Below are 144,179 nucleotides of genomic sequence, written 5' to 3' on the forward strand. Positions count from 1 at the left end.
GATTGTTTCATTAAGTTTTTCAAATTCATGTTGAAATGTTGAGTTATAAATTTAATTTGTTTTATGGTAACAATTTCCCAGTAAATTTTCATCTTCTGTAAGAAAATTGTTTTACTCTGTTTCACAGTTTCTTACTGTATTTTTGAGTAGCTATTGTGCATATGATTTTCATAATCCTCATATGTGGATGAGTTGAATTTTCCTAGACTATTATCAGGAGGTGGAAAGAAGGGCCAGGATAGCTTTACAGAACTAATCTCTCGTGGGCTCTCTCCTCCATTGCTATAGCAAAAGAGTTACTTCCTTAAAATATGGCAACTCTGTGAAATCACATTTCCTCTGCCTCTCAGTACCTAACCTGGCTCTGAAAAGCTTCTGCACACAGTTCTCAATTTCCTGATTCATTCACAGGCTGCAGGGACCAAGTCTTTGCCTTCCAAAATAATATCACTTTTATAAAGTTGTTTTACTGGTGCTTTCTAAGATCTGCTATCTCTGATTAGGCACTTTCTATCCTTCTCTCTCTCTCCCTCTTGGGTATTTGGACCCTATTCAATCTCATATCTTTCCCAAAATGTTTTCTTGAATTCCTACGTACACTTGCTGCACTGTGCTTCTGGTCTCAGTTGCCTACTACAGTGTTCACATGTAATTTTGGAGCCTTGGGGTTTTGCTAGTCAGCTGTTTGCTGAAAATTCAGTTTCCATGAACTTATTTTCATTCTCCTTGTTGCTGTGGATAGATTTCAAGAAAAGGAATAAGAAGAACTAAGCAGATCCCATGTTCTTATAGAATGATGATATAATTAATTTTTCTCCCATGTTCTCAAAAGAAATGAAGAAATTCTCTGAAAGTACTATGATTGTTGGCTTTAGATAATGAACAAGAATGTTCTGGTTATCACCAGCCTAATCAGAGCCAATTATATAGATGTTCACACCTACTCTGACATTAAGGCTATGTCTAGAAGATAATGTGACAAAGTAGTTTAATGGAAAATCATATAAGGCCTACAGTGTAGATTAAAAAATTTTAATTCAAGAGGCTCAGAGAGAAGCAGCATTTTATTCTGACATGCTAAAAAGAAAACAGTTAGTAAAATGTTTCTCCTGAACCCAGGAAACTAGAGCATTGTACGGGAATGTTTAAGAAGGTCTTATTGGATCTTATCATAATCCAGTTGGATTATGGATGAGATGTCCCAAAAATTCTTGTTTTGATCCTGGGGATATAAAGCTATGTTCAACCTATTTTTGAAGATTAATACCATTCCAAATTGGTAGTCAGCCACAGATAGTTTTGTATTTGTAGAGCAAGCTCCAGCATTACCTGGGAACTACCTCTGCATTTTGTATGCCTCACATTCTGGTGAGAAGAAAATCATGGTGGAAGCAGCAGAGATGGGCTGACCAAGATGTTAGACTCCAAACACTATTAGGTTGCAGATGTTGTTTTAACATAAACAGTACTAGTCATAGTCATAAACAAGCAACTTAAGAAAGGTGAGACAAAAGCTGAGCATTTGGCAGTCACTTGGATCTAGGCATGAGTCCAATACACATTAAGGAGGGTAACCGTAGTGAAACATCCCCCACTCTGTGACAGGACCCCCAAGAAGCATAGGCCAAAAGTGGGGATATGGACTATAATCATTTGTTTGACTCAGAAATCCTCAAGCATGGGTTCAGGACTATTGGAACCCTTAACGACCTGAAAGAAGGCAATGAAACTCCTCTTTGGAAGAAGAGAACATGATCCAATGCCTCAAATTATTTCCATAATTAAGTTTTCAAATAAAATGAATAGCAAACAATCAAAGATAATGGGATGAAAGAAGAGTCAAGAATTAGCCAGCACCAACAGAAACAACAGACAAAAAGACTTGATAACAAACATAGTCTTTATACCACTATGCTTGTTATGTTCATGGAAATAAGTCAAGCTTATAAATTTTGTCAATGAACTGGAAACCATAAAAAATGACATTTAAGATTTGGAAAATAACCAAATGGGAATTATAAAACTAGAAAATAGAATAGTTAAAGGTATAAAAACTATGGGTAAATTTTAGAGCAGATTAGGCTCACCTAAAGAGAGAATGACTGACTGCAAGATAGGTTAAAAGAAACATCCCAAATGAGGGAAGGAGAGACAAAATTAAAAATAAAAAATATTGAAGATAGAGCAAGAGACATGGAGGATACACTGGGATGGCCTAATATATATATCAAACTGAAGTTCCAGAAATGAATGAGAGAATAAGGACCTAGACAATATGTGAAGAGATAATGCCTGAAAATTTCTGAGAATTGATTAAAGATGTTAATCTATAAGAAGCCCAATGAAGTACAAGCAGGATTTTAAAAAATAAAAGGCATTTTACTTTATGTGAAACCATAGAAAATCAAAGACAGAAAAAAAATTTTAAAAGAAGCCAGAAAAAAAATAGGTGATTCTCAAAGGAACTTTGCATTTTCTAGAAAGAGGGCAAAGTAAAGATTAATACTGGGCTAAAAAAAGTACAGAAAACATATTATAAGTTTTAGGGTCAAAAGAATAGAAAAAGTGTATAATTTCCAAACTAATTGGGGGGAAGTGGGATTATAAAAAAAAATCCAAAAGAAAACAAAAAAAGGAGAATAAAAATGTAGAGTAGGCACAACAAATATAAAGCACAAAAAGTGAAGGATTAATATGTTTGGGTTTAAATATATTGAAATATATTAGTAATTACATAACTATAAATAGAGTAAATGCCCTAGTTAAAACACAAAGATTATCAGGTCAGATTTAAAAAGAAAACATGCAAAACCACATGTTTTAGAAACATATCTAAGACATCAGGATACAGAAAGGCTGAAAGTAAAAAGATGGAAAAATATATCATGCAAACACTAAGTAAAAGACAGGTGTTGTAACTATATTGATAGCAACCAGACAGAATAGAATTTAAGGCTAAAATCATTACAGAGATTATGAAGGTCACTACAGAATGTTAAAATGTTCAGTTCTGGGTTTACATAACAGTTTTTAATTTGTATAAATAATATGGTCTTAACATATGCAGAGGAAAAATTGACAGAACTAAGAAGAGAAATAAATCTACAAGCTAAGTGGGATATTTTAATTTAGTAATTAGTTGGAACAAGGAGACAAAAAGTCTGTAAGGATACATAAGACTGATTAGTCCATTTAATAATACCTGATGGACATAAATAGAACACTGACCTAAGCACAATATAAATTGTTTTCAAGTAGATACAGAATATTTTAAAAAATCAACCATATTCTTGGTTAAAAAGCAAACCTCATTAAATTTTAGTGGACTTAGAGATACGAGACCATCTGTATATGTTTGGAAATTAAGACATCTCCATCCAAATAATTTAGGCATCAAAAATAATCATGAAGGAATTTAGATAATATTATGATGTGTGGGATGCAGACAAAATAGTATTCATAGGGAAATGTATAGCTTCTAATGAACATATTTGTAAAGAAATTAGTAAAAGAATAGCAAAATAAACAAAGTAGAAGGAAATAATAAAAGAGAAGAACTGAAATAGAAAAAAAATACCATAGAAACCATGAACAAAACTAAAATCAGTCCTTTGAAAGGTCTAATAAAACTGATAAAAACACTCTGGTGAGAAGGTAATATAGAAAAGTATCTTCATGACTTTGAAGGTACTAAGATACTAAGGAACTATTAAGTCACAAAAATGACCAGTCATAAAAGAAAAGATTGATATATTTTTTTCCACAGTAAAAGACTTTAGGGACTTCCCTGGTGGTGCAGTGGTTAGGACTCCACACTCCTGATGCAGCGGGCCAGGGTTCGATCCCTGGTCAGGGAACTAGATCCCACATGCATGCTGCAACTAAGAGTTTGCATGCCACAACTAAGGAGCCCAAGTGCCGCAACTAAGACTTGGTGCAACCAACTTAAATAAATATTAAAAAAAAAATTAAAAGACTTTAACCAAAAGTCACCACCACAGCCAAAAGGCAAGTGATAGAGTAGGAAAGATATTTGGAATACATAACTTCGAGAAATGGCTCTTATTCAGAATATATAAAGAACTACAAATCAATAGAAAAAGTCACAAACCCAGCAGAAGAACAGCTGAAGTCCGAAATAGAAGCTTCCAAAGAGGAAAGCCCAAAGACCAATTAACATATAACCTCATTAGTAATCAGGAATACTCAGTGTAAAATCACAATGAGATACCAGACAAATCCACTGGATCGTTTAAAAAAAAAAAAAAAGTCTTGTGGAAGTGTCAAAGTTTGGAAGTACCCAGTAAAGTTGCAGCTATGCATACTCTATGACTCAGCAATTCTGTTCCTAAATACCTGTCCTATTAAACTGTAAGCACAGAGGTATCAGGGCACATGTACAAGAATGATCATGGCAAGGTTGCTTTTAATATCCCTAAACTGGAAACAACCCCTATGTCCATCAACAATAAAATGGTTAAATAAAGTGTATTTTATTCATTCACAATGAAAAGAGCTAGTTAAGCGAGGTACAAGCATATCTTCAAGACAGGGAAGAAGCCAGAGAAAACAATAACAAAGTACACGATTCCACTTAAATAAAGTTCAAAAACACACAAAAAACTAAAAAGTCTTTTTAGAGTTCATAATTGTGCGGTAAAATTATAAAGAAAAGGCAGGTAGTGAATACCAGAAATCAGGATAGCTGCTGCTGGCCGGGAGAGGGGTTAGATGGAGGAGGAGCACATGCGGTCACTCAGGGCTGTCAATCAAGGCCAGCAGCACAACTGGTGGGACCCAATGCAAAAATCTTTTTTCTTTCTTCCGTCTTGTCTCTCTCGACCTGTCATGGTGTTTTCTAATTTGCTATTTAACGTCGCTCTCCCTTGGGTATAGCGATTCCTATTGGTCAAAGGCAGACCCTCACAGGCGCCCGCCGCCTGACCCGCAGCTCAGCGTGGGGCGGAGAGAGGGAGGGACTGCGCACCACAGCGGTCACTCCCTGCGTCAGCGCGGAGTGCTCAGGTCAGTGCAGAGATGGGCAAGGAGAGATCCGCCAGAACCCAGAAATTCAAAGATGAAAGGTTAAGAATTTCATGATGATGATGATCACTGAACCACAAGCAGAGTGGAGAGTAAGGGGTCGGAAGGGGTGGGCTTCTGAGCCTCTGCCCTGTGCCTCTGCGCTGTTTGCATGCCCAGAAAGCTGGCCCTGTTGACAATGTTCTATTTCTTGACCTGGGTAGTAGTTATATAGATGCTTGTTTTACCAAAACTGCTTAAATTGGACATTTATGTTTTGTGCACTTTTTTGGTGTGCTTGCTGTATTTTAAACTAGGTAAAAGAAAGCATGGTATAAAACAGCATGATCCTTAGCTGCAATAAAATAGAATTATTCATGTATAGACATGTATATACTGGTATATGCATATAATTGTTTTTCTAGAAGGAAACAGAACTTGTTAACATTGGTTGCTTTTAGGGACACGGATTTGGGGAGATGAAATAGGCTTTTATTTTTCATATTGAAACTTTTTGTATTATTTGAATTTACCATCATGTTCATGTGAAGATTATGTACTAATTTGCATATTTTGAAATTAATTTCTTTAATTGCTTATTTTGCAATAAAACCAGAAAAGTTCAATCATATTAAAAGCCTTAGAGGGAAGAAAGGCAGGGGAAAATGCTTTTTAAAGAATATTTTGAACACTTTCAGAAAGCAAAGAATATTTTGATGATGTCAAAAACACTCTTATAATTTAGGTTTCATAAATCATTTTCCATATTGTCTATTGTGAGGTAAATTTACCATGAAGCTAATGGATGTAAGGTTCAGAGTCCCTTAAAAGGCTTGTATCTAATTTTACATTCATAATTCTGTATATTTTTCTTAAAGACCCCTCAGATTATATAAACTTGAAGCTCCCCAAAACCTGATTCCAACCTTGACTGTGAATTATACTTAGAGCAAGAAATTATTACTGGCCCTGAATATGAGGAGTTTTAGACATAAACAATGATCCATGGTTGTTAAGAAAATTTCTTTGTAGGGAGGACAGATTCACTGAAGAGATACTTTAAATCTCAAATTTACATGTCACCTACTCCAGGAATGTTTTCTACTTGTCAGAGGTGAATCATTTCCTTCTGTGTGCTAAGTCTGTACTTTTCCTCTAATTTTATTGAGGTATATGTCTTTGTCTAGGCTACTATAAGAAATAAATACCATAGAGTAGGTGGCTTATAAACAAAAGAAATTTATTTCTTACAGTTCTGGAGGGTGGGAAGTTCAAGATCAAGGTGATGATAGGTTCATGGCTGGTGAGTGTCCACTTTCTGGTTGATAGATGGGCATCTTCTCCCATGGATGGCAGGAGGAGTGAGGTTGCTCTCTAGAGCCTCTTTTCTGAGGGCACTAATCCCATTCCTGAGGGCTCCACCCTCATGGCCTAATCACCTCCCAAAGACCCTACCTTCAAATATTATCACACGAGGATTAGGTTTCAACATATGAATTTTGTGGGGACACAAACATTCAGTCTATAGCATGTATCATGTGCTTGTTAAGCTACCTGTCTCCCCTATTAGACTGTGAGCTCCAAAATGGCTAGGACCCTCTCCCAATTATTTTTGTATCGCCAGAGCCTAGAAAAGATCCTAGCATGCAATAAATGAGTGACTGAAACTTCTGAAAACACTGTATTGTCTGTAAAGGAAGCATAGCCACAATTCATCACTTTAGTAAAATTCATATGAAATTGATATATAATTATACCGTACATGAACTGATTTGATCACATTTGCAGAATGTAGACTATAAACTTTTTTTTTTTTAGACTATAAACTTTTAAGGGCAAGAACCAAACAATTTTAAATTATATAAAATTACAAAAAAATATGAAAATCCAATATCCCAATGTTTGCCTTATACTGTTTTTAACAAACTAAAACTTACAAATGGAAACCACCTTTTAGCCATTCCCAGATACCATCCATTGGCCTCTCTAAGAGATGACCACCACCTTGAAGCTGGTGTGTGTCCATTCTATCCATATAGTCTCATTTTTACTATTTAAGAAAATATATCTATAAACAATAGGTAGTATTATTCTGCGTTTTAATACTTTAAGCCAACAATATCTAAATACACATGTGATGTGAGCCACATGTGTAGTTTTAAATGTTATAGTAGGCACATTTTGAAAAATGGAAACAGGTAAATTTTAATGTTTTATTTAACCCAGTATAGCCAAAATATAATCATTTGAACATGTAATCAATATAAAAATTGTTACTAAGCTAATCAATATTCTTTTAAAAACGTCTGGTACTAAGTCTTTGAAATCCTGCTGGTAGTTTATACATACCGGCACATCACAGTTCAGATGCTAAATTTAGATTTCATAAAATTTAAGTTGAAAAAATAGATTCCCATCCAAGTTGTTCCAAACATATTTAAAAGTTTTCCAATAACTGAAATCAGTTTTAAAAATTTAAATGAATTAAAATTAACAATTCAGTTTTTCAGTCACAATAACCACATTTCGAGTGCTCAATATCCACATAAGGCTAGCAGACACACTGTTGGAAAGTGCAGCTTGAAAAGATAACACAAATACTCACCATTCAGCATCTTTCTTTTGCCCACTACATTTTTGTTTCTTTCTTTGCTAGATCCTAAAACATAAGTGCACAGATGGACTGAATGGCTTTGAATTTCAGGGCAGATGACAGTTTATATTTTTAAAAAATCATCTATCAATAAGTTTACTCAGTAAATATAAAAGAACTTTCAAAAAACCCTACTGCTTTCTGTCTTTGTTTAAACAATGGGATTGTTAAACAGGATATACGTACTGATAAATAATGACGCGCTGCAATTAGCAAAGGCGCAGCCTTCGTACCAGCCTCTCCCAACCTTCCACCCCGCCCTCCACACGCACGCACCCACACGTACACATGCACACGCGCGCGCACAGACACGTACACAGACACGAGCGCGCGCGCGCCCCGACGACCCCGGAGCTGCGCTTTCCCTGCGCTCTCGGCCGGGCGCGCGCCTTCGGGCTCCGGGAGCCCCAGGCTGACCGAGACTCGGAGGGGCTACACGTCCCTTTTAAATGCTATTAGACCGCCTCCCAGTTCCCTCGAGGAGAAAGCGGAGAGGCAGGGGGTGGAAGCGAAAAGCAGCCCCGTTAAGTCCACTTGTCAGCAGCTCCACCTCAAGAAGCGGCAGTGTGCGCCCCGCAAGCCAGCGCGTTCCTCGCAGGGACAATGCGAGGATCTGGAGGCGGCCTCCAGTCCGACATCGGCCCCATCCTGGCGCGGAGGTCGGCACGCGCGTTTCCCCCTGGCAGGCGCCCTCACAGACAGTCTGGGGCGTCAGTCGGCGCAACTGCTATCAGATCCCGTGGTGTTAGCTGCGGGACCTCCGGGACCCGAAGAACGCCAGGGCGCCCGTTCTCCTCGGTCTGGGTTTCCCACAAAAACATAGTCACATCAAAAACTTTTTCCACAGATACGAAAACAGCCCGAAACTTTTTTCCCACAAGCTCCCTCCACTTCCCTCTTACTCCCGCCCCCCGCGTTTTGTGCTTCGCCTCAGGAATTGAGTGACCTCTTCGTGCAGAATGCCAGCTCTGCAAAATTCAGGACCTAAACACAGCCCAACTTCCCGGGAGAGACCAGAAACAAGAAAACCTCGCAACCCCAACCACACGCCCCTTCTTTTCCCTGTGTTTCACCAAAAAAAAAAAAAAAAAAAAAGGCCCGACCCGCCTCCGCGCCATGAATGCTGGGATAAGTAGTTCCCCTAAACCGCGAAGCGCTGGGTCAGATTGGAGCTGAGGTTGGCTCCCCGGAAGAAAACTACGATTCCCATGGTGCCATGCGACAGAGTGGAAGGGGCGGGACGGGCAAGGGCGCAACGCGCTTGCGCAGGTCGAGGGCCGGAGGGAGGCGGAGGCGCTGTGGTCCAACTGCTGAGGAGTCTCCATGTGACAGTGAGCGGCGTCCCGGCTCCAGGCGACGCCAGACTCTGGTTCCCGACCCCAAGCTCCGTCCACTGTCCCGGCGCCAGCAGACACCGGCAGGCCGGGGGCCCGCGGTGTTGTCCGGAGGCCGCCGGCGCAGAGTGAGTAGCCGCCGCCGGGCAGGTGCCTGAGGGACCGCCTAGACCCCGACGTCTCCCGAGAGGCGAGCGGCGCGGCGAGCGGGGCTTCTGTCAGCGCGGCGCCGCGAGCGTGGGGACATGAATGGCTTCACGCCCGAGGACATGAGCCGCGGCGGGGACGCGGCCGCCGCCGTGGCCGCCGTGGTCGCCGCTGCCGCCGCCGCCGCCGCCGCCTCGGCCGGGAACGGGGCCGGAGCGGGCGCCGGGGCCGAGGTGCCGGGCGCCGGGGGGGTCTCGGCGGCGGGGCCCCCGGGAGCGGCCGGGCCGGGCCCGGGGCAGCTGTGCTGTCTGCGCGAGGACGGCGAGCGGTGCGGCCGGGCGGCGGGCAACGCCAGCTTCAGCAAGAGGATCCAGAAGAGCATCTCCCAGAAGAAGGTGAAGATCGAGCTGGATAAGAGCGTAAGTGACGGCGGGACGGGCCTGCCCTGCGCGCCCCACGGGCGCTCGGGGAGCGGAGCAGACGCGACGTCGGTGGGGTGCGGGGCCCCCAGACCTGGGCGCAGCGCGAGCCCGTTCTGGCGTCTCTAGTAGGAAGCAAACAACAAAGTGCTGCAACTCGGCCCTCCGCCCGCAGCCGACAGGCTCGCGCGCCGCGGACCCGCGCCCTGCCTCCCCCTCCTCCTCCGCGGGGGCCGGGACGCGAAACAAAGGGGGCGGCCGAGCAGCGGGCCCGGAGTAGCTGTTCTGCAGCCCGGCGGCTCCTTGTGGAACGGAGGCGCCTTCTTTGTTTTGCTGCCCGAGCCGGCGCTCGGCCCCGGGGAGTAGCTCCCCCGGTCTGGGGACAGTGGAGTCCTGGTAGGGCCTGACGCCGCGGGCGACGAGGATCCCGTTCCCCGTCCCGCGGGCGCGGGTGCAGGGGACGCCTGGCTGCGAGCCGAGCGGCCGTGTCAGCATCCCGGGCAGCCGCTGCCAACGTGGGGAGCGCGCAGCCTCTGCGGTTTTGCCCTCGGGTTGGCAGCCATCAGGGTTTCTTTCTTCGTCCTTTCGCACGTCTGTTCTTTTGACCGTCGCTGAGGTTTTTAGAAACGGCCATTTGAACTTTTCGGAGCTCTGGGCGGCGGTAATAAATAACAAAATGTCAGAACCGGCACACATCGTGCATCTTTTTAGCTTGCACTTAGCTTAGAGGTTAATGTAAAAGCCTATTAGCTCAGTCCTCAATTGTTTGTTTTTTTTAAGGAGTAACTGCTAATGTACGAAACCTGGTATTTCAGATGTTACCGTACAGCTCTCAGAACTATGTAATTAAAGTTTTTGAAAAGTTTATTTGGGATATTTTCTGCCTATTCAGTTAGTTCCTCCGTCGTGTTCATGAGAAACTTTTCAGGTGTACTTGAATAATTTCACATTGCTTTTGTTGGAAAAACGTATTACTGATAAATGCATTTAATACGCAGAGGAGTTCATAATTCAAATTTAAATTTAGGATGTGAAATCAGCAACTTATTTGTAAAAATGGGTAGTTTTGTGCTCGATTATAATTTGAGTATTAAGTTAGCAAGGTTAGGAAGCATACATTACGGTATTTTAAAATGCTCTTTAAGTAGAGAAAATGCTATCAAATAGCAAAATTGTGAACAGCATCATTTTTCCCTTGTTAACAAAAACAGCATGACTGAACTAATCTAGTTCACCATCGCTGCAATTTGAATCCAGACGGTAGGAATTTCTCGTTCTTTGCGTCTCGCTTCCCTTACTGGCACCTCTCCCCGCCCCACCCCCAATCCTCTTAACAATATTGCCAGACATGGTAGGTTTTAACTGGGTTCAGGACTGAAGTAGAAAGAAACGTGCGTTGTCTTAACAATGGCCTGTTTGGACTGTTGTTTTTATTTTTAATAATTCACTGTGAAATGTATTTTTAATACATAGACACATTTTACGGCAATCATAAGTAGTCTGTGAAACTCTTCTGTTTCAGGCAAGGCATCTTTACATTTGTGATTATCATAAAAACTTAATTCAGAGCGTTCGAAACAGAAGAAAGAGAAAAGGGAGTGATGATGATGGAGGAGATTCACCTGTTCAAGATATTGATACTCCAGAGGTAGGTGAAAGTTTCGTATGTTAAATGTAAATCTTAAGTGCTCCATTCTGAAAGTTTTATTTAAAAAATATGAACAAATTTTAAAAATACTTAAAGCATTTGAGAAATCTGAAAATGAAAGCAAAATTAAATATGGCCAGTTAACATGCAGTTACACAATTGGACTTGTTACAGTTTCAATTGACAACTCTTAGAGCTCTGTTGTCTTATAAGTTCTTTTTTTTGGTCCCTGGTCTTTAATAATTATGCTCAAAAGATTGAAGTGTTTAATACATTTGTAGTTTTGGTTATATAAAAGGCATTTTTAATAATGGAGTTAAGTTTTCATTGTGTTGAAATTGCATTGTTGTTATATATAACAAAGCTAAGTCTTTTAACAAATGATATGTTAATTTTTTCCAGGTTGATTTATACCAATTACAGGTGAATACACTTAGGAGATACAAAAGACACTTCAAACTCCCAACCAGACCAGGACTTAATAAAGCCCAGCTTGTGGAGGTATATATGAGTTTTAAGCTATTTAACCTTTAAATGAGCCTGTTCATACAAAAAAGGGTCATTAAATGCTAATGACATTATTAATGTAGCATATATAACAATACCTTTTATCAGTAGTTAGAAAAATCAAAGTTAGTAAAAAATCTATTGTGGAAGAATCTAGTTGCCTAGAAATGTTTGTCTACCACTTAGGAAATTCCTTTGTGTAATGACTACTCAGTGGATTCTGTGCAGTTTTCTAAGAATCTTCCAATAATGACTTTCAGAAATAGTGAGTGAAAGTTTCTTTAATTCTCATTCTAGAAACCTGTTTATTTTAAAATTCTATTTGTTAAGTAAACATTTATTGAACACCTAATTGAGGCATAATAAAATAAATTAATAAGCTTTGATGTCTTCATTAGAATTTATTTTTTGAAGTTTTTGATGGAGTAGGTTTTACAGATAAGCCCCTAAACAGTATTCCCATACCTGGCTGATTTAACTATTTCAGAACTTGTCCTGGTTGCTGTTAGTTTTATTTGAAACACCCATGTTTTTACATCTAGAAGATGCAAAGACTTGTATCCAAGCTTTTACTTATAGTTTCTTGATATAGGACTTGTAGTCCTTCAGTGAATTTTGAAAAATTGAGTGTGTTTGTGTTCTCAGGAAATAATAGAGCCAAGAAATCTGTACATCATATTAAGATATTTATAGATTTATATGTTTGTACTTCTGTCATATTTAAAATAAAAATGCTTAACCTATTCGACAGGATATAAATAAATATATAAATCAGTTTTCTCATATTCTTCAGCTTGAATTTAGTAATCCAACATTTTCTAAAATGTGCATATTGAATAAGATAGAAGATGAGTAGAATGCTTTTAACATTAAGATCCAGTATATTAACACTTTAGCCAGAGCTGCTGCTTTCCTTCTTGCCTAGGCAACAAAAATCTAATTTTTCTTTAAATTTGATTTAAAAGATCACATCCTTTTTGGATTGTATAGTACATTAATATAACATAAATATAGATATTGCCTGCCATGATGAAACTATATTGATACATATACAGTTACTAATCAAGTGAAGGTACCTTTGTTTTGGGACAAATGAGAACCGAAGAAATGATTATTTTAAATGTTACATTTAAATGTATATATTTTTTAAATGCAGAAATCAAACGAAGTTTTTGATAATCTGATCTTCTTTTTAAAAAGTTAAATTATTTCTAGAGCTATTTTCTTTTTTAGAAATGAGAAATCCAAATAGTCACGAGTGTTATAACTTACTCAGAAATGCAGATATTTACAAATGATTCCAAAGTTGAGTGACTGTCCTCCTTAAGTCTCTTAATTATCTTTCTCTTTAAGAAGTTTTATCTTCTAGAATCTAAATATGCATATCAGCGCCCCAGTTTAGTCTGTTATACTTCTATTGGTAGTTGCAGTGCACAGAATGAAAAGGCAAGAAAGCAGGTAAACATTCTTCAGTGGACATCCGTTTTTCCCTTCTCATTTTCCATCAGTTTTTATTCAGAATAATTCTCAGGGAACCTTAACAAAAAATATTGCCAATGAATGAATGAATGAATGTAAGTTGTAGCAGACATATTTGTAAGATAATTCATGATTTGTTTCTATAGTACCAAAACTTTTTCAACTTAATGTTTATCCTTTTTCCATAAGTAGAGACTAAACCATTATATGATGCATGTGGACTCCTACATTCTGTTCTATTTCATTGATATTTGAAGTTTAAAAGTAAAACTGCTTAATTCCTAATCTAGATCTCAGTTATAAAATTCAAAATAAGTAAAAGGAAATACATATTGTAATTAATATATAGTTAATTGAGTGGGCCAAGGGATCCTTTGAAATCACGCTATCCCTTGTTCATAATATCTTACTCTTATATGCTTTTCATCCTGTTGGTTCTTTGTTAAATTTATTTTTAAAAGGAAATAGCTCTTATCACACTTTTTCTTTTGATGACAGTATTTTTTACCTAGTTTATAAAATCTGTTAATATCTATAATTTAATTTCCTCAATTTTTTTTTTCTTTATAGATAGTTGGTTGCCACTTTAGGTCAATTCCCGTGAATGAAAAAGACACCTTAACATATTTCATCTACTCAGTGAAGAATGACAAGAACAAGTCAGATCTCAAGGTTGACAGTGGTGTTCACTAGGAGAGGTGGGGTTGAGAGTAAGACTTGGATGTTCATGTTAAGACTGCTTACTGCTTTTTCACGTGTAGAAATGTTCCTTGTGTATTTTTTCTACAGAAGATTTTCTCTGGTTTTATTTTCTTTGTTTCTGACTCTAATAATTAGTTGGAAACTCATGTAAAATGAGCTTTCCTAGATTAAAAAATATTTTAAATAAAGGTTATTACTATTATAGTTGCTTCAGTGTATTTATTTTGTGAAACTTGATTTTTATTTTAAACTGACTTTTAGGGACCAGTATTAATTGAGATTTTAATGTGAAGATCATTTTGTTACCTTTTTTCTTTTTTCTTTTTTTTTAATTCTGAGGAACTAACAGAAGTAACAGATGTAGCACATTTGCTTTCTCTGGGACAGTCTGATTTGGAATTAAGGATATCCTAAATAGTATTATTTTTTAAAGTGCTTTTTAGTACTAACAGGTTTGAAATATCAGGAAGAACAAATAGTTTAATGCCTGCCTCCTTCCAAAGAAGACGTAATGTGTCAGCAAAGGTAAACACAGTGCTGAAAATTGAAATCTGAACATAGAATTAAATAGTTTGTTGTTTCTTTAAATTTTGTTTTAGTGAAAAGGTATTTATATGGCACAAATATAGAAAGAACCTCTGCACTGCCCCTTAATTTTCAGTCATGTTCTGTACTGCTTACACTGCAAATTAAAGCTAATAAATTGGAGAGATCTAGAAATCTAACAAGATCTTAAAATTTGGGTCATACATAGCTCTGACTTGAGTTCTATTTTATTTCCTTTTTATATTTCATTCTCTATCAGTTTTCTCTTAAATATTTTTAACCTCTGCTTTTCCTGAGATTGTATTATTTAACCAGGGTCTTAGAGTTACAAATCAAATTTATAGCTTGTGACATCAGAACAGAACAACAGTTTCAGTGAAGTGTTCTGAGATTGTGGTACAAATTTCAGGATGGAAATGGCCGAGACCATTAATGTAGCTCAGGATATCTCAAGGCTGACATTTGGGCCTGATAATTCTCTATTGTGGGAGGCTGTCCTGTGTGTTGTAGGTTTGGCGGCCTCACCGGAGTCCACACACTAGAGCCAGCAGAGCTCCAAAAGTGATAACCAAAAATATATCTAGACATTGTCAAATGTCCCTGGTGGGGACAGAATCACCCCTGATTGGGAACTGCTATGTAGCCAAATTTAAAGAACATACTGGTTCAATAGAAGGTGAGTCTGTGTATTTTTAAGTGTTCTGAGTGTATTGACAGCTAGAAAATAATGGTGAGCTCTAAGGCTACTGGTCTTTGTTCTTGCTGTGACCATTTAAAGATTTACTTGCTACTTTATTGATGAGCCAGAGCTTGTAATAATTGGTATTACAGAAACCTCTGGTTTCCAGTACTCCAGAAATCTCCATGAGAAGTTTTTTTCTTAGCTGTATGAAGATGAACCACATAGCTACAAGATGTGGTGGTTTATTTGAAGAAAGTATTACCTCTATATTTTATATTTTTACCTAAATCTATAAAGACTTAGTTTTTCAATAGAAACTTGTCTGTAGGCTTATTTTTTCCTATAAAACCACACTCCATTTTTATGAAAAAAGCTTGAAATTATTTGCTGACATTAAAATGTATGTTTATGAATACAATGAATCAATGTTAGTTTCATACAATTATGTGCATAAAATGCAGTTGTATAAAAAAGTGAAAGAATAAGAGTTGAGTGTTGATTATCCAGTGAAATTAAATCCTCGTTAGAGCAATTTAAAACATGAAAAGTTGAGAACTTAAGAGCCTCCCCAAAGATGAGAGACTCAGGAAGCTGCAGTGTAAAAGTTTTACATAAAAATTTTAATTCTTTGCTGTTGGGTTTTAAAAATTACGAGTTTAGTGGAAATCTTTTTACTTACCTATATCTGAACAAGAAAAAGTAAATCTCTGTAAGTATATGGTTTACTTTTAATATTAGAGCACCAGGAAAAGAATCCAAATTTGACTACCATTGGGGTAGAATGTGTAGCAGCAGCTCAAGAAATAAGTTATTTGGTAACTACCTTCTACTGAATAATCTAGCAAAAGGCTAAAAATTAATGTCTGAAATTTCTTAAGAAAGTAAGCTCTATTATTTCTACATAAAGCTTTTTTTTAAATTGAAGTTAGCCACTTTAAAGTGTACAGTTTGGTAGTATTTAGTGTATTCACAATGTTGTGCAACCACCAGCTCTATTTTAAAAACTTTTCCTTACCCCATAGAAACACTGATAAGTAACTACTCCCAATTCCACCTCTTCCCATCCCCTGTTAACCTCTAATCTTTCTGTCGCTATGGACTTGCCTATTATGGATATATCATGTAAAGGGAATCATGCAATACATGTCCTTTTGTTTCTGGATTTTTTTTGCTTTAATATTTTCAAGGTTTATCTAAATTGCAGCATATATTAGTAGTTTTTGCTTTTTATGGCTGAATAACATTCCATTGTGTGAATTTGTTTTTCCAATCATCCATTGATTGGAAAATTTGTTTTTCACAATTTGTTTTTCCAATTTGTTTTTCCAATCACAATTGGAAAATCACAATTTGTTTTTCCAGTCATCCATTGATGGACATTTAGACATTTGGATTTCCACCTTTGGCTATTATGAATAATGCTGCTATAAACATTTGTGTACAAGTTTCTGTGTGGACATGTCTTCATTTTTCTTGGATATATATCTAGGAGTGGAGTTGCTGAGTCACATGGTAATTCTATAACGTTTTGAGGAACCTCCAAACTTTTCCATAGTGGCTGTATCATTGTACATTCCTAACAGCTATTTCTCCAAATTGCTAATACTTGTATTTCCTTTTTTTTTTTTTTTTTTTTTATTAAAGCCATCCTACTAGGTGCGAAGTGGTATCTCACTGCGGTTTTGATTTACATTTCTTTTCAGTTCCTTTGTTCATTTTTAAATTGGGTTGTTTTTGTTGTTGCTGAGTTGTAGGAGTTCTTTATTCTAGGTATTGACTCTACATCCAATATATGATTTACAAATATTTTCTCCCATTCTGTAGATTGCCTTTTCACATTCTTGTTAATGTTCTTTGATGCATAAAAGTTTAAAATTTTTATTTAGTACAATTAATTTTTTTCTTTTGTTGCTTATACTTTTGGTGTCAAGCCTAAGAATCCATTGCCAAATCCAAGGTTATAAAGATTAGCCCGTATGTTTTTTCTAGGAATTTTATAGTTTTAGCTCTTATATTTAGGGCATTGACCCATTTTGAGTCAATTTTTGTATATGGAGTGAGGTAGAGTTCCAGCTTCATTCTTTTGAATGAGGTTATCCAGTTGTTCCAGCAGTATTTGTTGAAGAGACTGTTCTTTCCCCACTGAATGGTCTTGGCACCTTTGTCAAAAATCAATTTGCCATAGGTGTTTTGGTTTATTTCTATATTCTCAATTCTGTTCCTTTGGCCTATATTTCTATTAAGCCAGTACCATACATATTTGACTACTGTAGCCTTGTAGTATAGTAGGTTTTAAAATCAGAAGGTGTGAGTCCTCCCACTTTGTTTTTCTTTTTCAGTATTGTTTAGGATATTTGGGGCCCCTTGCAGTTCCATATGAATTTGAGGATTGGCTTTTCTATTTCTGCAAAAAAAAAAAAAAAAAAAAAGACCATTAGAATTTTGATGATTGTACTGAATCTGTAGATCGCTTGACAGTTGCCGTCTTAAAAACGTTAAGTATTTCAATCCGTGAACATGGATTATCTTTCCATTACTTTTAGGTCTTCTTTAATTTCTTTCTATAATGTTTTGTAGTTTCCAGTGTACAGGTCTTTCACCTCCTTGGTTAAATTTATTCATGATACTTTATCCTTTTTGATGTTATTATAAATGGAATTGTTTTGTTAATATCTTTTTTTGGATTGTTCCTTACTGGTGTATAAAACACTGATTAGTATGTGTTGACCCTGCACCTGTGGTGAATTCATTTATTAGCTCTAGTAGTATTTTTGTGGATTTTATGATATTTTCTATATATGGAATCATGTTATCTTTAAATAGAGTTAATTTTACTTCTTCCTTTTTAATTTGGATGCTTTTTATTTATTTTTCTTGCCGAATTGCTCTGACTAGGACTTATAGTACAATGTTGAGTAGTAAGGATGAAAACAGGCATCCTTGTCTTGTTCTTTATCTTATGAAGACAGCTTTCAATCTTTCACCATTGAGTATAATGTTAATTGTGGATATATCGTAAATGCTCTTTATTTTATTAAGGAAGTTTTCTTCTATTCTTAGTTTGCTGAGTTTCTTAATCATGAAAGGGTGTTGAATTTCGTCAAATACTTTTTCTATAACTGTTGAAGTAATCATGTTTTCCCCCTTTTTGTTCTGTTAATTTAGTATATTACATTGAATTGTTTTCTTTGGTTGAACCACCCTTGCATTCCTGGGATAAATATCACTTGGTCATGGTGTATAATCCTTTTAGTGTGCTGTTGGGTTTGGTTTGTTAGTATTTTGTTGAAGATTTTTACATCTATATTCATAAGGGATATTGTTCTATAGTTTCTTCTGCTGTCTTTATCTGACTTTGCTATCAGGATAATGCTGGCCTCATTGAATGTGTTAGAAAGTGTTCTCTCCTTTTCTATTTTTTGGAAAAATTTGAATAGGAGGGACGTTAATTTATTTTTTAAAAGTTTGATTGAATTCACTAGCGAAACCATCTGGTCTGGGACATTTCTTTGATGGAAAATTTTTGATTATTGATTCAACCTCTTTACTTATTATAGGACAGTTGAGGTTTTCTATTTATTCTTGAGTCAACTTTGGTAATTTTGTGTTTCTAAGAATTTGTCCATTTCATCTAGTTCATTCAATTTGTTGTCATACAATTGTTCATAGCGTTCTCTTATAATACTTTTAATTTCTGTAAGGTTGGTTGTAATGTCCCTGCTTTTATTTGTAATTTTAGTTATATGTGCTTTCTCTCTCTTTTTTTTTTTTAGTAGTCGAGCTGAGGGTTTGTCAATTTTGTTGATATTTTATTTGGTTTCATTGATTATTATTTTTCTATTCTCCATTTCATTTATTTCTGCTCTAATCTTTATTATTTTCTTTCTTCCACTGGCTTTGGATTAAGTTTGCTCTTCTTTTTCTAGTTTCTTAAGATGCAAAGTTCAGTTGATTTGAGATCTTTCTTCTTTATTAATGTATATGTTTGCAGCTATAAATTTCTCTCTGAGTACTTCTTTTGCTGCATCCCGTAAGTTTGGTATGTTTTATTTTTGTTTTCATTCATCTCAAAGTATTTTCTGACTTTCCTAGTTCTTTCTTCTTTGACTCATTGGTTGTTAAGGATGCATTGTTTAATTTCCACATATTTGTGGATTTTCCTGTTTTTCTTCTGTTATTGATTTCTAGCTTCATTCCATTATGGTTAGAGAAGATAGTTTGTATGATTTCAGTTTTTTTAATTTATGGAAAATTGTTTTATGGGCTAACAGACTATCCTGAAGAATGTTCCATGTGCACTTGAGAAGAATGTGTATTCTGCTATCGTTGGGTGAAGTGTTCTGTATATGTCTCTTAGGTCTAGATGGTTTAGAGTATTGTTCAAGTCCTCTGTTTCCTTTTTAATCTTCTGTCTAGATGTTTATCCATTATTTAAAGTAAAGTATTGAGACCTCCAACTATTATTGTAGAACTATTTCTCCTTTCAGTTCTGTCAGTGTTTCCTTCATATATTTTCTGGCTCTGTTGTTTGATGCATATATATCTATAATTTTTATATCTTGTTGTGGATTGACCCTTTTAACTATAAAATGTCTTTCCTTGTCTCTTGTACAATTTTTTTAATTTAAAATCTATATTGTCTGATATTTATATAGCCATGCCAGCCAGCTCTCTTTTATCTGCTATTTGTATGGATTTACATAGTTTTGATAGCAAAATTCAGATTATGATCTAGGCAAGTGATGGTGGTTCAGAAATAAATTTTTGTCGTGTTATTGCTTATTTATTTAACTGGAGTTAGTTTAAAAGTGTCAAGAAATGTCTTATGTATGATATATATTTTTTTAAGTGTGTGTACTGTTTACTATAGAATTTATTCTTTGGGGATTAGGAAATTTCTTGTATTTCTTTGTAGCTAAAAGCTGATACTATAAACTTCAGTTTACTCTATGTGTCATGTCCCAGTTGCATTTATAGTCTACATAGTCAACTATAGTTCTCAAATAATAACCATATTAATTGCTACTAGATTATCATATATGTGTTTGTGTGTGTGTGTGTATTGTATGTGTGTGTATTCCCTTTAATGTATATTTAAAGTAGACATCAAGTCAGTTTTATACCCATAATACCCAACAGACTTACGTTTTGACTTCTAAAACTCTGGAAATGGAGATCACATATACTTCTTTCGTTGAAAATTTACTATAGGTTTTTATTTGTAAAATTCTGAGAGTATATTGGCTACATGTATGCCATGCATTTCTCTCCAGGTATACCACTATACAAAGCTGAGCACATTTTGGTGATACCATTCTATAGAAGTAAATTGAGGAAGCTAATTCAATGTAATTTACTATACTTTTCTAATATCAGTTTCTCTTTAATTCTTTGACAGAAAAGTTTAGGTTTAGGTGGTTAATGCAGTATGATTTAGAAATATATGAATTTGATAATTTTTTCCTTTTGGGAAAATTATTTTAAAGCCCATAGTATTTTACTGGTAAGATTATTTACATTTTAAAAGTACCTGTCATAATACTTTGCTAAGACACTTTATTATTGAAAGAATTCATGTGTATCTCTGGGCAATTATAAGGAAGTTAAGGTTGCAGAATGAGCTGTGAATGTTCTTACCTGTCGTCTCCCTCTAAGAGTTGTTGCTCATTGTTTTGTTTCTCCATGTTGCTTCCAATTCTCTAATAATCCTTTAGGATTAGTACCTAATCCCAGCAAACAAAAATTTTCAAGGAGTCCCTATGGATTATGATGAGGAAAAGAAAAATTTTATCAAGAAGAGATGAGCTATTAGTAAGTATTACTGTCAACTTTGTGCTCAGCACCATGGAATTCATAGTAAGAACAAGAATATAGAAAGTCAAAGATAAAAATACAGATTGTTATTCATTTAAGCATTTAACATATATGAGCTATCTGAAATGTACTTGTCGCATACAAGTAAAAGTTTGCTTTCCTAAAAAGGAAATAGATTATCTGATACTATTAAATAAAGTAGTGGTTAAGACTCTAGATGCTAGAGGAAAACTGGTCAAATTCAAAACCTGGCTTTACTGCTCTGATAATATAACTTAATATGAGCTACTTAATCTCTAAGCCTTGGCATTTTTGTCCATAGAGCAGGGATTGTGATAGTACCTATCTAATTCAGTTGAAAGACAGTGTTTACCACAATAGTACATTTTTAATAAAAGCTTAGTTGTCTTCTGTTGTAGCTAAAAGCTATTGAAAAAATAAAGGATCTATTCATTGAATGACTGAATGAAATGTTTGCTTTTAAAAACGTATTGACCAAGTCAGAAAAGGTTGCATAGGTAAGTTGTGTGAACATTCATGTTTTTACATTTATTTGGTAAAACATATTGACCAAGTCAGAAAAAGTTGTATAAGGTACGTTGTGTGAACATTCACGTTTTACATCTATTTGGTAATTTACATAAAAAAGAGTGTGTGCTTCTATAATGCATTCATTTCTAAAAGAATGTATTGCAATTTGATATTATAGGTTATTTCCAGAAAGGAGAGAATATGAAGAATAGTCATAATAATCTATAAAATTCCATTTATTAAATATTTAGCTTTTTTCCAAATATTATTTTTCTCATCAGGTTTTGAGTGCAGTAATAAGGGAATATTTAGTAAAAAGCCATTGTTGAATTGCCTTGTTTTTTTCCTCCCTCAAAGAGAGTCTATACCAAGTAGAAAATGTACTGATGATTTTCTTTATTTACCTATTCTATGCACTGTTCCAGAAAGGATATAAGACTTCTGTTATTGTGTTAGTTTAACTTTAATACCTGTCAATTCAGTGAAGGAAAAAAAAGCTCAATCAAATCATATACTGTGCTGATGAAACAATATATTTTGAGTTTTTTTAAAACAATTCCACTTCTTCATGCATTTTTGTAGAAGTCATACTATTTGAAAACATGTTCTGCCTTATGTTTTTGCAGCTTTTAAGAGGAACTGAATTCTGATTACCTCAAAATTGTTTTGTTCAGCCCAGTAACACCTATTGAACACTGAAACTGTTCTGCGTGTGGTCTTGAGAAACAGATCAGGGACCTCCAAGGATGTATTTCAGTGAAACAATGTCACTTTAACTCAAAATTGTTATCTCCTAGATTTACTACACGTGTGGTGCTTCTCAAACGTTTCCCCACAGCAGTACTTTGTATAGCACCCTACACTTCTCCTTTGTAGCAGCAGGCTTCACATTTATAAATGTTTGTAATGATTACAGTTTTGTTAGAATACAAGTTCCAAGAGGAGAAGTCCATCTTATTCATTACTACATCCCCAGATCTTAATAACAGCTGGCCCTTAGTGAGTATCTAATAAATTTTTATAGCATGAAGGACTTTCTGAAATTAATTCTGCTGGCTACTCGTCAGCGCACACCTCCAAAGGTGTGGAGCATAGTCCAAAACTGCCTCTAACACCCAGAAAATATCTTTGAAGGCATCCGTTTTATTTACCTTTAAAATTCATGTGACTTTAAATTCTCATCCATTACATGTTTCTTTTAATGTGTTTTGTTAGTCCCAAGAAAAATGGACACGTCAGGGGTATGTAGCATAGTTTTAAGGATACAACTATGTGAGTGTTTTGGAACTGGAACTCTCTTCAAAGTCTGTCTTGATTTTTAGCAAATACCTTAAACTTGAGTTAGCATCTGAAAAGTGGGTTTAAGAATACTTATCTTGATGGTTTTGTGGTTTATTAAGAGAGCAAAATGCAAATGTGCTTAAAGTACTTGGCATACATAATATATATTCAAATATTGGCTCCCTTTCCCCCTCTTACTAGAAAACTTCTGGTTTCCCTTCCAAGAACCTCAATTTATCTCTGGTTCTTTTCATTAAGTATACATGATCTGTCAAGAACAGAACTGTCAAGAACTGAAAATATTCTCCATCTTTGAGCCAGGGTTATGGCTCTTCCTCTGAGGGACAGAATTCTTTTACTGAGCACAGTGAACACCTTGTAGATGAAAATTTTCTAGTCAAAAATTTTAAACAGTTTCCACAGAGAAAAATTAAATGGAATTTTTATTACTGCTAATTTAACACAAGTTTACTTAGGCAAGTAAGAATTTATAGAATCTGTGCTTTATTGCACTGCATAGAAACCAGAAATACAGCTACACTGTTGTAGTGTGGTTTGTGGGGAATTAAGAATGGTGTTGTCTGGAATACAGGATGATTCTCAGTGATTGTTGCAAGGAATCACGAAAGAGATCTTTGGTCCAAAGAAGACATCTCTGAAAGAGAGCAGAACATGAATGAATTAAATCCAGCTGAAAGTTAAGATATATGTTAGACTTTTCTGAGCAAGAAATGGACGGTGATTTCCAGGATTTCAGATATGACTATTCTTTTTAGGTGAATAAAGTACAAAGAGAGTGAGTGGGAGGACTTTTGCCACAAGAGCAGCAAAGACCAAGAAGGTAATCAATTCTTCTGCTTTCCCCCATCTGCCATGGACATTATACTGTCGTTTGTCTATAAAGAAAAGGAAAGATTGGGTGATTTCAAAACCTTACAAGCATACCAGAATATTCATTTCTCTGATATGGGTGAGGATAGGCCATGAAGTTTAAATCTACAGCTAAGAAACAGAAGATTAAAAATTTGTTGGGAAGTCAATAAGTAAATTTCTAGGTTTTATAGGGAAAGGTGAAATTTTGAGCTACCCAACTCTATCCACTCTTGTTGGAAAGATCACATAAGGTGATGTATAATAAAAATGCACAGTATAATATAAAATTGTGTATATGTGCAAGGTAGTATTATGATTATGGCTCATTAGAAATATACTTAGCATGCAATGTACAACATGATGACTGTAGCTAACACTGTTGTATGGTATATTTGAAAGTTGCTAAGAATAGATTACAGGATATCACAAGGGAAAAAAAATGTGTAGCTATATGAGGTGATTCGTGTTAACTTATTATGGTAATCATTTCACAATACAGTTGACCCTTGAACAATGTAGCAGTAAGGGGTGCTGAGCCTCTGTACAGTGGAAAAACCGTGCATAACTTTACAGTCAGTCCTCCATATCTGTGGTTCAACATCCGAGGATTCAACCAACCATAGATGGGATAGTACTGTGGTATGTATTATGTTTAGTGAAAGAAATTTGCGGATAAGTGGACCCATGCAATTCAAACGTGTGTTGTTCAAGGGTCAGCTGTATATGTATGTCAACTCATTGTGCTGTACACCTTAAACTTATACAGCGCTGTATTTAATTATATTCAGTGCAACTGATAAAATAGAATGGCAAAATAAAATTTGTGTTTATAGGCAAAAAAAAAAAAAAAAGAAATATACTTAGATATTTGTTGCTACTGGGAAAACTGTAACCCAAAATCAGGCAGAAATTATTTTCATATATCCATACTTCTAGCTCATCCATTAACAGTGGATAATCACAAAATTATATCATAAAGTAAGTACATTTCAATAAATTAGTTTCAAGTCTTACAAAAAAGTAAACATGATATTTTAATATTAGATGGCGTTTCATTTATGTAGGAAAAGTTAAATCATTTTATGGAATCAGTTAACTTGAGTTCTTGATATCATTGTTTAATCAAGTGATTCTCAAATTTTATTATGCATCAGAATCGCTTGGAGGGTTTAAGCCATAATTGCTGTGCTTTCTCTCCATTGTTTCTGATCCAGTTGGTTTGGTCTGGGGCCCAGGGATGAACTCTGTTTTTAACAAGAACTCAGGTAATGTTGAAGCTGCTGTTCTGGGAACCATACTTAAGAACCAACTGGCTTGGTAGAAAAAATACCCAGGCCAAATCAGAAGACCTGTGTTCTAGTCTCAGTGCTGATATTAGCTAGTTATGTGGGATGGTGGTCATTTTACCTCTCTACACCTTTCTTTGATAAGATGGTTATATCTGCCCTTTCTAGCTCACAGATTTCTTAGAAATATGATGATATGTTGAAAGTAATTTGAAAAAGCTGATTTCAATATGAAGTAACCAAGATCATAGTATTTGAGGTTCCTCAATAACCAGGAGAAGATTATTTTAAAATCAAGAGCTATAAATATTTATTTATATATCTACCTTTGTATTATACTTAAAATACATCTACTTTCCAAGTCAGTGGATAATCTCTATTCAGTTAATTTCTGGTTAACTCATACATAGAGCTAGAAAGTTTTTCTTTCACCATTACCGAACTTTTCCATCCAGTTACTTGATCTGTTCACTGGGATCTTTTTTTTGATGGTTATTACTATTATTACATATTATTTCTATGTTTTTTATTATTTTCCTAGAATTTGATATTTTAAAAAGCAAATAGGCGGAGAACAGAAAAAGGTAATTCACAAATTAAGAAATACAATTAGTAAACAAATTTCAAAAGATATACAACCTAGCGGGCAATCAAATACATGGAAATTAAACCAAAGTGCCATTTTTGTTTTGTGTCTACTAAATTGGAAAGAATATTTTAAGCTTGTAATATCAAGTGATGATGACAGGTTCTCTCTAACTTGCATATATTGGTAAGCCATCATTATTTCTTTTGGAAAACTCACTGGGATCTTTTATCTAAAGCCTTTTATTAGTTTTCAAATTAGTTTAAGATGTCAGCCTTGAAGGTGACTTCAACTACCAGAAGATGTTTTTTTTGTGTGGTTAAAAATCAGATAGGAAATTTAGAATTTAATAGATTGGAGTGTTATTAATTTCCTGTATCTCATTTAGTTTTACTAAGATCTGTCAAACTCTGTCTCTTAAATGAAAACACTCATTTCGGTACATAATGGTGATGATCCTAAAAAATAGCTGAGATTTGAACAGGGTTTTACTGAAAAGGGTGATTAATTTTAGCACACTCATTATGAAGGTGTCTTAAGAAAGAGTTGTTGTACATACACTTCACAGCAATATGTTTTGTGATTGCATTTCCTTACTTTGGGCAGCAGAGCAATTCACTGAAGTTGCAGTAACAGATCATCTCACATCCCTTCCCATCCCAGAAGTGATCCTGGACGTTTACATCAATCTTTGTCAGGTCAGCTACTCCTTCTGGAAGATTGTGACAGTCGCGATCTTTCAGTATCTTTCTGTAGCAAGAGAGGCGATTTGCAGGCATGGCTTGGACTCCTAGCAGCAAAGTTAGTCCAACGGTGACAGCAAGTACTATAAATTTCATTTTGGCTTTTGGCCCTGAGATAGAAGAAAAACCAAAATGTGTCAGTGTTTGTATGTCTGTTTGTTTGGTTTAAAGATGGAATTCATCTGAACATAAAGTTCTGCAGCATTCTCATAAACTCTTGAATAGAAAGAGTGGGCATTGATTTTTTCTATTCTCTTTGAATGTCTCTCAAAGTTTAGTTTTATGACCACCTACAATAAAAATCACTTAGAATATTTGTTAAAAATGACATGCCTGAGCTCCACAAAGAAATATTGAATGAGAGTTATGTGAGGGAGGTGGAAGGGAGATAGCGGGAAGAGCCAGAATCTGTGTTTTTAAGGACCCAAAGTCATTTTTTTCAGTATTTTCAGTAGAGAAAAACTGCTTTTTAAGGTGATAAAACTCAAGTAAATTTCGGAACAAATAGCATCATTGTGTACTGTGATTCTTGACCTTGCATATCCTAACAACATTGTCCAAGAATCTGGGTCCAACCCTGACAGAAACATGCCCAGTTATCCTGACACTGACAGATTATATTCTATAGATATATTTATAGTTAAGTTTTTAAAACTTCCAGAATTATTTTGGGGACCCATTTTTGTTGCATATCTTTAGTAATTGTGAACTCTTCTCCCACATGGGTTACATCTTAGCCTCAGTTGAAAACAGAGGCTTGAATTCGCCATAAGAGGCATTTACCCTGTTCTTGAACACCTACCATGATGGGGAACTCATTGTTGACTAAATCCATATATTCCACTGATACAGTTCTAACGTTTCCCTTACTGGAAAATATTTTTTTGTGGCTTCCACCCACCAGTTCTAGTTTGAACTCTTGGGGTCATACTGCAAGTCTAATTCCTCTTTCAGGAGATAACACTTTAAGTATCGTATCTGCGTACAACTATGGAATATGCATTATCTATTGAATCAGGTTTTTCTGGCTTCCATATTAAACATGAAGAAAATGGAGGCTCTTGTAGTAAAGGAAGACTAGCAAAATAGTTGGAGGGACCAGAATCAGACTCCACAGCCATTCAGATTTCATCTTGTTGGCAGGTGCTGAAGTGTCTTTCCTACCTCTGGAGTATTAAAAAGGGAGGAAGACAGATATGTATATTGTACGATGAAAGAAAACAATATTGTTGAAAGGAAATTTTACTATGAAGTTTTCTGTGATTAGATGCACCTCAAAGGTCAGTTATTTTAGGTAAGATAATGGGTTTAAAAAAAAAAAAACTTAGTTATTTTAGAGCAGTTTGGCTTACAATAAAATGGAAAGGAAGCTGCAGATTCCCGTGTACCCCCTGCCCCACACATGCACAGTCTCCCATGTTATCAACATCCGTCACCACATGGTACATTTTACCAAGGATGACCCTACATTGACACATCCGAATCACCCTAAGTCCATAGTTGGCCTTCGGTTTCATGCCTTGTGTTGTACATTCTATTGGTTGGACAAATGTGTAATGGCTTATACCCATCATTTAAATATCACACATGGTATTTTCACTGCCCTAAAAATCCTCTGCGCTCTGCCTATTCATCTCTCCCCACCAACCCCCAGCCCCACAGCAACCACTGGTCCTTCTTATTGTCTTCATAGTTTCACCTTTTCCATAATGTCCTATAGATGGAATCACACAGTATGTCAGCTTTTCATATTGGCTTCTTTCATTTAGTAATATGCTTTTAAAGTTCCTCCATGTCTTTTCATGGCTTGACAGAGCTATCTTTCTTTTTTAGCACTGGATAATATTCCATTGTCTGGATGTACCACAGTTTATTTATCCATTCACCTACTGAAGGACATCTTGGTGGCTTCCAAGTTTTGGCAATTATGAATAAAGCTGCTATAAACGTCCTTGTGCAGGTTTTTATGCAGACATGTTTTTAACCTCTGTGGATAAATACAAAGGAGCATGATTGCTGGATTATATGCTAAGATTATGTTCAGTTTTGTAAGAAACCGTCAAACTGTCTTCCAAAGTGGCTGGATTATTTTGCATTCCCAACAGCAATGAATGAGAGTTCCTGTTACGCCATATTCTCACCAGCTTTTGGTGTTGTCAGTGTTGTGGATTTTGGCCATTCTACTAGGTGTGTAGTGGTCTCTCATTGTTTTAATTTGCATTTTCTGATGACATATGATGTGGAGCATCTTTTCATATGCTTATTTGCCATCTGTATATCTTCTTTGGTGAAGTGTCTGTTAAAGTCTTTGGCCCATTTTTAAAGTCAGGTTTGTTTTCTTATTGTTGAATTTTAAGAGTTCTTTGTACAGTTTGGATTAACAGTCATTCAGCAGATGTGCCTTTTGCACATATTTTCTCCAAGTCTGTGGCTTATCTTCTAATTCTCTTAATATTTTCTTTCAAAGAGCAGGTGTTTTTAATTTTAATGAAGTCCAGCTTATTAATTATTTTTTCATCTATCATGTCTTTGGTATTGTGCCTGAAAAGGCATCACCAAACCCAAGGTCATCTAGATTTTATCGTATGTTATCTTCTAGAAGTTTTAGAGTTTTGTACTTTACTTTTAGGTCTATGATCCATTTTCAGTTAATTTCTTGTGAACTGGGGCATGTGGATGTCTGGTTGTTCCAGCACCATTTGTTGAAGAGACTGTCTTTCACATTGTATTGGTTTTGCTCTTTTGTTAAAGATCAGTTAACTGTATTTGTAGAATTCTATTTCTGAGCTCTCTATTCTGTTCCATTGACCTATTTGTCTATTCTTTCACCAATACCACACTGTGTTGATTACTGTAGCTTTATTGTTAGTCTTAAAGTCAGGTAGTGTCAGTCCTCCAGCTTTGTTCTTTTCTTTCAATATTGTGTCGGCTATTCTGGGTCTTTTGCCTCTCCATATAAACTTTAGAATCAGTTTATCAGTGTCCACAAGATAACTTTCTGGGATTTTTATTGGGATTGTATTGAATCTGTATACCAAGTTGAGAAGAACTGACATCTTGACAATATTGAGTCTTCTTATCTCCATGAACATGTAATATGGAATATCTTTCCACTTATTTAGTTCTTTGGTTATGTTCAACAGTTTTGTAGTTTTTCCTCATATAGATCTTGTTGTATATATTTTGTTAGATTTATACCTAAGTATTTCATTTTGGGAGGGTGCTAATGTAAATGATATTGTGTTTTTAATTTCAAACTCCACTTACTCATTTTTAGTAGATAGGAAAGCAGTTGACTTTTATATATTAACCTTCTACCCTACAACTTTGCTATGATTTAGTTCCAGTAGTTTTTTGTTGATTCTTATGTATTTTCTACATAAACAGCCTGTCATCTGCAAACAAAGACAGTATTATGTCTTCCTTCCCACTCTGTATACTTTTTATTTCCTTTTCTTCCCGTATTGCATTAGCAAGGACTTCCAGTATGATGTTGAAAAGGAGTTGTGAGAGTCAACATCCTTACCTTGTACCTGATGTTAGTGGGAAAGCTTCAGGTTTCTCACCATTAAGTATAATGTTACCTGAAGGTTTCTTTAGACAGTCTTTATCAAGTTGAGAACATTCCCCTCGATTTTTAGTTTACTGAGAGTTTTTATCATGCTTGAGTTTAAATTTTATCAGATGCTTCTCCTGCATCTTTTGATATGATCATGTGATTTTTCTTTTTTAGTCTGTCAATGTGATGGATTACATTAATTGACTTTCAAATGTTGAACCAGCCTTGCATACCTGGGATAAATCCCACTTGATTTTGGTGTATCATTCTTTTTATACCTGTTTGGATTCAATTTGCTAATAATTTGTTGAGGATTTTTGCATCTATGTTCATGAGAGATATTGGTCTGTAGTTTTCTTTTCTTGTGATGTCTTTGGCTGGTTTGGGTATTAGGGTAATGCTGGCCTCATAGAATGAGTTAGGAAGTATTCCCTATGCTTCTGTCCTTTGAAAGAGATTGTAGAGATTTGATATACTTTGTTCCCTAAATGTTTGATAGAATTCACCAGGGAACCCATCTGGGCCTGGTGATTTCTGTTTTGGGAGGTTATTAATTACTGATTCAATTTCTTTAGTAGATACAGATCTACTCACATCATCTATTTCTTCTTCTGTGAATTTTGGTAGATTGTGTCTTTCAAGGAATTGGTTCATTTCATCTAGGTTATCAAATTTGTGGGCTTTTCCTTTATTATCCTTTAACTTTCCATGTGATCTGTAGTGATGTCCCCTCTTTCATTTCAGATGTTAGTAATTTTGTGTCCTCTCCTTTTTTTTTCTTAGTTAGCCTGGCTAGAGGTTTATTAGTTTTATAGATCTTTTCAAAGAACCATCTTATGCTTTCATTGATTTTCGGTGTTGATTTCCTGTTTTCAATTTTATTGATTTCTGCTCTAATTCTTACTATTTCTTTTCTTCTGCTTACTTTGGAGCAAACTTAATTTGCTCTTTTTCTAGTTTCCTAAGGTAGAAACTTAGATGATTGATTTTAGATCTCTCTTCTTTTCTAATATATGCATTCCTTGCCTTCATAACTTTCCCTCTATGCACTGCTTTTGCTTCATCCTGCAAATTTGGTAAGTTGTGTTTTCATTTTCATTAAATTCAAAATATTTTAAAATTTCTCAAGATTTCTTCTTTGACCCATGTGTTATTTAGAAATGTGTTTAATCTCCACATGTTTTTGTATTTTCCAGTTATCTTTCTGTTATTGATTTCTAGTTTAATTCCACTGTGGTCTGAGAGCAGACCTTGTGTGACTTCTTTTAAATTAGGTAAGATGTGTTTTATGGCCCAGAATGTTGTCTATCTAGGTGAATGTTGCATGTGAGCTTGAGAAAGACGTGTATTCTACTGTTGTTGGGTGAAGTGATCTACAGATATCTATTATATCAAGTTGATTGGTGGTGTTGTTGAGTTCAACTATGTCCTTTCTGATTTTCTGCCTGCTGGATCTCTCCATTTCTGAGGGAAGGGTGTTGAAACCTCCAACTATGATAGTGGATTCATCTACTTTTCTTTGCAGTTGTATTGGTTTTTAGCTCATGTAACCTGATACACTGTTGTTAGGCAAGTATCCGTTAAGAATTGTTATGTATTCTTGGAGAATTGACCCCTTTATCATTATGTAATACCCTTCTTTATCCCTGATAACTTTTCTTACTTTGATGTTTGTGCTGTCTGAAATTAATATAGCTATTCCTGCTTTCTTTCGGTTATTGTTAGCATGATGTATTTTTCTCCGTCCATTTACATTTGATCTATATGTGTATTTATATTTAAAGTGAGACAACATATAGTTGGGTCATGCTTTTTGATCCATTCTGACAATCTCTGTCTTGTAATTGGTGCATTTAGATCATTGACATTCAACATTGACATTGATACAGTTAGATTAGGATCTACTATGCTTATTATTGTTTTCTGTTTATTGCTATTGTTCCTATTTTTCTCTTCCACTCTTTCTCTGCCTCCTTTTCTGGTTTCAATTGAGCATTTCCTATGGTTCCATTTTCTCCCCTTTCTTAACATATTAGTTATACTTTTTCTTTTTTACTTTTTCAGTGGTTGCCATAGTGTTTGCAGTATTCATTTATAACTAACCCAACTCTGCTTTCAAATAATATTATAACACTTCACAGTACAGTAATGTGAGTACCTTATAATAAAATAATTCTAATTCCTTCCTCTCATTCCTTGTATCATTGCTGCCATTAATAAGCATATATATCTATACATATATGTATCTTTATATACATACATAACATAGATAGTTGAATACATTGTTGCTATTATTTTGAACAAACCACTACCTCTTAGATCAATTAAGAATAAGAAGAATAAAAGTTTTTATTTTACCTTGTCTTATTCTAATTCAGTGCTTTTACTTTATGTAGATCCAAGTTCCTAACCTATATTATTTTTCTTCTCTTGAAAGAACTTCTAGCATTTTTCACAAGCTGGTTTACTGGCTATGAATTCTCTTAATTTTTGTTTGTCTGAGAAAGTCTTTATTTCTCCTTTACTTTTGAAGGATAATTTTGCAGAGTACAGAATTCTAGGTTGGTAATTTTTTTTTTCAACACTTTATTGCACTCCACTCTCTTCTTGTTTGCACGGTTTCTGAGAAGTTGGATGTAATTCTTTTCTTTGTTCCTCTGTAGGTAAGGTGATTTTTCCCCCTCTGGCATCTTCTAAGGACCTTTTCTTTATCTTTGTTTTTCTGTAGTTTGAAAATTATCTGCCCATGTGTAGATTTTTGACATACGGTCTACTTGATGTTCTCTGAATTTCCTGTGTCTGTAGTTTGGTTTCTGACATTAATTTAAGTAAATTATCAGTCATTATTGTTTCAAGTATTTTTTCTGTTCCTTCCTCTCTTTCTTCTCCTTCTGGTGTTCTTGTTATGCGTGTGTTACACCTCTGTAGTTGTCCCACAGCCCTTGGAGGTTCTGTTCCTGTTTTTTTTTCAATGTTTGTTCTCTTAGACTTTCAGTTTTCAAGAATTCTATTGACCAATCCTCAAGCTCAGAGATTCTTTCCTCAGCTGTGTCCAGTCTACTAATAAGCCCACCAAAGGCATTCTTCATTTCTGTTACAGTGTTCTTTTTTTTTTATTTTTACCCTAGGGGTTGAGCTATTCTTTTTTATTTTATTTGATTGATTGATTGATTGATTGATTGATTGATTGATTGGCTGCGTTGGGTCTTCCGTTGCTGCGCGCAGGCTTTCTCTAGTTGCAGTGAGCGGGGGCTATTCTTCGTTGCGGTGCGAGAGCTTCTCATTGCGGTGGCTTCTCTTGTTGCGGAGCACAGGCTCTAGGCATGCAGGCTTCAGTAGTTGTGGCACATGGGCTTCAGTAGTTGTGGCTCATGGGCTCAAGAGCGCAGGCTCAGTAGTTGTGGCACGCGGGCTTAGTTGCTCTGTGGCATGTGGGATCTTCCCGGACCAGGGCTCGAACCGATGTCCCCTGCATTGGCAGGTGGATTCTTAACCACTGCACCACCAGGAAAGCCCAACAGTGTTCTTTTTATCTCTACTATTTATTTTTGGTTCTTTCTTAGGATTTCCATTTCTCTGCTGGCATTGCGCATCTGTTCTTTCATGCTGTCCAGTTTATCCATTAGACCCCTTAACATATTAATCACAGGGTTTTTTTTTACGCATTTTAAAATTTTACTGTAATAGGTATAGTATCATTAATTTACATTTTAATATTTTGCATGCTACATACATTTAAATAGGATATCCCTTTCTAATCCCCATCTAGTATCAGGAAAATGCTTGTAAGTTTGTTCTACCTTGTTGGTAATGGTATGCATTTTAAGTGGCACTGGGCATCCCCCCGACTCCAATCCATCATCTTTAATCACAGTTGTTTTAAGTTCCTGGTCTCATAATTCCAACATCACTTCCATGTCTGGTTCTCATGCTTGCTTTATCTATTTGTCTTTGGTATGACTTGTAAATTTTTCCTGATAGCCAGATACTATGTACCAGGTAAAAGGAACTGCTGTAACTAGGCCTTTGGTAATGTGGTGGTGAGATACGAAGGGAGAGGAAGCATTCCATGGTCCTATAATTAGGGCTTGGTCTTTTAGTGAGACTGTGCTTCCGGGCTGCGAACTTCACAAATGTGTCTCAGTTCTTTCCTCTTCCCTTAGGTGGGACAGGATGGCTAGGTGGGCTGGAATTGGGTATTTCCCTTCCCCCAGATTGGTCGGGCTCTGGTAATACTCCAGCTGATTAGGCTCTGGTTCACTGGTTTCTGCCAAGGGCAGGCCTTGTTAAGAAGAACAGAATGCTCTGATATATTTCAGGAGGGTTCCTTTCCCATCACCTGCCAGAACCTTGTGGAGATTTTTCTCAGTATTCACGTAGGAGTAGAATAGCTGGTAGGTGTATGTTTTACATTTTAAGGAATTGCTAAATTGTTTTTCCAAAGTGGTTGTACTATTTAAAATTTCCACCAGCAGTCCAGTTTGTCCACGTCCTCTCCAACACTTGGTATGGTCAGTCTTTTTTATTTTTTGCCATTCTAATAGCTGTCTCATGGTCGTTTTATGTTGCATTTCCTTAATGATTAATGGTATTGAGCCTCTTTCATATGCTTATGTTCATCTGTGTATCTTCTTTGGTGAACTGTCTGTTCAAATCATTTCCCATTTTAAAAAATTGGGCTTGTGTTCTTGAGTTGTGAGGGTTCTTTATATATTCTGGACACAAGTTATAATAATATCTAATAGAGATATTATTTATTAGGGCTTGGTCTTCTAGTGAGACGAAGCCCTAATAAATAGGTTTTGCAAACATTTACTCTTCATGCATGGCTTTCCTTTTCACTTTCTTAACAGTGATTTTAAAAGAAGCATAAGTTCTTAAAATTAACGAAGTCTAACTTCTCAATTTTTTTAATGGAATGTGCTTTTGGTGTCATAGCTAAGAAATTATTGCCTTACCCAAGGTCACAAAGTGTTTCTTCTATGTTTTCTTCTAAAGTTTTTTAGTTTTATGTTTCAAATTTAGTTTCGTGGTCCATATTAGTTTTTTTTGTTTTTTGTATATAGTGCATATGGATTGAAATTCTTTTTTAGGTTGTTTTTTCAACTCTAGTTGTCCAATAGTTTTAGCACTATAAGTTGAGAAGACTGTTGTTTCTCCACTGAATTGCCTTTGCATCTTTGTCAAATATCACTTTTTAATATAGGTGTGGGCCTGTTTCTGGACTCTGTTCTTTTCCATTGTTCTATTTGTTTATTTTTATGCCAGTACTACAGTTTTGATTACTGATGCTTTATAGTAATTCTTGGAATTGGGTAGAATTATCCTCAAACCTTTGTTCTTCTTTTACAAAGTTGTTTTGGCAATTCTAGGTTTTTTGCAGTCTATTATGAATTTTGTTATCAGCTTGTCAGTTTCTACAGAAAAAGCCTGCTGGAACTTTGGTTGAGATTGCATTAAATCTATAGATAAATTTGGAGAGTATTAGCATCGTAATAATATTGGATCTTCTGACCTCTGAACATATTTTTCCATGCTTTTATTTTTACTTTTTGTGGCTTTATATTTCAAATGTGTTTCTTATAGACAGGCAGTCTATAGGTTGGTCTTGCTTTTTTATCTAAACTGACTACCTCTGCCTTTTAAGGGGAGTGTTTAGATCATTCACATTTAAAGTGATTATTGACATGGTTAGATTTAAATCTGTCATAATTTGTTCTCTATTTGGTCCATCTGTTCTTTGTTTCTTTTTCCCTCTTTTTATGTGCTCTTTTGGATTAACTGAAATTTTTTTATAATTTCACTTTACTTCTTCTGTTGGCTGATAAGCTGTAATTCTTCATTGTGCTATTTTGGTGATTGATTTAGGGTTTATGTTACCTATTTTTACTTATCATTGTCTTTCTTCAAACGATATTATGATGCTTTACATTAGTATAAGAACTTTACAATAATATATTAACATTTCTCTCCTCCCATCCTTTATGCTATTATTGTTATACATTTTTTTTATGTATATGCTATAAACCCCAAGTATATTATTTTGTTTAAACAGTCAGTTAAACTTTAGGGATTTAAATAACAAGAAAAAATATTACACGTTTATCGATGCAGTTTCTATTTCCAGTGCTTTTTGTTCCTTTGTGTAAATCCATATTTCCATTTGATATCATTTTCCCTATACCTGAAGGATATCCTTTAATATTCTTATCATGTAGGTTGGCTGGTGATGAATTCTTTCAGCTTTTGTATGTCTGAAAATGTCTTTATTTCACCTTTGTTTTTGAACAAAGGTTATAGTATAACAGGTTATAGTATGATAGGTTGGCAGTTTTTTTCTTTCAGCACCTTAAGGATATATCTGTTTTAATGTTACTTTTAAATTCTAGCATGTATCAGTTCTGGGTTGGTCTCGATTGATTTATTATTCTAATTATGAGTTATGTTTTCCTGCTTCTTTGTATGCCTGGTAATCTTTGACTGGATGTCAGAAATTTATAATTTTGCCTTATTGGATGCTGAGTATTTTTATAGTCTTATAAGTATTCTTGTGCTTTGTTTTGGGATGCAACTAAGTTAGTCGGAAGCAGTTTGATCCTTGCAAGTCTTGCTTTTATGATTTGTTAGGTGGTTCCAGATCTGTTCTCAGTCTAGGGCTAATTATTCCTCACTACTGAGGCCATTCCTTCTCTGTGAGTATTCCTGGCCTTTTGAGTACCAGGCACTCTGTTCTCTAATCCTTTCAGATATTCCTCCTCCCCTCCCCCCTTCCATAGTTCCCTCATTTGCGTACACTAATCAATTTTCTGCCAAATACTTGAGTGGGGCCCTCTGCAGACTCCAGGGTTCTGTCTCTGTGTATCTCTCTTCTCTCAGGCACTCTGTTCTGTGGTCTCCAGCTGCCTTGGTCTCCCTGACTCCCAGCCCCATTTCTACAACTCGGGGAGTTGGCTGGACTCTATCTGGGTTCCTTCAAGGCAGTAGACTGGGGGAAATTGTAGGGCTCACCTCACTTGCTTCCCATCTCCCAAGAATCAGTGTTCTTCCTTGCTTGAAATCCAGTGTTTTGACAAAGATTGTTTCATATATTTTGGCTGTTTTTTGTTGTTGTTTCAAGGGAGTGGGCAGATCTGGTTCTTGTTACTGCATCTTGGGCAGAAGTAAAGCTTTCTATATCACTCTCACTATTTGTAGCTATTTGGGGAGGAATATGAAGGACAGATACCCAAATCTTACAGATTCTGAAAATGAGCTGTGTGATACTCTGTTGATTTTAACACAAGCCGAATTCTCAGAATTATGTTTCTCCCTTCTTCTACTTTCCCTTCCCCAAATTGAAATATGGTTCCTCTGATGTGCATCTCTTAGGGTAAGTAGCTATTTGTCCCAGAATTCAACAAATAAGACCCAGTATGGTTGCACAGGAGCCATTCATTTAGGCTGCCCTTCCTACTTCCACAATGGTGCTTGTAAACTTTGTCCTCGAAGAAATAGGCTGCTGAAATGTAGCCCGGAGTCGCTCTCTAATCTTCAGGCCCAGATCTTCTTGTATTTCCTCTGCACAGACCAGCATCAACCCAGCAAGGATTTTCAGGAGAAGAGCAGCCATTGCTGGGAAGGTGGGGAAGTGAGAGAATAGTGCTAATGTGCAGGTCACTGATGAGCTATTCAGCAATCACATGAGAGAGAGGAGAACAGGAGCAAGCTGCTTTTACTTAGTTTCACTTAACAAATGTTTCTTAGTGTTTCATTTATGCCAGGCACTGTCCAGAGTGCCAGGAATACCAAAGGAATTAAGGAAAATATCAACAACTAAACCCATCCTCTTCCGACAACTCCACTTTCTTTGAGTCAAAGCTAAAGTCATTGCAGTGACCTCCATATGCAATCTGGCTCCCCATCACCTCTCTGAAATCATCTATTCTTCCCCTTGTTTTTTCTGTTCCAGCTGTTCCTCAAAAATGCCAGATGCATTCTTGCCTCAGGGCCTTTGCACTGGTTATTTCCTCTGCTTGGAAAGCTCTTCCTCCAAATATCTGCATATCTAACTACCTCACCTTCTTCAAGCCTTTGCTCCTCAATAACACCTACCCCACTGTGCTACTTAAAATTCTGTCTCCCCTTACCTGCACCCCTATGTTCACTGCAGCACTGTTCACAACAGCCAAGACATGGGAGCAACCTAAGTGTCCATCGACAGAGGAATGGATAAAGAAGGTGTGGCACAGATATACAATGGAATATTACTCAGCCATAAAAAAGAATGAAATAAAGACGTTTGCAGCAACATGGATAGACCTAGGGATTATCATACTAAGTGAGGTAAGTCAGACAGAGAAGGCCAAATGTCATAGGATATCACTTATATGTGGAATCTAAAAAAATGATACAAGTGAACTTATTTACAAAACAGAAACAGACTTACAGACACAGAAAGCAAACTTATGATTTTCAAAGGGGAAAGGTCAGGGGAGGGACAAATTAGGAGTTTGGAATTAACAGATATATACTACAATATATAAAATAGATAAACAACAAAGACCATATAGCACAGGAAATTATATTCAATATCTTATAATAACCTATAATGGAAAAGACTCTGAAAAAGAATATATATGTGCTATACACCAGAAACTAACACAACATTGTAAATCAACTATACTTCAATTTAAAAATTTTTTTAATTAAAAAAATAAAATTCCATCTCCTCTTTCAGATTCTCAATCTGCCTTACTTGCTCTAGTTTTCCATGGCATTTATAAACCTCTAAATTATTATAAAATATTCTTATTGTGTCTCCCCAAACTTGAATGTAAGCTCCAGGAAGGCAGGATTTTGTCTGATATGTATCCAAGTACCCTAAACAGTGCCTGGCACGTTAGTGAAAGAATAAATAATATATCCTAATCTTTAGATGCTTACAGCCAGGGAAGGAGGAGTTTCTCAGATTACTAAACTCAATATCTAGTTGCAGAGAACTATTTATGCCTGGAAGAGGTTAGTGAGCTACCAAATCCTTAAATTTGCATGTCATCAGGCACTACTGTTTTAATTTAATTGTATTTAATTTTTTCTAAATAGTTTGACTTTAAAATGTACTTCCCAATTTCTTTTGTTTGTTTGCTTGCTTTTTGTCAAAACTAGCATTTATTCTGGCCTACTAGCTCATACGTGACTTAAAAATATATGTTTCTATGTATGTGTACCTTTATCAGAAGATTCAACAACAAACATCACCTGGCTTTTCTCTAACCCCTCTCACCAAATCCCTCTCTATCAGAAGGTGGGGTGTATGGGGAGGAGTTGGGAAGGGAGCTGTAAGCTCTTTTTAATCTTTTTGCCCTAATGCGATAGAATTTTTCTGTTATTTTAGGTCTTTGGCATATTTCTTATCTTTTAGAACTTTGATCTTCAGAGTTTTTTTTACTATGTAATCATGTTCTTATTTTTGGTAATCTATCTTAATTTTGTCTATTCCTTGTGGCCTTTGGACAAAGTCATGCATTTAGACAATTTGGCCTCGTATTTCCTTTCTTGTATTTCCTGCATTTAAGTGTAGTTTGTTCTTAAGCTCACTTCATGACTATTAATGTCTTATGCTTTCTTTCCATCGGATGGTTCTAATGAGAACTGTAATCCTAGTTGGATATTTTTTTTTTTAGAAAAATATCAATAATTTTTCTGAAAAAAAGTAATAGTTTAAACATGGAAAATACAGAAAAGCACAGATAGAATAAAATTCAACTGGAGTGTCAACATGGAGAGGGCTGTTGTTAACATTTTGTGTGCTTCTTTTTGATGTGCACTGGCGAGGGTGTTAAGAAGGAGAAATTGAGATGGCCAGGGACAGTGGGAAACTCTAACATTTATGTTTGCGGGGGCTGGCGGGGGAGAGGTACGTCGGAGAAAGAAGTTGAAGTTGATTGAAGAATGAGGTGAGGGAAAGAATCCAGGATGACTCTTAGGTTTCTGACCTGAATGGTACTGACATTTACTGACATGAGCTGAGGATGAATTGCAAGGAGTCGATCTAGCGGGAGGGGATCTAAGGGTAAACTTTTGGACAAGTTAATTTTTTTTCCTTCCAGTTTTATTGAGATATAATTGACAAATAGCACGGTATAAGTTTAAGGTATATAGCATAATGATTTGATTTACATACATCATGAAGTTATTATCACAATAAGTTTAGTATGCATATATCATCTCATACAGGTACGAAATAAAATAAATATATATATTGCTGCATATATATTTTACTTTTTTCCTTTTGGCCTCAACATTCTTGGCTGATTTGCGTTGATAATATGTATAAAGCAGATAACTAATGAGAACCTACTGTATAGCACAGGGAACTCTACTCAGTGCTCTGTGGTGACCTAAATGGGAAGGAAATCCAAAAAAGAGTGGATATATGTATATGTATAGCTGATTCACTTTGCTGACCAGTAGAAACTAACACAACATTGTAAAGCATCTATACTCCAAAAAAAATTTAAAGAAACAACCAAAAAAGAATTTGGACAAGTTAATCTGAGATGCCTATCAGACATGAAATGAAGATTCTGAGTTGGCAGTTGAATGTGAGTCTGGAAGTCAGGGCCAGAAGTACAAATTCGAGAGTCATGGGGATATTTATCGATAGTATTTATAGCTGTGGGACCGCAGGGTGGTGAGTGCAGAGAGGGAAGAGAAGAGGGGAGGGATGGAGACCAGGGCCAGCCCATGTACGGGGACTGGCGGACGAGATGCCAGCGCCGAGAAGGCAAGCAGGGTACCTTCCCCTCCTGCATCTCTCAGGGGCCTGCTTCCAGGCTGGGCTCACAGAAAGCATTCAGAAAGCGTTTGCTGAAGGAAGGAACAAGTAAATTGCTGGAGAAGTAAGTGGGTATGTTGCCACACCATGCGCCTTTCCTGGCTGTGTCCCGGCCAGAGCACAGAATGATGTCTCTTGTCCACCTCAGTCACGTACCGGGATGGAAAGTTCCACACCTGGCGAGCACTCCCTGGTAGTTTTTCTTTTTTTTTTTTTTAACACTTTATAAATTACATGTTTGAACTGAACTGAAGTCTTCTCTTCTTCCTTTACTTAAGTGCAGATAAATAGCTTTAACTATTATTTGGCAAGTGGGGAGATGCCTGAACCAGTATGTTACCATGATACATTGGTTTGTTTTTTCATTAAAAGACACCGACCTTCATCCTTCGCAATCCATCAAGATCATATATTTTTCAAGCGCCAACAAGAGTGAAATGACTTTGACCAATTCGAAGCAAATTGCTCTATTTTTTTCCCCTCTTTCTGTTGAAGTACATGCATTTAAAATTCCTCCTGAAGTACATCCAAATTACAACAGAAAACAAGGCTAAAAACTGAATATCTGAAGGAATAACAAGAGATCTTTAGATAGTTACCAATTGGTTTTTTTGGATTCAATTTTATATAATTAATATTGTAAGATACCATTCATATCCCAATAGTGGCATTATTTTTAATAGATCACTGCAGAGGATACAGAACTATGAACAAGATGTTTCCAATTAAGCAACAAATCATTGTCACCATCATATGGGTAGGGCATTGCAAATTTTGGTTGTGTGAGGGTATTTGGCACCGGCAGGCTTTTGAATGGTTGGAGTTAAGTGGAGACTTAAAAAGAAAAAGTATCTCATTTAATGGCCAAAACAAGAGCTATGTCGTGAAAGCGTTGAGGCCTTTATGCAGCAATGCTCATGCAGACAGCTGATGCCAGTTCTGGAAACTGGTATTAAGAGCAGTGGGATGAAACAGAGTTGATGAGTTAGACAGGAAGGGCAGCCCATTTTCAGATTCCTTTCATAACACAGCCAGAAAGAAGCAAAGGCTGCACAAACGAAAATTCCAGCTCAGAACTTGACATTTAAAATATCAAAATTATAGTTGGAAGAGATTAAAACTGCCGTCCAGTCGTGGTGTTTTTCCATTCATCTTTCCTGGTGGATGAAAATCACTATTATTGTTAAAATTCCCACTCTCTGTACCAGAAGAGTTTTGTATTAGAATGACTGAGGGCTGGAGTGAAACTTCTCAAAGTGTAGGTTAAAGGAAAAGAAGTGGTAGTAGAAGGTGGATAAGCCTTCCAAACATCTTTAAAATAGACACGATCAGCCCCAGTACCCAAGAGACCTTCATCAGTGGAAAAACAAAGTCCACGTCCTCCCTGAAGGTGGTCTGCCTTCAGGTACCTCAGAGGATGATATGAGTACGCAGGCTTGCATCATGTTAACTATTTCCCTGGCCATGAGAAATCATCATCACTGGATAAAAGGACCAGCGTTTGGGAGAGCTTTACACGATCTATGTAACTAAGTCAAGGAATTTTAAAGAGGAATTTTTATAAGCCCCAAAGGGAAAAAGAGTTCCCTGTATCACAGCAGTACAGACACTGTGTTGTGTTCCACGGTGGGGACACCAAGGATGAATTCCATGAATTCCCTCTTTGTCTCACACATTTATACCTTTTAGGAATCAGGATTTAAAAAATTTTTTATTGGAGTCTAGTTGCTTTACAATGTTGTATTAGCTTCTACTGCACAGCAAAATGAATCGGCCATACAGATACATATATCCCCTCCCTTTTGGGTTTCCCTCCCGTTTAGGACATTACAGTGCATTAAGTAGAGTTCCCTGTGCTATGCAGTATATTCCCATCAGTTGTCTATTTTATACATAGTAGCAATAGTTGTATATGTGTCAATCCCAATCTCCCAACTCCTCCCACCCCACCCCTTTCCCCCTTGCTATCCATACATTTGTCCTCTACATCTGTGTCTATTTCTGCTTGGCAGTTAAGGTCATCGATACCATTTTTCTAGAAGGAATCAGGATTTTTAAAAGCAGAAAACATTCACTTTCTTAGACATTGCCATTAAACTTTACATAAAGTAGGAATACAGAGATACAGCTACTGCATTGAAAAGGAACTTGTGTACTTCATCAGCCTCGCGTAGTCCTGAGAGCTGGAATGGTGGAGCCAGATTCAGGGCAGACGGGGCTTTAACAAGGAGCAGCAGTGAGGGAGCTGCCTCCTTTTAAGTCCCCAGTTAAATGCCTTTCCCGTTAAGGAATGTACATTTTCTGTTCTCTTTTCATCTGATTCTTTTCCTCTAACCTGGGAAAGCATCCTCTTTCTCAAAGTGCACACATCACCTCCTCAGAGACTCTCTCTGCCTCTCTGTCCTTCTCTTCTGACTCAAGACACAAATACACTTCTGCTCTAATCTATAGCAGTAGTTTGCAGTAGAATCAATGACATAAAATGATTTTTAAGGAAAAAAAGTCCATACCCTTTTTCTTCTCCTTTCCTTTGGTCTTCTTGACAGAGGAATCTTCTGAAATGCTCCAACTCGCTGGGTGAGTTTGGGCAAAAGGAGAAGAGAGGAGGTGCTGGAAGGAGGTTACAAACGGACCTTTGTCTGCCTTGTCGCCCGCCCGCCAGGACCGGGGAGAGGAGGTGGGGGCGAGAGATGGGGCTGTGAGACCTGCCCCCCAGACGCTTCCAAGCCAGGCGAGAGTGAACCAACAGCTTCTCTACCGAAGGAAATAGCTGGTCTGGGCAGGAACCTCAGGGAGGCAGACTGTTAGAGCAATAAAATGTAGGACCTGAGGGATTTAAAGAGAACACAGAGCTCTTCTTCCCTTAAGAGAAGAGTGTGTGTGTGTTTGTGTGTGTGTGTGTGTGTGTGTGTGTGTGACAGAGAGAGAGATGAGGACAAAGAGAGCAGAGAGATAAGGACAGAGAAAGCAGAGGAGAGGGAGGGAGGGGGGAGGAGGAGCAGGAAGAACGGCTCCTGTGATTCCGGAGAGCGGCTGGCTTTGCACCTCTTCCCCTTTCACAGTTTCTTTGTGAGTTTTCACCAAGTTTTCCTCACCATCTAGATCTCTTATTTTGACATATTGGTAGAAGGTCTATCCCACCTCACCAGCTCCTCACGCAAAGAGTCATTATCTGTCACTGGAAAGCAAAAAATAAAACGACTAAGAAATAAATCTTTTCTGTGCCTCAGAAATAAAGGCACGAAAGGAATTTCACTCTGTTTTGAGCAAACTGAACTGGAGTTGTAGCATCTGTTAACTGTCCTTTAGGTGTTGTTTTAATTCCATCTGGAGCAGAGTCCCAGGAGTTAGAAAGATTATAACAGAGCAAGATTATCTAGATGGAGAACAGGGGGTGATCCTGATTGTATTAACAAGGGCATGGCGGTGAAGGAGAGGTGATAGCTTTGGGGATTACAGTGGTTTCATGTGGCTGGAACTGAGGGTGGGAGGAGATAAAACAGAGGAAGAGAAAGAGGCAAGTTGATGAAGTACCTCACATGCTGTGCTAAAAACTGTGGCTTTATCCTGAAGGTCAACGGAAAGATGATGAAAACCATTAGAAAGGATGAACCCACTGACTGCAGTGTCAAAGGAGGACGGTGTGGGAGGGAAGAGTCTAGAGGCAGGGAGGAGGGTAACCCAGAAGAGAAGATGGTCAGGAAGCAAAACTGAAAAGATGTGGTGACCAGTTGGATTTTCTTTTCTTTTTTTTTTTTTTTTTTTGTCTGCGCCGCACAGCACGTGGGATCTTCGTTCCCTGACCAGGGATTGAACCTGTGCCCCCTGTATTGGAAGCACAGAGTCTTAAGCACTGGACTGTCAGGGAAGTCTCTGCAGTAGGATTTTTATGTTTAGGGTACAGGTAGTTGAGAAAAGGGGAGATTCTATTAACTTTCGAAGGTTTGGACCCTTGGATGGATGATGCCGTTACTCATCTCGGAAAAAGAATAAAAAAGGAGAGCAGTTTTGGGTGGAGCAGGAGTGGGGAGAGGAGAATGGTTAGTCTGTGAACGTGGAATTAATTGAAGGAGGCCTGGGTGTTACGGGATGTTTAGTAGGCGGTTGGCTAAATGGACTTGGAGCTCGGAAAAGAAATATGAGCTAGAAAATCAGAGTTTATCCGCTAGTCAACTAACCATCAACTAAGTAAGTGATCGAGTTACTCAACTAAATGATAGTTGAAGCCATGGCTGTCCCAGTTAAAGAAGCTGAGCCTGTACTCTGGGTGCCGGGCACTTCACGTGTCTGAACGCATTCGCTCTTCCTTATGACCCCGTGAAGTCGGTCGCGTACTGGCCCCACTTTATAAGAGGGGACACGTCAGAGATGTCAGGGAACCTGCGCAGGATCGCACACACGCAGCCTGCAGCCTGCAGGTTCTGGGTCTAGTGCCCACGCGCTTCCCCACGTGCCAGGAATGGACTCCGAGCGAGAAGGGAACTGGGCTGAGGTCAGAATCACAGGGGCCACTGGCATTCAGGGGTGAGCAGAGAATGGGAGTGGTAGAAGAATTCGGGGGGTTGGCGTGGAAGTCAAAGGAAGGCGTTTCCGGAAGGGAGGTGAGTGGAAGGACCTGCTGACAGCTGTTCTAGGGAAGCCATGTGTACACACCCCGGGACGGAGGAACACACAGCCAAGTGAAGACCTGCAAAACTAGACTCGGTCAGCGGCCTGAGAGAGCTCGAATCTCCAAGCTCCACTTCACGGAGGCTGGAGCAAGTGGCATGGGATCCAAGAAACAGATGCGAGACGTGTGTGCAGTTGGCTGCACATTCCCTTGGCGTATTTATAAATACGTTCCCTGTGATGCTTACTACAGAAAGCTTATGCCACAGAGATGGTTAATTTATTTGTACGACTTCAATGTGTAGAAATACGTGAGTATGAGGAAGAAAGTGGAAACTGTTCAGGCCTCAGTCCACCTGAAGAGCGTCCATCTCGATTACCCAGCGCTGACCTCGCCCAGAAGTGCAGTGCCTCTTCCTCTTATTTCCCTGTGCATCTAACGCTTCTTTGTTTCCCTGATTACAGTGCTCATTCTGTTTCCTTGTATTTAATCCATAGTTGTTCAAAATAGTTGGTTCCTTTTTTTTTTAAATATTATCTACTTTATAACTTCTTTTTTTTTAAATTAATTAATTAATTTATTTATTTATTTATGGCTGTGTCGGGTCTTCGTTTCTGTGCGAGGGCTTTCCCTAGTTGCGGCAAGCGGGGGCCACTCTTCATCGCGGTGCGCGGGCCTCTCACTATCGTGGCCTCTCTTGTTGCGGAGCACAGGCTCCAGACGCGCAGGCTCAGTAGTTGTGGCTCACGGGCCTAGTTGCTCCGCGGCACGTGGGATCTTCCCAGACCAGGGCTCGAAGCCGTGTCCCCTGCATTGGCAGGCAGATTCTCAGCCACTGCGCCACCAGGGAAGCCCCAGTTGGTTCCCTTTTATAGTCAGCAATATCCAAATCCATACGGTAGGCCTGGCGTTGTGTTTCTTGCAGGCCTGCTTCAGGGTGTAACTGTCCATTGCCTCCGGATCATGTTCCTAGTCACTCAGGAAAGATTTCCCCTCAAAAGCACATTTGCATCTGGGCTTTCTAGTCCTTTGTTATGTCTCAAACGTTTACTCATCACTGGCTGGACTCCCATCATGTCTAGGGAGAATTATTGAACACTGTTAAACGAGAAATGTCTGTAACTATTCAACCTGATATCCATGGCACAGAGTTGCCCATTTGGGAAGCAGTTGAGTTGCAAACCAAGGCCTGCAATTAGAGAGGTTGCCCTTGAGACTTTTTTTTCCTAATATTGCAATATTTATTTATTTATTTGGCTGCGCTAGGTCTTAGTTGCCGCGTGCGGGATCTTTGTTGCGGCGTGCGGGATCTTTCAGTTGCGGCGTGCGGGATCTTTCAGTTGCGGCATGCAGGATCTTTCAGTTGCGGCATATGGGATCTTTAGTTGCGGCATGTGGGATCTTTAGTTGTGGCATGCGTGGAACTAGTTCCCTGGCCAGGGATCGAGCCCAGGCCCCCTGCATTGGGAACGCAGAGTCTTAACCACTGGACCACCAGGGAAGTCCCGCCCTTGAGACTTTTAATTTGGGGCTCAAATTTTTAAAAATCTGAAACCAGTATTTGTTTTCTTGTACATGGAAACTTAAGGCATTTCGTTTTATTTTGTTTTTTCCTGATGGACTGTTACTGAGACTTCTTGTTGAGCCCTGGTTTATGTTGCTCTGGAGACCATGTGTCTCTTTGAGACAAGCTCTGGAGCTTCCCAGAGTAAATGTCTCATGTGAGGTGGGTAAGGCTGTTCAAATATACTGTCCAGATTTCCAGGAAATAGTTCCTGCTATGTTTTTATATGATACTTACTATATATGTGTGTGTCTTATTTATATAGGTATATGTTATCACTCTTATGTCCAATCACGTTTATTACAAATAGAAAAATGCCCCCAAATTAATGACAGAGCCAATTCATGATATAGAACTTAAGCAATTATGTTAAAAGTATGGGCATTAAATTTGAAAAGCGAGCTGATTAGTATTTCCTAAAAAACAAGCAAACAAATGATAACAACAACAAAATCCTTCCAATCAGAAGAAGTCTCATGAGATGTCTTAGGTATAAATAATTGTACACATTGGACATCTTAAGCTTGTGAAAAAAATGAGAACACACATAAACTCTTCCCCTGATTTCCACCTGAGAGCTCATGCATGTGCCCTGATTTAGAATCTGCTGCTTCTGTGTTTCCTAATTGACCCGTTTCTCCTGTTTCCTTCAGGCTTAAATCCTTTTGGAGTCGCTGAGGGTAGGGTTTGGAGAGAAGCAGCAGCTGGTTTCAACCTTCGCAGGCCCCTCCCAGGAGAGAAGGAGGACCTGTTTTATGTGAGTATCCTTAACAAAAGGAGTTTCAAAATAATGATGCTAATGGAAAACTAATTCATAGTATGTTTGTTGCAGTAATAATGAGCTACAGACAAAACCGCCTTTTAGAATGTCTTTAAAATCTTCCATCCGTTAAAAAGAAACAGTTAACCTGTTTTATTAACTTAATTATTTTTGAACTCAGTACAAGGATATTCTTTTTGATGAAAACTATTTAAAGTTTCCCTTAAGATTTCCTCTGAACCTGAAACATTTGTGCTGAGAATGGTTTTTGCATCTGGGTTGAAGAAGATAACCTTTATTACCCAAACTTAGTTAGCTTTCTGCCATTGCAGTGACACTTAGGAAAACTTACTCCACCAAGGAGCCTCCAGTGAAGCCCTTGAGACAGAATTATAATCACCAAGGGGCTGTCACCTACGATGTCAAGCTGATGCTGCTGCAGCTGTAGGAAGGGACCTGCTTCCCAGAGGCCCTTGTACTGGAATTAGGATGCACTTGGGAACTGGCAGGATGCCAGACAGGCAGCCGTGGCTGTAACGGGGCTCGTGGCGGGGATCTTCTTGCTCAGAAACTTTTCATCAGAAGAGCAAACACATGACCTCCCTTACCTGGGCATGGACAGTAAGTCACACTGGGGGCCTGGGACTTGTTCACAGCATTGGCATGTAGAGGTCGTGAGCACCCTGATGCACCTGATCTTTATTTTTTTGTTTTGTTTCTTGTTTGTTGTTTTTTGTTTTGAACATACGAACTTTTTATTCAATTTGTTTCACAATAATGGTAGTAATCTAATAGTGAAATAGTTTGATACAATAGCAATCAACGTTTAAAGTATTTTATGTTTTAAAGTATGGCTCAAGGAACACCCATTGCTTAAATGCAGTTAGACATAACAAGACAATATTATTCTATTGGCATCATTGACACCTATGAACAATAGCCTAATGGATAGATAAAGGTTTAACCTTCCTTTTCTTTGGTGGCTGTTGAGAGACTTTAAAAGAACAGATAACTCATTTCAACAGGAATCTGCTACTGATATTAACCTCTGCATAATCCCTAGCTAAGACATGGAATGCTAAAAACAAACTTTTGTTAGCTTGACCTCCTCCACCCCCTAACAATAAAAGTTATCCCCAAACCCATGTTTTTATTTTAGATGTATTGATCTTCTAGTATAAGGCTTGGCCTTTTATTTTATTATTTTTATTTTTTAAAATATTTATTTATTGGCTATGTTGGGTCTTAGCTGTGGCACATGGGATCTTTTGTTGTGGCGTGTGGGCTTCTCTCTAGTTGTGGCACACGGGCTCCAGAGCACGTGGGCTCTGTAGTTGTGGCACTTGGGTTCCCTAGTTGTGGTGCACAGGCTCAGTAGTTGCAGCACGCGGGCTTAGTTGCCCCCCGGCATGTGGGATCTTAGTTCCCCGACCAGGGATCGAACCTGCGTCCTCTGCATTGGAAAGTGGATTCTTAACCACTGGACCGCCAGGGAAGTCCCAAGACTTGGCCTTTTAAATACCAAATGCAGTCAGTGGCCAACAAGCTGACTTCTTCTGGAGAGTGAGGAGAAAGCAGAACGGAGAAATTTCTTTGAATTGTTTGGTGACTTTTAGCAAATTTAAAGAAGTCAGTAAATCCTGAGGCTTGGAGCTAAACCTACTGGTAAATAGTTAATTACATTTTGTAGACACTACAGTCTTTATCTTGTGATGAACCTGATCTTTAAATATCATAGAAATAAAGTCAGAAAAAATGGACCTCCAGAGAGAACTGAATCTAGGAAAACTGTCCAGTTTTAGGAGCCCATGGAATATTTAGAATAAATGTTAACATGAAAATAAATTTTAGCAGGAAAAGAGGCCAAGAAGGGAGGGAACTTGAAAATAAGGCCTTTGGTTTCCTGGCAGTCTAAAAGAGGCATTGGACTGACAGTAAATGGAATCATAGTCCAGATCACAACGATAATTTTGTGATTTGTTGGAAACAACCAACTTATCAAACCGAGAAAGATGGAAAGATTGATTAAGTGTGCCAACGTGTGTTCTTTGTAGATCCCGAGTGACTGTCGAAGCTTCCCAGGTACAAGCCTCTGGTTGGTCGGTAATGATAACAATAACAGTATTGACAGTAGTAATAATAATGTCATTGCCAAGTGTGCCAAACATTTTAAAAATGTGGGCTTATTTGACCCAAGCAACATTCTTTCATGAGGTAATTTTTCAGATGGGGGAACTGAGGCCCCAAAAGATTAGGCAGCTTGGCCAAGATCACCCAGCTGGTAAGTAGTGGAGCTGAAACTGGAAAGAAGACATTAGGCTGTTAGCCCGTTGTCTCAGTGAGTAGTAGAAGGAGTGGAATGAGAGATGAGAGAGTCTAAAATAACAGTATTACTCAAAAAGGCTGCAGCCCACAGCCTGAGTATAAACGAACCACACATCCCCTCTGGGACTCAGAGCCTTCCTTCTTGTACCCCCTTAGTCTATGTTCTATTAACCTGGCTTGAGACCATTCTTCCTTGGACACTTATAAACTTGAATCAGATAAACAGTTTCCTACAAAGTCAGATATGGAAAATTGCCAAAATGTCCATCCTTTGGATAGAGTTTCTAAGTGGTTATAATTCTAGGAGTAAAATGATAGTGCCAGACACTCAGTAAATATTTGTTGAATGAATGAATGAGTTAGTAAATGAATGAGTGAGAGGATAAGATACTTGGGTAGACGGTAGGTTGTTGGGAGTTACTCAGCATTCAGTAATAATTTATTGAGTGTCTGCTGTGTACTGTGATTGATGTTTAGTGTCAGTGAGAACCAGCTCAGCAGCGAGCCACCACTGTTTTCTCAAAGTGCAGGCTACAAAACCGTACTATAAATCCTCAGTTTTCTCCCTTGTGAAATAAAAGGTTTAACTGACGGTCTTTATGGTACCTTCCATTTCCCACTTTCTGTGAGCATATGATTCTCAATATATTTTTAAAAATAAACTTTAAAATTTCAGAATAGTTTTAGATTTATAGTTGCTAACAATACAGAAACTTCGATATACCTGTACCTATATCTCTATTATTTAACGTCTTACATTCATGTGATATATTTGTTACAATTAATGAATTGATCTTGATAAATTGTTATTAACTAAAGCCCATACTTTATTCATTTTTTTCTTGGTTTTTTTCTAATGTCCTTGCTCTGGACACCACATTACATTTACTGTCAAGTCTCCTTAGGGTCCTCTGGGCTGTGACCATTCCTTAGACTTTGCTTGTTTTTGATGACCTTGACAAGTTTTGAGGAGTACTGGTTAGGTGTTTTGTAGAACGTCCCTCGGTTGAGATTTGTCTAATATTTATCTTGCGGTTAGACTTGGGTTGTGTGTTTTGGGGAAGAAGGCCACAGAGGTGAAGTTCCATCTTCATCACATTGTGTCACGGGCACTTACTGGGGACAGACTCACCACAGTGGATGTTGACCTTGATCCTGGCTGCGGCAGTGTGCGTCGGGTTTCTCCACTGCAAAGTTGGTTGTCTTCTCCCCACCGCATGCCACACCCTTTGGAAGGAAGTCAGTCTGCACAGCCCACACCCAAGGAGTCACGTTATGCTCCTCCTCCTTGAGGGCCGAGTACCTGCGTACAGGTTTTGGAATTCTTCTGCACACGAGATGTGTCTGTTCTTCCTCATTTATTCATATCAGTATGAACTCATGGATATTTTATTTTATACTTTGGATTATAATCCAATAGTACCTTCTTGTTTTGTTTTTGGCTGGCTGTGTGGCTTGCGGGATCTTAGTTCCCTGACCAGGAATTGAACCCATGCCCTCGGCAGTGAAAGAGCGGAGTCGTAACCACTGGACTGTCAGGGAATTCCCTCCAATAGTACTTTAAAAATGTTATTTTGTTGCTCAAATTGTTCCAGCCTTGGCCGTTGGGAGTCCTTTTAGTTTTCTCCTGTGTCCTTTTGATATAAACCGTCATCAGGTGTTAGGTTTTTTCCCCCAACATTTTCTTACTTTCTGGCACTACAAGAAGCTCCAAGCTCATCTTGTATATTTCCTGCCCCAGTCCTAGAATCAGCCATGTCCTCAAGGAATGCTGGTTCCTTTTATTGGAGAATGGATTGGAAACGCAGACCCAGGCACTAGATGGACTCACTGCCACTGGAGTGTCATAACTTCTGGGCCCTCTCTGCTGATGGAGCTGGGAAATATAGGTGCATATACTAACCTATGTGCACACATCTGTAGGTATTTCTCTTTGTCACCATTGTATTTATATCAAGCTACACATGAGTTCATGTTGATGTCTCCAACTCTAATCTGATTCTACATGAACTGTTCTGACCTTCTCCCCTTGCTGATGGGTAACCTCCCTCTCCTGTCCCCACCGTCTGCCACTCATTTAGTTGTTCTGTTCCAGCATTTGTGTACAGCAGTGTCAGAATTGTTAACCCGTATCCTGCAATAAATAATTTTACCAACTAGGACACAGTGCTGATGTGCAGTGTCTTTTGCCCTCAGTTTTATAGGCTCCATTTACAAAGTTGCTCAGGTCAGCACCTTTCCCTCTACCCCACGCTCCAGTGAGGTTGTTTTGTACGTTTGTAATACAGTTAGATTGTTCTATCACATTCTGCATTCCATCCTGCAATACCCCAACCTCTTAAATATACTTTTTTAACGTTCATGCATTAAGGATCAGTCTTCGTGCTGTAAAGGTCTATGGGTTTTGACAAATACATAGTGTTAACTATCCACTATTACATTATGATACAGAATAGTCTCACTGCCCTAAAATATCTCCTGAACTTCACCTAATCTGTCCTCCCCCTGCCTGGAACTCTGGCAGTTATTGATCTTTTTACCATTTCTATAGTTTTACCTTTTTCAGACTATAATATAATTGGAAACATATAGCATGTAGCCTGTGTAGACTGGCTTCATTCACTTAGCAATATGTATTTGAGTCATTCACGTGTTTTTAGAGTTCAATAGTTTATTTCTTTTTATCACTGAATAATTTTCCATGATATTGATATACCACAGTTTGTTCATCCTTTCACCTGTTGAAGGACATCTTTGTTGCGTACAGTTTTTACAATTATAAATAAAGGTGCTATAAAGGTTTGTGTGCAGGTTTTATGTTGACATACGTTTTCAAATTTTTTGATCAATGTCTTTTTAACATTTTTCAGGTTGATTGTAATTGTTATTTGTAATCATCTAGCTTTTATATGACTTCTCAAATATAGCTATTTAAAAAAATAATTTTCACATAATAAGTCTGTTCAGCATCAGGTACCATTTTTTATAAAAGTATAAGCAATGAACCTGTAAGTGTTTTATGGAATAAGAGAACTCTAGCTGCAGGGCATTTTAGAAGTATTTACATTTAATATCCTTTGAAACATGAGCAGACGTGATCTGCCGAGGCCATTTCTTTTACACTGCAGGGAAATTTATAGGTGTTAAATTAGCTGCAAAGTTGTTCCTTTATTGCTCTGTCACTAATAAAACATGTTAAAAATTGCATGTTTGGAAATCCAAATAGAAACATTTGCAAGTTGAAGTAATAAATACAACACAGTATTTGATAACTAAAACCAGCTCCCTTTGTGTATATACATATCAGATAGGACACAGGAAATGGCAAGAAATAGTAAGCTATGGAAATATTTTCCCTGGATATTTCATCTCTAAATACATGATATGTTTTTACATATATTATAATCCTATTAAAACATCACTTACTGTTTCATAGGATGTGGGCATGCATTAGAGTGGGAGGCAAATATGTCCATTAAAATTAGCCTAAAACATGGTAACAGTTCTACCAAAAGAAAGCCTTTCTATAACACTGTCTTCTGTCCTTGGCAAGTTAGTCTTTGCTTTTATCACTAATATTCCAAACAGGGCTCCTTTGAGGATGAAGTAGCAAAAATTGTCCCCACATTGTTACCACCTTACAGAACTTTCACTGCGTTTTCCCACAGAATCCGAGTGACTTGTGCCAATTGGACAAGCAAGGCTGAAGTGTAAAATATCCTGCATCAAGAAAGCTTCAGCAGTGTATGCTGGGTTCCCTGGTGGCTCAGTGGTTAAGAATCCGCCTGCCAATGCAGGGGACATGGGTTCGATCTCTGGTCCGGGAAGATCCCACATGCCGCGGAGCAACTAAGCCCATGCGCCACAACTACTGAGCCTGCGCTCTAGAGCCCGCGAGCCACAACTACTGAGCCCACGTGCCACAACTACTGAAGCCCATGTGCCTAGAGCCCGTGCTCCACAACAAGAGAAGCCACCGCAATGAGAAGCCCGCACACCGCAATGAAGAGTAACCCCCGCTCGCCGCAACTAGAGAAAAGCCTGCGCGCAGCAACAAAGACCCAACGCGGCCAAAAATAGATTAATTAATTTAAAAAAGAACAGTGTATGCTATGTTTTATTTTGTGTCTTAAGTTACTCGATGTAAAATATTTCAGAAAATGGGGAAGGCCAAGTATCAGTGAGAATGAGGGGTTTAAGACTATCATACTTGTTCAGTGTGTTTCTCTTCTCCATAGAAATTAGAGCCTTTTTAGTGTCAGAAAATTAATGAGTCTGAACTATGTTGGCAAATGCTGGGATTTTCTTCTCTGACCTAAAAGTTTCAGAGATTTCTCCACTAGGAGCCTGACTCACTCAGAGATGCGGACTGGCTTCCCAAGAAGCTTGGGGGATGGGGTGGTTAGGGCTTTAATTCAGTGGAAGAAATTCACGAGAGGATTCTTGGGAGTTTGATTCTCTCCGAAGCAGAACATACCTTATGATTCATTTGACGGGGGCTTTTATAGATAGACTATGCCCCTTTAATATACAAAATTATAACAGGGAAAAATCTTCTACCTCTCTTTCACAAAAAAAATATGTTTGTTTCTTTTATTTTGTTTTTTAGCTGGAGAAGCAGCAAGACGGAACAAGACATTGACCCCCTAGATCTTCTTGCCTTCTTCCCCGAATACTCTCAATTATGCCAGTACAGGTGAGTTGATATACAGGTCTCTGGGGAAAGGACATTTACAGAGATTGTTCTTCCCTATATCCCCCTGATGTGCCAAACTAAACTTACCAAGGATCCTCCAGGAGGAGAGGGATCGACACTCTGTCCCCTTCCCTTCTGAGATTCAGCTTTCTAAGGGCTGAGATAGCCCTGACGGAGGGTCCCTGGTAGCGAAAAAACATTAAACGTTCCCCAGGAAAAAAGAGGGAGTCTGAGTCAGGAGCTTAGGCTCAACACCAGAGCCTAGAGGTTTGTAGGGGAACAGCGTGTTCTAGATACAGTGTGCAGCTGTGTTTAGAAACCCAATTACACCCGGGCACCTTGGCAAAGTGGTCATGTTTGTGGAACAGTGGCTGACTGTGTGAGTATAAATCCAATAAGCCTTAGGAGTCTGTGTCCTCAGGGCCACCCTGCTGCCTGCACAGGGTTCTGAAGCAGAAAGGACATCCTCACGGCAGGACAGGGACTCACCGGAGCCTGTCAGAATCAGTTTTGAACAGGGACACTATGTAGAAGTGATTAAAATCAGAACTTTTTTCTTTAATTGAAGTACAGTTGATTTACAATGCTGTGTTAGTTTCCGGTCTACAGCAAAGTGATTCACATATATATATATATATATATATTCTTTTATATTATATATATATATATTCTTTTTTGTATCCTTTTCCATTATGGTTTATTACAAGATATTGAATATAGTTCCCTGTGCTATACAGTAGGACCTTGTTGTTTATCTATTTTATATATAGTAGTTTGTATATGCTAGTCCCAAACCCCTAATTTATACCCCCCTTGGTAACCATGTTTGTTTTCTTTTTTTTTTAATGTATTTTATTGAAGTATAGTTGATTTACAATGTTGTGTTAATTTCTGCTGTGCAGCAAAGTGATTCATATATGCATTCTTTTTCATATTCTTTTCCATTATGGTTTATCACAGGATATTGAATATAGTTCCCTGTGCTCTACAGTAGGACCTTGTTGTTTATCCATCCTATATGTACTAGTTTGCATCTGCTAATCCCAAACTGCTAATTGATCCCTCCCCACACTTTGGTGACCATAAGTTTGTTTTCTATGTTTGTGAGTCTGTTTCTGTTTTGTAAATAAGTTCACTTGTATCATATTTTAGATTCCACATATAAGTGATATCATATGATATTTGTCTTTCTCTGTCTGACTTACTTCACTTAGTATGATAATCTCCAGGTCCATCCATGTTGCTGCAAATGGCATTATTTCATTCTTTTTTTATGGCTGAGTAACATTCCATTGTGTATATGTACCACATCTTCTTTATCCATTCATCTGTCAATGGACATTTCGGTTGTTTCCATGTCTTGGCTATTGTAAATAGTGCTGCAGTGAACATTGGGATGCATATATCTTTTTGAATTATAGTTTTGTTTGGATATATGCCCGGGAGTGGGATTGCTGGAACATATGGTAACTCTATTTTTAGTATTTTAAGGAACCTCCATACTGTTCTCCATAGTGGCTGCACCAATTTACATTTCCACCAACAGTGTAGGAGGGTTCCCTTTTCACTGCGCCCTCTCCAGCATTTATTATTTGTAGACTTTTTATGATAGCCATTCTGACTGGTGTGAGATGATACCTCATTGTAGTTTTTATTTGCATTTGTCTGATAATTAGAGATATTGAGCATCTTTTCATGTGCCTATTGGCCATCTGTATGTCTTCTTTGGAGAAAAATCTATTTAGGTCTTCTGCCCATTTTTTGATTGGGTTGTTTGTTTTTTTATTGTTAAGTTATATGAGCTGTTTGTATATTTTGGAAATTAATCCTTTGTCGGTTGCATTGTTTGCAAATATTTTCTCCCAGTCCGTAGGTTGTCTTTTCATTTTGTTTATGGTTTCCTTTACTGTGAAAAAGCTTATAAGTTTGATTAGGTCCCATTTGTTTATTTTTGCTTATTTCTGTTGTCTTAGGAGACTGAGCTTAGAAAACATTGGTATGATTTATGTCAGAGAATGTTTTGCCTATGTTCTTTTCTAGGAGTTTTATGGTATCCTGTCTTATATTTAAGTCTTTAAGCCATTTTCAGTTTATTTTTATGCATGGTTTGGGGGAGCATTCTAACTTCATTGATTTACATGAGGTTGTCCACCTTTCCCAATGCCACTTGCTGAAAAGACTGTCTTTTATCCTGTGTATATCCTTGCCTCCTTTGTTAAGATTAACTGACCATAGGTGTGTAGGTTTATTTCTGGGCTCTCTACTCTGTTCCATTGATCCATATGTCTGTTTTTGTGCCAATACCATGGTGTTTTGTAAAATCAGGACTTTTAATAGACTGATCAGTTCCTTCCCCCTGGAACTTTGAAACAAGACTACTCCCTTTAGACTAAGTTCCCAGATTCCTGGACAATTTGTGGATTGAAGAGTCCTTAAGAGAGAGATACTGAATTACCTACAATGTAGAGGGATGGAGGCGTAAGCAAATACTTAGAAAAATAAAGAGAGACGCCCAAGTTTTGAATCCAAAACCAATGGAGGTCATACAGATTAATACGCCATTCACTGGGACTCACCAAGAGCTCAGGTGTTTGCCAAACTTGTTTAACTACTGAAAAAAATTTCTTTTAAACTAAGAATCCTGAAGGACTAGATTCCAAGGAACACTGGTTGGAAAATGCTTATCGAATGGCAGAATTTTAGATACTAAATCATGACAAAGGAGCAGTCAATTTGGGGCAGGGGTTCTTTCCTGGTACCTGCCCTTACGATTGCTTGACTGTCTCAGGGTAGACTAGCCCCACAGGTCTGTGGCACTAATCACAATGTCCTAATAACTCCAACCCAAGGAGGGCAGAGGAGAGGGTGCTGAGCTGAGATCACAGCCTTTTTCTTGGCTCTGTCCATCCACCCTTGGCCTTTGAATAATAAACCCCTGCAGTCACTCGTTGGCACCGGGTGTAGGGATTTTCGTCCATTTTACTGTGTATCCTCAGTGCCTAGACTCTGCCTGGCCCAGTTTAAATGTTCAATAACTATGTGTTAAACATTGAACTTCTGGCCTCCTCTGTCCTGGCGAAGTTACTAGAAGCCTAACACGGTGTTTCCTTTGCATAGTTCGTGCCTTGCACTGCAGGTCAGGTCCTTGTGAAGGTGCAGGAAGTGTGAGAGCAGCAGTGACTGGGAAATCCTGACTGGGTGTGTTGGGCCCAGTCCTCGGCAACACATGGAAAATAACACTTGATTTGTCAGTCAGCTAAAACCCATATCTGCCCAAGTCAGACCAACCTGGCATGGCGGGGGCAGGGGTGCAATGAAGCCATTTCAAGCTCCACCAGCTGAATCACTGTCCCCCCAACCCTGCGTTGCCCAGTCTAAGGATGATGGGCAGTGTGTTTAACAAGCTGTATGGCAACGGAAATTTTATAAACAAATGTATATAAATCAATCATTATATAAGTAAAAACCTAAAATATTCCCTTTTTGGGACTTCCCTGGCGGTCCAGTGGTTAAGACTTCACCTTTCAATGCAGGGGGGTGTGGGTTCGATCCTTGGTTGGGGAGCTAAGATCCCACATGCCTCGGGGCCCAAAACCAAAACATAAAACAGAAGCAATATTGTTACAAGTTCAATAAAGACTTTAAAAATGGTCCACATCAAAAAATCTTAAAAAAAAAAATTCCCTTTTTATTCTCTCAACTAAACTAAACTCATCCTGAAGGTGCTGACTCTGTGGTATAGATTAGAATGGTCATCCAATCATTCTAACTATTTCTCAGTCATTAGTGATGTTCAGAAATTACTTGGTGGTCTTATGTTTGCTAAGCTCTCATGAAGCTGGACGCTACCCGTCTCTAAGCTGTGACTCTGCAGAGGAAACGAGCTCTTCCGATGCCTTCCCCGTGAACCTGATGGTCATTAGACCTGGGGCCAGGCACTGGCTGCAGTGGGAGAGTGACCAGGCGGGCTGTCCCTTGTGTTCTGGGTGCTGGCGCATCTCGCGGAGCCCGTACCTGGAGGGCCTTTGCTTCCACCCTCACCTACGGCACTGCCCCAGCCAGCCTGTCCCTCCACCTCTGCCCACCTGGGCCCCTCCTGAGGGCAGGCAGGGACTGCGTCCGCTCGGCTACCGCCTTGGCCTGCTCGGCTCATGCACCAGCGTCCAGGTGCACCCGTCCCAAGTCCCATTGCCACCTGCTCAGTGGCCACTGGATGATGTCATTCGGTGATGTGTGATCTAACCTCAGCCGTTTACCAGCCTTCGGGACTGTAGTTCTGTGTGATAACCTGCAGGAACACCATGCCAGTGCGTGCAGGCTGAATATCACCCCTGGCCCCGTCCCTTCTGAGGGGTTCAGAGAGTCCCGAAGTCTTGTGCGTGGGTTAGGGCTGGGCCGCGCACCCTCCCCTTCTATCTCACGGTACCTACCATTTCCTCCTCTGTCTCTCGCCTCCGGACAGTGGCTCCCATGTTGATGTGTTGATTCCTGTTGCCCTTCGGATGCTCTGTCTCTGAGCTGAAGCAGGAGAAGGTCCCCTGCACTGGCCTGATGGGCCCACACTTGCCAGGCTAAGCTGCCTTCTTCTCTTCGTGACTTGCTCCTCGCTACACCCTGAGTGTCTGTAACCACACCAGACAGTAACCCCAGCATCTACCCCCGGCCGCTGACTGTTGCCCACACAGCTCACCATCTTCTGGGTTAAGCCTGTGCATTTTCCCCCAGTTTTAATGAGAAATAATTGACGTACAGCACTGTATAAAGTTAAGGTGTTCAGCGTAATGGTTTGACATACATATATTGTGAAAAGCTTACCACAATAAGTTTAGTAAACATTACCTCTCATATAGGTAAAGAAAAGAAGTTTTTCTTCTTGGGATGAGCACTCTTAGGATCTACGCTCTTCACTTTCAGATATACCACACGGCAGTGTTAACTGCCGTCACCCTGACGTACGTCACATCCCCAGGGCTTATTTATCTTATAACTGGAAGTTTGCACCTTTGACCAATCTTATTCCACCCCCCCGCTCCCGCTGCCTTTGGTACTTTTGTAACCACAAATCTGATCTCTTTTTCTATGCCATTTTTCTTTTCAAGATTCCACACGTAAGTGAGATCATACAGTACTTGTCCTTCCCTGTCTGACTTGTTTCACTTAGCACAATGCCTTCGAGTTCTATCCACATCTTGCAAATGGCAGGATTTTCTTCTTTCTTATGGCTGATTATTCCATTGTACGTATATACCAAAACTTCTTTGTTCCTTCATCTTTCGATGGTCACCTCAGTTGTCTCCACTTTTTGGCTGTTGTAAATAATGATGCCGTGAACATAGGGGTACAGCTGTTTCTTCAGCACAGTGTTTTCGTTCCCTTCGGGTACATGCCCAGAAGTGGCATTGCTGGATCGTATGGCAGTTCCATTTTTAAGGAACTGTAACTAGAATTTGCCCATTTTTAAATTGAATTATTTGGGGGTTTTTTGCTATTGAGTTGTATGAGTTCTTTATATATTTTACATATTAACCCCCTATCAGATATATGATTTGCAAATGTTTTTTCCCATTCTGTGGGTTGTCATTTCATTTTCTTGATTATTAATTTTGCTGTGCAGCCTGAATATTTTGACACTCTTTCTGCTCTGGGTTATTTCTTCCCCCAATAGCTTGGTAGCTTAAGAAGAGGTCTTTAATCCCCAATGGGTTAAGGACATTTTGCTCAACACACGTGGGCATCAGAAGCAGCCATTTGAGTGGGACCAAGGCATGAATACTGAAAACTCCGCAGGTGACCTGGATGTTCATCCAGGGTGGAGAAGAACCCTTAGCTTGGGGGCCCTCTGTTTGGGTCCAAAGCACGTACTCAGTTTTCCCCTCCATTTGTAGGCCCAGCGCTGGATGTACCGATGTGCCACAATCGGACTGATTCTTGGGAAGCTCATGGTTGGTTGTTATCTGGGCCTCCTGCCGCTCTGCAAACCGCCCCTATGGACGGTGATGCACAGTTTCCTTTAGGTTAATTCCATGAGTTGCATTTCAAAAAGAAAAAAAGACTTGACCTCACAAGGAAACCACTTTTAGTTGCTTCATTTCCTGGAGCCTACAGCTTTTTTTTTTTTTTTTTTGGTACAGCTGGCAAAACGCCTGGGACAAGATGTATTCAATTCAAGTTAAAGCAGAGCTATGTCCGGAGAAACAGACGGCCCACCTAAGGTGAAAAAAATTACCTTCTTGGCGGGCAAGCCAGGGTGATTTATTCACCTCTTCCTCTAGGAAGGCAGGAATGTGTGCAGGCAAAATAAATACAACATGTTACAAGCACATTCCACAGATGAACAGAATAATTGGTGCTGAACAGGCAGTGGGAGGTATCCTCCTGCGTCCAGGCAGGCTGAGGGAACTTGTCACACACACATGAAAGTGCCCCCAGAACTGGAATATCACTCCATCGGGGAGGTAATAAGAACCAGGACATAAGTGAAGAGACCCATCGTAACCCTCTCTGAGAGCCCGTAATGACACGCTGAGAAGATCAGGGACAGGTACAGGCTCAGAAAAATGACTGGCCATACACAGAGCAGTGAGAATTGTATTGTGCTCCACCTGAAGAAACCCTCCCTGTCTGGGGTTAATGAGGTAGACAGGTAGTCCGCGTTTGTTTAGAAAAGGGGCGATGTGGCCTCAGAATTTGTTGCTGATTATCTAATACTTTTCCTGGTGGTTACTCGTGTTCAGATCACCTGGAAAGTACATCCCGCTCAGAAGGCTTTTCCAATACCTGATGAAACACCCCTTAAGTGTTTCCGCTCTTTTGTTCTGAGTCTGCATTCAACAAGTAACATTCTGATTATGAATTTGGTCTCCCAGTTACCTTGATAACGTCCGGGATTGAGGAAACAAGTTTGGAGGTCACTGGAAAGGCTTATTATATACTTGTTACAAATAAGTGAATTTGTGTTTTGTTTGCTATGTCAATCTTTTGAAAGTGTGGTTAGCACAGGTTAGTCCTGCAACCTACATGCCCGCCAGTACAGACAAAATCTGCTCTTTGGACCTGCACAGCTGAGTGCCAGAACCTGGAATCTCTGGCCATTGCTCCATATGCAGTCTTGTGAGGCTCCACCCACACAGCCCAGGGTCTGTGCCTCTCTTTAAATTCAGCATAAACCGACCCCCATAGTCACCTCCCTACCTGCTTCTTTAAAATTAGCAGAGGGTAATTCTAAATTATCTTCTCTGCAGTGACTTCTCGTGTCTTGTAGCCTTGAACCTTAGGAAACAAGTTGCATTACCTGTGATCACACTGTGACCATGTAGTTTTACCCAGTTGCAAACTTTCAGCTTCCTGTGGTCCTTCTGCCCTCTTCACTTGGAGAGCTGGGCCATGGTGAGGCCACATGAGGATGTACTGAGGGTCCCCCTGTACCCCTTGATCAAGTAACTTGAAAGGAGTGCATGTTCTCATCCACAGGAGCAGAACTAGAATGGCACTTCTGTCTGTCAGCTGTGCCCTCAGTAGCTGTGAGCTTGGCCCTTCCCCCATCAGAGAGACTGTCCTTCTGTGACCTGCCCTGGCATCCTCATCCCGACTCTCACAAAGGCACCATCGCTTCAAGGACTTTTGCTTAGTCTTCACCTTCCTACGGAGTAAGTTGGTGGCACCGTGCACCCCTTGGTGGACACTCCACACTGGTTGTTTGCTGGAGGGCATTTGTCCACTTTGGTGACCACTAGTTTTTGCTCACTTCCAGAATGAGATGGAAGCAGGAATGACCCAACTCTGGAAATTACCTATTAGCCTTACATCCCAGGAATTGCCCTGTATCCCTTGAAAACAGCAAGCTATCTTCCCTTTAAATGCAAAATAGAAATATCAGTATTGCATATTAATTTCTTCTTCCCCTAATTGGGAGAGTTGGCCGAAGGACTAATAATGATGACTGTTGTAAAAATGTTCTTAAAATAGTCGCTTCATAGATAAGAGATGCATTTACTGCAACCGAGATTTATGAAGGTTCTGTGAGATGGCAAAATGGAGTTTGCAACGCAGGATGTTTATTGCTTCCAGGGGCTGTGGCTAATCTCTCATGAAGCAAGTTTTCAGTTGGGTAGAGATTGAGTAATTAGAACAGAGATGCATTGTGTAACTCCTTCTTCCTCTTTATTTACTGTGAACCAGTGAATACCCTCAGTCTCAAGCTGCAGGCCAGCTTAATAGATTTGATTTTTGAGTGTCTCGCATCATGAGAGCTCAGCAGTTCTTGCAAGAAGTGCCCACAGATAACCAAGGCCTTGTATCTGTCTCTGTGCTGATGTTGAACTTGTCTGACAGAGTCACCTAAGGGCATCCTAATAGCCTTTTCTTTAAAGGGAAAGAGAACTGACATTTACTGATTAGTTTACTCTGTAGGCATACTGTCTTTATTTCTCATGGCTAATCTATGAGATTGGTATTATTTTCCCTATGTTATAGGTGGGATTGAGACCAGAGAGAGTAAGTAACTTGCTCCAGGTAGTAGAAAACCTTCGAAGCTGAAGACAAACATGCTCTCTTCTGCTCAGTTTTATACAGGAGAAGTGAGGTGATAATACAGTAGAGCTGGATTTCTGGATTTAAGACCAGGCCTGTCTGACCCCAAAGCCACTGCTCCTGCTGTGCTGTGTTGCCATATTGACATACAAGAGGCTCGATAAATGCCTAAGGGTTTTTTTCTTTTTTTTTAGTTTTGCTACTCTGAATTGTTTTTTTCAATTGTGTGTGTATCTGGCAAAATACACATAATATATAATTTACCACTTACCCATTTTTAAGAGCACAGTTCAGTGGTGTAAATACATTCATAATATTGTATAACCATCACATCTCCATAACTTTTTTCATAAAACTGAAGCTCTGGGACTTTCCTTGTGGTGCAGTGGTTAAGAATCCACCTGCCAATGCAGGGGGCATGGGTTCGATCCCTGGTTCGGGAAGATCCCACATGCCATGGAGCAACTAAGCCCGTGCGCCACAACTACTGAGCCTGCGCTCTAGAGCCCATGAGCCACAACTACTGAAGCATGCACGCCTAGAGCCCTACTCTGCACCAAGAGAAGCCACCCCAATGAGAAGCCTGCGCACCAAAAGGAAGAGTAGCCCCCGCTCCCCACAACTAGAGAAAGCCCACGTGCAGCAACAAAGACCCAAAATGCAGCCAAAAATAAATAAAATTAAAAAAAAAAAAAGAAAAGAGTCTTTAAAAAAAAAAACTGAACTCTGTTCCTACTGAACAATAACTCCCTCATCCCTCTTCCCCTAGCCGCTGGGAACCACCATTGTACTTACTGTCTCTACGAATTTGACTATTTTTAGTACCTCATATAAGTGGAATCACAGCATTTGTCTTTTTGTGATTGCCTTATTTTAGCATATTGTCCTCAAGTTTCATGCACATTGTAGCATATTGTAGAATTTCCTTCACTTTTAAGGCTGAGTAATATTTCATGTATGTATGTATCACATTTTGCTTCTCCATTCATCTGTCAATGGACCCTTGTCTTGTTTCCACATTTTATTTATTGTCAGTAATGCTGCTGTGCGCATAGGTGTACAAATATCTCTCTGAGACCCTGCTTCCTTTGAGATATATACCCCAGAAGTAGAATCGCTGGATCATATGGTAATTCTATTCTTAATTTTTTGAGGTGCCTCCATACTGTTTTCCACAGCAGCTGTACCATTTCGTATTCCCACTAACAGTGCACAAGGGTTCCAATTTCTCTGCATCCTCGCCAACACTTACTGTTTTGTTTCTTTGATAGTAGCCATCTTAATGGGTGTGAGGTGGTATCTCATTGTAGTTTTGATTTGAATTTCTCTAATAATTAGTGATGTTGAGCATCTTTTCATGTGCTTATTGGCTATTTGGATATCTTTGAAATTTGTATATCAAGTCCTTTGCCCATTTTTGATTGGGTTGTTTGTTTTTTGTGTTGTTGAGTTTTAAGAGTTCCCTATATGTTCTATATGTTCTGGATATTAATTCTGATATTAATCAGATATATGATTTACAAATATTTTCTCCCATTCTGTGGGTTGCCTTTTTACTCTGTTGATAGTGTCTTTGATGCACAGAATTTTAAAATTTTCATGAAGTCCCATATGGTGTCACATCCAAGAAATCATTGCCAGATCCAATGTTGTGAAGCTTTGACTCAAGTTTTCTTGAAAGAGTTTTTTTTTTTCTCCCTTAGGCCTTACATTTAGGTCTTTTATCCATGTAGAGTTAATTTTTATATATGGTGTTAGTTAAGGACCCAACTTCATTCTTTTGCATGTGGATATCCAGTTTTCCCAGCACCACGTGTTGAAAAGACTTCTTTCCCCATTGAATCGTCTTGGCATCCTTGTCAAAAATCAGCTGACTATATATGCAATGGTCTATTTCTGGATTTTCTATTCCATTATTGTTATGTCTGTCCTTATGCCAGTACAACACTGTTTTGATTTCTATAGCTTTGTGGTAAGTTTTGAAATCAGGAAGTGTGAGTACTCCAGTTTTGCTCTTCTTTTTCAAGATTGTTTTAATTATTCAAGGTCCCATGAGATTCTCTATGAATTTTAGGATGGGATTTTTCTATATCTGCAAAAAAAAATGTCATTAGGATTTTGATAGGGATTCCATTTAATTTGTAGATTGTTTTGGGTAATATTGATATTTTAACAATATCAGGTCTCGCAATCAGTGAATGTAGGATCTATTTTCATTTATTTATCTCTGTAATTTCTTTCAGCAATGTTTTATAGTTTTCATTGAACAAGTGTTTCACTTCCTTGGTAAAGTTAATTCCTAAGTATTTTATTCTTTTCCATATTATAAATGGAATTGTTTTTGTAATTTCCTTTTTAGATTGCTCATTTTTAGTATATACAAATGCAACTAATTTTTATGTATTGACTTTGTATCCTGCTACTTTGCTGAATTCATTTATTAGTTCTAATAGTTTTCTTTGTGTGGAATCTTTTAGGGTTTTCTATATGTGAGATAATGTCATCTACAGAGATAATATTACTTCTTCTTTTTCAGTTTGGATGCCTCTTATTTCTTTTTCTTACCTAATTGCTCTGGGTAGAACTCCAGTACTATGTACAGTGGAAGTGGTGAAAGCAGGCATCCTTGTCTTGTTCCTGATATTAGAGGAAAAGTTTTCAGTCTGTCACCATTGAGTACGATATTTGCTCTGGGTTTTTTGTATATGGTTTTTACTGTGTTGAGGTAGTTTTCTTCTTCTATTCCTAGTTTTTTCAATGTTTTTTACCATGAAAGGGTGTTGAATTTTGTCAGTAGCATTTTCTACATCAATTGAGATGATCATGTGTGATGTTTTTTCTTTCTTTCTGTTAATGTAGTGTATTACATTGATTTTTGTATGTTGAACCATCCTTGCATTCTGGGAATTAATCCCACTTGGTCATGGGGCATGATCCTTTTAATATGTTGTTGAATTTGATTTGCTAGCATTTTGTTGAGGATTTTTGCATCAATGTTCATGAGGGATATTTGTTTGTAGTTTTATTGTTGTGTCTTTATCTGGCCTTTGGTGTAAGGGTAATTCTGGCCTCATTGAATGAATTAAGAGGTGTTCCATCCTCTTTGATTTTTTGGAAAAGTTTAAAAGAAGGATTGATATTAGTTCTTCAAATGTTTGGTAGTATTTGCCAGTGAAGCAGCTGGGTCCAGGGCTTTTCTCTGTCTGGAGATTTTTAAAATTCAATCTCCTTACTAATTGTAGGTCTATACACATTTCTATTTCTTCCTGATTTAGTCTTGGTTGGTTTTGTGTTTCTAGGAATTTGTCCATTTTATCTATGTTGTGCAACATGTTGGTATATAATTGTTCATAGTACTCTCTTACATCCTTTTCCTTTCTTTAGAATCAATAGTAATGTCCCCCCCTTTTATTTCTGATTTTTGTAATTTGATTCTTTTGTCCTTTATTCGTAGTCCAGTAGCTAAAGGTTTGTCAATTTTGTTGATCTTTTTGAAGAGCCAACTTTTGGTTTCATTGACTTTCTTTATTGTTTTTCTCTTCTCTGTTTTGTTTATCTCTATTCTAATCTTTATTATTTCCTTCCTCCTGCTAGCTTTGGGTTTAGTTCGTTCTTCTTTTTCTAGTTCCTTAAGTTATAAAGTTAGGTTGTTGATTTGATATCTTTTTTTTTTTTTTTTTTTTTGCTGTACTGTGTGGCATGTGGGATCTTATTTCCCCTGACCACAGATTGAACCCGTGCCCCCTGCATTGCAAGCACGGAGTCTCAACCAATGGACCGCCAGGGAAGTCCCATCTTTCTTGTTTTTTTAATTGAATATAGTTGATTTACAATGTTGTGTTAATTTCTGCTGTACAGCAAAGTGATTCAGTTATACATATATATATATATATACATTCTTTTTTCTATTCTTTTCCACTATGGTTTGTCTCAGGATATTGAATATGGTTCCCTGTGCTATACAATAGGACCTTGTCATTTATCCATTCTATATGTAATAGTTTGCATCTGCTAACCCCAAACTCCCAGTCCATCCCTCCCCCACCCCCTCCCCCTTGGCAGCTACAAGTCTGTTCTCTATGTCTGTGAGTCTGTTTCTGTTTTGTAGATAAGTTAATTTGTGTCATATTTTAGATTCCACATATAAGTGATATCACATGGTATTTGTCTTTCTCTTTCTGAGTTACTTCACTTAGTATGATCATCTCTAGGTTCATCCATGTTGCTGAAAATGGCATTATTTCTTTCTTTTTTAAGGCTGAGTAGTATTCCATTGTATATATATACCACATCTTCTTTATCCATTCAGCTGTCAGTGGACATTTAGGTTGTTTCCATGTCTTGGCTATCATAAATAGTGCTGCTGTGAACATAGGGGTGCATGTATCTTTTCAAATTAGAGTTTTGTCTGGATATATGCCCAGGAGTGGGATTGCTGGATCATATGGTAGCTCTACTTCTAGTTTTTTAAGGAACCTGCATACTGTTCTCCATAGTGGCTGCACCAATTTACATTCCCACTGACAGTGTAGGGGGGTTCCCTTTTCTCCATACCCTCTCCAGCATTTGTTATTTGTAGACTTTTAATGATGGCCATTCTGACTGGTGTGAGGTGGTAGCTCATTGTAGTTTTGATTTGCATTTCTCTAATAATTAGTGATGTTGACCTTCTTTGGAGAAATGTCTATTTAAGTCTCCTGCCCATTTTTCTACTGGGTTGGGTTTTTTTTGGGGTTTTTTTGTTTTTTTTTGTTGTTGTTTTTTTTTGTTGAGTTGTTCTTTCATATTTTTAAAGTAAGTGTTTATGGCTATAAGTTTCCCAATTAGCAACACTTACACTTCATCCCATAAGTTTTGGCATGTTGTGTTTTTGTTTTCATTAGTCTGTAAGTATTTTCTAATATCGTTTGTATTTTCTTCTTTGATCCATTGGTTGTTGAAGTGTATTGTTTAATTTCCACAATTTTGTGAATTTTTTAGTTTTCCTTCTGTTGTTGATTTCTAACTTCTATGCATTGTGGTTGGAGAAGGTATTTTGTATGATATCCATCTTTCAAAATTTGAGACTTCATTTGTGGCCTAACCTGTATTCTATCCTGGGGGATAGCCCATGCACACCTGAGAAGAATATGCATGCTATTGTTGTGTTTGTTAGATCTAGTTGATCTATTGTATTGTTAAGTGCCTATTTCCTTTCTTATCTTCCGTCTGGTTTTTTGGTTTTTTATAAAATTTTTATTGGAGTATAGTTGACTTAAAATGTTGTGTTAGTTTCTGCTGTACAGTAAGGTGCTGTCTGGTTGTTTTATCCATTGTGATAATGGATCTCGAAGCATCCAACTATTATTGTAAAATTGTTTTATTTCTCCCTTCAATTCTGTCAGTTTTAATTTCACGTATTTTGATGCACAAATGTTTATAATTGTTTTATCTTCTTGCTTTATTGAAACTTTTATTAATATACAGTGTCTTTCTTTGTTGTAAACTTTTTCAATTTTAAGTATTTTGTCTGATATTTTTATATCCACCCATGCTCTCTTTTGGTTGCTATTTGCATGGAGTAACTTTTTCCATCCTTTGTTTTCACTCTATTTGTGTCTTTGGATCTAAAGTGGGTCTCATAGATATAGTTGTATCATGTGTTTTTATCAATTCTGCCAATCTCTGTCTTTTGATTGAAGAGTTTAAACTATTTACACTTAAAGTAATTACTGATAAGGAGAGATTTACTTCTGTGATTTTGCTATTTGTTTCCTAAATGCCTTGTAGCTTTTTTATTGCTCATTTCCTGTGTTACTGTCTTCTTTTGTGTTCAGTTGATTTTTTATAGTGAGATGTTTAAATTCCTTTCTCATTTCCTTTTGTGTATATTCTGTAGCTGTTTTCTTTGTGGTTACCACAAGGATTACGTTTAACATCCTAAAGTTATAACAGTATAGTTTGAATTTATACCAGCCTAACTTCAATAACGTACCCAAACTCTGCTCCTTTACAGCTCCATCCCCATCCCTTTCAGCTGTTGATGTCATAAAATTACATCTTTCTACATTGTGTGCCCCAAAACATAAACTAATATATTTTTAAAATTCAGTTGTCTCCTAAATCATGTAGAAAACAAAAAGTGGAGTTACAAACCATTGTTACAATAATACTAGCTTTGATAATTATCCATGTATTTACCTTTATTGAGATCTTGATTTCTCCATATAGATTTGAGTTACTGTTATGGCTTCTAGTGTCTTTATTTCTTGCAGGACTCTTGAGCATTTCTTGCAGGACAGGTCCACTGGTAACAAACTCTCTCGCTTTTATCTTGATGTCTTAATTTCTCCCTTACTTTCGAAGGGCAGTTTTGCTAGACATAGAATTCGTGGTTGACGGTTTCTTTTCTTTTAGCATTTTCACTATATCAGCCCACTGCCTTATGGTCTCCAACGATTCTGATGAGAAATCTGCTGATAATCCTATTGAGGATTCCTTGTATGTGATTATTTGCTTCTCTCTTGCTGTTTTCTAGATTTTGTCTTTTTCTTTGGCTTTCAGTTCATCTTACTTGGAGCTTATTGAGCCTGTTGGATATTTTTTTCTTAATTTTTTATTTTGGCCACACCACACATCATGTGGGATCTTAGTTCCCTGACCAGGGATTGAACCCATGCCCCCTGCAGTGGAAGTACGGAGTCTTAACCACTGGACTGCCAGGGAAGTCCCCTGTTGGATATTTATATTCATGTTTTTCACCAAGTTTGGGAAGTTTTCAGCCATTATTTCTTCAGATATCCTCTCTACTGTTTTCTCTCTCTCTTCTCTTTCTGGGACTCCCACTGTGTGGTGTTGGTCTGCTTGTTGGTACTTCAGGTCCCTTAGGTCTGTTCACTTTTCTTCAGTCTCTTTACTTTCTGTTCCTCATACTTGATCATTCCCTTTGTCCTTTCTTTAAGTTTGCTGATTCTTTATTCTGCCTGCTCAAATCTGCATTTGAATTCCTCTAGTGAATTTTTAATTTCAGTTATTTTACTTTTCAGCTCCAGAATTTCCTTTTGACCTCTTTTAAGATTTTCTATCTCTTTACTGATATTTTCATTTTGATCATACATTGTTTTCTTGACTTTTTCCACATGTTCCTTTAGTTCTTTGAACATTTTTATGCAGCTGTTTTAAAGTCTTTGTCTAATATTTCTTCTGTTGGATCTTTTTCAGGGACAGTCTCTATCTATCTATTTTATTTCTTTGAATGGGCCATACTTCCCTGTTTCTTTGTATGCCTTGTGATTTTGGGGGTTGAAAACCGGACATTTGAATCTAGTAACGTGGTAACTCTGGAAATTATATTCTCTGCCTTCTCCCAGGGTTTGCTGTTTTTTGTTACTGTGTTTGCTTATTGTTTTTGTTTTTTGATTCCATAGACTGTCTCTTAGCTGAGGGTGTCTCAGGTGTAAACTTAAGGTATTCTTAGGTCTTTTCTGAGACTTTCCCTGGGCATGCCCAGTCACTTTTAATTTTCCCCATATATGCAGTCATTTTTTAATAGTCTAGTCTTTAATATCTGACTACCAAAAGGGGAAAAAGAAAAATAAAGGGGGTTTTAAAAGGGCACTGTCCCTTTAAATCTCCTGGCTGTCACTTCAGCCAGATGAGGAGGGACTTGCATTAGTGGGGGAGGGGCTACAACAATGGGCACTGCCTCTTTGTCTGCCCCTCTGTGATCAGAAGCAGTGACCAGTGACCAGAGCACAGATCACTGATGTCCTTTTTGCCCACCCAGGCTCCTGCAAGCTGTGCAAAGCTGCTCTGGGAACCATGCACAGCTGCCTGCCATGGGGTTGGGGATGGGTAGCTGCTGCTATGCTGAGAGCTGAAACTGGCCAAAATGAACAGTCCAAGTCTTCCCATGGACATTGCAAGCCTTCAGTAAGCTGTCCAGAGTTCCACAATAGTTACGTCAGACAGATTTCTGCCAGCGTGATTTTTGTCTGGGTTGTGGGGGGAGACAGATTCTTAGTGCTTCCTACTGCACCATCTTCCCAGAATCTGCCAAGAGTTTAAAAAACAGATTTCCTTTTTTTTTTTTTTTTTTAAGAGCAGTTTTAGGCTCACAACAAAACTGAGTGAAAGGTACAGAGATTTCCCATACATCTCCTGTCCCCATTATCAACAGAGAAATGCCTCTGGATTTTGTAAGTAAAATAAAATCATGTGTAAGAAAACATTTCTTGAGAAAAGACCGAGTCTGGCCCTTTTAGGACCAAAGCTCGTGCACCGGGGATTCCTCAGTACCTATGAGGGAGAAGCCCTCATGGTTCCTTTTTCTGGGTGTACATGTGAAGTGCAGGAGTAACAGTAATACTGCCACCCAAAGTCATGTGTTTTCTGTCAGTGGCCCCAACATTTTCCTACTTATCCAGGAGTCGTCTTTCATAATGACTTATCCTACTTGAAGCCTCTTTATTTAAATAGTTGCCAAGTTCTAGAGATTCTGTTGCTGTAACATCTCACCCATTGCTATGCTCACTCCCACTCTTCTGTTTCTTCTTCTTTCGTTTGGCCATGCCACGTGGCATGTGGGATCTTATTTCCCTGACCAGGGATTGAACCCATGCCCCCTGCATTGGGAGCGCGAAGTCCTAACCACTGGACCACCAGGGAAGTCCCCACTCTTCTATTTCAGACCCGTGTACATGGATTCTTTTCTGTCATAAGAGTCTCGTAAACAATCCTCCCCTGTGCCAGACACTCCTTGTTCCCATCACATGGCAACTAGATGTATCATCCTAGAGCACGGCTCCAATTACCTCATGCTTCTGCTCAAAAATAGAGAAGCTCCCCTATTCCAAAATCAAAGCCTAGAAACTGAACTGTCTGGGGCAGTCCCCAATTTCCTGGCGTCCTTTCCCAAAGCCTGAGGTCCTAGGACTAGAGTGAGCATTTTGTTTCTGGGTGCTGTTTCCTCAAAGTGGTGCTTTCTGAGCAACTACCAGCTGCAGGAGTTCTGCTTTATAACAATCTATAAGAAGAAAATAGTAACTTTCTAGACTCTCCAACCTTCACCCCAGAAAAGCCTCTGTCCTTTTCCATTAAGTTGTTTTCTAGCGCCACCTGGTGTTAGAACTAAGCAGCAGTGGCTCTAGAGTAAAAGGAAGAACCCACTGTGTTTTATCCCAAACTGAGGATCTTTAGCACCAGAAAGGAACCTTAGAGATCATTTAGACAGATGCCTTGTTATATAGATCAGTAATTCATCCAGGATTTAGAGCAAGAACTGAATCCACATTTCAGTCCAAGGCTCCTCAGTTTTCCAACACATCCCCCCCGACACCCTCCTACCTCAGCCCCATGCCTTCTTAAGCCTCGAAAGGAATTGGGCCAGAGTGATGATACCACCTTTGGAAGAAGACAACAAAAGGATATTAACTTTTATTGATCCCTTATTATAAGTCAGTTACTGTATTGAATACATTTATAATATCTCATTTATTCTTCACAGGTAGCCTGTTCTTATTCCTGTTTCACCGACGGACAAGGTAAGGTTCAGAGAGATTGAGTGACTCATTATAGTTACGTTGTATTATTTGTTCACAATTATTCACTCCCTCCGTGCCCTTGCCATACTTCTGTGTCTGGGCCACATATACACTCACTCCCCTGCCCTCACTGACTTTGGGCTTGGCCACTTCGACTTTCTTTGGTCAATGGAACGTGAATGAAATTGATCGGTACCCCATGAGAGCAGAAGTTTTAAGTTCCGTGGTGCGATTAGGTGCACTTCAGCCCTGACCTCCTCTGTGGGGACAACATAACTGAGAGGGTAACCGTCCCTCCAGCCCTGCCCCTGGAATAGGACACATGTGGAGCAGGGCCAAGCCTGTCAGTCACAACTGACCCACAGTTAGCCTGCAGCCCTTGTGAAACATGAGCAAAAAATAAATATTTGTCCTTTAAGCCAGCGTTCCCCAACTTTTTTGGCACCAGGGAGCAGTTCCGTGGAAGACAATTTTTCCACAGACCCGGGGTGGGGGTTGGTTTCAGGATGATTCAAGCCCGTTACATTTATTGTGCACTTTATTTCTATTATTATTACATTGTACTATATAATGAAATAATTATACATCTCACCATAATGCAGAATTAGTGGGAGCCCTGAGCTTCCTTTCACTTGCCACTCACTGATAGGGTTTTGATGCGAGTGTGCAAGCAATTCATTTATTATGGTCTCTGTGCAGTCAAACCTCTCTGCTAATGATCATCTGTATCTGCAGCTGCTCCCCAGCACTAGCGTCACCACCTCAGCTCCACCTCAGATCATCAGGCATTAGATTCTCACAAGGAGCGTGCAACCTAGATCCCTCGCATGCGCAGTTCACAGTAGGGTTCGCACTCCTATGAGAATCTAATGCTGCCGCTGATCTGTCAGGAGGTGGAGCTCAGGTGGTAATGCGAGCGATGGGGAGCGGCTGTAAATACAGATGAAGCTTCGCTCGCTCTCCTGCCGCTCACCTCCTGCTGTGCGCCCGGTTCCTAACAGGCCACGGACCAGTACCTGTCGGTGGCCCAGGGGTTGGGGACCCCTGCTTTAAGCCAATGAGAATTTGGGGTTGTTTGTTGCTGCAGCAAAGCTGACCCATACAGGATTGAACACAAGTCTGACTGACTCCAAAATCTCTCCGGAAACGGTGAAAAAGAACCCTGCTCCCAGGGTGATGTCTGATTTAACGAATTTAAGAGCCTGTGTGTTGGGTCTGAAGTTGCTAAGGTTCTCGCCCCCCTGGAGTCTTTGCTTAATTCTGCCCCGGCACTGACACTCAACTTGAGGATCCAACTTAGTCTGCAGCCTGCTTCTCCAGCTCCGCCTCCTCAGTGCTTTTGATTCCCTTTCCTTTGATTTACTTTTTCTTCTTTTTAAAAGCAGTTATTACCTTCCAAAATACAGTTAACTTATTTGTAATGCATACAGTTTAAATGCTGCCCAGCTGAATGTTAGGAGGGAAGGGGTTTTTTTTTTTTGTCTGTTTTGTTTATCGTCGTTGTCCTTCCTTAAACAGTGCCTGACACGTAGTAGGTGCTAAAAAGTACCTGTTAAATGAATGAATGAAAATAGGAGAACACTTCTGAAATCATGGTAGCTGTTGTGTTTTACTAGCTTGACCAGTAGAGGTCATAGATGAGTTCTTTAAATATCTCGGACCTGCAACTACTTTTATATGTGTTTTATGTCAGGGTCTGTTCACTGTGGATGCCTCGGGGATTAGTGTGGGTTGCGATGTGGCAATGATCAATCTGATGGTGGCATTTGGCATATATCATAAAAACTGCTGAAAGTGAAAAACTGATGATGTCTCAGATTGGTTTCTCCTCCATCTATGACCTAGTCTTGGGAGCCAAGAAAAAAAAATGGCAAATAGGATGCAAGATGGCGCAGAAAGTGTCGGCTTTAAGGTTGTGTCTATTTATATAAGTTGCTTGTAAATAAAAGTTAAATTCAGTCACACAATCAGAGAGGATAGTAAATGCTTATTGGCAACTGCAAAGCTATTTGCCTAGATTAACAATGGAACCTTCCAAAAGTGTCTGTGTATGTGTGCATGTGTGTTTACAGATACAGCCTAGTAATACTGGAACACTTCACTGACCTTTTCCTCTCCTCTATTACAACAAAAAATGGAATCACAAGCCGTGATTCTGCCTGCAGGTGGTTTATTCTCCCTGGTTCAATAGCTCATGCTAAACTTCATAGTGTGTAACTGCACGGGGGGCAGATTTAAAGGGATGATGAGACTGGATTGGAAGCAAATCGTTTTCTTCAGGTTGCATATGATTTATGAGTTCAAGGATAAAAATTTGAGAAGGAAGGAGGTCTAATTTTGTTGCTTGCCTCTCACACACCAGGCACTGAGCTAAATACTTTTACAGGTCATCTCATTCACTGTGCCTGAAGTGAACAGTGTCAAAGATAGCACCTAGCACTTAGTGAAAGCTCAAAAATTACTGAATAAATGAGTGAGGGAGTCTATGACCATTAGGAAAAGGATCTGTTTCTTTGTTTTGTTTTGGTTTGTTCCAGGGGGTTGATTTGTTTTATTTCCTCTGTGGAGCTAAATCCAATTGAAACGCAGAATGTGGGTACCTTTGTGTTTGGTGTTTATTCATATCACGTGTCCACTTACTGGGCACTGAAAAAGGATGCCTAGAAGGTGGTTCCTGTCACGAGACACTGAAAGGTAGGCGTGGATGGCGAGCTTAGGGGAACGGGCGTTAATTTTGGTCCTGCTGTGAAGCTGACCTTTCCTTTAGAGTCTGTGCGATGAATATTGTAATCACATAACTTCTACTGATTCTACTTGACACATGTCATGAGACAAATGTGAGATGCCCTATTTGAAAGGTTTTGTGGTGAATCAATGGGAAAGGTAGCCAATAGTGGGAGTTTAATGGAAGTATTTTGTGATGGCCCTTGGGGAGGGCCTGGGACTAAGTCACAAACTCCGTCCTGCAGCACATGTTGCTCTGGCTTTGTCTCCATCAGTGGCGAACAAAACAGGAAGGACAGTAATGCCAATATCATATACCACCTATACCTCTTCTGCCTCTATGGTTGGGGTGGATTGCCAGACTGAGGAACTTCATTATGTTTGAATATCAGAGATGATGGTTTTCTTGAGCTCTGTGTTGGTAAACAGCCAGATAACATAGTTTTATTCTATTATGAGGCTTGTAGCCAGATAAATGCAAGGGTAGATTCTCCTATGTGATGATATGAAAGAGAATTCGCCAACTACTCAAGAATACTTTCAGTGTGGGGCATCAGGCGGGGGAGGGGGACAAGGAGCCACAGGAAGGGTTCCCCCCAAGAGTTTATGGAGGTGCGTCCTCACTCCAACAGAAGTGAAATAGGACTTCTTTCCTCTCCCCTCTCTTTTCCTCCTCTCCCTTGCTTAGAGCTTTCTTTGACTATTAGGCATGTGATATATTCATCGCAAGCATAATCGGTACACAGAATGTAGAGATGCCAAGTGTGCGTGAACAAATTAGAGGTTCTTCGTCAAATCCAAACAAACATATACTTGATAATGGCTTTGGCTGAAATGTATTTTTACATTTTGTAGCGTGTTCCCATTTGCCCGTGGTTAGCAAAGATTAAGCTTGCCAAACTTTAATGCGCTACAAATGCCATGTTCAAGGCAAAACAAGTGCACTGTTACAGGATCTGGCAAATCTAAAGCATTATCAACAGCTGTGGTTTTCAAATACTTTGTGAGACTGGAAAAATAAAGCACATGTGCGTTTAGAGTGGGCATTTATGCTCCCATTAATTTTTTAAAATATAATTTGCGGTTACTGGTAGTTTCACATGGTTTTATAGTTACAATCAAGTTCTGATTACATGTGATAATGGCCAGAAGGCAGAAATTGATTGAGTCCCTCATTAATTAATTAATTAAGGATTCATTGAGAGAAATCTCTGTTCACGGACATATACTTGGTGCTAATTGTAGCAAAACACTTCCCACCCCTCCCCATCCATACTTTTGCCAGAATTGCCATGAGTATAAGTGTTCATTTGAATTTCATCCCATTCCATTTATCACCATCAAAGGACACATCTTTAGAAATAAAAAGGTCAAAAGGAAGGAGAATTGTTGTAGGGATAATGAAGGAAAACAGCAATTCTAAATTGTTAAACAGTTGACTTCTATATAGGAGGGTTCTGTATTATGGTTCCAAGTATCTGATGTTGAAAACCATTTGAAAAGTGACAAGAAAATTGACATTTTGCTTTACCTAATGACTCGAATTGATAAGGTTTCATCATAAATGTCACCGTATAGGACACAGATCATTATTTATCAATATCTTGGCTTTTCATTTTCTGTTTTGAAAGTTAAATCCACTTATCACAATTACAACTCTGTACAATCAATTAAAAATTACCTGTCAGAGATTATCTGAAGTCCAGATTATCTGTGTAGGGTCAGAATTTACCCTGTTTTATACAGAGCAGGCTCAGAGGATCACATTTCACCTTTGTGCCGATGTTGGTTTTAGCTACTGTCAAGAAGCCCTGAGTGATCATGGTTTACTTCACAAAAAGTTAAGGGGAAGCTACCATGAACCTCATGACATTAGGTTGGTTGGAAAGAAAAAATCATCTGAGTTATTAAAGTACTAATTGTGCACTTTAAAATTGATTTCATTAATTTTTAAATATTTTTAATAATATACTTGATAGTCACAAACTTGATTTACTCAACATTGTTGCCTGGTGAAAGTCCTTTGAAGATGTAATACAAAGGTAAGACTTGATCCAGAATGTGCAAATCTAAGTTCCCATATGGTCTAGATGTCCAGATCGTTTTCTTGGAGATCAGTAATCCAGCTGGACCCATGCATACTTTTTTAATTGAAATGAAATAAAGTTCCCAAGAAGAGTTGCTTAACCGTTTCAGTTCCCTGATCAATTTAGCACATTAACTTGTATAGTTGATGAAAAAAATTTTGCTAAAAAAGTTAAATTTTAGGCAATCTGGGGAAATTATATAAATTTGAAATTTAATTCAAATTATTAACAAGAAAACCTTATATTTATATTCCCCTTTAATGTGAATAAATGCTTTCACATAGTGTAATTCTCTTTATTTCTCTTTTGGTAACATTTTCCTTATAATATTTTGCTGTGGCTGTAATCATGCTGATGGGAACTTCACACACAGTTAGTTCAAATTAGGGGAGGCTTTAGGGTAAAACTTGAGCAGATCACAAAAACTTTAGGCATCGGAGGACACCATGAACGGCTTATTTAGCTGTGCTTGGTGGTGTTTCATACTGTAATCATTTAGCTATTTGGTTATATGTCTCATTTCTTAACAAGATAAAAATTGTATCTTTTTCTCAGGAAGGCAAAACAGTGATATAAAGAGTTTACAGGGTAACAGTTCACTCTACCACAAATAGGTATCTCCATTTTGTGTCAACATATCTCTGAAAAATGACAAATATTCTTAGCTGCTTCTTCTACTAACCTACAGTCGCCTCCTTAGTAACGTAAACTTGGGATATGTCAGGAGATCGGGGTGCACACGACGGGCACAGAGCGCCCTAAGGAGCGGCTGATACGGAGCCGGGCTTCTGGACCATCATACCCAAGGCCATTTTCTGTACACACTGAGCCTAAGAAACGTGTGCGGCTCCTCACTTTGATTTCACAAAGCAGACAAGCTGCTGTAGAAATTGTCAGTCATCTTCTGTTTCTGCCCATTATCCACATTCCTGTGCCAATCATCAGAAAGAAAATTACATATACACTTCATGACTCCTGAACTGACAAAAATTTGCTGCTGTGGAAATACTTGCATGGTTCTGTAACAATAAGTAAACCCAGAAGTAGAAGTATATTTTAAAGAAAAAAAAAAAAAGGAGTTATCAGTGAGTTGCCAATTTCATGACCACCACTTCGACTTAACTTTTTTTGGTCCTGGAGCATTCTTTCCATTTTCCAAAAGACTTCTCATTACTCATTAGGAGGGTTTAGCCAGAAACTCAGAAGGCATAAGCTGTTCAAAAAGATCACAGTATGTTTTTCTTGAGTTTCATTCAGCAGCAAGGAATTTTCTGGTTGTTTTAATTGGTAGCTGGCTTCCCAGTAGTTTTCCATTGCAGTCATACTACTTCACTCCACTTAATTTAAAAGACATCCATTTCTGTGTCTCTCACACATCTACTGAATCTCTCCTACTTCCCCGAAGGAGTAAGTATGGTGGCCACTGTGTCTCCAGGCCTTGGTCCTTTGTGATCATAGCTCTCTGTGCTCTTTCTTTCCATTGGCCCAAGACCGATGAGCTGCGCAAAAAGGCTGGATTTGCGGCATTCATTCCTTAAACCAACATGTCTCACCAATCTTTTATCTTACTGTGTAAGCCCTCCAGTGCCAGTCCACCCCTGGAATAATAAGAATATCTCTTCTCTTGTTGCTTTCTGCCTTCCCCTCCCCACCCCTGCATCTTCTCCTGGGACCTAAGAGGGTGTTTCCCAATGGCTGTAATAATAGTAGGCAGTATTTATTGAGCATTCTCAAGCGTTTCCCAGACAATTCAAGAACGTTACACGTAGAGCAGGCCTAGGTATTGATACCTCTGCTGCCACTTCTGTGCCATCACTCCCATGCCATCAGGGGCTGAGACCCCAAACCAAAAGTTCTCCTGGGGAAGAACTTTTAATTGCCAGACTTAGCAAGTAGAATTACAGAAATCCCAGTGAAACTTGAATTTCAGATAAACAATGGGAAAAAATTTAGTGTAAGCATGTCCCAAATATTGCACGAGAGGTACTTATATTTGAAAATGATGTATTGTTTATATATCCTTGCTTCTCCCAAACCAGGTCACTGGCTCTACCTCACTCTCGAGCTTTCTGTGATAACTCACTCCCAAAACATGGGGAAGTGAGTCTTCAAAAAGCTCTCCTCGGAATAAACAATATAAAAATTCCTTGATTGTACAATTCTAGGTATGTCCAGGAAGCCCATGTGCAAACATAGGTTTGGAGGCAGCACGTTATAGCAGCAAGCACGCGGGCTTTGGAACAAAACAGCTCTGTGTTGCCTGACAGCCCTACCACTACTGCCTGTAGGACTCTGGGTAAGGGCTTTAATCCTCCTATGATGCAGTGTCCTCCTTTGTAGTAAAAAGAGAATAAGACTTAAATTGTAAGGTTGTACATTAGTTTTCTAGGGCTGCTGTAACAAAGTACCACAAACTGGATGCCTTAAACAACAGAAATGAGTTGTCTCACAGTCTGGAGGCTGGAAGTTTGGAGTCAAGGTGTTGGCAGGGCTGGTTCCTCCTGAGGCTGTGAGGGAAGGGTTTGCTCCAGGTCTCTGTCCTCAGGTAGTAGACAGCTGTCTTTGTATTCACATGGCATTCTTCCTGTGTGTGTCTCTGTGTCCAAATTTCCCTTTATTTTAATAAGGAGACCAGTCATCTTGGATGAGGATCTTCCCTGATACATCACCTTGACCTAATTACCTTTGTAAAGACTTTATCTCCAAATAAGGTCCCACTTTGAGGTACTGTGAGTCTGGGCTCCAATGTATCTTTTGGGGGAAGCAAAATTCGACTCATAACAGGTTGCCAAAAGAATGGAATATGGTAACCTATATGAGGCACCTAACAGAAACTCTGGATTATAAGAAATACTTAAGAAATAGCAGCTTTTATAGTTATTATTAACAGTTCTGTGTTTTGTTTTGTAATGATCTTATGAATACACAGTTACTCTCTGGGATTAATGGACACATATATAGGTCTAGGTGGGGAAAATGTGTAAGTATCTGGAAAATGTTAGACATAAGAATCAAATATTGAGGACTTCCCTGGTAGTGCAGTGGTTAAGAATCCGCCTGCCAATGCAGGAGACACAGGTTCGAGCCCTGGTCCGGGAAGATCCCACATACCATGGAGCAACTAAGCTTGTGAGCCACAACTACTGAGCCTGCGCTCTAGAGCCTGTGAGCCACAACTACTGAGCCCGCGCACATAGAGCCCGTGCTCCGCAACAAGAGAAGCCTCCGCAGTGAGAAGCTAGAGCACCGCAACGAAGAGTAGCCCCTGCTCGCCACAACTAGAGAAAGCCCTCACGCAGCAGCAGAGACCCAACGCGGCCAAAAATAAATAAATACATTTATATAAAAAGAAGAATCCAATATTGAGAATAAAGGACTTTATGTTTCTGTATGTGTTTGGGGTAGAGGGGAGAGAAAGAGCAGGGACATAAGATAGATGGTGAATAGAGGTGATAGGATTTAACTATCCAGACTGACACATGTTGAATTAACACTCCATTTTACTTCACTTTGAAAACAGAGTCAGAGAGAGACAGAATCAAAGTTTACCCTTGAACAATACAATCTGCCAGAAACGGTCAGAATCATTGTGTTTTTTAGAGCAAAAAAATAGTCATCAGAGAACCAGTCACTCGATTCTGATGACAGAAAAAGTCAGACTGTAATTATTCTACAAACAGCATTACTTGGAAAATGTTTACTAAAGCAAGTTTCAAGCCTCTGTGGGATTTAAAAGTGGTGCATTTTCTGTGGCACCTTTCATTTCAATGTATTCTTTGAAGAGAGATTCTCACTGCTAATAAAACTAGAAAGGAGAGAATTTCATTTGTTAGTTCGTGAAGAAAGACACCCCGTTTGATCTTGGACATTTCCCTCCAGGATACCCTCTGTGCGGCTGGGTTACTAAGACAATGCAGTGGAATGTGTGGCAGGGAGGTTGGGTCTTCAGTACCATGAAGAAGGGTGATTATTTAAGGAGTCTGGCCTCCATTAAGAATAGAACAAGAGGGGGCTTCCCTGGTGGCACAGTGGTTAAGGATCCGCCTGCCAATGCAGGGGACACGGGTTCAAGCCCTGGGCTGGGAAGATCCCACATGCTGCAGAGCAGCTAAGCCCGTGTGCCACAACTGCTGAGCCTGCGAGCCACAATTACTGAGCCCACGTGCCACAAATACTGAAGCCCGTGCGCCTGAGAGCCCGTGCTCCACAAGAGAAGCCACCGCAATGAGAAACCCGCGCACCACAACGAAGAGTAGCCTCTGCTCGCCACAACTAGAGTAAGCCCGCGTGCAGCAACGAAGACCCAACGCAGCCAAAAATAAATAAATAAATAAATAAATAATGAAAAAAAGAACAAGAGGAAATATGTTTGATTTGCAGAAGAAAGGATTTAGGCTGGATCCAAATGCCTTCTGTATTGGTAATCAGTAAAATAGATGCCCAAGAGAGACTAAGTAATACCACTCCTAAGAAGATCTATAAAATTATGATAGAAATTGCATTGTTAATAGTATTTGAAAATCATAAGGCCTTATGAATCTTCTGTCCAGCATATGAGATTTGCATAGGGTAATGCAGCCTGAGGCTCTCATGTGTTTGCAGATTCTCAGGGTTTTACTTCCCATGTCCTTTCCCCCATAGGTCAGGCTAAACAGAAGAGCTTCCTTTAAGTCTCGCTTTGGGAGGGGATAAATGTTTTCAGTTCTCCCCTTTCACAGATGTATAGTAATTCAAGTGTTCTTTATTTGAGGGCGTTAGGTCCAAATTTCTACCCCTCGTGGACCCCAAAATTTGCCTCCTGTACTTTCATAGACATTAAAACTCAAACCCATTGTTAAACTGGCACAAAAAAAAAAAAAAAAAAAAAAAAACAGAACAGTCAAAATATCAGTTTCTGGAGTATTTCCCTTACTTTCCTATTAGCACTTAAAAGCCTACTTTTTATATTTTTGTCCAGTACCTCTAAGTGATTTGTAGTAAGAGGGTTTTCAGATTATCTAATCAGCACTATTGCTAGCAATGAAAGTCCTGTGTTGTTTCTCATGTATTTATACTTTGAACATTTCGTTCTTATGTTTTGTCAAGATTCCTTTGTGTATGTAGTCACTTCTGAATATGAACTTGCTTGATAACCACTTCTGATCCTATATAGACTTACACTGAAAATACCTTCTTAGGCAAAGTGAAAAAGATTTGTGCAAGGTCAGCTTCAGGTTGCCCTCCCTCGGGTTTAAGGTTTGGATTTGGACTGTCTGGAGAGCCTAGATTCCCTAACAAAATAGTTTGAAATGCAGTCTCAGGCCGATAACAATCCTGGAGTCTTCAATGAAAGTTATTAAAAGCCTTCTCTAGAAAGGTGTATTTTCAGCCCTACACAGAATTCCTATAGATAGTCTCACCAAAATGAACTTGCAATTCTAAATTACAAAATACATGAAAGAAACAATCCAGAATCATCAGCAATAACAACCTGTATAATTAGACCTTAAGAACTTCAGGAAAAATATTTTAAGTACATTTAAAATTGTAAAAGAGAAAAAGCAAACGTTGCTAAAATATTTACAAGGAGTAGTTTTTCAAGCCTACAAAGGGGTTAACTGGTACGCTCTCCCATAGGTCATTTTACTTACGAAGTAACTCAGGGCCAGAGTTCCGCTTATGGGCAGGAGGGCACTCTGTTATTTTCAGACCACCCTCTGCACATGCTAGGGTTCAGTGAGCAGAACTAAACTTGGGAACAGGAGCCACTGCTGGCCTTCAGTCATGGGCCGCTGAGCAAAGGGAAATTTAAATCTGTATTCCAGCTGAAGTCAAGTTTGGAAAGCAAACTGATTAATTCCAAAAGGGTAGAAAGAGTGAGAATCAAATGACCGAGAAGCAAGACAAAGCCAGTGAATTTAGGAGGTAGACAAGGTGCTGTTCCTTCAGGCAAAAGCGTACAAGTGGAAGCAACCTTCATAGGTCACCTTCAGAGGAGGCTGTGGTTGGGAACTAGCTTGGGGGGTATTCAGAAGTGTTGTTCTGACTGTGAAGTAAGGCCAGATCTGCTGAAAGAAATCTAATTTCAGAAAGAGACTGTGTCTGCTAGGGTGTTAATAGGAGATTCTAATCCCTGGAACTATACATACTTAACTGGGCTTGGTCTCTCCTGCCTCTGCCCCAGGAACTTCTGTCCTTTGTTGTGTGGGTGTTGGACACAAAGCTACCAGAGACTCTGTCTCGACTGATCAGCTTCCAGATGAATGGGACAGAAACGTTTCTCAGAACTAGAATCGGGCCGGAATGTTTTAGTATGAATCTAGTGCCACGTCGGGTCTGTAGATAGCAAGTCATGATGAAAAGAAATAGGCTGAAGTCATGTGATAGCTACTTGCATCCACATTTAAGTGTTTGGAATTTTTGGTACCTGTTTTTAGGGTACAGAATGGAATAAATAGGATACAGTTAAATAAGTAAAATCAATTCAAACTGCTTTTGCGTAAGAAATTTCCAGATTTCCAGAGAGGAAAGAGCTGTCTTCATGAATGAAATCCAGCTCAAAGGTAAAAGCCAGATTAGCATAACTTGATGTGTGTGTGGGATATGTCTACGAGTTGGAAACATTCTAGTTGAACAGGGATAATTTAGAGCCAGTTTCCAGGGGGTCTAGAAAATCATCAAGCAGCTGTTTTTTCTTCCTTCCTTCCACCCTCCTCCCCTCCCCCTCCTCCCCTTTCCCCCTTTTCCGTCTTCCCCCTCCCCTCCCCCTCTCTCCGTCCTGGTTGCTCCTTTTCTCTCAGCATCTGCCTTTGCAGACAACCTCTCAACCCCGACGTCTGCATCTGCCACAGAGAGTTTTGCTGCCCTGCACCCTCTGTTTCCGGGTCAGCCTGTGTCGGGTGTTAAATCAGATGCCTCTTCCAGCCTGAGGCAGGGATGGAGGAGGTCGAAATAATCAGAGTCCTAAAAGTGATGGAAAGGTAGAGAGTGGAGTTGCCTTTTACCTCCTTGAATAAAAGTGGAGCTGCCCTTCGCCCCATGGGGTAATTGTCAAGCTACTCTGTGTGTTTAAGGGCAGTGGGCACCCAGGTCTCTCTGTGATGTTCTGTGCAGTTCCATGGAACACTTCCCCGTTTCTCTCAGATTATGTCGAGGCTGGTGGTCTTTGTTATGGCTCATGGTTAGTGATTCTTCTGGAGGTTGAGTGAGGAATTCTTTTCCTCACAGTGTGGTGAAGGGCAGGGGGGAGGTCCCCTCTACAGATAAGAGGAACCATGAAAGTGAAATAGTTAGACTCAGTACTTTGCAGATAGAATTCTGGTTTTCTTCCTGTTTCACTTGTATATGTTATTTTTTCCAGCTCCGGAGGCTAACAGATAAAAAAGCGGTTTGGGCTTAGGTAGTGCCTTTTTTAGAGTGGCATTTACAGCACAGTTTGCATGCTCTGAGGAATATTATAGCCGAACAAATAAGGAATTCATACTAAATAAATTTGAGAAATAATTAACAAAGTAAAGCAGGATCCTCTACTGTAGGACTTCTCAGAGCCTTCAATATGCTAATGGCATTGGTTTTCCCAAATTTATTTGACCATCAGAAAAGCAGCCGCAGGGACTTCCCTGGTGGTCCGGTGGTTAAGACTCCACGCTTCCAATGCAGGGGACTCAGGTTCAATCCCTGGTCAGGGCACTAAGATCCCACATGCTGTAGGGTGCAGCCAAAAAAAAAAGTAAAAAAAAAAAAAAGCAGCCGCAGAAACAAAAGCTTTTAACCTGGTTTCTGCCAATGCAATTTTCCCTACTCTCTTGACCCAAAGGTTCATCTGATGCTGTGCTTGCCCAAGACACTGCCGCCCCCCCCCCCCCGCCCCCCGCCCCGCCCCAGACCTTCCCTTCTCTACTCTGTTTTGTGACACAGGGGCCAAGACTCTGGAGACCATCCTTTGTGCTGGCTTCCTACTGATGCACCCAAGAGGGAGACTGGGCAGCAGAAGGGAGAGGGGTTTTCCTTGTTCCCTTTTGTTTGCTGCTTCTGGGTGTCAGCCTCTCAATGGCTCTTCACCGGGCAGCAGTGGCTGTTTGCTGTCTTCAGCCTCTCTCCATGGTCCCAGAACCTCACTGCACTCCATCTGAGGTAGCAGTGGTCCCAGGTCCAAGAGGCCTCTCCTCCCACCTCCTGAGGTACCAGTGTTACTGAACTCAGGTTCGGCTGCTCGCTGCTCAAAAGCCAATCATTGGAGAGGCAAGTGTCAGTAGAGGGGAAAGGTGCTTTAATCAGAAAAGCTGGCAATCTGGGGAGAAGGTGGACTCGTGTCCAGAGACCACCTCTGAAGATTCTGCTCAGCCATGACAGTCTTTAAAGGGAAAAATGTGAGGAGGAGGAGAATCTCAGGGAATCATCAAGGCGGGAGGTTGGGTTCTGCATCTCCACTGCGTGCAGACTGGCTGACTCTCTCTTCAGATGTCATCTTGTCCGAGTGATCTGCCAGCAGGATTGCTAAGGGGGCTACTGGGGGTAGAGAGCTAGTCATTCTTTAACTGCTTCATTGTTCATTCTTCTTTTTATCTAGGAAGAGAATCAACAGGTCAGGCAAATCATGGTGTGCATTCAGGAGAGCATAAGTCAGGATGTAGTTTCTATTGGTTAGTGATCTCATTCCTATAATTTGGTTTTTAAGGTTAAAGAGGGACAGAAATGAGTAAACAGGAAAGGGGCAAAAGAGCTGCTTTCAATTCCCCACTGTTAAACATCATCCCATTTCTGTGGGATTAGGGGCGAATGTCCATCTTCTGTAACTGCTTCATGCTGACATTGGGCGCCTTCTCAGAGTGGAAGATGTCAACATGGGTCTGTAGCATCTCTTTGTTGACAATTTTAGTTGCCCGTTTACATGTACGGGCAGAGCAAGCTATAATTATTTTGATGTCACAAAGGCACAGATTACTATGAGCAATAATATTAATCCCATTCTCTTGAGGCCAGTTCTTGGAATTGTGCTAGCCACAGATTCAGTGCTGCTCAGGATGGAGCAGCTTGTGTCGTGCCCTCTGGTGGCAGTTACAGTATCTGTAAAACAGCTCAGGAATGCCCGTCAGACACTGAGTCCGTGCCTCTGTTGTCCTAATCATTAACTACTTGAGCCTACGCTTTTGTGACTCAGGGAGGCCTGGGAGACTGGAGCTTTTCCACAAACAAGGGGCAGGGGACATGGGGGGCGTTTGTACTTGTGGGGACGGGGCTGCAGGGTTCGCCGCATTCCGCCAGCAGTGGCTCAGCCGGGCCCTACCCTGAGACCTGGGTCCCAGTCCTGTGTGGCCCTCAGTCAACTTCCAGGTCCGGTGACTCCAACTCTTCCCCAAGAGTGGAAGCTGCTTCCTACCTATCTCTGTATCCTAGTGTCCTGTTTTGCTTTTTTCGTCTTCTGACGTCTGTAACAGACTTCCTGTATCAAATCCCCTCTGTTGAAACACCTAGTGTGGTGTCTGTCTTCCTGACTGGATCTCGATGGAAAAAGAATGCACATGAGCGCCTCCTCTGCAGAGGAGTGTCTTTGGAGACAGAAGGAAGGTGGGAGTGTGGGTAGAGGGGGCAGGGAGGAAACTCCTGGAATTCTTTCCTTGAATCTAAAGCAGTGTTTTCCAAATCTTACAAGTTTAAGTGAACTCAAATGAATTTAATCTAGGAGATTTCACAGCTTGCCTTGAGATAGGAGGAGACATTCTGGGGTGCTATTAAAATAGAATTATGAATTGCTTTCTCATCTCTTAAGTTACTCAGCAATTTTAGTAAAAGTGGAATGAAATGTCTCTTTTTGCATGACTGTATTTGCCACACCTGTACCATGGATTAGTCATTCCAAGACAGTGGAAGAAGACACTTAGTAGAGGGTTGGAATTGGGAGTAAAACACAAGCAGTACCTTCCAAATGGAACCTCCAAAGATACATTTTTAAATATTTGGTTTTTAAAAATAAACTAGGGCTTCCCTGGTGGCGCAAAGGATAAGAATCCACCTGCCAATGCAGGGGACACAGGTTCAATCCCTGGTCCAGGAAGATCCCACATGCCACGGAGCAACTAAGCCCGTGCGCCACAACTACTGAGCCTGTGCTCTAGAGCCCATGAGCCACAACTACTGAAGCCCGCGTGCCTAGAGCCCGTGTTCCACAACAAGAGAAGCCACTGCAATGAGAAGCCCGCGCACCACAACGAAGAGTAACCCCCGCTCACCACAACTAGAGAAAGCCCGCACGCAGCAACGAAGACCCAACGCAGCCAAAAGTAAATAAATAAAAAACAAAACAAAACAAAAAAAACTAAACTAAGTTCTAGTTCTCAAATACGGATGATCATTAGAATCATCTGGGGAAGGATTAAAAATACAGAGTGCAGAAACTGACCCTATGACCAGGATTCAGACTCTCCCAGTTTGGGGCCCCAGAACTGGTATTTTTTGAAACCTCATGTGAACAAGGGGTTCTGATAATCAATAGGTTTAGGATCCATTATTATATAGAATTTTAAATTTTCTATTTTTTTTTTTTAAACACTTAGATCCAGAATTCAGTCTTTTGGGTTTTTTTCCACTAAAGGTCTGAGCAAGGAGCAGAGCTGACATTCTCTATCCTGGCGGGGGCAGCTGGAGGAGACAGAAGGCAATGGAGCTTCCCTCGGAGACTGGCTTTTGAAGGGCTTTTGATCATCTCCACTCCCTGCCAGAGCCAATCACGGATGTCAGAGCCCAGGCAGCTGTGGCAGCTCAGTTTCCATGGCAACACCGCCTCTGTCAGGAAGCTGGGATTCCCTGATCCCTGGGCCTTTCCCCCATCAGCGCTGAGCTTTTCCCAGTTGTGGGATCCTAAAAATGATCAGGCATCTGGCTCCTTTAAGAAACAGCCCCAAATGTCCATAGATCCTGCAAGGAGCTTATCAAGTCCCTGGAAAAGGAAATAAAGGAAAGAACATAGCCAGGGTCAGCAGCAAGAAAGAGTCTCATTTACGTGTAGCCGGGTCAGTTTTCTTGCTTGGTGACTTTGAAATGAAATACAGAGCAGAGGAGAGCCTCGGTATGAAAAGCAAACCAACACGCAAACAAGCAGCCACCGTTTATGGAAAGAGTGCAGAAGGGTGTCCCCTCTTCCTGCTGCCTCCTGGCCGCCTGTTGCAGCATTGAGGAAGTCAGGAACTTTCTGCTCACAGCAAAAAGCTCACAGAAAGGACACTGGATCTGTTAAGATCAAGAAAAATAAGGATCACGTGAAGGTGGGAGTTGGGTGCAGCAGTTCCCTTTACACGGTGGGTGTCACGGACCGAGGGAAGGCAGAGAAAAGAGGCAGCCCTGACCTGGGGTTGCAGCTGAAGCCACCAGCCCCGCTGATTTAAGTATGTTAGAATCTCCAAAATTCAAACAAACTAATTTTTTAAAGGGATGAAGAGGCTGCTTGTCTTCCAGCTGAGCCGGCCGGTCCCCTGTGCCGCCCAGCGTGGGTGATGTTGGTGGGGACTTAGTGCGGAAGAGCAGGTCCTGGATGTGATCCGGAAACTCACCAGGCGTGTGGCTTCGCAGTAGTGGAATCTGTCGATATGAACAATCCTCAGCACGTTGGGTGATTCGAGTGCACTTTCATGATTCCCTCTCATTTTACCCCTTTGCTATTTCCACACGCTGCAGGAATCCCTCACCCCCCTCTGAATTATGTGCCGCTGGAGACGGATGCTCGGACCTCCCACTCAGGCAGGGCAGTCCCAGCACCGCCAACTCACAGGACCTATTGTTCGTCCCTTCCTTACCCGGTGCTGTCACCGCAGCCCGGCGCTGCAGCCCAGCCGGGAGGGCGGGAAACGAGTCCCCAGACAGCCATCCATCTCGCTCGTAAACGCTCTGTATTTTACTAAGTTCCATCAACGTTCACGTACACACCGAAGCAAAACAATCCTCCTCTATGCATTCTTTTTTTCTCAACCTGTATGCAGCCCACAGACGTGCATGAAGTATTCGCGTGTGTGTGCTGGGAGCGCTTGAAGCCCTGCGCGCATCTGTGCAGTGGTGCGTGTGCGCCCCAGGCCGCGCGCCAGGGCGCACGGGACACCTGGCGCCGGGCAGAACCGCCACCTTCACAGGCTGCACGTGGAGGCCGAGCTGCTCCTAGGCTGGGATCCGCATGAAGCACTCTTTGGCAGTTTCCTCCCCAGCGTGCCATGTGTTGGTTGTTTGTTTGTTTGTTTGTCTTTTGCCTGTTAATAACCATTTCTTTAAAACTGAAGTGTAGTTAATTTACAATGTGTTAGTTTCAGGTGTACAGCACAGTGGTTCAGTGATACATATATATGCATAATAATACAAATATATTACATGTATATAATTTTTCAGGTTCTTTTCCGTTACAGCTTATTGCAGGGTGTTGACTGTACGCCCCTGTGCTGTGCAGTAGGTCCTTGCTGGCTTTCTGTTCTGCATGCAGTAGCGGGCACATCCCATGGGTTGGTTTTAACTGCCTCACTCATCTTAGCGTGTCCAAAGACTGTGTGATGAGTTGGTGCCCCAGCCTGCTGCTGCCTCTCTCCTCCCCCTCTTCTGCTCCCACACCCAGATTCGCCGGGAACGTTTATCGCTCAGTAAACAATAAGGGATTCCTTCTGCGAGTCCAGGAAGACACGAAAGGCAGCTGTCTTTTGTGTTAACATCAACTCCGGCTCTCCTCACCGTCTTCTTTCTACTTGTTGTAGGCCCTCTGCCCACTTACTTTAGAAAAGAAGCAAATGTTACCTGAGCTTCCCAGATCACGCAGTCCTGTTCTTGAATAACCTTCCAACGGTTTACTATGTAAGATACCCAGAAATACACACACACACACACACACACACACGCACGCACACACACGCACACACACACACACACGCACGCACACACACACACACACGCACACACTGTGTGTCAAAACCGAACAGTTCGGCATCCTCTCCTCGTTTTTAATCAACGGCTGCTTCCCATCTAGTTTTCACCTTGTGAAACTCATGAGGAATCTGAAGTCGTCACCTCCGCTTCAGACTGAGCGTTCTGAGGAGTGCTAGAGGGCAGACGGGACAGGAGTTTGAAGGCTGTTTCTCCGTATTCTTGGACCCCTTCAATATGCATCTTTCAGCCCGATGCTTGGTGCACCACAGTGCACATTTGAAGTCTCAGGTTAGGGAAGTACCAAGAGTGGTAGTTTTGAGGCTGACGAGAAGCACCTGCAGATTCCTTTCTCGTTCAGCTCCAGGAGTTTCTAATCTCTTTCAGTGTAAGTCCTCTTGACTGGAGTGAGGCTTCTAATATTACCTCTTACGATGAGTGCTTTTCAGACCCCGTAGAAGGCATCCTAATAGTCGAGAACAAGAGAGACTTACCACAGAACAGGAGAGAAATGATACAGGACTTGTATCAACAGGGTTGGACAACAATGATGAAATTCCACATTTTTATCTAGAATCATCCTGGAATGATTAAGGCTGAGAAGACATGAGGAAGGCCAGGGGACCGTCCTGTTACAGCCTGTGGTGCCAGCGTCCAGACCATCCTGCACGTGCTGGTCACCTGTCTTTGGAGGGTGAGCCCCCAGATGCAGGGAGGCTGGAGAGAGCAGCGTCTGTGTCTTGTCTCCAGGCATCTAGGGGAGAATTCGTGTCCTGGGGTGATGCTTTTGCCTTGCCTTTATTGAGAACTTTCTCGTCTGAATTCTCACATTACTTTTTTTTTTTTAATTTTTATTGGAGTATAGTTGCTTTACAATGTTGTGTTAGTTTCTGCTGTACAGCAAAGTGAATGAGCTATATGTATACATATATCCCCTCCTTTTTAGATTTCCTTCCCATGTAGGTCACCGCAGAGCATTGAGTAGAATTCCCTGTGCTATACAGCAGGTTCTCATTAGTTACCTGTTTTATACATGGTAGTGTGTATATGTCAGTCCCAATCTCCCAATTCATCCCACCTCCCCTTCCCCCTTGGTGTCCATACATTTGTTCTCTACGTCTGTGTCTCTGTTTCTGCTTTAATCTTCATGCATAGTTTATATGATCCGTGCCGTGTGATTATACGCCGTTAGCTTCCTCTCTGCATTTCGAGGACAGAGTTTGTTTTTAGGGCCACGCTGACTTGCAACAGTCATTGTGGGTGATCTGTCTCCATCTATCCCGCCCTGAGCATTCTCTACATGAGAGGTCAGCAAACATTTTCTGTAAAAGGCCAGTGTGTTTGGTTTGAATGTTTGTGTCTCCCCAAAATTCAGATGTTGAAACTTGATGTCCAAGTGATGGTATTTGGAGGTGAGAACTCTGGGAGGTGACTGGGTCATGAGGGCAGAGCCCTCAGAAGGGGCACTGGGGCCCCCTCAGAGGGCTCCCTTGTCCCTTCTCCACGTGACACACAGCCAAAAGGTGGCCGTCTCTGAACCAGGATATGGGCTCTCTCCAGACACTGAATCTGCCAGCACCTTGACCTCAGACTCTGCAGCGTCTAGAACTGTGAGAAAGAGATGTCTGTTGTTTACAGGCCTCCCAGTTTATGGTATCTTATTAAAGCAGCCCAGGGACTTCCCTGGTGGCACAGTGGTTAAGAATCCGCCTGCCAATGCAGGGCACACGGGTTCGAGCCCTGGTCTGGGAAGATCCCACATGCCACGGAGCAGCTAAGCCCGTGCGCCACAACTACTAAGCCTGCGCTCTAGAGCCTGCGTGCAGCAACTACTGAGCCTGCGTGCCACAACTACTGAAGCCCGCACGCCTAGAGCCCGTGCTCTACAGCAAGAGAAGCCACCACAATGAGAAGCCCACACACCGCAACAAAGTGTAGCCCCCGCTCGCCACAACTAGAGAAAGCCTGCGTGCAGCAACAAAGGCGCAATGCAGCCAAAAATAAATTAAAAAAAAAAAAAAAAAAAAAAAAGCAGCCCAAACAAACTAAGACAGCCAGACAGGACACATTTAGGCTTTGTGAACCACATGGTCTCTGTTGTAACAGCTCTGCTCTGCGAGAAAGCAGCCAGACACAATCATACGTAAATGAGCAAGGCTGTGTTACAATAAAACTTTATTGACAAAACAGGCTGAGGGCCAGAAGCGGTCCTTGGCAATAGTTTGATGATTGCTGGTCTGAGTCCATGCCAGTCATCCCATTTCCCTTATTAGTGATCAGACCAGGCAGGCATGTGTGTGTGTGACCTTATCCTGGTCAGGAAACAGGAGGGGACATCTGGTGCGGGCCTCTGGAAAAGGCTTCCTTGATTGATTCTAAGACCTTGTCCCTTATTTCCCTCTGGACCTTGCTGTGTTGGGAGCAGGCATCGTACTCCCTGGCTGAGGATGGCCCAACACTGGAAGGAGGACAAGGCTGAGAGGAGCACAAAGAGGAGAGAGACCCTGACATTCTCACCCAAGCCCACTCTGCTCTGGTCTCCAAACTATGCAGATTAATCGATGTCCTTCTTGGGTAAGCCAGTTAGCCTTTTTGTTTACAAGAAAGCATATTAATTGATACAGCTCTACCCCTGAAATGTTTAAAATGATGTTAAATTGATGTAAATCGAATCTGGCTTCTCCTTGGGGGACAATTATATACTTCATACTGCATTTCTGATAAAGAGCCCAGTGTCCAACTTTTTACAAAAATGATAAAAAATGCCATGTTGAGTCAAACATACATGGCGTGTTTCTAGAAAGTTGTTTTTACAGTGCATATAACTGATGATTAAGACAGAATACAGTGAGTCGCTTCAAATTCAAATTCGCATGAGTGTGTATCACATGAAGTTCTCGTCTTACATCTTCATAATTCCTACGTCTTAGTGCAGGAAATATAGTAAACACTCACTCAGGTCACAGAATCGACTGGGATTTTTAGGGAACATTTCACAAGACTCTTTGAGGAGAATTTTAAGGATATTTGGGTCCACATGATAAATTTAAAGAGTGTAAAGGGGTCCAGAACCACTGACTTGGAAGTATACTTCATGAAACATGAAAATACGGGAAATACGATGTCAGGGGGTAAAAAGCAGAACACTGAAGTGGACATGCAGGGACTCCAACTATGTAAAAAATACATGTGCACAGAGAAGGAATGGATGAAACTATAAAATCATAATTTAGGTAATTCAAGTTTTATTTTCATAAAATTTCCAAGTTTTCTACAATAAAAAAGTTTTGCTTCTATAATCAGGAAGAATAAAATTTCAGTACCGACCACAGAGCACACGTTTGCCTTATATGACAGCGGCTGCCACCAAAAGAACATCATTCCTTTTATAAGTTGTGTATAAGGATTTAATACGCCTGACTATAAGACAGTGAGATTTTTAAATAAAGAAACTCCAAAATCAAATGAATGTATTTCTTCCTGGTAGTTCCTTTAGGAGACGATATGCTTATTCAAATGACGTTTTTTGGAGCTCCTGTGGAAGAACTGTCGGTGAACAGTCAGCCACGGAAGAAATGGATCTCCTGTCTCTATCGAGGCATAGCATTCTCTCTCCTCCCTCCTCAGCCAGCTTCAGCTAATGGTTTGTGTGCTTGTTGACACTGACCTCCAGCGCCACTGGGAAGGGCTGTAGGGTCATGTGCAGGGGTGGAGCCCAGAAGCGCCCTCAGTCTCCATGTAAAAGCAGGTCTCTTTGTGGATTCCGAGATGCTTTAGGAGTTAGCATAGGTTTACTTGGCTGTACCCTATAAAGGCGAATTAAAAGAAAGTGAGGAATTAATTGCACTTTCCTTTTTATTTTTATTTATTTTTAATTTTAATTTTTTTAACATCTTTAATGGAGTATAATTGCTTTACAATGGTGTGTTAGTTTCTGCTTTATAACAAAGTGAATCAGCTATACATATACATATATCCCCATATCTCTTCCCTCTTGCGTCTCCCTCCCACCCCTCTAGGTGGTTGCAAAGCACCGAGCTGATCTCCCCGTGCTATGCAGCTGCTTCCCACTAGCTACCTATTTTGGTAGTGTATATAAGTCCATGCCACTCTCTCACTTCTTCCCAGCTTACCCTTCCCCCTCCCCATGTCCTCAAGTCCATTCTCTACATCTGCGTCTTTATTCCTGTCCTGCCCCTAGGTTCTTCAGAACCATTTTTTTTTCTTTAGATTCCATATATATGTGTTAGCATACGGTTTTTGTTTTTCTCTTTCTGACTTAATTCACTCTGTATGACAGTCTCTAGGTCCATCCACCTCACTACAAATAACTCAATTTCGTTTCCTTTTATGGCTGAGTAATATTCCATTGTATATATGTGCTACATCTTCTTTATCCATTCATCTGTCGATGGACACTTAGGTTGCTTCCATGTCCTGGCTATTGTAAATAGAGCTGCAATGAACATTGTGGTACATGACTCTTTTTCAATTATGGTTTTCTCAGGGTATATGCCCAGTAGTGGGATTGCTGGGTCGTATGGTAGTTCTATTCTTACTTTTTTAAGGAACCTCCATACTGGTCTCCATAGTGGCTGTATCAATTTACATTCCCACCAACAGTGCAAGACAGTTCCCTTTTCTCCACACCCTCTCCAGCATTTATTGTTTGTAGACTTTTTGATGATGGCCATTCTGAGTGGTGTGAGGTGATACCTCACTGTAGTTTTGATTTGCATTTCTCTAATGATTAGTGATGTTGAGCATCCTTTCATGTGTTTGTTGGCAATCTGTATATCTTCTTTAGAGAAATGTCTATTTAGGTCTTCTGCCCATTTTTGGATTGGGTTGTTTGTTTTTTTGATATTGAGCTGCATCAGCTGCTTGTAAATTTGGGAGATTAGTCCTTTGTCAGTTTCTTCATTTGCAAATATTTTCTCCCATTCTGAGGGTTGTCTTTTCGTCTTGTTTATGGTTTTCTTTGCTGTGCAAAAGCTTTTAAGTCTCATTAGGTCCCATTTGTTTATTTTTGTTTTTATTTCCATTTCTCTAGGAGGTGGGTCAAAAAGGATCTTGAAGTGATTTATGTCATAGAGTGTTCTGCCTATGTTTTCCTCTAAGAGTTTTATGGTGTCTGGCCTTACATTTAGGTCTTTAATCCATTTTGAGTTTATTTTTGTGTATGGTGTTAGGGAGTGTTCTAATTTCATTCTTTGCACTTGCCTTTTTATCCCTACTCAGTACACAGCGCCATGCTGAGCACAAAGCAAAGGTTCAGGTCATTGATGTTAACTGGGACATCTGTGACACTGCGGAGTCACTGTAGCTGGGGACTGGATTGTCTGTGTTGACGTCACTCAGCTAAAGAGAAGCTGAGAGTTATCAGCTTGTTTAGACTCATAGATGATTCAGTTTTCCCAAATAGCCTAGAACTCGGTCTCTTACTGGGGTGACAAACTCTGCCCAGTTTGCCAAGGATATTTCTCATTTTAGCACCAAAACTCATGCATCTCAGGAACCCCCTCAGATGCAGGCTGACTGAGGTGGTTGGTCACTCTCTCCACTGGTGACCCAACTTTATAATGATGCAACTTCCCTTCATCTTAGTCTGACCTGGCTTCTCCAGCCAAGCTTTCACCCAAGGCTGGATGGAGGCATCCAGTGGCCCAGCCATCTGACCTCTGCTGTGTGTCGTTGTCCTACAGACGAACAAGCCAGAACAAAGGGATGAACTGCACAGAGGCAGGGCCCTACACGTATAACCTGGTTATAATTTTCCTGGGAGAGTTTGGGTTCCTGGCTTATCCATCCATTTCTTAGTTATGTATGTATGTATGTATGTATGTATGTATGTATTTATGGCTGCGTTGGGTTCCTGGCTTATCTGTCCACTCCTTATTTATTCATTTATTTGTTTATTTATTTTTGGCTGCCTTGGGACTTCGTTGCTGCGTGCGGGCTTTCTCTAGTTGCGGCGAGCGGGGGCTACTCATCGTTGTGGTGCGCGGGCTTCTCATTGTTGGGGCTTCTCAAGAGTTGTGGAGCACGGGCTATAAGCACGCAGGCTTCAGTAGCTGTGGCTCGCAGGCTCTAGAGTGCAGGCTCAGTAGTTGTGGCACACGGGCTTAGTTGCTCCACGGCATGTGGGATCTTCCCCAACCGGGGCTCAAACCCGTGTCCCCGGCATTGGCAGGTGGATTCTCAACCACTGCACCACCAGGGAAGCCCCCGTCCGCTCCTTGTAAAGAACAACTGCCTCTCAGGTTGGCTCATCACTTCTGTTTTGCCTGTGACATACAGAAAGACAAACCAACCAGCCCAACATGACCCTGCTCAGAACAAGGTTTTCTGCCAGGTTTTCACATGCTGGAAAACTTGTGTCCCTCGGAAAGAAACCCCAGCAAAATGAAGCCTAATTTTTATTTATTTTTGCATTCAGAGAGGAATGGCAATGTCTTCCATGTCCTAGACACATCTTAATTTGTGGATTTTTTTCTTATTTGACTCTCTTAATAGGAGGAAAGTATGCCAGGGCTGATTTATGGATCTCCAGTGGTGCCAGGCATCATTTCACATGTGCACAGCTGCTCCACAGTAGTTTAACTTGGCGGATAGTATTAAACCCTGGAATTGTGTCATCTATTTGTACACGCATACAATAGCCTCCTTGTGCAGGTTTTTCAAGAATCCTTGCAGGCATGGTTGAGACTGGGCGTTTAAGGAGCCTCACAGAGTGATTTATTCTGTTGGAAGGCTTTCAGAGTTTCCAGAATGAAGGATGAGATAGCATTTTGTGCCATCGATTAAGTTCCCCAGGGGAGTTAGAGTCGGGCTAACGTGGAGAGGCCTCAAGCCCGCGGTGGGACCTCCCATTTCAGTGGTCGTCCAGGCGATGTGGGACATGTGACTGCTGACAGCAGGCTGGCTTTCATTCTGACGTGTCGCAGGGAAGCAGCTAAAAGTGGGGGGCGGGATGATCTAATGCAAGTCGCCGCGGGCGTAAATAACTTGAGAAGCTCTGTTGACAGCAGAAAGTCCGGCCTCCGCAGTAGTTAACAAGGCTATCTTCAAATTCAAAGGGCCCTGACATTTGTCACAGTTGTCCTTTGTAGTCAAGGGTGCTACTGCGGACACCGTGTTTATCCCTGCAGCCGAGTGTGGCTGAAAATACCCGTGTGTGACAGATGATAAGGCCTTTCTGCGGAGGGGGACAGAGCGGACGTGAGAGCCTGGCTGGGGTTTGTGTGCGGGCCTCCCAGCGCACAGCTTGGCGTGTCACAGAGCATCTTGTCTCCATCTGCAGCGACCTGACCGCTCTGGCCTCAGCCCCTCGGCTCCAGCGGCCCGCAAGGGTCTCCATTCTTGAGCGACTTTCCCTGGGTCTTGCTTGCTGTCTCCCCTGCCTGCACAGGGCAGGCAGGCTGGTGCCAGACTCCTTCCTACACCCCGGCTCGGGGGAGAAGCCCTTTGAGGTGGGCTGGGTCCCTTGACACTTTTGTCGATGGGTGATTTTATTTTGCCACTTCAGCACTGAGCGTTTTCAACTGGAAAGACCTTTGAGGCTGAAAGGACTTCCCCCCTTTCTTGGTGTCGCCTGTCTTAGGACAGGGAAAGGCAGAGGCAGTGCTCTGGGCTCAGGTGTGCCTCTCCCGTCGGTGGGCTAGGAGGGCACTTACACAGTTCGTTGCCGTAAAAAATGGTACCTCACCAGCCTATTCTCAAAATCCTTTCTTAAGGCCAGAAATTCCTAAAGGCTCATCTTGGAAGCCTAACAATAGGTCCACGAGCCAGCGACAGGGCTCAGAAAGCCTTCCTGCCCGGGCGTCTTGCTGGGGGCCACAGCCCATGGCCAGCACCGCGTGACTGCTTATTACTTCGCCTCTTTGGCAAATAAAAATCTTTCTACCCGTGGGTTCAAGATGGGGCTTAGGAAAGAGAATAAAAGGGCTTCTTGGTGATGCCTTAGCCTTAAAATCTCCTATGGGAGGAACTGCTAATTGTCTTGAACCGGGAAACCCCAAGAATCTTATGAGCTCCTTAACCACTGAGTGAATCGCCTTATCAGACCTTCTTCGAGAAGAGTCTGGTGCATAAGGAAGTTTTGATGAGGATGACTGAGAGATGAGAGCGTGGTGCCTGAGACCCACCCTGGGCACTGGACTTCCCCGGGAGGCAAAGACGACCTGAGCCTCCATGAGCAGCTAAGGGACACTGGTGTCCAAGAACAAACATCTTCTCGGGAGGGAGAGCGGGTCTGGAATTGGGAGGCAGGGGAACTGAGCACAGACTTTGTCTACTTCACAATTCTGCCCCTTTGGTTTGAGGTCATTCAGTAGAGTTCCATCCCACACAAGTCTTGAAGTTGTTTCTCCAAGGAATCTCTCTGAATCAGCTTTCATCTCTTCTTGACCCTCTAAGGGACGCTGGGAGGGAGGCCCAGAGTCCCCAAGGCTCCGGCGCATGTAGCAACGGTCTCTGATCCTGTAGATATTGTTTTTTTGTTTATTTGTTTGTTTTTTGAGAAAGTAGGAGGAATGGGATTGAAAGTAACAAGCATCTAGTATGTTCTGTCATTCCCATTTTATAGATGAGGAAACTGAAGTTCGGTTATGGGACCAGGATTACGTGAAAGCGAATAGCAAAGCTGGGATCTAAACGTAGGCCACCTACCGGGGGTGAGCAGGTTGACAAGTTAGCCCAACTCAGAGAGCCCCCTGCATCTGACTTCTGCACTCCATCTCAGAACTGTGGGCTTCTCTCTACAGTCCTGACTGAGAACTTCACCAGGAAGACAGCAGGTTCTCCTCATGGTGTTTGAGAAACCACTGACTAAAGAATGAGCCTTGCCTGTATCCCTGATGATCTTTTAAAATAGTAAATAGTAGCACTGCTATAATGGTGAACATTGAAATGCCACCATCTGCCCTTGGTCTTTCGGAAGGTACCAGGCAAATCTTGCTGTTCTGAGACCGATATTTAAATTCTTTTAATTAACTCATTTATTGACCAGGGGATTTTTGCAGAATCTATCTAACGCCTGTGGCTGGTGATTTGTTATGTAAATCAATATTGAAACGTCTCTGGTCAATAACGTTTGGGTAACAAAAGACGTATTAATAAGTCTCTGGTCAATATTAATAAACCTTATTTGGTTTGATGAGTTAAAACAATACCCTTAGCCTCCACTGTGTATGTTGGACAAGAGGTCAGAAGGAAACAGTTCCTCTGAGATGACTCTCCAAAGAAGATCCTAATAGGTTTGGGTTGATAGACATCCAAGAAGTTACAGATGATAGGGGTTGACACCCTTCTAAAATTAATACATGCCCAGTAGGCTAAGCCCATGGTTTCCTTCCTTTTCCATTGGATTTCTAAATGTCAGAAGTCCCCATCTTCATGGTCTGTGACGTGATGGGGCCCTTCTAGTTACAGAGCTCTTCCTCATGAATTGCTCTGTGAAACCTCCAAGACAGTGCTTCATTCCTTTTCTGTCAGGTGAGGACATGGAGACAGAACGCCCGTGCATTCCTGACGGCAGCACAACTGGTACACCACGGAGCTGGGGCTAGAATCTAGAACATGAGTGCTTTTAGCATTGCCCCGCCGTGCTCCCTCTCCACATTCCACAGAAGTGTTTATTAAGGATCACATTTTGCATAAGGCAGCCGATGGTAGCAATGGTCACCTGAAGCCAAGGTCCCAGGCTGTGGAGCTGGTAGGGCTGGGGCGTCTCTTGCCTTGGCTTGGGGTTGGCCCAAGGGATTAAAATCACTGGGGTACAAGAGGAAGGATGCCAAGGTTGGAAGCCGGGCCCAGGCTGAATTGGGCTGTGCTGGCGGCATGCGAAGTTATGAAGCATTTTCAAAGTATCTATGACATTTTTTTTTAGGTAATAAAATCTTTACGTTCAAACTGTTAGAAAATATTTGAAACAAGCCATTCCTAAATATGTTTATGTAAGTATTCCTAAGACACACTACACACGTGTGAGTCAGACTAAGTTCTTCATAAAATAGAATTGAATTCAGTTGTTTAAAATGGGTTTGCTGTTGGGTTGCATGGAGACATGTACGTGATTTGATCGTAGCCCTCACTTTTCAATGTTTTGAGTGTCAAAAGGACATAGGATGGCACCTTTCTTAGGAAGTGTGATTTATAATATACTCCACACTCAGTGAAAATTGAGTTTGTGTAGTAGTTAGGATTAGGTTGCTAGAAGATCCAAAATAACAGTGGTTTAAAGAAAATAGAAGTTTCTTTTTCTCTCATGAAACGAAGTCAGTTCACAGATGGTTTGGTGGCTTCGTGGTATCAGGGGCTCCTCCTATCTTGTTACTCACTATGCATGAATTCTATTTCCAAATTCACTTCGTGGGCCAGTATGGCTGCTGGAGTGCCAACAATTATATCTGCAATCCAGGCAGTAGGAAGAAAAAAGGAGTGAAAATGAGGGAACGCTCTCTTCTACTTCCACTATGTCTCCTCAGCTAGAACTCCGTGATACGCCAGATCTGGCTACCAAGCCGACTGAGAAATGTATGATTTTAGCTAGCCGTGATGTTCTCAGCTAAAACAATAATTGGGATTATTTTAACAAGGAAAACAAAGGGAGAATGAATATTGAGTGGCAATTAGGAATCTCTGCCACAGGTTGGTTATGGAACCTGTTCCCTTCATCTTGTTCCCTAGGCTCCCCGCACTTGCTCCTTGCCCATCCGCTCTTGCACACATGCAATTAAAAAAAGCCCCTATTGCTTGAGAGACCCAGAGCCATGCAGAACAGAAAAGATCATTATGGGTGGAAACTGAGTCAAACTAGGGAGCTTCTTGCTATGATTATTTGCCTTTATTATCAGTATCATTTATATCATCATCAAAAAACCTTACTGTGTACTAGAATGTGTAGGGGAAAACATCAGAGGTGTTAGGAAATATAATACAGGATTCCTGTCTCTACCCTTGACTTTCTCATTTGGGGGAGATGAGACTCCCAGAGTAAGGTCCTGTCAAGAGCTGTGAAAGGGCTGAGATTTTCCCCCACTTGTAAGTGAGGAGCTAGCCCGCCAGTGTCCTGCGTGCTGGCAGGAGACACAGGACCCTGGGTCAGAGATAAAGGACTTAATTATAGCAGTAGTCTGAGTGCCAGTCTTTTCTTGTGCTAGTTCCCCAGTTCCCGCAGGGTGACTCGGGTGGCCACATGGCGACTGCACGGCAGCAGGTGTCATTACAGGAGAGGAACCTGGGGCTCAAGGCAGGCAAGCCTTGTACGATGGGAAGTAAGGGTGCCGCCCCTTCTCCAGAGGGAACCTCCGTCTCCGAGGTTCCAGGCTGCCCACTTGTAAGCATCCTTGTAAAGACGGTCCCTCCAAAACAGAGGTGTAAGCGTCTCTGCCTGCAAGATGTCAGACACAGGAGAGGCCCGTGGAGAACCGTCTCCCGCCCGACGTGACACAGCGCACGCCAAGCGCGGCACCAGGACAGAAGCACCCCGGTCCCCTGTGAGTGAGCAGAGCGCGCTGGGGGCCGCGCAATCGGGGGCCTGGAAGGGAGGGCGAGGCTGGACCAAGAGCGGGGAGAGGGCTCCGACCCCCATGCAGGTGCGCAGACGCGGTACAATGAGGCGTGCGCAGACCTACCGAAGAGCAGTTTGGTGGAAGGGAGAGTGTTACAGGAAAGCCGTGGGGTCTGGACGTCCCGGCAGGGCCTGGGATGCCTGAGGAACTTCCCACAGTGAGGAGGAGGGTCGGTAATGGTGCCGCCGGCGATACGGCTCGGGATGGCCGGAGTGGAGGAGACGGGAGGCGAGGCAGGGACCGGTCTGGGCATCAAGTGCTGGGTACGCGAGCGCTTCCCACATGGCAGGGCAGCGCACCTGTATTTATTGTTTCGCTTCCTTTACTATGGAGCAGGCAGGCAAGCTTGCAGGGAACTTCGTGTCTGTAAGGATGAAGGGGTAGCACCACTGATAGACCCGTCATCTCAAGTGGCACTTCTGAATTTCTCACGAGGGCATCACCCAGGTGTTCAGTGCTGGATCCTCTCATGTATTTTAGGATCAGGCCCTTCCCTGCAGGTATCAGTGTGAGGTTCTAAAGGACCCCGGGGGCCCTTCCTGCCCAGGATAAGGGAGGGCTTTGGTGTGGGGCAGATGGATAGAAATACCTGTGTCGTACCTGGGTGACCAGTCACAATAGCAGCTCTGAAAGTGAGAAAACTAGTGTAAAGGACACGTCCCCAGGGAAACCCGGATACTAACAGACAAATGGCTTCAACAGAGGAGCCCCTGACAAAGAAGATGCTGGACATCCCTGTCCTTAATCCTCAGACTGGAGACGGAAATTCTCCGTGTCCTCGAGTGGCTTCCTACTCTTCTCACAGAACAGTCTTGGCTCCTTGACGTGGTGTGAGAAGCAGGAGCACGTCCCCCGGCCCCCGCACCTCCACAGTGAGTGAAGTGGCCCTGACTCGGCTTGGCTTCCGCCATCCATCATGGAAGGCTTTGGCAGACCGCTGTGGAAACAAACTCCTAAATATTTTAAACAGAGACCATGGCTGACAGGAGTCAAACTTTCTGTATTAAGGGAGGATTAAAACCTCAGCTATTTCCAGTAATTTATTATGCACCCGCTCATAAACACATTGCACTGGTCACGGAATGTATACGTGTAGCAGGCCCTCCAGAGACAGATGAAGAACACTTCAAGGGCATCAAGGGCACCCAGGTTCCAGCATGGAAGCAGAGTCACAGTTGGCAACCTTTGCACAGTAAGTCCCCTGACCGTTGGTGACCTGTGTCCTGTGGGCCACTGTCTGGGAACCACTGCACATGGCAAAGGAGCAAGACCCTCTGGCCTTACTCAGACCCATCATTACACTGTCCCCAAAAGTGACCCATGTCAGCCTTCAAGGGCTCACGTTGAGAAAGGCAATCTGTCTCAAGTGAGAAAAGCCATCCAAGTGCCAAATTATTGATGGACAGTCACCACACCCAGTGTGCTGTGTCTGACTGGGCACCACACCTCAGGGGCAACATTAGCCCCAAACGTGACACATGCAGGGCAGATGCATCCAGACCAGAAGGGGACACAAACCATGCGACACTGGGACAAAGGAACAGGATTCACATGGATAGAAGGGGGGGCACGCTTGCTGTCCGGATGCTCTGGAGGTCGTGGAGAGGAAGGTTTTCCCAGGGTGGGGGCGGAAACCAGTGGTAAAGGGTGGTCGCTGTGAGAACAGATTTATGCTAAAAAACCCGGGGGTGTGGGGGGAGTACTTCCTAACAGAGCTCTTGAGAAAGGGCTGAGCTCTCTGCCCCTGGAGACGCTCAAGCCTTCACTGCACAGCCATGCTGGAAGAACACTGCAGAAAAACTCCAGCATCGGATCACTGAAGGAAGGGACTAAGTTGTTTCCCCCACAGGACCCTGTGATGCCATGCATGGGGGACTTGAATCTGAAGTTGGGGTGTGTGTGTGGTGTGGTGTGTGTGTGGTCTTGTAATAGGGAAGAATAAATCTGACTCCATATTGGATCTATTTCTTTAGCTCCAACCTTTGTGCCCTGTTGCCTCTGCTTAGTCATGCTGGCTCTGCACCTTTTGTAAAAGAATGTTGCCTATGGCTTGAAATATACAGGATAGCCTGACCTTGACCTGACCTGAACAGAGACTAACAGGAACGTGACCTGGCCTACTGGACAGCTACAAGAACAAAGGATCTGACACCAAGAAGTTTGCAACAACTAACCACACCCCTCCCTCACCTTGCCTTTAAAAGGGCTTTGCTGATAGCTTTTCGGGAGTTTGGCCTTTTTAAGGCATGAGCCACCTGTCTCCTTGCCTGGCCCCACAATAAACCTCTCTGCTCCAAACTCTGATGTTTCAGTATTGTTTGGCCTGTGTATTAGGCACACAGACTTGCGTTTGGTAACAATTATGGCGAGCCAGCCAGGAATCTGTGCCTGTGGCGGGTGGACCCCGGCCAGGGACAGCCCCTTCCCAAGTTCCCAGCAGCTGCTGGAGCTCATTTTGCTCCGGGGAACTGCAAGGGACTCTCCCTGAGAGGCGTCAGCTGCCCCAGTGCACAAGGCCATTTGGAGCAGAGAAACATCCAGAGCTATGGTCCACATTTGGTGTCACTTGGGGGTAAGTCACTCCATCTTGCACAGGCTGGGAATTCTCTCCACTCCATTTGGGTTACTTCCCTTGTGGGAAGTGAGACACTCTGGGTCTGTTCTCTTTTGAGAGCTAAGCCAGTCTATTTGGAGACCTCCATCTGGGAGTAGAAATGGAATTTTAGACTACACCTCCACTGATTTTGTGTGTGACCGTAGCTTATTTGTTATTTGTGTTTTTGTGTGTGTGTATTGTTTTGGGGTGAGCCACTCCAGCTTGTGCCTTTGTTAGTGAGACCATACGTTTGTTGTTTGTATGTGTGTGTATCAGTATGCATTGGTCAGTTGAGACGTCTTCGGTAACAGGGTTCGCATATGATGGCACCAGGGTATCCTTCCCTATTGTGTTGGGTTTCACCTGTGGTCGAGCATTGGTTGGGATTTTCCTTTTGCAATGAATGGGTATCTCCCTTTTTGGTGCTAGGGAACTGTGATCGTGAAAGACCATTTTGCATTGCATTTGTTTGCTTTATTAATATTAGATAACACCGGCCATGAATAATTAAGTATGGCTAATCAGATCTCTGTTCCATCTTATAGTACCCCTAGCATGTATTTTGCAAAACTGGGAGATCTTCAGTATGCTCCTAGAAAGAGAGAGAAAGAAGGTATTTTTTTAACACTTCACCACCACTACATTCTTTAGACTCTGGACTAAATTAATTAAGATGATGAAACTCTCTTAAAATTCCAAAACTGGTTCTTTTTGCATATGCAGTTAAGAGAAAGCTGGCTTAATAAAATACCTTTTTTTCAGAATTCTGACCCCAAGAGAACAAAAATATTCTGAGGAGCAAGCTTGAAGGTAACTAAGTAAACTCAACCTATTCCAACTGTTATTTTTGGTTTGCATTTGCCAGGTGAATTGCCATGACACGTGTGGTAATGATTCCTTATCTTTACATTTGCATGTTGTTTGTTGTTAAAAAGTAGGATCCTTGTTGAGGAAATTGTTGGACTTCACCCTTTTGTTTTTGTTCTGCAGGTATTAGATTTTGTTCTTTGTGTGTATGTTTACATTTGTCTTGCATAGAAGTATGCTGGCTATGAGATCTCTTGTCTATCTGGATGTATGTATGTTTCATTATGATTAGGTGTCTTTGTCTTTGGATAGTATTGCTGAGGTTAACTTGTAAATGAGCTCTATTTAATAGACTTAAAAGTAAACGCTTACAAATTAAATACTTACTACTATTTAGAAAACAGGCCAAAATGAATTTCAGGTCCTCATGATCTGGGAAATATTCACTATGGAATTGATATCTGGTATTGAAGCTAGCTTAAGCTTGTTGGTTTGACTAATACAGACATGTCTTTTAGAAAATTCAAACTATTTAGGATAAATCTTATAACCAGCAATAGAAATTTCTAGTAAGCGTTTCCGAAAAATAAGTATAAATTGTGAGAGATGCCTTTAACATTACTTACTTACTTAGGATGCTTTTAAATACTTGTAATAGAAAACACAACTAAAAGTATCTTAAACAATTACGACTAATTCCTAATGGTTCCAGCATAGATTCAGTCAGTGAATCAGTGACATCAAGGATCCAGGTTCTTGCCATATTTTCCTCTGCCATTCTTACACGTCAGTTTTGTCCTCGGATTTGTTCCCTCATGATCTTAAGACAGCTTCCACGGCACCAGTCCTCATCTAACAATGACCAGATTCAGGAAAGTATGAACCTTTTTGTCCCTTTCAAGAGCAAAGGAAACCCAAAAGTTCCCTTATTTGCCTTCACAGTTCTTAAGCAAGGTTGCACCTGTACTAAATCAAATATTGCCAAGAAGAAAAGGAATTACACCAGGATTGCCTTAACCTAATCCTCATTCACCCACTGGGGCTAAGGAGGGACCAATGAAAATCATGGGCCTAATAACTGAACAGTATTGGGATTCTCTTGGCAAGGAAGTATGAAGGGAATTGTTGGTGTGGTCAATACAGACATGTCTTTTATTGTGCCTGGGTTTACTGAGGGTGAATGGGTTTATGTTGTTCCTGTTGCGCAGTTTGTCAACAGAAAAAAAAATTAGCTTGGTATGATGAAATTCTTATAAGTAAATTAGATGCATATAGGATGAGAGCTTTTGGGTGACCTCTTTAGAAATGGCTGTGATTTGGGAATGTCTACTTAAGGGTGGTCCTTCCAGATATTTGGTAACTTAAATTTTAGAGTTGTGCTAGTTTGGGTGGGATGATGGGGGGTTACTGAATAGCTAGGTCATTCCCAGGCAGGGTACTGAAACATTAAGTACTGAACATAGAAGCTAAAGGTGTCTGGGACTACGTTTGGTGCCACACTGAGATATCTTCTATAAAAAGCAGATGTTTTAAAAAATTATTATTGTTGTTTGTTTGCCAACCTACAGAATGCTAAAGGACAGTTCATAATTGATTGCTTCTTGGTTTTCACTAGAAATTTAAGCGTTTTTGTTTAGAGCTTTGGATTCAAATTTAAATATGTAATTAAAGCTACTAAAATAATAAAGGAAACATTTCAGTATACAGCAGGAAAGTAGGATATATGTTTGGAGTTCTACACATGGTTGGGCTGAGATTAGGTTAAACTTAAGTAAATGGATTTTGTTATTAAAAATAGGCTGGTGCAAAACTAGATTTGGTCCCTCTCTACTAAGGGAACAAGTTTACTTAGAATGCTGCTTTTGATAACAGATTATGTGAACTTCCTTGCCTTTAAGTGATCTATATTTGCTTCTGAGATCTCTTCTCACTTTGGTTAAGAAACAAGTATTGTCTTACAGTGACTTGTGATCTTATTTGACCAAGTGTTTTGAAACTTTTTGACGAACTTCCCAAGTATCAAATTTTAATTAAAATTCTTTTGACCTTCAGCTCACTTTGGGATGCTTTAGAGGGCCCTTGACGCATCTTAGAGAGAAGTATTTAACTCGTATTATTTGGTACATTGAATTACACGGGAAGCATTGTCAAGTGGGTGATAAGCCTCCTCAGATTATACAGTACAGATAAATGTTATTAATATAGATATTCTAGAAACTATGTAAAGTTTCTGAAATGTAGATATGTCCTGGTATAATGCTATCAGTCATAATTCTGGTTATCTTAAAATGTTGTATATCGCAGCAACTTGACTAAGCTTTTTTGTTAACACACTGTAATCAGATCTTTAACCTTGCCTTTTTAAGTCTTTAATAGACAGTTAAGCTGATGCTTTGCAAAAGTGCTTCATCTTCAAGAAGATTCATAGGAATGACTAATAAATTTTAGATTATACTACCTTTTTTTTTTTGCCGCACGACATGGCAAAATTAAGTCACGATATTAATTCCCCAACCAGGGATTGAACCCGTGTCCCCTGCAGTGGAAGTGCAGAGTCTTAACCACTGGATCACCAGCGAAGTTCCTCAGATTATACTGCTGAACTAGGTAAGAAATTAAAAACCCTAATGGAAATCCTGATGGCTTCATAAAAAGTTAACAAAAGGATTGGTTACTAAGTGAACTGGTGAATATGGTTATAATGTTTATGGGTTTTGTCTGGAAAATTACTGATTTTGATTTGTGTTTTCCAGATATAGGGAAGCACTTCCCCTCCAGTTACTCATGACTTAACAGCAATTTGGTAAATTATACCTTGCTGAGTAGAACTGAAATATTTTTCTTTTCTCTCTGGCTGGTCCCTCCAGAAACTGGAGATCCTTGGGTTCTGAGCAGCCTTATCAGGTGAATGGGAAAGACTGTCTGTCTCCTGGCATGTACAGGAATCTTGATATTTTGGGGACCAAGAATGCCACCGAGGCAGAATCTGATGGCAGGCCTTTGGCATGGATTTCCTGGCCTTGAGAGGCCTTTGGGAATTCAGTCTAAGACTCCTGAGGAGTTCCACCACAGGCAGTTTGGGAAAGCCTATGTAGTCAACTGACCAGACTTAATTTACGTGTTTGTGGAGAACACTGCCTGCTTTAAGTCTACTGCTAAAAGCACATGTACAATGCTTGTGTGGCAATTGGGTATAAGTAATAAAATGTATGGCCTATAAAGTGTATACCCATTAACATACCTCTGAGCCTGTTCACAATATTTGATCAGTTTTCCCCCATCATGAATATCTAGGCAAATATAAAGGAGGCCTAGCACCAAGGGACATGATCTAGACCTGGGGCAAGAAGCTAAATCACCCTGGCATCAAGGGACATGTTTTGGTCTGTTGAAGAATTTGCAATTAACAAGGGAGACGATGGGAAATCTACATATTTTGAGGTCTGGGTAAGTCATTCTAGCTGATACATGATTTCTTAAACTTATACTGACCAGAGCAGCCTGTTTTGTGGCCTTTCGGACATGCATTGTACATCTGCCTTGGCCACGGAGGAGTGCAATACATTTGAAAGTCAAAACTGGAGATGTGGTTCAGACGTTCAAGGTAAAACTAGGTGGCCATTGTGCGTGTGATTTCAGGCACATTCCTATATTGCTGAAAACTTGAATTTTCTGAGCTCTGTCCTACTCGGGATGCCACCAGCCATTCTCAAAGCAGTGTCTGCTGGCAGACGGCAGCTGCAACCTTATGACCTCAGGGTCTCCTCTTGTAACTATTATAAACTCTTGGACAGCAAAATTGCTTTAGATGTCAGCAGAAAAAGGATACGTGCAGTGGTCAATTGCTCCTGTTATATATGTTAATACCACATCAGAAGTTAAAACCTACTTAGATAAAAGCACACAACTGGCTACCTGGCTACAAGTCTCCCCCAAAGTGCCAGGTCCAGACTGGTTTTCAGGCTTATTCTCCTAAATTCCTCAGGGAATGAGATTTTTATTATACAAGACTCAGATCCAGGACTTGGAACTTGAGAATATTTCCAGCTCTGTGTCCATTCCCCAAATCAAGGTAGGACTACGTTCCATTTCAGCAGGAAGTGGTCAGAGTGGTAATCACCCCATTCCCTGAAAGAACTGGGTAAGGATGAAACGGGATTGGAGTTTGAAACCAAATCGCTGTGAAACGGAGTTCCTCTGCTGAGTTTATGATTAACCTCTCTATCCAAAACACTGTTCCCCTCTTGTTGTCCAACACCTTCTCCTCAAGATTGAGGAGTATCAAAGAAAAGGGAAGAATTGTAATATGGAGGAACAAATCTGACTCCATATTAGATCTGCTCCTTTTACTTTAACCTTCTTTAACCTCTGTGCTCTGTCGCCTGTGCTTAGTCATGCTGGCTCTGCATCTTTTGTAAAAGAATGCTGCCTAGAGCCTGAAATACACAGGACAGCCTACAGGATAACCTAACCTTGACCTGACCTGAACAGAGAATGACAGGAACATCAGGACCTGACTGTGACCTGGCCTACGTAGACAGCTACATCCAACAACACAAAGAAGTTTGCAACAACTAACCACGCCCCTCCCTCATCTTGCCTTTAAAGGGCTTTGCTAAAAGCCTTTGGGGAGTTCCAGCTTTCTAAGGCATAAGCCACCCGTCTCCTTGCCTGGCCCTGCAATAAACCTTTCTCTGCTCCAAACTCCGACGTTTCAGTATTGTTTGGCCTCACTGTGCATCGAGCACACAGTGTGTGTGTGCTGTGTGTTGTTATGTGTAGATGTGTGTGTGGTATGCGTGATGCGGTGTTTCTGTGTGGTGTGTGTGTGGTGTACACGGTGTGTGTGGTTTGTGTGGTGTGTGTGTGTGGTATGTGAGGGGTGTATGTGATAGGTGTGCGTGGTATATGTATCTGTGTGGTGTGTGTGTGGGGGGGGTATGTCCAGTGTGTGGTCTGTGTGTATGTGTGTGGTATATGTGTGTGTTGCATGTAATCTGTGTGTGGTCTGTGTGGGGTGCGTGTATGTGTGTGATCTGTGTGTCATCTGTACGGTGTGCATGTAGTGTGTGTGGTATATGTGTAATTTGTGTGGTGTCCGTGGTGTGGGGTGTGTGTGTGGGATGTGTGTCTGTGGTTAGTGTGGTGTGTGTCATGTGTTCGGTGTATGTGTGTGTATGGTATATGTGTATGTGGTGTTTCTATCTGTGCTGTGTTTAGGGGTGTGTTTGGTGTGTGGAGTGCATAGTGTATGTGTGTGGTCTGTGTGTATAAGTATGTGTGGTCTGTCTGTGTGGTGTGCATGTGTGTGTGTGGTATGTGTATCTGTGGTTTGTGTGGTGGGTGTGAGTGTGGTTTGTGTGGTGTGTGTCATGTTTGGTGTGTGTGTGGTATATGCATGGTGTATGTGTGTGGGGTGTGTGTGTGTGTGGTGTGTCTGTGGTTTGTGTATCTGTGGTGTATGTGTTGTGGTCTCTGTGTGTGGTAGGTTGTGTTTGTGTATGGTGTGTGTCTGTGGTTTGTGTTGTATGTGTAGTGCGTGTGATGTGTTTTGTGTGTGGTGTGTGTGATGTCTGTGCGTGTTTTGTGCCGTGTGTGTAGTGTATGTGTTGTGTGTGTGGTGTCAGTGGTGTTTGTACACAGGCAGTACACGCAATGTCCTGACACTGTCCTCTGTGTATGGGATGAGTGTTCCGTCTTCCCAGGTGTGACAGGGGTGTCCTTTTCCTCACGCCTTCCTTTACACACACGGGAAAACCAACGACAGGGGAGACTTGGCAGTAGCTTAGAGCCAGGGCCACTTCCGGTTAATTTAAAGAACATTTATGGATGAAATGGCCAATCTGAAGTAAAAAAAAAAAAAAAAAAAAAAAAAAAAAGAGGTTGTGGGGAGGGAGACAGGTTAAAAAGAAAGAGGAAAGGAAGCAGGAGGAGGAGAAGGAGAAAAACTTGTGAACTTCAGAACACTATACTTGCGGTCAAACAGAACAAATTTCTTTTTACTCGGTACATAAACTTGTCCTAAGCAATGTGCTCGAAGGGAAAATTCCCAAGCTGCAGTGCTAGGTTCGGAGTCATTTATCAAGTTAATCATGATCTATTTTCTTGCCCTGAATAGCGTCAGCTGGAATATGTTACATTCCATCCCAGGAAGGGAATCCAAGGGAACAATTCCCAGCAAGCAACTGTTCAGTCTGCAGAGTGAAAACCTCCAAGTCCTTTCATTACTGTTCCCAATATTTTTCCATCATCTTCCAATTGGGGAGATATAGTCAAATGCGAAAATAAGGATTGGAACATACATTATACAGTTTTGGAACCAACACGGTGTTGGTGTCAGGAGAGACCAAGGTTCCAATCAGAAGGCAAGGCGAGGCTTGGTACAAGATATTCACTTACAGAGGGTGGAAAAAATAATAAGGCTGGCCTGGTACATACTTGGCACAAACTTGTAAGAGTACAAGTGCTTAACTCAGTTCCTTTCACAAGTACCTGAAATAAGTGGTTGGCCTAATGATATTTTAGCATTCAGCTATGTAATATTTGACAGAATAACAGAATATGCAAAACTATAAAAATGTAGTGAATTGTACACTGTGAATTGTAAAAATGAATATCAATTTGAGGGATACAACAGATTTAAAATGTAAATTTTTATAATTCTGAAGTGTCATTATGTTCATTTACTTCATTTGAGATAAAAAATGCCAGTATTCTATTTGACTCACAGACCTGATGGAGCCACCTTGACCATGAATGTCCACAGGAAAGAAAATGAATTGGGCTACAAACTAGTTTCTCTAGTCTATGAAGTATTGTCAGCCATGAGTTCTCTCCCTCTTCCAAATTTGGGCCTGATATTAATACTACAAAGGCCATATGTATCTATACATGAAAAGGAGGAAGCTGGGAATTTTCTGGATCATGTGGCCTAACAAAAAATTTCTCATGGAATACACAATGAATTGAAGCAATATTTTTAAAGAAAATTTACTTAATTATAATTTATCAAGTTAATTTCTTCTATTCTTCCTTATTTGGTTGTGAGTAAATAGTCTACCGGCAAAAGATATTTTCCTATTGTACTAAAGAATCACATTATCCAGTTTTTGGCATTGGTCTAGAGTCTAGATATTTTTATATCAATATTATGCAAAAAAAATCACTGGAATTTAACCTAATTGACTACTCAAGGCACTAGATTAAAAGTCAGTGAATCCACCCAGGAGACAAGCAAGCACAGGTGCACAGCAGTTGACCCCTGGCATGTCAGCTGTTGCCTTTTGGGTTCATGTGAATGTGGGGAGGGTGGAAAAGAGCGAATTTGTTGACAAAATTTGCTAGTCACCCAAGGTCAGATTTTTTGCCTTGGATTGTTTTGGGAGAACCCTGCCAACATTTAGGAAATATGATAACTTGGACATTTGCCTATAATTCTTGTAACCCCTCCCGGCTGGAGCTAAGTATTAGCATTAAAACACTCATGTTAAAATGGTCCTCCAAGGTTCAGCATCTCTAGGCTGCCTTACTCTGCTCCCTGTTCCATTTCACCTCAATTCTAAAAGCTCCATGGGTTCTTCTATCCCAGTGACGCTGAGTTGCATCAAGTTGGCCAAGACAGCAAGCTTTGGGAGTTAGTGGAGGAGAACATTTTGACATCATCTAAAAAGAACATGTTTTGTAATTACAAGAGGGTAGGGAGTGAGGAGACTTCTCCCCAGATAATTGGACCCAAATGGAAATAAGGCTTTGCAAAAATGGAATTATTGAAAAATATCAGTAACAATGATGTCTAGATGGTAAGTCAAACAGTGGCTACCTACAAAATCCACCGATTTATCCATTCCCTGATGAAAACCTTTACTCAGCGTTTCCTCTGAGAAACACTGCCAAGCACATGGGTGGGTGTTAGACAACACTCATGTGTAAGGGAGATGGCCCTGCTCGGAGAGCCATTCTCAGAGCTCCAAACGGACGAGGACAGCTGCCCGGTGCCCTTAGTCTCCCTACCACTGACATTTCCTCACATAAGCCAAGAGGAGGAGTCTGTGACTCAGAAGGCCCTTAGAAGCATTTCATGGCTCCACCCTTTTCAACTGCAGGCATCAGAAGAAGATCCTGACTAGGCACAGCCGGGCACACTAAGGACACAAAGCACGGCTTGTTTAAGTGAACTCATCCCTGTTTTGAAACCCACTGATAAACACAAACTTTTTGCAGATAAAACAAGAGAGGCAGAGAACAGAAGGTGGTTGCCAGGGGTCAGTGGGGGCGGAGGGGCTGAGTACCACGGGCAGCAGAGGGGGCGTTCTGTGGGAGGGAGTGGTTGGTCCTGCGTCCTGACTGTGGTGCAGCTACGACTCTGCGCATGTCTCAAGGCTTACAGAAAAGTACACACACAAAGAGTGAATGTACTGGATGCCCATGCACAGTAAACGTAAAGAAAAGGGGACCCGCACGCACTGTTGGCGGGAATGTAAATTGGTGCAGCCACTATGGAGAACAGTATGGAGGTTCTTTAAGAAAACTCAAAATAGAGCTACCATACGATCCGGCAATCCCACTTCTGGGCATATATCAGGAGAAAATGTATATCTGAAAAGATGCATGCACCCCAATGTTCACAGCAGCACTATTTACACAAGCCAAGACATGGAAGCAACCTAATGTCCATCAACAGATGAAAGGATAAAGAAGATGTGGTATATATATACAATGGAATATTACTCAGCCATAAAAAGGAATGAAATATCGCCATTTGCAGCAACATGGATGAACCTAGAGATGATCATACTAAGTGAAGTAAGCCAGACAGAGAAAGACAAATACCATATCACTTATATGTATAATCTAAAATATGACACAAATGAACTTACTTACAAAACGGAAATAGACTCACAGACATAGAAAACAAACATAATTATCGAAGGGAAAAGGAGGTGGGGAGGGATAAATTAGGGGTTTGGGATTAGCAGGTACACACTACTACATGTAAAATAGATAAACAACAAGGTCCCACTGTATAGCACAGGGAACTATATTTAGTATCTTGCAGTAAACCATAATGGAAAACAATGTGAAAAAGAATATAAACACACACACACATATCTGAATCACTATGCTGTACAACAGAAACTAATACAACATTGTAAATCAACTATACTTCAATAAAAAATCTTTTTTAAAGTGAACTCAAAAATTATATACATAACACTATCTTTAGTCAAGTGTGGAAACAGAGACCATAAAATAACCCATTGGAAATATACAGCACTTTCCAGGTTAAAACTCCTCAATGTAATTTAAACTGTATACTCCCATTTGTCTTGACTTTAAAAGATTAGGAGACATGTTGATATGAAGATAAATGTTTAATAGATGTATTGGACAAGAATAAAACTCTGTCTCTGGGCTTCCCTGGTGGCGCAGTGGTTGAGAGTCTGCCTGCCAATGCAGGGGACGCGGGTTCGAGCCCTGGTCTGGGAGGGTCCCACATGCCGCGGAGCAACTCGGCCCGTGAGCCACAATTGCTGAGCCTGCGCGTCTGGAGCCTGTGCTCCGCAACAAGAGAGGCCGCGATAGTGAGAGGCCCGCGCACCGCGATGAAGAGTGGCCCCCGCTTGCCGCAACTGGGGAGGGCCCTCGCACAGAAACGAAGACCCAACACAGCCATACATACATACATACATACATAAATAAAAAGAATGTAAGCAGACAAGAATAGCATTAAAAAAAAAAAAATTAAAAAAAAAAAAACAAAAAAACTCTGTCTCCTAACAAACAGCCAGAGCAAGAACTTTCTGCCCCCAGAGACATAGTGTGCAGTGACAGCACAGTTCAAGACCCCATTCCAACCGTGTCCATCAAACTGGGCACTGAGCCTGATCCGCCTTTGTACTTTCAGCACAGTTTTGCTCAGAGTAGTGCTCAAAAAATCTTGCTTTACCTAAAGTGAAGGGAGGAGAAGGCTTCTGGCGGGTACACACAGAGCAGAAGCTCGGAAGTATCCCCAGTGTGGGATCCATGTAACTTCAAGTTAATTTTGCCACCGTGTGTAAACCAAGACTGCCCAAGGTATTTTCATTTCATTTAGTTTGGAAGTCACTCAAGGTGGAGTTCAAAATTAAGAAATTGGATGCTATCTTGGATACTGGTGATGGGCCATGAAAAATAAATTAGGTCCTTTAAATAGTAAGTACTGTATAAAACAACCCAGGAGTTAGCCAAAGAAAAAAATGGCAAAGCCAATTTTTAAATAAACTTTTCTGTAATCAATCAAATCTTTTTAGAATTCAGATAATATAACAGACTCAGAATTTGGTCATAAAAAGAAAGCTGCCAAAATAACAACATAAAATAAATGTAGAACACTTCATTTTTACGAATTTGTTTTTTCAAAAGAAAACAGAGACGCTGCCAATTTATCCCTCAGCAACCTTCCAACTGGGTAAAGCACTAAAATAATATATGCTATTTAAAAATTATAAGGAATCCGTTAAATTGCCAAGGTCTCAGATTTCATGTATTGAGGATTTTGCTTTGATGGGAAGCAAATGCTATACACACCCTATTGGAATTAGATATTTCTGGATGTGAGCAGCAGTTTTCTTTGAACTGGACGGAGAATGCTGTATAAATGAGACTGAATAATAAATACTTGCCTGTGGAGTCCTCTCTCAGCGTCAGACACCAACCAAGCAGCCTGCAGGAAGGAGGAAGAAACTGGCCTGGGCTCATGGATCCCCCCTTCCAGGTTTAGACAGGGAACAGTTGACCTTCAGCTCCTTCAGAGTTCCTGCTGCACTGGGCGAGGCTTGTTCCTGCCGCCTTACTGTCTACACGAGGCCACTGACTCTGTTAGAGGCCTGTGTTGTTGCTTATCCTGCTTTGCAGCTACCCAGGCTCTGTGCCTGTGTGCCCAACTCTCTAATACACCAATGACAGCCTTTCCAGGGGTCTTACCTTCGCTGGGAGGCCGAACACGTGGCCCAGCCCAGGCAGAGAACCCAGACAGGGTTAGGAACAAGGGCTTCAGTTCTGGCCCTTTCCTATCTCTTCTCTTTTCCCCTTCCCTCTCTCTCTCTCACCCGTTTATCATTGGTACGCACCATGATGTGTTTACTAGGTGGTATAAGCTGTTATAGCAGAAGGTAACAAGGCTTCTAATTGGTGCAGAAGCCTGCATTGGGTGTCTCTTACAAGCATTCCACCAAGCCAGGCACAGGGAGATGAGAGAGGAGTGGGACCCAACCCCCCCCCCTCCCTCTTGGCACTCTGAATGACTGAGATCAACTCACAGGCGTATTGATTTGTCAGGCAGACCCTGGTTGCTGAGCAAGTGGCCATAAAGACTGTACGAAAAAAGAAACAAACAAAACCAACAAAAAAACAAATCGCCTTTCCTCCAAAGCAAATTAAGTAACAGAGATCCAAATTGGATCACTTAACATTTTCTGTTTTAAATGTACTTAAGAACATTTGCTTACTAAGACGAGTTTTTGTTTTATACAACCTTAGAGAAGCCCTATGACTTTTGTCTTTATTTCCTTTTAATACAGTTCATTGAAATTATCTGGATTTGGCACCTTGATTTGTTACTTTTTAGCATTATGTGAACTTTTAGAAACAATCATCCTAATAGCCATGTAATACAAGTTTTATTCAATAGTTTTTAAAAGTGAAATATGTTCATAGTTTAGTACCAAAAAAGTGACTAAAATGAACAAATCTCATGAAATTATCAGTGGACTCTAGGAAACAAAGCATTAAAAGAAAACTCTGTGAGCAATAGACTTTGAACATATTTTCCCCCAAAGATCAAAGGGTAAGATTAAAATTTCAAAAGTGTGATGATTTTTAACCTTTGAAGGTTACGTATTTACAAAGAAATAAAAGCCGAAAATATTATATATATTTTGAAAATTAAAAGAAAAACAGCAACTCAGTTCATGTGATGAAATAATATTGACTATGCACCAAGTTTTTACAGTCCACTAGTCCTGGATACTGAGATTAGAAATGCAGTATAGACCGAGTTAGAATAAAATCATCTGATTGACTTATGGGAATAAATTCCAGGTTTATTTGAAGGCAAAGAATTAAAATCACCCTCTACAATGTCCAACACATAGTCAGTTCTTAATAAATACTGGGTGCACGGGGGGAAAACAATGCATTCTTGGCTTGGAGGTTTAAAAAAGTCTTTGAGACGCTTCTTGGTCTCCTGATTGCGTTCAGCATGCTGACCTGGATTCTGGATGAGAATCACCCTGTCCACGGGCAGCTCGGCAGGAAAACCCAAACAGTCTCCTCTGAAGCTTCTACCAATCCTCACCCCCGACGCACACTGTTTTATACTCAAATGAGTATTTAATGCAATTAAAAAATTTTAATGGCCATTTCAGAGTTAAAAACATCAGGCAAAACGGTTTTTGGACTGGACTGCCTGGTCAATATAGTGCAGTGGTCACCCTGGTAGCCCGTGCAGCCCCGCCACATGAGAGGTCCTAACTTCTGGGGGAGGCGGGGAGCGGAATGACTTTGAAAGTGAGAATCATACTGACTTCTTACTACCTCTGCTTCTTCCTTTGCTTACCTGTTTCTCCCTTAATTTCAGCAAGAGGTTTCATTTGTTATATGGTGAATTTACCATGAAAGAATCTTTCTTTTAAGGAGGAAAATAAAATTCAATGTCTAACACTTGGCTAGCTAATAAGAGACATGTTCACAGATATTTTATCTTTATCATGTATGATTTCCTCTACAAGTTACAGCTCCAGTATGTTAGCTTTAGAAATGTTATTTTTATGTGAAGCTTTGTGATACTTCATGGCTGAACCTGACAAAATTAGATTTCCTTTTGCCAGGTGTACGAGTCAGGGTTCTCTAGAGAAACAGAACCAGTAGGGTGTGCGTGTGTGTGTCTCTGTGTGTGTGTGTGTCTCTGTGTGTGTGTGTCTCTGTGTGTGTGTGTGTGTGTCTCTGTGTGTGTGTGTCTGTGTGTGTGTGTGTGTGTGTGCGCGTGTGTGTGTTACGAGTTTATTGTAAAGAACTGGTTCAGGTGATCATGGAGGCTGAGACTACAAGATCTGTAGTCAGCAAGCTGGAGATGCAGGGGAACTGATGTAGCCCCAGACTGAATCTGAAGGCCTCAGAACCAGAAGCACCGATGGTAGGATTTTAGTCTGAAAACCAGCAGGTCTGACACCCAAGAAGAGCTGATGTTTCAGTTTTAGTCCAAAGGCAAGAAAAAACTGATGTCCCAGCTCAGGGGCAGTCGAGCAGGAAGAGTCCCCTCTCACTGACAGGAAAGTCAGCCTTTTTTGTTCCATTCAGACCTTTAGTCGGTTGGACGAGGCCTACCCACATTAGGGAGGGCCATCCCCTTTACTCAGTCTACTAATTCAAACATGAATCTCATTCACAACCCCCCTCACAGACACACACACCCAGAATTATGTTTGACCAAATGTCTGGGCACCCCTTGCTCCAGTAAAGTTAACACATAAAAATTAACCATCACACCAGGTGAGACTCAATTGTACGATTAAATGAGTGCTGATAAATTTACATGCAAGAAATTATGCTTATATCCTAAGTTCAAGCTTTTGGTTACAGAACATTTGAAGATTTAATGAACCATTTTAAGGGGAAATTAGTTAGCCTTTGCAGTGTTACCTGAAAAACTATTGTTTAACCAAAAACAATTCTATAAATACTAGCCACTATTTAATTAGTTCATTAATTCATGTATCAATCATGCATGTGTTCAGCAGACCTCAGCTGAGTATGTATTTTGTGCCGGGCACTGTGCCAGACACAGGGTGTTCAGATGCCAAAGGAGAAAAACCCATTCCTGTCAGCCAGGAACTTACTCTCTAGTAGGTGAGATAGCCAAATAAATTAGGAAGTAAAGTGGGTTACTGAATATGCTTTTTATTGAGATATAATTGACATGTAACATTATATTAGTTTCAGATTGGAGGTAGAGACAAGACAGTGGAGTGGAAGGACTTGAGCTCACCTCCTTTCATGAAAACACCAAAATCACAACTAACTGCTCACAACCAGTGATAACAAAGACTGCAACCTACCCCAAAAGATATTCTACACCTAAAGACAAAGAAGAAGCCACAAGATGGCAGGAGGGGCACTTTCACAATATAATCAAATCCCATACCCACCGGGTGGGCAACTCACAAACTGGAAAATAATTATATTGCAGAGGTTCTCCCACAGGAGTGAGAGTTCTGAGCCCCATGTCAGGCTCCCCAGCCTGGGAGGAGCCCCTAGAGCATTTGGCTTTGAAGGCCAACAGGGCTTGAGTGCAGGAGCTCCACAGGACTGGGGGAAACAGAGACTCCACTCTTGGAGGGCGCACACAAGGTTTCACGTGCACTGGGATCCAGGGCAAAGCAGTGACTCCACAGGAGCCTGGGCCAGATCTACCTGTGGGTCCTGGAGGCAGGGATCGGCTGTGGCTCACTGTGGGGGGAAGGACACTGGTGGCGGAGGCCTCAGGGAATATTCATAGGTGTGAGCTCTCCTGGAGGTCGCCATTTTTGCACCGAGACCTGGCCCCACCCAACAGCCTGCAGGCCCCAGTGCTAGGACGCCTCAGGCCAGACAGCCAACGTGGGTGGGGGACACAGCCCCACCCACCAACAGACATGATGCCTAAAGTCACGTCCTGAGCCCACAGCCACCTCTAAACACACCCTTGACATGGCCCTGCCCACCAGAGGGGCAAGACCTAGCTCCACCCACTAGTGGGCAGGCATCAGTCCCTCACACCAGGAAGCCTACAAAAGCCCCTGGACCAACCTCACCCACCAGGGGACATACACTAGAAGCAAGAGGAATTACAATCCTGAAACCTGCAGACTGGAGACCACAAACACAGAAAGTTAGACAAAATGAGACGGCAGAGAAATATGTTCCACATGAAGGAACAAGATAAAATGCCAGAAGAACAACTAAGTGAAGCGGAGATAGGCAATCTGTCTGAAAAAGAATTCAGAATAATGATAATAAAGGTGATCCAAGATCTCGAAAAAAGAATGGAGGCACAGACCAAGAAGATACAAGAAATGTTTAACAAAGAGCAAGAAGATTTAAAGAACAAACAGAGATGAACAATACAATAACTGAAATGAAAAATATACTAGAAGGAATCAATAGCAGAATTAATGAGGCAGAAGAATGAATAAGTGAGCTGTAAGACAGATTGGTGGAAATCACTACCGTGGAACAGAATAAAGAAAAAAGAATGAAAAGAAATGAGGATGGTCTAAGAGACCTCTGGGACAAAATTAAATGCATCAACATTCGCATTATAGGGGTCCCAGAAGGAGGAAAGAGAGAGAAAGGGCATGAGAAAATATTTGAAGAGATTATAGCCAAAAACTTCCCTAACATGAGAAAGGAAACACTCAAGTCCAGGAAGCACAGAGAGTCCCATACAGGATAAACCCAAGGAGGAACATGCCGACACACATATTTATCAAACTGACAAAAATAAACGACAAGGAGAAAATATTAAAATCAACAAAGGAAAAGCAACAAATAATATACAAGGGAATCCCCATAAGGTTATCAGCTGATTTTTCAGCAGAAACTCTGCAGGCCAGAAGGGAGTGGCAGGATGTATTTAAAGTGATGAGGGCTTCCCTGGTGGCGCAGTGGTTGAGAGTCTGCCTGCCAATGCAGGGGATGCGGGTTCGAGCCCTGCTGGGAAGATCCCACATGCCACGGAGCGACTAGGCCCGTAAGCCACAACTACTGAGCCTGCGCGTCTGGAGCCTGTGCTCCGCAACAAGAGAGGCCGCGATGGTGAGAGGCCCGCGCACCGCGATGAGGAGTGGCCCCCGCTTGCCACAACTAGAGAAGGCCCTCGCACAGAAACAAAGACCCAACACAGCCAAAAAAATAAATGAATAAATAAATAAATTAAAGTGATGAAAGAGAAAAACCTACAGCCAAGAATACTCAGCAAGGCTCTTGTTCAGATTCAATGGAGAAATCAAAAGCTTTACAGAAAAACAAAAGCTAAGAGAATTCAGCACCACCAAACCAGCTTTACAACAAATGCTAAAGGAACTTCTCTAGGTGGAAAAGAAAAGGCTACAAGTAGAAACAAGAAAATTACGAATGGGAAAGCTCACCAGTAAAGGCAAACACACTGTAAAGGTAGGAAATCATCCACACACAAATATGATCTCAAAAGCAGCAATAATGAGGGCAGTACAAACGCAGGATATTGGAAATGCATTTGAAATTAAGAGACCAGTAACTTAAAACAATCTTGTATATATAAAGACTGCTATATCAAACCTCATGGTAACTGCAAACCAAAAATCTACAATAGATACCCACACAAAAAAGAAAAAGCAATCCAAACACTAAAGATAGTCATCCAATCACAAATGAAGAGAAGAAAAGAGACCTACAAAACAAATCCAAAACAATTAACAAAATGGCGATAAAAACATACATATCGGTAATTATCTTAAATGTAAACAGATTAAATGCTCCAACTAAAAAACACAGACTGGCTGAATGGATACAAAAACAAGACCCGTATATATATGCTGTCTACAAGAGACCCACTTCAGATCTAGCGACACATACAAAGTGAAAGTGAAAGGATGGAAAAAGGTATTCCATGCAAATGGAAATCAAAAGAAATCTGGGATAGCAATATTCATATAAGACAATATATACTTTAAAATAAAGACTGTTACAAGAGACAAAGAAGGACACTTCATAATGATCAAGGGATCAATCCAAGAAGAAGATATAACAATTATAAATATATATGCATCCAACATAGGAGCACCTCAATATATAAGGCAAATATTAACAGCCATAAAAGGAGAAATTGACAGTAACACAGTAATACTGGGGGACTTTAACAGCCCACTTACATCAATGGACAGATCATCCAGACAGAAAATCAATAAGCAAACACGGGCCTTAAATGACACATTAGACCAGATGGACTTAATTATGGAGCATTCCATTCGAAAGCAGCAGAATACACATTCTTCTCAAGTGCACATGGAACATTCTCCAGAATAGATCACATGCTGGGCCACAAAGCACGCCTCAGTAAATTTAAGAAAACTGAAATCATATCAAGCATCTTTTCCGACCACAACACTATGAGATTAGAAATCAACTACAAGAATAAAACTGTAAAAAACACAAACCCGTGGAGGCTAAACAATATGTTACTAAACAACAAATGGATCACTGAAGAAATCAAAGAGGAAATCAAACAATATCTAGAGACAAATGAAAATGAAAAAAAGATGATCTAAAACCTATGGTATGCAGCAAAAACTGTTCTAAGAGGGAAGTTTATAGCAATACAATCTTACCTTAGGAAACAAGGAAAATCTCAAATAAACAACCTAACCTTACACCTAAAGCCACTAGAGAAAAAAGAACAAACAAAGCCCAAAGTTAGTAGAAGGAAAGAAATCATAAAGATCAGAGCAGAAATAAATGAAATCGAGACAAAATAGAAAACATCAATGAAACTAAAAGCTGGTTCTTTGAAAAGATAAACAAGATTGATAAACCTTTAGCCAGACCCATCAAGAAAAAGAGGGAGAGGGCGCAAATCAATAAAATTAGAAATGAAAAAGAAGTTACAACAGACACTACAGCAATACAAAGGATCATAATAGACTACTACAAGTACCTATACTCCAATAAAATGGACAACCTAGAAGAAAAGGACAAATTCTTAGAAAGGTACAACCTTCCAAGACTGAACGAGGAAGAAGTGGAATATATGAACAGACCAATCACAAGTACTGAAATTGAAACTGTGATTAGAAACTCCCAACAAATGAAAGTCCAGTACCAGATGGCTTCACAGGCGAATTCTATCAAACACTTAGAGAAGAGTTAACACCTACCCTTCCAAAACTCTTCCAAAAAACTGAAGAGGAAGGAACACTCCCAAGCTCATTCTACGAGGCCACTGTTACCACAATACCAAAACCAGACAAAGAAACCACAAAAAAAGAAAATTACAGGCCAATATCAATGATGAACATAGTCGCAAAAATCCTCAACAAAATACTAGCAAACTGAATCCAAAAATGCATTAAAAGGATCATACACCATGATCAAGTGGGATTCATCTCAGGGATGCAAGGATCCTTCAATATCTGCCAATCAATCAGTGTGACACACCACACTAACAAAATGAAGAATAAAAAACTTATGATCATCTCAAGAGATGCAGACAAAGCTTTTGACAAAATTCAACACCCATTTATGATAAAAACTCTCCAGAAAGTGGGCATAGAGGAAACCTGCCTCAACATAATAAAGGCCATATATGACAAACCCACAGCTAACATCATACTCAACAATGAAAAGCTGAAAGCATTTCCTCTAAGATCAGGAACAAGATAAGGATGTCCACTCTCACCACGTTTATTCAACATAGTTTTGGAAGTCCTAGCCATGGCAATCAGAGAAGAAAAAGAAATAAAAGAATCCAAACTGGAAAGTAAGAAGTAAAACTGTCAGTTTGCAGATGACATGATACTATACATAGAAAATCTTAATGATGCTACCATAAAACTACTAGAGCTCAGCAATGAATTCAGTAAAGTTGCAGGATAGAAAATTAATGCACAGAAATCTCTTGCATTTCTATACACTAACAATAAGAGATCAGAAAGAGAAATTAAGGAAACAATGCCATTTACCACTGCATCAAAAAGCAAAAAATACCTAGGAACAAACATACCTAAGGAGGCAACAGACCTGTACACGGAAAACTATAAGACACTGATGAAGGAAATTGAACATGACATAAACAGATGGAAAGATATACCACATGCTTTGATTGAAAGAATACTGTCAAAATGAATATACTACCCAAGGCAATCTAGAGATTCAATGCAATCCCTATCAAATTATCAATGACAACTTTCACAGAACTAGAACAAAAACTTTTAATATGGGTATGGAAACAGAAAAGACCCCGAATAGCCAAAGCAATCCTGACAGAGAAAAACGGAGCTGAAGCAATACGACTCCCTGACTTCAGACTATACTACAAAGTTACAGTAATCAAAACAGTATTGTACTGGCACCAAAACAGAAATGTACATCAATGCGACAAGATAGTAAGCACAGAAATAAACCCACACACCTATGGTCAATTAATCTATGACAAAGAAGGCAAGAATATACAATGGAGGTAAGACAGTCTCTCTTCAGTAAGTGCTGCTGAGAAAACTGGACAGCCACATGTAAGAGAATGAAATTAGAACACTCGCTTAGCAGCATACACACACAAAAAAAACTCAAAATGGATTAAAGACCTAAATGTAAGACCAGATACTATAAAACTCTTAGAGGAAAACATAGGCAGAACATTCTAGGACATAAGTTGCAGCAATATCTTTTTGGGTCCACCTCATACAGTAATGAAAATAAGAACAAAAATAAATGGGAACTAATTAAACTTAAAAGCTTTTGCACAGCAAAGGAAACCATAAACAAAATGAAAAGTCAACCCACAGAATGGGAGAAAATATTTGCCAATGAAGTGACCGACAAGGGATTAATCTCCAAAATATACAAACAGCTTATACAGCTCAATGTCAAAAAGACAAACAACCCGATCAAAAAATGGACAGAAGATCTAAATAGACATTTCTCCAAAGAAGACAAACAGATGGCCCAAAAGCACATGAAAAGATGCTTAACATCACTAATACAATGAGGTATCACCTCATACGAGTTAGAATAGCCATCATCAAAAATTCTACAGAGAGTGGAGTCAAGATGGAGGACTAGGAGAACACAGAATTCGCGTCTCCTCACAACTAGGGCACCTACCAGGCACTGGTGGGGGACCACAGATACCTAAGGGGACGGGAGGAAACCCCAGCGACCGGGTAGGACGTGGGGTGTGGGGGGAGTGTAAGGGGAGAAGTGGAGACGGGACGGGACTGGCACCTCTGAGGGGCGGCTGGGGGAGGGGAAGGGATCCATGCCAAAGTGGGAAATTGGGGGACCATTGGGAGGACAGAGGATCAAAAGGGAGTGTGGCCAAGTTTCCCCTGCCCACTTGGGCCCCTGGAAGCCTGCTGAGATTCCGGGCCTGATCCTCTGCCCACCGAGGTCCCCTCTAGCCACACAGGCCCTGAGGGAGTGGGAAGGAGGGAAGGGGGAGCAAAAGTAAAGGTCGGACCTCTGGGACCGGCACCACTGAGGGGGGTGGCTGGGGGAGGGGAAGAGTTCCTACACCCAGCAGGACCCACCCTCGGTTAGCGGTCCAGCAGCGACGGGGGAGACCCTGGGGGTGATGGGGGAGGGGCACAGAGGAACAGAAGGGAACGTGGCCAATGCCTTCCCTGTCCACTCAGGCACCGGGGAGCTTGTTGGGCCCCCAGGCCTAATCCTCTGCCCTCAGAACCCCCTCCTGCCGCGCAGAGCCCAAGCCCTGCCCCTACACCCCCACCCAGGGCCCCACCTCTACACTCGGAGACCCCCTCTGAGACCCCCTCCATCACGCTGGGCCTAAACCCCACCCACACACCCTCACCCAGGGCCCCACCTCCAAACTCCGGAACTCCACACTCCAGAACTCCACACTCCAGAGACCCTCCTTCCCACGTGCTGCCGGCTCCCCTTCCACGCAGGTCCTAAGCAGAGGGCCTGCCCCACGCATGAACGTTGCCCCCCCACCAACCTAGGTCCCGTCGCACCTTAAACCCCCACCACTGCCTAAGTTCCACCCCCACCTAAACTCCACCCCCCATAGCCAAGGCTTTTTTTTTTTTTTCCTTTTTCCTCTTTTAGATTGGGGCTCTGTTTTACCCTGTTGATTCACTGCTGTTCATTCATTTATATTTTTATTTTTCCTAATCTTCTATTTTTCTAATTTTATTTTATTCTTTATACTTTGTTGTTGTTCTCTCCTTCTGGCTTGTTCCCCCTCCCACACACACACCCTTTTTTTTTCTTTTTTCTATTGTGGTTTTATTTTACCCTGTTCCAGTGGTTTCAATTATATTTTTATTTTTCCTAATATATTTTTTATCTTTCTAATTTTATTTTGTTTTTATTCTTTGATATTATACTGCTCCTTTTTTTCTTTTTTCTTTTTTGCCACGCCACACAGCTTGCAGGATCTTGGTTCCCAGGCCAGAGGTCGGGCCTGAGCTCCTGTGGTGGGAGCTCCGAGTCCAAACAGCTGGGCTAACAGAGAACCTCAGACCACAGGGAATATTAATCAGAGTGAGATCTCCCGGAGGTCCTAATCTCAGCACCAAGACCTGGCTCTATCTAACTGCCTGCAAACTCCAGTGCTGGATGCCTCAGGCCAAACAACCAGTAAGACAGGAATACAGCCCCACCCATCAAAAAAAAAAAAAAAAGAAACGACAAAAATATATGTTACAGACAAAGAAGCAAGGTAAAAACCTACAAGACCAAATAAATGTAGACGAAATAGGCAACCTACCTAAAAAAGAATTCAGAGTAATGACAGTAAAGATGATCCAAAATCTCAGAAACAGGATGGAGAAAATACAAGAAATATTTAACAAGGATCTAGAAGAACTAAAGAGCAAACAAACAGTGATGAACAATACAATAACTGAAATTAAAAATACTCTAGAAGTAATCAATAGCAGAAAAACTGAGGCAGAAGAACGGATGAGTGACCTGGAAGATAAAATGGTGGAAATAACTGCCAAGGAGCAGAATAAAGAAAAAAGAATGAAAATAATTGAGGAGAGTCTCAGAGACCTCTGGGACAACATTAAAGGCACCAAGATTCGAATTATAGGGGTCACAGAAGAAGAAGAGAAAAAGAAAGGGTCTGAGAAAATATTTGAAGAGATAATAGTCAAAAACTTCCCTAGCATGGGAAAGGGAATAGTCAAGTCCAGGAAGCGCAGAGAGTCCCATACAGGATAAACCCAAAGAGAAACATGCCAAGACACGTATTAATCAAACTATCAAAAATTAAATACAAAGAAAAAATATTAAAAGCAGCAAGGGAAAAGCAACAAAAACATACAAGGGAATCCCCATAAGGCTAACAGCTGATCTTTCAGCAGAAACTCTGCAAGCGAGAAGGGAGTGGCAGGACATATTTAAAGTGAGGAAAGGGAAAAACCTACAACCAAGATTACTCTATCCAGCAAGGATCTCATTCAGATACGACGGAGAAATTAAAACCTTTACAGACAAGCAAAATTTAAGAGAATTCAGCACCACCACACCAGCTTTACAACAAATGCTAAAGGAACTTCTTTAGGCAGGAAACACAAGAGAAGGAAAAGATCTACAAAAACAAACCCAAAACAATTAAGAAAATGGTAATAGGAACATACATATCGATAACCACCTTAATTAAATGTAAATGGATTAAATGCTCCAAGCAAAAGACATAGACCGGCTGAACGGATACAAAAACAAGACACGTATACATGCTGTCTACAAGAGACCCACTTCGGACCTAGGGACACATACAGACTGAAAGTGAGGGGATGGAAAAAGATATTCCATGCAAACGGAAATCAAAAGAAAGCTGGAGAAGCAATTCTCATATCAGACAAAATAGACTTTAAAATAAAGACTATTACAAGACACAAAGAAGGACACTACATAATGATCAAGGGATCAATCCAAGAAGAAGATATAACAATTGTAAATATTTATGCTCCCAACATAGGAGCACCTCAATACATAAGGCAAGTACTAACAGCCATAAAAGGGGAAATCGACAGCAACACAATCATAGTAGGGGACTTTAACACCCCACTTTCACCAATGGACAGATCATCCAAAATGAAAATAAATAAGGAAACTCAAGCTTTAAATGACACATTAAACAAGATGGACTTAATTGATATTTATAGGACCTTCCATCCAAAAACAACAGAATACACTTTCTTCTCAAGTGCTCATAGAACATTCGCCAGGATAGACCATATCTTGGGTCACAAATCAAGCCTTGGGAAATTTAAGAAAATTGAAATCATATCAAGTATCTTTTCCGACCACAACACTATGAGACTAGATATCAATTACAGGAAAAAAAAAACTGTAAAAAATACAAACACACAGAGGCTAAACAATATGCTACAAAATAACCAAGAGATCACTGAAGAAGTCAAAGAGGAAATCAAAAAATACCTAGAAACAAATGACAATGAAAACACGATGACCCAAAACCTATGGGATGTGGCAAAAGCAGTTCTAAGAGGGAAGTTTATAGCAATACAATCTTACCTCAAGAAACAAGAAAAATCTCAAATAAACAACATAACCTTACACCTAAAGCAATTAGGAAAGAAATCATAAAGATCAGATCAGAAATAAATGAAAAAGAAAGGAAGGAAACAATAGCAAAGATCAATAAAACTAAAAGCTGGTTCTTTGAGAAGATAAACAAAATTCATAAAGCATTAGCCAGACTCATCAAGAAAAAAAGGGAGAAGACTCAAATCAACAGAATTAGAAATTAAAAAGAAGTAACAACTGACACTGCAGAAATACAAAGGCTCATGAGAGATTACTACAAGCAACTATATGCCAATAAAATGGACAACCTGGAAGAAATGGACAAATTCTTAGAAAAGTACAACCTTCCATGACTGAACCAGGAAGAAATAAAAAATATAAACACACCAATCACAAGCACTGAAATTGAAACTGTGATTTAAAATCTTCCAGCAAACAAAAGCCCAGGACTAGATGGCTTCACAGGTGAATTCTATGAAACATTTAGAGAAGAGCTAACACCTATCCTTCCCAAACTCTTCGAAAATACAGCAGAAGGAGGAACACTCCCGAACTCATTCTACGAGGCCACCATCACCCTGATACCAAAACCAGACAAAGATGTCACAAAAAAAGAAAACTACAGGCCAGTATCACTGATGAACATAGATGCAAAAATCCTCAACAAAATACTAGCAAACAGAATCCAACAGCACATTAACAGGATCATAGCTGATGATCAAGTGGGGTATAGCCCAGGAATACAAGGATTCTTCAATATATGCAAATCAATCAATGTGATACACCATATTAACAAATTGAAGGAGAAAAAATATACAATCATCTCAACAGATGCAGAAAAAGCTTTCGACAAAATTCAACACCCATTTATGATAAAAAAAACCCTCCAGAAAGTAGGCATAGAGGGTAGCTACCTCAACACAGTAAGGCCATATATGACAAACATCATTCTCAATGGTGAAAAACCGAAACCATTTCCTCTAAGATCAGGAACAACACAAGGCTGCCCACTCTCACCACTATTATTCAACATAGTTTTGAAGTTTTAGTCACAGCAATCAGAAAAGAAAAAGAAATAAAAGGAATCCAAATAGGAAAAGAAGTAAAACTGTCACTGTTTGCAGATAACATGACACTACACACAGAGAATCCTAAAGATACTACCAGAAAACTACTAGAGCTAATCAATGAATTTGGTAGAGTAGCAAGCAGGATACAAAATTAATGTACAGAAATCTCTTGCATTCCTATACACTAATGATGAAAAATCTGAAAGAGAAATTAAGGAAACACCCCCATTTACCATTGCAACAAAAATAATCAAATACCTAGGAATAAACCTACCTAAGGAGACAAAAGACCTGTATGCAGAAAACTATAAGACACTGATGAAAGAAATTAAAGATGATACAAACAGATGGAGAGATATACCATGTTCTTGGATTGGAAGAATCAACACTGTGAAAATGACTCTACTACCCAAAGCAATCTACAGATTCTGTGCAATCCCTATCAAACTACCAATGGCATTTTTCACAGAACTAGAACAAAAAATTTCACAATTTGTATGGAAACACAAAAGACCCAGAATAGCCAAAGCAATCTTGAGAAAGAAACACGGAACTGGAGGAATCAGGCTCCCTGACTTCAGACTATACTACAAAGCTATAGTAATCAAGACAGTATGGTACTGGCACAAAAACAGAAATACAGATCAAAGGAACAGGATAGAAAGCCCAGAGATAAACCCATGCACATATGGTCACCTTATCTTTGATAAAGGAGGCAAGAGTATACAATGGAGAAAAGACAGCCTCTTCAATAAGTGGTGATGGGAAAACTGGACAGCTACATGTAAAAGAATGAAATTAGAACACTTCCTAACACCATACACAAAAATAAACTCAAAATGGATTAAAGACCTAAATGTAAGGCCACACACTATAAAACTCTTAGAGGAAAACATAGGCAGAACACTCTATGACGTAAATCACAGCAAGATCCTTTTTGACCCACCTCCTAGAGAAATGGAAATAAAAACAAAAATAAACAAATGGGACCTAATGAAACTTAAAAGCTTTTGCATAGCAAAGGAAACCATAAACAAGATGAAGAGACAACCCTCAGAATGGGAGAAAATATTTGTAAACGAAGCAACTGACAAAGGACTAATCTCCAAAATATACAAGCAGCTCATGCAGCTCAATATCAAGAAAAGAAACAACCCAATCCAAAAATGGGCAGAACACCTAAAGAGACATTTCTCCAAAGAAGATATACAGATTGCCAACAAACATATGAAAGGATGCTCAACATCACTTACCATTAGTGAAATGCAAATCAAAACTACAATGAGGTATCACCTCACAGCAGTCAGAATGGCCATCATCAATAAATCTACAAACAGTAAATGCTGGAAAGGGTGTGGAGAAAAGGGAACCCTCTTGCACTGTTGGTGGGAATGTAAATTGGTGCAGCCACTATGGAGAACAGTATGGAAGTTCCTTAAAAAACTAAAAATAGAACTACCATATGACCCAGCAATCCCACTACTGGGCATATATGCTGAGAAAACTGTAATTTACAGAGAGTCATGTACCACAATGTTCACTGCAGCTCTATTTACAATAGCCAGGACATGGAAGCAACCTAAGTGTCTATCGACAGATGAATGGATAAAGAAGATGTGGCACATATATACAATGGAATATTACTCAGCCATAAAAAAGAATGAAATAATGCCATTTGAAGCAACATGGATGGACTTAGAGATTGTCATACTAAGTGAAGTCAGACAGAGAAAGACAAATATGGTATCACTTATATATGGAATTAAAAAAAATAATACAAATGAGCTTATTTACAAAACAGAAATGGACTCACAAACTTCGAAAACAAAACTTATGGTTACCAAAGGGGAAAGGCTGGTGGGGGGAGGAATAAATTAGGATTTTAGGATTAACATATACACACTACTATATATAAAACAGATAATCAATAAGAACCTACTGTATAGCACAGGGAACTCTACTCAATATTCTGTAATAACCTATATGGGGAAAGAATCTGAAAAAGAATGGATATATGTATATGTATAACCGAATCACTTTGCTGTACACCTGAAACTAACACAACATTGTAAATCAACTATACTCCAATATAAAATAAAAATTAAATTTAAAAAACACTGTACTAGTTTCAGATGTACAACATAATGATTCAGTACACGCATGCACGAAATAGTGTCAATGGTAAGATGACCACACATGCTCCTAGCCTAGAGCAGCCCCCTTTACACCTGTAGTCCCAATGAACTCATTAAAAGCTCCCTATTGTTTGCAAAAGTGTCCTTATTTGGGCAACAAATTTTGCAGCCACCTAGCTAGACGAGATGAGAGAGAAGTTTCTGTAAGATAGAGGAGGGATGCCCGTGAGGAAGAGGCTGAGCTACCCGCAGGCAGGGGGACAGGAGGGCTCTCAACAGATCCTGGGATTGATCCCGAGAATGAGGCAGAGTGCTTACTGGGCAGAGAGAGAAAGGGAAAGGGCGCTCTGTGCGTGACGGCCACGGGGCAGGGATCAGCAGGGGCCCCGGACCACGGAGGACTCCGATATGTCTGGGCAGCAGCGGAGGGGTGAGGGGGGTGAGGGTTGGAGGAGGCCATCAGGGGTCCCTGACTCAGTCAGGGGGTCACGGTAGCTGAATCCTAAAGGCTTCTGTTGTGTTGGGCTGGGTACTCTGAACACATCCTGCTGGTAATGATGACGTCACAGCAGACAGTTTAGGTTAGATGTGTGATTTAGAAAAACAAACATGTCTGTTAAAACTTGAATTTCTGAGTATTTACCGATTTGAACCAACTTTTTAAAAATTACATCAGTGGGGGGCTTCCCTGGTGGTGCAGTGGTTAAGAATCTGCCTGCTAATGCAGGGGACACGGCTTCGAGCCCTGGTCCGGGAAGAGCCCACATGCCGCGGAGCAACTAAACCCGTGCGCCACAACTACTGAGCCTGTGCTCTAGAGCCCGCAAGCCACAACTACTGAAGCCCGTGCACCTAGAGCCCATGCTCCACAACAAGAGAAGCCACTGCAATGAGAAGCCCGCGCACCACAACGAAGAGTAACCCCCGCTCGCCACAACTAGAGAAAGCCCGCGCGCAACAACAAAGACCCAACACAGTCAAAAATAAAATAAGTAAATTAAAAAAAAAAATTACATCAGTGTTAGAATTATTGGCACCATTATCTTCACCATCACAATTTTAGAGCTTTTTATTGGATGGTTATTTAGTTCTAGGCATTAGGCAAGGCAGGTTACATACACTGCCTCAATTAATCCTCACAACAGCCTTTTGAAGTTAGCCTTAGATCTGATTCCCATGCACGTGAAATTTTGAGTGGGGGAATCACCAAGAAATGTTCAACCTTTGAAAATAAATAAGCAGTAATTTCAGGTTAGCACATTTAATAACGTTTGCAGAAATATTTTGATTTTCTCGCTGGTCCTTCCGAAGCCCTGCCAGGAGTCAGGGTTTTCTCAGACAGTTGCCACCTGTCTGTTAACACCAAGGTTATCCTGATAGACTGCGAGTAGGCTCTATGGATTCCTGTGCTTCCTCAGGAACTACTTATTCTGTAATTTTAGATGAAGCCAGGAGTAAGAAACGTTGTTTAATAACTCAGGATCCCACAGATAAAGAAGTGAAAGTTTATCCAAAGAATAAAGGAGCCAAATGGAGGTTCAACTGGACAGGGATGCCCAGCTCCTCTCTCAGTAACTGCCTGTAAACAATACAGAGCAAGGTCCCCAAGTTAAGGAATGTCTTGGTGCAGGGACTTTGCAGGCAAGGACTCTTGTAAGGAAGCTCTAGAATAATGGGGCTGGGCTAACGTCACCTGTGACTCCACCTGGCATTGTTAAGTGACTTCAAAATTTTTTATTTTATAAATTAAAAAAGATTTATAAACTCAACTGTTACGTATTTTCACTTAGACTGTTGCCTAACTGCTCATGTTCACGTCATACCCCAAGGTAGGGAGGCATAGCTAACATTTTTTTCTCTCGACTGGAATGCATCTTTTGCTTTGTCTTTTTTCCTTAGAAGAAAATTATTTTAATCTAAGGATTATTTAATTACAGACATTCAGATGGCCAATAGACACATGAAAAGATGCTCAACATCACTAATTATTAGAGAAATGCAAATCAAAACTACAATGAGGTATCACCTCACACAATGGTCAGGATGGCCATTATTAAAAAGTCTACTAATAATAAATGCTGGAGAGGGTGTGGAGAAAAGGGGACCCTCCTGCACTGTTGGTGGGAATGTAAGCTGATACAGCCACTATGGAGAACAGTATGGAGGTTCCTCAGAACTAAAAATAGAATTACCATATGATCCAGCGATCCCACTCATGGGCATATATCTGGACAAAACTATAACTCAAAAAGATACATGCACCCTAGTGTTCACAGCAGCACTATTCACAATAGCCACGACATGGAAATGACCTAAATGTCCATCAACAGATGAATGGATAAAGAAGGTGTGGTGCATATATACAATGGAATACTACTCAACCATAAAAAAAGAATGAAATAATGCCATTTGCAGCAACACAGATGGACCGAGAGATTATTATACTAAGTGAAGTTAGAAAGAGAAAGACAAATACCATATGATATCACTTATATGTGGAATCTAAAATATGACACAAATGAACTTATCTATGAAACAGAAACAGACTCAAAGACATAGAGAACAGACTTGTGGCTGCCAAGGGGAAGGGAGGGTGAGGGAGGGATGCAGTGGGAGTTTGGGGTTGGTAGATGCAAACTAGTAGATACAGGATGGATAAACAATGAGGTCCTACTGTATAGCACATGGAACTATATTCAACAGACAAACCATAACAGAAAAGAGAAGAAAAATAAAAAGAATATTTGATTTTACCTTACATAACTCCTTATTTAATGCTCTTCCTTTCTTTATATAAATCTAAGTTGTACCTTATCATATTCCTTCTCCCAGAAGAACTTCTTTTAACATTTCTTGCAGAGTCGGCTGTTTTTGTCTGAGAAAATATTTCTCCTATACTTTTGAGGTATATTTTTTGCTGGATATAGAATTCTACACATTACTCTATATAAAATACATAAACAACAAGGATCTACTCTATAGCACAGGGAACTATATTCAGTATCTTGTAATAACTTATAATGGAAAAGAATCTGAAGCTGTACACCTGAAACTAACACAATATTGTAAATCAACTATAGTTAAATATAAAAAAATTTGTAACTATGTATGGTGCTGATGAATGTTAACTAAACTTATTGTGGTGATCATTTTGCAATATATACAAATATTGAACCACTATATGAAACTAATACAACGCTATACATAAATTATACCTCAATTTAAAAAAATAAAGGACAAAATATTTTTAATTAAAAAAAAAAAGTCACCAGTTTTAAGGAACTGAACCCTGCGTAAATCCAGAGATTTGTGGATGAGGAGGCAGACTCAGAGAGTAAATCCCTTGGTCTGAAAGTGGCCAGGTCTCTGACTTCAAAGCCCTTAACCACTTAAGGAAGCAGGTCACTTGAACATTAGAAAGTAGGAAAATAAAAACATAAAGTTTAAGATAAAAACATAAAGTTTAAGTGAAGAGGAACAAGAGTCAGAAGTTCTTTACATTTTAGAATATCTAGTAGCTCCTCCACATGATATGTGAATTCTTATGATTATTTACTGGTCACGGTCTACAATTACACTGTTTTTAAGGGATGACACTTAATGATCATTTAATTCAAAGTCCCTGGAGTTACCTGTGGTCATGAGATGTCAACAGACTTGACAGGTCACAGCTGCCTGCAGATCACTCGTCTGTGGGTAAGCTACAGGTAGAGACGAGTCACTAGACCAGTACCACGTCCCAGCAAAGAGCGGTGTGATATTGTGATTTATGAGAGGGGCTGGGGGTCGAATCAATCACCAGCGGTCAGTGATTTAATCAATCGTGCCTATGTAGTGGGGCCTCCAAAAAACCCCAAGAAGGGTGCTGGGAGAGCTGCTGAGTTGAGGGACACGTGGACGTGCTGGGAGAGGGTTCACTCTGAGAGGGATGGAAGCTCCTCGCCCTCCCCAGGCCTTGCCCTACACACCTCTTCCACTGGCTGCTCCTGAGTTATATCCTTTTATGCTAGATTACCAAATCTAGTTAAGTAAAATCCTTCTCTGAGTCCTGTGAGCCACTCCAGCAAATTAATTGAACTCGAGGAGAGGGTCGTGGGCACCTCTGATTTATGACTGGTTTGTCAAAAGCACAGGTGACAACCTGCACTTATGACTGGCATCTGAAGTGGAGGGGGCAATCTTGCAGGACTGAGCCCTTAACCTGTAGGATCTGATGTTCTCTCCAGCTAGGCAGTATCAGAATTGAGTTAAGAGTGTAGGAACCCAGCTGGTGTTGCAGAATTGCTTGATGGGTGGAAAACCCACCCACATGGTGTCAAAGTGAAGTAGTATAACAGAACATGTTAAAGTAAGGAGAGACACACAGGAGTGATACTTATCACTGCATTCATTGCGTTAATACAGTTCACATGCTTTTTTGAAGGACATGTTGTATGCCAAGTCTAGGGCCTTTTGGAAAATCTAAATTGGTTAGACAAGAAAATAAAGATCACAAACATTCGTAGTTATTCAAGAAAAGGAAGTAAACAAGATGAGAAATCCTTGTGTAGTGAGTGAATATTTTGAAATAGTCATCTCCTTCCTCCCTCCTCCTCCTGTCCCTTCCTTTCAATTAAATTAGGTCATTCTCTACTAATTGAATCAAGGAAGCGATGTGACAGCAAGAGAGAAAAAAGAGCCTCTTCCAGGATTCTGAGTTTCCAGAGACAAAGCTTTCAGGCATCACACCAGGGGTTCTAACTATGCAGCTTCTTCTCACCCCTTAGGGGATATTTGAAAGGCGCTGTATACTAGTTGGGGGGTAGGTGTTTTTCACAACAACCGGGGACATTATTCCATCACCTGAAAATAGTGGGTGAGGCCAGGGATGCTAAAGAGTGGGGAATATCCTGCAGGACAAGGAAGGGCTGACCCCAAGTTCCAAGAGCACCTCTGTTAGAACTCACTGACAGGCAAGGATATGGAGAAACTGGAACCCTGTGCATTCAGCCACTCTGGAAAACAATATAGCAGTTCTTCAAAAATTAAAGTTAGAATTACCACATGACCCAGCAATTCTACTTCTGGGTACAGACCCCTCCAAAAATTGAAAGCAGAGACCCAAATAGATACTTGTACAACAGTGTTCACAGCAGAATTATTCATGATAGCCAAAAGGCGGAAACAACCAAAATGTCCATCATCGCACAAATGTGGTCCATCCATACAACAGAATATTATTCAGCCTTAAAAAGGAAAGACAGTCTGACACAGGCTACGACACGGATGAACACTGAAGACATTATGCTGAGTGAAATAAGCCAGACACAAAAGGACACATATTGTACAGTTCCACTTGTATGACGTACTTAGAGTAGTCAAATTCATAGCGACAGGAAGCAGAATGGCGATTCCCAGGGGCTGGGGGTGGGGAATGGGGAGTTAGTGTTTAACGGGGACAGAGTTTCTGTTTGGGAAGATGAAAAAGTTCTGGAAATGGAGAGCAGTGATGGTCACACAACAATCAGAATGTACTTAATGCCACTTAAAATTGGTTAAAATGATGAATTTTATGTTATGTGTATTTTACCACAATTAAAACAAAACAAAACTCACTCAGTGGCAGAGGAGACATTGAAAGCAAGTCTTTTCTGCCCTTAGGCCCATAAAAAGATTCCTCAGGCTGGGAGAAGCAGCAAGGGAGGCCAGCTGGAGAGGCAGGCAGTGATGGGTTTCTGAGAAAGGCCCTGCTCGCTGTTCTTGGGGAATGGTCAAAACCTTCACAGATCTCAGACGGGGAAACTTGTACTGCGCTTCCTGGTACAGCCCTGAGAATGGCAAGAATTTGGAAGAGGGACAAATATGGCTCTGTGCCGTGTCTTGGCCACCCCAGGTCTTAGCCTCACAAAATCCCCAGGCCCCAGTGAGTGCACGAGCAGAAGAACAATTGCTGAGTGCCCAGGAGTGGTGGGGAAGCGGCAGAAAGAGGCACAGGAGCTGAGGGCAGGCAGATGGAGCTGAAGGGACCTCACAGGGTTGCATTTATGAGCAGGGACAGCCCAGGCTGATGGGCAACAGTGTCCCCCGAGCACACAGACACTACGGAGGATCAGACGAGTCCCTCCAGTGCCTCGGCTCTGTGGAAGCCTCCCCGGAATCTGCGTGTGACACCAGAAACCGAGACACGTCTTGAAGTGACTGAACGAGGGTTGGAAACAGAACTGTAGTTGCACCACCAAGTTACATTTATTGCAGCTGAACCTGCAGCTCGACATGCAAAGCCATCCTCACTCCCCCCAGCTCTCTAAAGGTTGCGGAGCCACTGGGGGCCTTCAGCAGAACATCCTGTCTAATTTTTAACGTGTATGAGGACCTCCACCATTAGTGAGTTCAATCGCTATCACTGTGCTTTTCCTCTGTTCACAAAATGTTTCTGCACCGTGTTGGGTGGAGGTGCTTCAGCAGAGCACCCCCCTGCCTACAGAACGCGGCCCCCCCCAGCCCTCGTCCGAGGCAGCACAGCCCGCCCGGAAGCAGTCTTCCACTGTAGGTGCCTATTTTCTATTTGGGCATGGAGCAAGGAAGTGAGCTGAATGATTAAGCTCCTGGCCTGTGATGCTCCCCACATGGTCTTGTTTTTGTTTTTCTTTAAAGGAATGATGCTAAACCCTAGTGGCTCCCCCAAACACCTGGATTTTAGTATCTGAAAATTTAAGATAATTAGCAAAACATAATTCCGACTTAATATAGCTTTCATCTGCTCGTATCAATTTAATATGATTATTCCCAGTGTTAATTTCAAGTTCTAAATAGTCTCCTGTAACAGGCGGCTCACATAGAATCCCATCTCTTCATTTTACTAATTCTACTGCAGATAAGTGTTCCCTTGGCTATTCAGGCAAATCCTTGTAATCCTGGGAATGTGGTCGTTAAGTAACTAACCTCTGGTTGGAAAAAAAAAAAATACCAGTCCTGGTCTTCATCACATTTCGATACTCTATGGAGCCCAGGTTTGGGCAGTTTCCAGTTTTCTTCTGTCTGGAGACTTCAGTTGCCTGTAAGGCTTCTGACTTCTGTTTTCCTGGCATGTCTGCTGTGGAGCGTCTCACAGCTCTAGCTCGCCCCCCAGCCCTGCACACTCTCGGGCCTGCCCCCTCTCCCTCTCATCCTCCCTCTCACCCTGGGAATTAAAGGTACGTGCTCTGCAGTCTCAGTAACCTGGCTTTTAAGTGAGACCACAGTACAAAATAATAAATGAGATTTTAAACAACGTTTGAAGTGGGTGCAAGCCGTGCTGTAGGTTTCGAGACGGATATTCTCGCAGAAGCCATTGTGGAAGATGACGAAAGGCAAATGAATCACAGATGAGGGCGAAACAAAAACAAATGAAGTAAGGAAAATGAACAGACACAGATTTTAGAAATGATTTTCTATTCCTAATTAGGCTTGATACCACCATGTTTGGTTACTGATATGTCTTCATTCACGTCTTTGGACCTTCTTAAAAAAACAAAGAAGTCACTTCAAGGGACCCCCCGTTTCAGTTCCAGTGTGTGGCTCAATACACTTACGGCCAGAGTCCGGCAGCCATCACACACCTACGGTAATGCCCGCCTTCGTGGTCATGGGGTGCTGCCTGGATCTCATTTCATTACTCAGGACAATACGACATTCGTGTCCACAGCAGTCTACGTTGCTCCAGGTCTGAACACGGGCATGGAGTAACCATAAAATAAAAGGAGGGGAGGGCTTCCCTGATGGCGCAGTGGTTGAGAGTCTGCCTGCCAATGCGGGGCACACGGGTTTGGGCCCTGGTCTGGGAAGATCCCACATTCCACGGAGCAACTAGGCCCGTGAGCCACAACTACTGAGCCTGCGCGTCTGGAGCCTGTGCTCTGCAACAAGAGAGGCCGTGATAGTGACAGGCCCGCGCACCGCGATGAAGAGTGGCCCCCGCGTGCCGCAACCAGAGAAAGCCCTCGCACAGAAACGAAGACCCAACACAGCCAAAAATAAATAAATAAATAAATAAACTCCAATCTCTAAAAAAAAATAAAATAAAAGGAGTGGATAAGGGGACAACAACACATAGCTCAGGGAACCCACTGATGGCCAATTTACTAGCCCAGCCAGGTAGGCACGATCACTGTAAGCTAGAATAGTACCCCAGATGACAAAGATAGGAGCAAGAGAATGAATAACTACCTAATGGCTGACTGCAGACACTGATTTGTTTTCATAATTTTAGGTTGAATATACCAGCTTGATGAAAGTTTTGAAAAACCGAGTATAATTCTTTATTAAAATAAAAAGCACAGTGAGTTATGCTTTTAAAAAAGACTAACTTTAGGGAACTAGATATTTTCATGGCTCCACTGATGACTAGCTAATTGACAAAGGGAAAATGCATCTTGTGAGTTCAGAAAGCTGGGGCTGCAACTAGTCTACTTATTTTAACCAGTCTACTTTCCTATCTGGATGTATGTGTAGAATATGCAAATCGAATAAAATACTTATATTTTACTGTATACATCTGAGTTAAATTGTTGTCCAGATTTGGTTGTCAAAAGTTGCCTTTGGAAATTGCTAAAATCCACTTCCGGTAATAATGAGGTGATTATTAATTGGGCATGATGAAAACAGCACAGGATTGGGAGCTGTAACACCTGTGTGACAGCCCACTCTTCTATGCTTGTATACTCAACAAACAGTCCTTAGTGTCTTTGGACCTCAATTTCCTTGCTTAAATATGCCAATGGTTAGAATAAAGACTCTTAACTTGGGTTGGAAGGGTCCATGAATCCCCTGAAATTAAACTATTTCGTGTGTATTAGTGTAGAGGCCTTTCTCTGGGGAGAGGTGTGGTAGATTAGACACACAAGCAGCAACAATTCTCATCTAAAGGTATTATGTGATTCCCTGTCCCTGGGTATGGGATGGCCTTGCAACTTGCCCTGACCAACAGGATGAGGCAGAAGTGATGTTATGTGACTTCTCAGCCTTGACCTTGCTGCTTCTGCCCTCGTTCTCCTGGAAGGCTGCCCACCATGTAAACAAGCCCTGGCACCCCTGCTGGAGGGCTGCGGCCCAGCTGGCAGCCAGCAACAACCGTTGGGCATGTGTCTGAGGGTGTCCTGGACCATCCAGTCTCAGTTAAGCTAAGGATGACTGAAGCTTCCTGAGGGATCCTAGATGAAACCAGCCAGCTGGGCCCAGGAAACCAGAATTGTGAGCAAATTAATAGTAGCTGCTTTAAGCCACTAAGTTCTGGAGTGGTCAGTTACCACTGTATTATTTAACTATTCCTAGAGTGTATTTAGCTTTTATCGAATTCTCAAGGGTTATGACTTTCTGAATTTGAATTAGATTATTTCAAAGGTTATGATTCCTTGTCTCTGCTCTCTTTGTTAACTATGTCATAGGTATAATTTAACGTGGCAGTCTTGCATTCAAACTGCATTTTAAAGTAAATTCTAGAATTTTTGAACTGAAGAATCAGCAGGTCTTTGAGTCTATAGTTCAAAGACGTTTTCTACTTTCCTCTTAAAAAAAAATGTGGAACAGTCCTCAGGCACATCTTACAATCTTCATATTTTTAATGATTAAAGCAATTTCATCTGAAAATTCTATTAATATTTCGGTTTGTTATTTCCAGACCAACGTTTGAACTTATTTAGGACAGCGAGCATTGCTCCTAAGTGATCTTATTCTTCAATCCCTCTTAACCAAACTCTGTCCCATCCTCTCTAGCCTAAAGTGTAACACAGAGTCTGAGGGAGTGGTCTCCTTGCATCTTTACTGCTGACGTAACACGGATGAAGCGCCATCCCAGCCGTGCATGGATTCTACACTTGCTTTTGTTTCAAACAGCCCTCTTCATCACTGGGAATGTTAGCCTCCTTCTGGATTTAGTCTTTCTGACTCTTTTCTCACATGTTCTTGGCAGTTTTTTTGTATCCACGCTTGCTTTTCCAGACCATCTTTCACACTTTACATACACCATTTAAAAATATATCTGACCTCAACAAACAGCTTCCCGCACAAAGATAGAAATCTTTTTGGCTGCCTCCTTCCCTTTTCTTCTTCTCCTCCCCGCCCCCAACCCGCCCTTGCTTTGGACCATTTACAATTGTAGCATCAGAAGTTCATTTTGAGGACTCTCCCCTGCTTCTTTTTGGAATCTCAGACCAGGGGGTCAAAGTCAAGCTTTTATAATTTCCTGAGATATTTTAAAACTCAAACTAACCGACTGTATGTCTGGCAGTGACCACATCCCTCTGGAATTTTCTGATGGCCAGGTGGCCCTCTTCCAGGATTCCTGTCACTCCTGATTTTCCGTGCAGAGCCTCTGAGTTGGCCAGAATTAGAAGCAGGGTGTTAATCCTCTTCATCACTTCCTCTCCCTTCTGAAAGATGAAATTATCATGTGGGTTAGCGATTCTCAACCTGGCTGCACGCTGGAATCACTAGGGGGCGGGGGCACTTAAAAACAAACATACAAATGTCTGGGGCCCTACCCTGAGAGATTCTGCTTTAATTAGAATGGGTGGAGCCTGCCTATCCATTTTTTTAAAAAGAAGTCTGGGATTATTCTAACGTGCAGCCGGGGTTGAGAGCACTAACTGAGGTAAATCATGAATTTATCAGAGGCTCCGAGTTTAGAAAATGAGACATCTGGCGGATGCTGGGATAGCTGAAGCCCCCATCACTGAGAGTCCGACTGCTTCTCTTCCCTAATCCATTAAGTTTTAACACAGGCAATCCAGTTCTAGCATGTCTACACAGGACAATGACAACCAGACCATGATATTACTTTCTGATTGTTGATATCAATCTCAACACAGCTCTAACATCTTTAAACAAGATGAAGCTAGACAGCAAAAAGTCCTTTGAAAAGTTCAGAAAATAGTTGGGGACAGTAGTTTTTCTGAAATTCCAAATAAAGATGAGCTACACTGCTGTGGATGGTTTTCCTTATTAGTTAAGAGAGTAGTTTGACAAAGGAAATGTACTGCAAATGAAAAAATAAAGCAAAATTTTTTTCTCCTTCTTTCATCAATTTTCAGGATGCTAATTCCGTGTTAGTCAAAAGGCAACTGACATGTCAAATACATTATATTTTTGAAAAATTCTCTCTCACCATACATCGCATACATTACATACTTAGGCTTTAGAATTTTTTAAAAAATTCTAATTGTTAATTATTATCACCAAGGATGCAAATGCAACTTTTCATGAGGCTATTACCCTTTCACAATGGCAACGGCCTTGTTTCTAGTTAGTGGCAGAACTGATTTTGGTGTCACTCGCAGAAGTAGGCTAAGTGTCAGCCAAGCTGGGATGCTGAGGCGTGAACAGCAAGTCAATTCTGAAGGAGCATCTTTTCAAAGGACCTACTGAGGGCACAGCTGCATCTTGGCGACCACAGCACACGCTGGGATTGCACAAGCATGATTACGCCAGGTAGGTGGTGTTAGACACTAGAGGCATGCAGGGGAATTCAGCCTCCTATGAACTAGAGATGACCAGAGGAGAGCAGTTTTCCTGAATGCTTACTCCAGGAATAGAAGCTGTAGAGTCTAGCTCTAACCTGTTCCAAGTTAGCTGTGTAGAAACTGCTATCTGCGGACAGTAGAAGTGCAGAGGTATGCTCTGTAGAATCTAAAAACAAAAAGACAACAGAAAGGATGAGCAATAGTGTCATGCTGAAATACTGCAACTGCTTTCAATCAAGCAGGCCCTTTTGGAATCACATGCATTTTGTCAATAATTCAGTTTTGCAAACATTTTGCAATATGGTATCATCTGACAAACTCTCAATAATGCATTTTTCCACTTTCTAAAGAAAGCACATGTAGAAAATGGTGTCAAATAACATGAAAGGGTGTGTTTTGAAACTGTGGACACTAAGAAAACTAGTGTTGCTTCTCTTTCCAACTCTAACTCATGCCACATTGAGCTAGGATTACAGGAGTTGAAAATAATGCATGACAAGATGGTAGAATGAAAAAGAAATCTTGACAAAACAAGACAGAGCTAACAGCAGAGTGAAGGCAACTGCTACAGGGTTTCCTAAAATTGGTGCAAGTAACTCAGACCGAGAGTTATTTTAACATCTCTTTCATTTTACTTAGACATACCCAAATACACACAAATATTTCACCATCTACTGCCAAATATCAACAATGAAAACGATGTATACTTTTGTTCTGTATCAGGGCAAGAACTGCAGATACATGCATAAGTGTTTACAGAAGTTTTTAAAAATCTTAAGTTATATTTCTCCTCCTACCGAAATTGTGCAGTCTTTCTAAACAACTCTGTCGACTTTCCTGGAGAAAAGAAAAGACTCCCACTGTTTCAAATTAAGGTCCACATATTAGCAGAGGAATTATTGGTTATGACCAATGGAAG

At 40.7% G+C, this 144,179-nt stretch overlaps 2 protein-coding genes across 4 annotated transcripts; one reads left to right on the forward strand and one right to left on the reverse strand.

Moving 5' to 3' along the window:
- Positions 1-8,796: 8,796 nt before the first annotated feature.
- SAP30 (Sin3A associated protein 30) lies at positions 8,797-109,646 on the forward strand. Of its 3 annotated transcripts, XR_005020247.1 has the most exons (9): positions 8,797-9,575; positions 11,098-11,223; positions 11,626-11,724; positions 23,542-23,606; positions 47,455-47,558; positions 54,496-54,582; positions 72,596-72,632; positions 92,739-92,887; positions 107,808-109,646. XR_005020247.1 is itself a non-coding variant. In XM_036854868.1 (5 exons), exons 1-4 carry the CDS (start codon positions 9,255-9,257, stop codon positions 23,563-23,565), a joined length of 570 nt encoding a protein of 189 aa, XP_036710763.1. In that variant the 5' UTR covers positions 8,797-9,254; the 3' UTR covers positions 23,566-23,606; positions 53,555-53,709. The 3 variants fall into 3 exon arrangements, 2 of the variants coding, with proteins under 2 accessions (XP_036710763.1, XP_036710762.1); XM_036854868.1 differs by lacking the exons at positions 47,455-47,558; positions 54,496-54,582; positions 72,596-72,632; positions 92,739-92,887; positions 107,808-109,646 and adding an exon at positions 53,555-53,709; XM_036854867.1 differs by lacking the exons at positions 23,542-23,606; positions 47,455-47,558; positions 54,496-54,582; ... (1 more) ...; positions 92,739-92,887; positions 107,808-109,646 and adding an exon at positions 13,780-14,113 and having other exon boundaries at positions 8,877-9,575.
- Positions 22,914-43,550, reverse strand: SCRG1 (stimulator of chondrogenesis 1). The gene is made up of 3 exons (XM_036854871.1): positions 43,139-43,550; positions 26,108-26,363; positions 22,914-23,420 (listed from the first exon to the last, which is right to left on the reverse strand). The coding sequence occupies exons 2-3, from the start codon at positions 26,347-26,349 to the stop codon at positions 23,366-23,368; spliced, it is 297 nt and encodes a 98-aa protein (XP_036710766.1). The 5' UTR covers positions 26,350-26,363; positions 43,139-43,550; the 3' UTR covers positions 22,914-23,365.
- Positions 109,647-144,179: the final 34,533 nt, after the last annotated feature.

This window comes from Balaenoptera musculus, chromosome 6 (genome assembly GCF_009873245.2).
Source record: "Balaenoptera musculus isolate JJ_BM4_2016_0621 chromosome 6, mBalMus1.pri.v3, whole genome shotgun sequence".
Lineage (NCBI taxonomy): Eukaryota > Metazoa > Chordata > Mammalia > Artiodactyla > Balaenopteridae > Balaenoptera > Balaenoptera musculus.

Bases quoted from the DNA above. Each gene is read 5' to 3' on its own strand.
- SCRG1 (XM_036854871.1), bottom strand. From the start codon at position 26,349: ATGAAATTTATAGTACTTGCTGTCACCGTTGGACTAACTTTGCTGCTA. The intron at 23,421-26,107 runs GTAAGGAAATGC...GCTCTCTTTCAG, and splicing joins GAATTGCTCTGCTGCCCAAA to AGATGTCTTCTTTGGACCAA.
- SAP30 (XM_036854867.1), top strand. From the start codon at position 9,255: ATGAATGGCTTCACGCCCGAGGACATGAGCCGCGGCGGGGACGCGGCC. The intron at 9,576-11,097 runs GTAAGTGACGGC...CTTCTGTTTCAG, and splicing joins AGATCGAGCTGGATAAGAGC to GCAAGGCATCTTTACATTTG. The intron at 11,224-11,625 runs GTAGGTGAAAGT...AATTTTTTCCAG, and splicing joins AAGATATTGATACTCCAGAG to GTTGATTTATACCAATTACA.